Below are 124,230 nucleotides of genomic sequence, written 5' to 3' on the forward strand. Positions count from 1 at the left end.
GTACTTTTTAACAGCCAATTATTGTCCCCAATGGAGACTTTGTCCACATCTGCTTTATCTAATATAATAAAGTTTTTAAGTTTGTTGATCTCACTTCAGTCATTTTTGATCAAGCAGACAGACTAACCAACGCTGTCATAAATAAATGACAAATATAAATGATAAATATTGCATGCACCTGACAAATTTGTTTATTTATGTATGTAATACAATTTGGTGTCCATTGATTTATACAGTGTTACCATGAATAATAAGAACTTTTCTGTGTTGATTTTCCCCACCCCTTTCTAATCATAGAAAGTGAGAATATTAGGCCACTATGCATTTTAAATCATCATCACGTAGCTGAGTTAAGTAAGTTGAGTTTTTACATTTGAGTAATTTGATCATGTCAGGAAATCCCCATCTTCCACATTATTGTTTTTGAAATGTTTTGAGATTGGTAGCTCAACTCATCTGACATTAGGCAGAAAAGTTCTGACAGCACTTGAAGGCAGCATGAAAGTTTTCTGGAAAGGACAACAACAACCATTCATGCTCAGCTTGTGTATCTTTCAGGAAAATATGTACTTTTAGTAATAATGCTTTAATTAATATTTGCCACATGGTTTAGCAGGATAAACTTTTTTTTTTATTCTAAAGCCTGTCAAAGAATATAATGTTATACAATAATCAATACAGTAATCATGTTGATTGATTATGATTTGAAAACTGCCACCACAATGATTTGGAGATCAAAGGAGCTTGAACATAATGAATCAGCCCTTCCTCTGACGTAACATTAAGTTTAACTGCGACATAACAACATTCCAGCAGTATTCAGCAGAGCTGGAAAGGGCTAAGCATCGGCGGCATCTGGTCAGAGCCTTTCAGACATCTGCAAATATTGGTCACATGAAGGTATAAACGAATCAAAGTCACAAGTATTGGCCAAGTAAATATAAATGCACATGCTGTTTTGTGAAATAGTCATGTTATTTTGTTTAGTGTCACAGGGGCTCTGTGATTCAAATGTATTCTGCATTAGTTTATCTGCTGATGAATCTAGAAAACCACATGCCAGAAAACCAAACACTGTGTTCCTGACACCTCTCTGGTCAAACAATCATTTTGAAATATCCAGTGAAAATAAATCAGGATTCATTGATTTACAACTTGATGAGACACAAGTCCCATCCAAAGTTTCAAGATAACCCACGTGACGCTCCGTCTTTGTTGTTTCCGAGAGCTGCAGGGACTTGTAGAGCGGCAGGGTCCGTTACTACAGGGTGCATCTGTAAACATAAACTACTCATCACTCAAGGGAAGGATCCTGGGAAATGACAGCTTATGAACAAGATGTTTTTGTGCGCGGATGGCATGGGAAAGAAACCCGTCTGACGAGGAAAACCAGAGCAGTTTGTAACTGCTACTTCTCCTCTCTGGTTTCTTGGAACCTGAAGGTGGTTGTGGCTGCTTAATGATCGCCGTGTCAGTGTTACTGACCCGACATGCAGGGTACATGTCCGGACTTGGGCCACATGCCACCAAAGGGCCCCACAAACCCCAGATGCATGTGGTGAGAGGTTTTTAATTTGACCATAGAGTTGACTGTAAAGTTCACTCTGTAATAACGTTGCATAAAACCCTCAGCCATCTCCCAAACATTGAGCAACTCTTTAGTATTGTTTGTGTAATCTGTATGAGCAGTTTGGCTGGTGAGCGTGGTTTCTGTGTTGAAGTATTGCAGGTTGTCTGGGACAAGTTATACATCTTGATGAGGTAACAGAAACACAAGTCGTGTTCAGGCAAGCTATCTGAGCCTCTATCACAATGACACCTGCGCTGCAACACCGGCGCTACACATGTCAGAGGTTCCCTGTTCATTACTATGTTCAAATTTTACAAGATCAAAGTCCAATGAAAATCAAATATCGGGAGGTATGGAGTTAGAGGGGAGGTCACCAGACAACTAGTCCTTAAGCTCGAGCTCAAGTGACATACTGCTTCTAGCATGACGTCAAAATATCCAACTGAACATGTTCGCAGGCACGTTGCATTGTGGGTACACCAGGTGTAGTATGCATTACAATTGAGTAAGCTTACAGCATACTTAAAACTTGAGAGGTCAACAGCAGAATAATAAATAATCAACAACATTCAATTGTGAACATTCAGTGCTTTTCTCTACTGAATAACATCTAAAAAAAAAAAAAGGAGCATTTAGAGTTTTAGACTGTCGGCCAGACAAAACAAGCCTTTTTAAAACGTCACCCTCGGCCCTGGAGAACTGTGCTGAACATTTTCACATTCTTGGACATTTGACAGGCAAAACAACTGACCAAAAAAATGTGATTAACAAATGAATCTGTTGTGAAAATAATATGGAGTTGCAGCAAAAGTGGCCTGGTTAGAATGACAACTGGGATGTCTTTTCTCTTCCTAAAAAAGATTGCACTGCCCTTGTCTTGTTATTGCAGTTGCTTGATTACTTGCTGCCAGTGTTTTTGTTATTTTCGCTCTCATTACAGCTTCAAGGAAGTAGGTTGAGCTCTCACTCTCCACCTGTCAGAAGTCTTGCTGGTGGTTGGGGTCTGTGGGGGACAAATCAACGACATATTCCAGGAGGCTGAAAAACAGGCGGTTAATCATATGGTGCGCTCATAATGTTGGTTTGTAGATTGGCACAGGAGCCCTGGTGTTCGACGGAGAGGCGGTGAGGTGCAGTTTAAATTAGAGGATTAAGTGCGTTTGGTAAATATGTGTTATATAGCCTGGCATAGTGAGGTGGAGAAGCGGGGGAGTTTGAGTAGTTGAGGCGCGCGGGGTAGGGGGTGGGGTTGGGGGGGGGGGTGCTTGCGTTTTTGGGGGATGGTAGGATTGTTTTTTTTGTAAGGCCTGTTGTCCCGAAGTCCTGCTGAGTGTGACTCATTTTTTTGCCTGGAGCTTGCCTCCAGGTGAAAAAGCAGTCATAAAGTAGATTGGGCTGCTGACAGGATGTGATTTTTATGTGTTTGCATGTGTGTTTGTGCGTGTGTACCACTGGTAGTCCTCACTTCGCCCTTTGTCTTCTACTGCTGTTTTTTCCTTAATTGTTTCACAATAGTAAAGCAAGAAACCAGGCTTGTCGATGATTAAACAAATTCAAACTGTTCCTTGGAGTACTACAAAAACAGATCTGAACAAACCTATTGTTCACTGTGGCATTTTCTCCTCTGGGTTTATTTATCCATTTGGCTGCAGTTAATTTTCAACAACCTTCCCCTCAAGTTTAAACCTCCTGCTTAGAAAACCAGTTTGATGACCAAACTGCTGCTCTCTCTCAGCCAGTCTCAGCCTGTTTTATTAAGCCTACTATCTTGGGCAGATAAACAGTAAACTGCAGTCACACAAGCATGTCCGATATCTTGTGGTATGTTGGAGCAGATTGGAAGGCGCTGATACCATCGAGAGGCCGTCTGCCTGTCATCATCCCTCTCTGGCTCCTTTCCAGACTGTCAGAAATGCAGCTGAGCTCAAACCTGCATCACATTCCTCTCAGTAAACAGGAACCCTGTCATTTTGAAGTGCTAACTGAAGACAGACGTGGTGTTTGTGTCTCCGCTGACACCTTGCATGGCTTTGTGGGTAATTTTCTCTTTGCTCAAACAACAAGGTGATGAAGATGGTGTTCATCCCAGCCATGCAGCCTCTGTTTCTCAATCATCAGCGCCGGTCACTGGCTGTGCTGCTGGTAGTAAAGTCCATACTTCCAGCAAGTGTGAAAGTATGTGGGAGGAAAGTGACATATTTGAAGTATGCAGCAACTGGAGCATCTCACTCAAAATTCCCTGAAGTTTTTGCAAGCCAGCAAAGACAAAGCCTGTCTTTTGTTTCTGCCCCGGTGATGATGTATAGCTCATGTGCTTGTGGGAGAGTAAAAAAAAAAAAACATACGGAAATACTGAGAGAAGAGAAGCCAAAGTGGGGAAAGATGGAAAATGTCACGTTGTGTTCCTTGTGGTATATCTATAGAAGGACAAGTGAAGGGTGGCAGAGGAGATTAGAAGTTGCCAAGGCATTAGCACAGTCACGTTGTCAAGTCCTTGCCGACTTAGCCACTGATGCCGCCGAGCTGTTCTCATCACTATGCTATCAGCACTTTCACGTCCCGCTCTTAACAGCACACACAAACCTAAGGAACTACGGCACCGTGGGCTCATCAAAGGAATTTGGGTTACAGGTCGGTCTGATGGGGCACTCCTCCTGGCAGGTGTGCAATGCTCATCAAAGCAGCAAAGCGCAATAAAAGTGAATTTAACTCTGCTCTGCCTTCAGATTTCACAGAGATCAGATATGGGTTAGGCCCGCCTGCGGGTCCAGGTGGTTCTGAGGATTCAGGATTAGTCAATCAGCAGCCAAACTGGCAACTGGCAATAAAAACCCAGCGACCAGTACTGTAGGCAAAAATCTGACTCGCTCTGAGGAAAGCAGCTCCGTGTGTTTAAAGTGCTCTTTCTCCGAGGTAGACAGGACGACTTCCGCTCCCCAGATTAGCCGCGGCGATCTGATTCTCATGGCTTCCTCTGGCCCACATCCCTCCTTCTCCTTCATGGCCCTGCGACATGAGAGTTTCCTTGATGGGTACGCTCATTCTTCGATTTGCTCGATCAGTCCAGGATGCTGCACACAAAAAGCTTCAGCCATTAGGCCGGCTGATGCTAGGTGACAGCCATGATAGACTCAGAGACTGTGGGTGTGGGAGGGGAGAGGCAGGAGCGCTTTCCTTTGTTAATACCCAAGTTCTTTGGCTCACACAAGTAGATCGGCTCGTTCTATCGGCCCAGAGACCCTGGCATCTTTCCTGTGCATTACTTAAGCTTTAGGTCTCTACATCAATTTCAGCAGGACACTTAAACATTTGATTACGCAAATACAATGTATTTCATACGGGCTGGTTGTGCTTTTCATTAGCTAAGTTTCAAATTCTTGTTACAAAAAAAAATGAAAACAGATTATTATAGAATATTAACATTGCGGGGGATGTCATCTGTGTTCAGTCAGAGATGTAGTGATCTGACGGTGCAGATGAGGCTTCATCAGACTCCCGGGACATTTTCGGTTGATGGTTGGGGTTATGTTTCTGGTTTTGGCTTCTTTATACTTCGAGGAAGAGATCTTTGAGGAGATACCTCCCGGCTTTCCCCATGTGGTTTGGGGTGAAAACTAAACAGAGAAAACTTAACCATAGACACACTTGTTGAAGCCATCTACAAACAAAAGAAAAACAGCTGCAGTGGTGGAAACAACTGAGTACATTTAATCAAGTACTGTAAACTACTTCATAACTTTTCAGAGAAATAATATCTTTTTTTTTATGCAATACATTTACCTATCAACTGGAGTTACTTTGAAAATACTGCACCAACTGTAAACGTTTTCTTTTTTTATTTCTTAAAAGAAATATATATATATATATATTTTTATTAACTACTGATCTTGTTAAAGTCTTATTTTGTATAACTACGTGGAAAATGTCAACCAGTCTTTACAAGAGTCAGCTGTAATAAGGGAAGATGTGCCTTGATTCTGGAGCAGTCGTTATTTTCATTTTCTTTCAGGATTTTTACTCTAATTTCTAAAATGTCATAGACGTCATAGGTGGAGGGAGGACATTTGGGGTGCTTATATGGACCAAAATCACGGGATTTAAACCTGAACAAGTCTGTGAAAAGCAAGAGTCGAAGTGGATTTCTTTTAAGTAACGCAGGTAACTTACGTCCATAACATATGTAAGGTTACTTACGGAAATTGACATATTTTAACACAATCCATGGTCATTTTTTTTTTAACCTTTACTAAGTCGTTTTTGTGACGTGTCACATTTAACCCAGACTATGATCTTTTTCGACACCTAACCACGTGGTTTTTTTGTGTCCAAACCAAAGGCAACTTACTTTCACAAAACATGACACTGACATGGTATCCTCTAGCAGATGAGGGGCCATTACTCGTTTTAGCACGATACCTCGTTGAAAAGTTACTTAGTAACATGGGGATTTTTTTGGTAACGGACATGATCATCATAATACAACATAAATGGTTCAAATTAAAAGAACCTTTACAAGGATTAATATTGAAATGTATAGGGTATCATGCTCTAACATTAAACACGCTGAAAGGAATGATTCTATCTCATTAACAGTTGTAAATAGTTTAATGTGCTTTCTTTTATATAAATGTTATTTTCCACCATACACTTTGGATAGATTTTTGATGTAGTCCCAGCTACAGTCATCTGTCTTGAAAAAAACAACAACATTTCTTCTAAAAAAAAAGTTACTTATTTGAGTCAGAGAGCGTATTTGAACTTCTATAACTCTGTGTCAGTAGCACCTACAGTGATTGTGACTGTTGGGGATAAAATGCAATAGTCAGGTTGTTCCCTTTTAAAAGAGACCAAACTCATGCATGCTTTCACTTTACTTTGGGTATGTCTTGATCGGGCATTTTCCAGGAATGTTAAGATTTTAATTTGATCTAATTTAACATTTATTCTATCTGATGCAACCATCCAACTGGCAGCACTCGTTCAGTACAATTCTGTTCACAATAACAAGCTTACACAAGGAGAGAGAACCAGGAGAGGAAATGCAGGAGAGGAGAACAGTTGCTCTATTGTGTTTATCCACATGCAAAGGTTTGCATTAGTACAAGGTTTGCAGGGAGAAACAGACATCAAACCATTGAGAACAAAACAATGAGTCAAATCCTGGTGTAAACCAAGGATGATGGCTTTTTATGGAAATTCTGACCCAGTAGGTCAGAATCTTGGATCAGTGATACAGAGGGGTCTTTAAGATACTCTGGCACCCTCCTGAATGGATTCATTTTGCACGTAACGAGAGCTGGATTTCGGAAACCCAGAGTTCCGACATTGGCGTGGTCTGTTCCGAAGGTGATACTCGCCTCATTTGCTGATTCACACACTGACGACAGCTGTGTTCACTGGTGGGGAGAGGTAAGAGTCAGGGAATACAGAGATAAGAACCACTTGAAGGTCAGAAAGAAGACAAAGAGTTCTTCTTGAGGCTTTCAGATTCCAGAGCAGACATATAACCAGCAATTGCATGTCATCCTACCCTTCAGCACTAAACATGGAGAAGCAGCATTCAGTTTTTATGCTCCACATATCTCGAACAAACTCCCAGAAACCTGCAGGTCTGCTGCAACTCTCAGCTCCTTTAAATCAAGGCTGAAAACGTTTCTGTTTGTCTGTTGAAATGTGCTGTACAAATAAACTTGCCTTGCCTTTATAGTACGAGTTACAATGAGTGGTTCCTCTTTTTAACACATTCTTCCTGTAGTGCAATTATGAAGTCTTAAGTATATCATAGCATAGATCCTTTTGCTGCTTGTGTTGCACCACTGTCTCCGAGATAAGACTGTTGCAAATATGGTTTATCTACTTTATCTGTGATGGTTGATGAGAAACTCTGAATCTGATTAATCCCAAATTTTTAATGCATTTTACTCCACGGACCTCCCTAAAACACAAACCTTTTTAGTTAACCCTGGTGTTGTCATTGGGTCAAAATGACCCGCAGCTGTGTTCAACCAAGTTCTATTTTATTTCTATATTTTCACATTTTTTGGGGGATCATTGGTGACAAGGATGCTGTGAGGGTTTCTTTAAACCAAAAAATAAAATCCCCAAAAATATAGAAATAAAACAGAACTTGGTTGAACACAGCTGCGGGTCATTTTGACCCAAGGACAACACAAGGGTTAAGCTATTGGCATATTAGGTTTTATACTTTTGCACCTCTTGTGAGCAATAAGAAAGAATACATCTCAAAATATGAGGAAATTCTTTCAGAGCTGCAGCAGGAAGTCCACTGATCTTTTCATATTACTGTTCACCCTTGTTACATGGCATTGATACATTTTAATCTAGACTTTCTTGCCCAAAACTAACAACAACACAGGCTGTCAGAGCTGTTTCCTTACAAGGTCATATAAAGTCTATCCTCTATCACCTAAAATGGTCGTTTCTCAGCTTTGAGCAGACCATTATGCAGAATATAATATTATGCCTTAGTTCTTCTTTTTCTTTTTAGGGCCTCTTGAATTGTACGTTTCATCACTACCCCACGCCTGCAAAACTGAAACTGTTTTAAAGGAAATGCCACTTACTAAAATCAAGAATGTGAAAAGGTTACACAAACTCAGCAAACATGCTGGGAAATATTTTTGTCAGACTACTTTACATTTTAAGTAGCGAGCATGCTGCTTTTACCAGTAAAATGACCACATTTCATAATCATGTTCCTTGGTGTGCTCTTACAAGATCCGTTTTCTGAAGAACTTGGAAGAAACTAAAACATGTCGGTGCTCCAAATCACTGCTAAATACTCTATTCTCTCATTTGTTTTATTGCGTCACATTAAAAAAACAACACAGACATGCCAAGGCACGAGGCAATTAATAAAGAGTTTAACACACAAATAACCTGTTAGGTGTGTATCCTGCATTCACCCTGAGGTCAGTCTGCCAAAAGGGCATGGAGTGAAATGACGAACCATTTTGAGCTGAACAGGTATCCAGTAAGCACGGATGGAAATGGCCTCATTAATTTCTAACGTGCATTAAGACACCTAGTCACTGTTTAGTTTGATATTCTTTTCTACATGTATATCATAAACAGCTATATTAAAAGCCTGAAAATAATCATCTGCAAGAATGCAACATCAGCAGATAGATGGGCTGTGGATAAAAAAAAAACACCTGCAAGGGCACCAACTTTATTACACTCACTCTGAGGTAGTCGGAGACAATGTGCTGAAAGGCCACAGCACGATATTATTTTAGGGTTTAAGCAGGTGGCTCTGAATGTAGAGAGAGTATTAATCCCCCTGTCTTTAGTAACCTGGACGAAGTTGAAAGTGGCTGATGTGCTGACTGAGTGGAACAAGGAGGCTGTCGCTGCCAGATCAGCTGCAGGATCAGCTGAGGGATCATGGGAGCTGAGCATGGAGGCTGTGCTGTGTGATCTTATTATTGTGCTTTGTGGTAGTCTGCACTCTACTCCACTCTTTGCCCGCCTGGCTTAGCCGTGCTAAGCAGCTCACCGTTTGACACACACACACACACACACACACACACACACACACACACACACACACACACACACACACACACACACACACACACACACACACACACACACACACACACACACACACACACACACACACTCCTTAGCACTGCAGGGCTGAATCAGCAAGTTGTCTGGCCGGTTTGTGCATCTGACCCACACACGTACACACCTAGAGCCGTGCAAGGCTGGCACACTCCACACACACTCCACGGAGTCACATGCTCCGGTACGCAGACACGCTTCAGCAGGTCATGAGTCATGTGGAGCCACATGTGGTAACATATCAGATATGCTCAGAGCAGAGGACAGGGGGTCCACAATGTGAGAACAAATATATGATAGAAACTACATCAGTAGCAAACATACTGTGGTATCAGACAAAATATCAAGCTGCGCTTAGTATCGTTAAAGGCTTATCGCAGATTTCTGAAAATACCTGCACCTTAAACAGACACATCGCTGTATTTGTAGTCCTCGGCTGAATGTGTCCTTGTGTGAATAAGTCCATGTTATTGTAGCAGCAGACACCTGTTGAAACACAGGAGTCTCCGTCATGATGAGACATGCGTCTACGCAGGTGAATCACAACCAGCTGAAAGAGCAGCAGGTGACCCAGCCACGAGCATGAATGAACACACACACACACACACACACACACACACACACACACACACACGTCACTCTGACGCACACAATCACAAAGGAGCCCTGAGCTGAGTGCAGAGAGCGGACTGTACTGAAGATCACCTGATCAATGTGTCCAATGTAGAGCTGCAAATGATGCCTGGATCTAAACCAATTACCATCCTCGACATCTTTTTGAAATCAAATAGCAAACATTTAAATAACATCTGTATTGTAATTAGCACTGCTTTTTAACTACCTTTTGTGTTTCTGAAACTAAATACAGATTGTTTCCCTGAAGTGAGATGAGATCCACATTATTCAAAGCAAGATAAAACATGCTTTCACACGTGTCTGACTCCATGTGCAGCCCAGACTGCAAGTGAAGCTAAGTGGCTTTGAGCCCCTCATCCTTTCCAACCATATGATCAAAATACCAGGATATGTCTGCGAACAAAGCCAGCGATTCAGCAGTGGGCTCGCTCCGCACCTCAACCCCTGTCCCACTCTCATCTTGCCAAGCCTCAGATCCACCAGCAGCCCGGGAAGTTATACTACACACAATGGGCCCATTGGAGGAGCTGCGGTAACACCATAATTGTTACAATCTTTCCATTCAGGTGAAAGGCACACCCCCTCTTTTGACTCGCAGTGACATTTTGAGAGGTTTGTAGGCTTTCAGTGATATTGCTTTAATCAGATAGAATGAAGGAAAACATGGGTGGCTCAGGCTGTGGCTGGAGCCCAACTAAGCTGCTGTTTGTATTTTCATGTGTGCCTGCAGGAGCCGAGGACGGGGCCACAAGCTCAGCTGAGCTGGAGTGACAGATTTAATAACATCCTAGTATTTTCACGAGATGGTTCAGTGATCTGTGATGAAGGACCAGTCTATCGGAGAAGTTTAATAATTATTTGCTGCCAATCTTTTAGACCTCAAATGAGAAATTATATTTCTACTTGGATGATATTGCTAAAAAAGCAGGTCAGTGTAATGATGTATAAATAAACATGCTGAAAATCTTACATCTACAGCTTCTTCTGGGTCTTGTTCACTTACTTTAATCTTTCCCTCCACTTTCTCTTATCATGGGTTTTATTTTTAACGACAGGGATGTCAGCCCCTTCGTCCTCCCCACGAGCCTGACACTTCCTGGGGATATAAATCACAACTACGGGCCCTGGACTGGGAGGGGCCACTGAGAAGGAAACAGTATGGAGACCTGGGTGGTTCCAGCTGGTCGGCTTCCAGCTCTTAGTTGAGTCTAATGCATGGTCTGCGAGGAGCTTCCCTGCCTTTCATCCGTTTAGGAAACATCTGGAATCATCAGCCGGTTGAATGAAAGCATGCACGCGTGTACGTCTTCCTATGTGTGTGTCTTCCAGGAGGTTTGCCAAGAATGTTATCATTGTGTAAAGATTAACCTCACTGTCCAGAAAATAAATCAAGGAAACTCGCTGGTGGATTGCCAATAGATGTTTGGGCTTTGACATCATCTCCAGTGAGCAAATTCCTGCTGAACATCATCGAGTAGTTTACAATCAGTCTCCTCCTCATTACTCATGGAAGGGCGGTCCGCTACATAACTGCCATATCTACTGCACTGAGAAGAAAATGGAATATCTCCTGTCAGAGAATACACATTTTCTATTCAATCATCCTATTTTTAGTGGCTTTTAAGAAAAAGACTAAAGAATACATACAAAGAGCTGGATAGTGAGCAGCAGTTACAAGTGAACGGAGTGGATATTGTATCCACGTGAGCAGGTGAGCAGACAAAGCCCGTGGTGGTGCGGCATGTCTCTCCGTGCCCGAGCTGAGACATCAGGCCTGGATGTGTTGACAGACGTAGGCACAGAAAGGGTCAAGAGGCACACCTGTCGATAAAACACCTCTTTCTCTGGCACACAAGGAGCTGTCACCGTAAACACTGAGCACATCCTCACGGCAGCCCCAACCTGACGGGCAATACCTGCCGTCTGCACACAGAAATGTCACATAATTCTTGTCAAAACTGTAAACAACAGCTTAAAAAAAACGTGTTACAGTGTTTGCTATGTAACCGTGTGGTGAAAACCGCATACGTCTAAGATGTCATTTCAAAGAAAAACAAACAAAAGTAGCCTTTTTTTCAGTTTGGGTTGCCATTTATTTTTGAACACTACTTAAGTATTCTCTCCAATAAACACGAGAATATGCAATCTTTTCTTTTGAAGTTAAACTCGAAAACCATCAGGTGGTTAAGTGGCTTTTAGACTGCCACAACAACAACAGAATATAAAATTTTTTTTAAAAAAAACTCATGCAAACATCTCTTCCTCCCTTTTCCCCCTAGTTTTCATGTATTCAGCGTGTAAATACCCCCAAAAGAAACAGGCTCATCGACATAACACTCCAAACATGTTCACAGCTGAATTTTCCATGGCATGTTGTTAGTTACAGACTAGGTGTATGGGGAAGAGAGCTGCTGTGTTTGGAGCGAGGAGAGGATGTTCAGGTCTGGCTGCAACGACACCAGGGGATGTGATTTTTGGGAGCACTGGAGAGGATGTTTTGCCTCCTGTATGGTGACTCCTGACCCCCACCATCCTCTCCCAACCTGCTTCACCTCTGTGCTATTGTAGCTCTTATCAACTAGCTGAATGCTGTGCATACATTCAGTTCAGTGGTTTGTAGAGGAAATAACACCGGCTCCGATCACATCAGAGCAGCTTGGCTCAACTGTTTATTAAGTCCTTTCACCCCCGCATGCACATGATCCATATGTCGTCTATGTATACATATGTAATGTCTTTGTTTCAAAGCTGTCCAGCATCCAAAACTTTCTATCCGTCCCTTTCTCCATGCTAATCCTTACCTATTTGTCCGGCCGGTTTCTTGTCCTGTACACCTTTGTTTTTGACTCATCTCAGCTCCCGTGTATGTATGTTCTGTCAGTGCTGCGTGACTACCCTGCCTGCTAACACAACACGGTGTCGTCCTGAGGGGGCACCGTGGCCCCTACTGATCACACTCTGCTGAGTCGTGCTTGTACCGCTTCTCATCTTTGCTAACACACACTGACATGGCCCTTTGATGTCATGAGGAGCAGCGTGGACCTGGGACGGGCCCAACAAAAGCTATCTGATCCTCGGCTGATGTGTCCAAGCACGCCTGCGGCCCCCCGACAATGAAGCGGGACAACGGGGCCCCGCTTTGCAACTTCTGTGTACCTTTGAATGGACCCGCACGTTGTCCGTGCCGAACTTGACATGTGAAAGATCTGATGAGAGAAGGTGCTCTTTAGTGAATAACAGGCAGCATGACAATTCAGCCTAATTTCTGGTATCAACATATAGATATGATTCCCTTTGAAACATAAAGATCAAATTCTAACTTTGACAGACAACTTTGAGACCCATTTATATCTTTTACCTCACAAAGTGATTCACCTTTTGTTTTTTGGGGGGTTTTCAAATTTCTCTTCCAACACCAAACCTTTGTGGCTCTCACTAGCGGAGTCCAGCGGGAGCAAGAATGTAGTGAATAAGTATTCAGAAACAAGATGACTCCCAGTAAAGGACTGAAGAAGAGGGGATAAGGTTTAGGATGCGGAGAGAAATGAAGGTGGGATGCAAAGTGTTGTGATTTGAACCAAACAAAATATGAATCAGTTCATCCTTGAGTCCAAGTGAATGTTTGTGCCACATGTGAAGAAATTCTGTCAAGGCGTTCCTGAAATTAACATTAACAATAAATAACATTAGATGTGCAAATCTCACCTCAAACAGTATTCGCATGCACAGAAGGAAGAACCATAAGACATACGGTTTGTTAACTTGACAATCCAGTCCAGTGTGTTCTGCAATTTTACGTTCACCGATATGTATTCATTAGGCAAGTTGGAGCAGCTCAGACCTCGCTGAATGTCTGTTTTCCCTCCTTGAGAAGGTGAGGGAATTAAGCCTTAGCTGCTACTCTCACCAGGTCCTGTGATCTGTGTCTGGGATAATTTGAGTTCAAGGACATGCAAGACCTCATCCATCCAACGAGCGAGGAAACAGGGATTTGCTGATAATCTGACTCATAAAAGACTCTTATAGCTTCTCCTCCGAGAAAATTTCCAAATCAATCACTTGTGCTAAACGTTTGATATAGATCCATATTCCAAAAATGATTGCTGACCACTGGATGGGGAAATTTGGTTATTATAAAGGTGGAAAGAAAAGAAAACTGGCGAAAAACGACCCCTAAAGGACACTATCACAGTCCAGCCTGGGTTTACGCCAAAGTGTGTAATACACCCGTCAGTCCACCAGGGGATACAGTGTCGGGGTCACACGTGTTTCGCCTAAGCGTGAAAAGTACACGCATGTATAACCAGGGTCGAAGGAGGAGGTCATAGGACGAAGTACAAAGGGTGTAATAGTACACTTAGGCATAAGGTTGGGGGCGATTGGATGGAACAATCACAGGCATTAATGATAGTAAGTTACTTACATAACGTAATGCATTTACCTTATATAATAGATTGTTACAGTTCTACGGGAACTGGGACCCGAACACACAACACTGTAACATGAGGATTAGGCAAACAAAAGAAATTTACTGGGGATACAAAGTCAATGCCGTGAAACGGAGCACAACAGCAAATCAAAGTCCAGAGTCTAAACCGGGTTCCAAGAAAATAAAAGAAACACTCAAACAAAGCTCCACAATAAGACACGCAGACTTGACACGAGGTACACACAATAGCACTTGATACATGGGGGAGACTTACAATCCAGCAGCTCCAAGTTTCAGGCCGGCAGTATATACAGTACACTGGCTGTATGATGGGCAAGTGACTGCAGCCAGGGCTGATTGGGAAACTGGGACCAGGTGAGGTGGGTGTGTCAAGATGGAGACCACGCATGGAAAGAGACACAGGAATAGGGACTGGCATGGTGAGGAGAGGGGTAGCGACGGGCCGAAAGGAAAAACAGGCAGGCAGGCAGGCAAACCATGACGTGTGCATTAAATAACTCACTTGACATACATACCGATACGTACAAAAAAATGATTTACCTTGAACTTTTTGTAAACTTAACCATGTGGTTTTCAGTGCCTAAACCTTTAAGTGAACTTACTTTTCATGCTGAGGCGAGGCAAAACGTGAACCTGATATGTATCCCCTAGTGGACTGACGAGTGTATTACACATGACATTGGGTTACAGTCTCATTCTGCAGTAAATCACCATCACCATCCTTTTTGGAATGAGTGACATCACATCCTTCAACATCTTATTACATGTAATTTATAAATAGGCTATTTATATTCCCTTTACATGCAGTAAACCGGTGGTTTTTGATTGGCAGGTTTAGAGAAGGGAAGCCTCTGGCTGGGAGGACTGTACTCAATTCGACCATGAATTATTCTTCCGGATAGGAACCTCATCCTGCTTTTTATATCTCCACCTCAAATGTGCCAGTAACTAAGCCAAAAGACTATATAGGGGAAACACAGATTCCAATACATAAATGTTTTTCTTATGCTCTTTCTTTGCCATTTTTTTGTTCCTTTGCGATGATTCAAAACACAAAGAGGAAGGGAAACTTCTTCAACGCCTACACAAAACACTTCCCTGTTTGTCGTCAAAGTTTACACCAACGTGACTGTGCAAATCGTGTACTATCACAAAACAGAACCAAAGAATTACCTCAGCGCAGAGCAACGCACCATGTCCCATCCAATACATCTGGTTCATTTTAGCTGGAGCATCAACAAGTGCTTCCACTACCACACTGCTGCTGCATGCTTCTCCCTCTCACAGATATATGAATCATGGAGGATGATGAGCTACAAAGCTTTGCAGGTCACTCTGAAACATAGCAACTAATGCATATTTCATGAGGCATTTGTATTATTCATGATGCTCTCTGCTGTTTTTGTTTGGGAGACAGAGAGTTGAACAATAGATTCATGGCATACTAGTGAAAGATTAGAATACAGCGAGTTCACAAAAGCCCACAAGCGCCCTTTAATCCCAAGAGGAGTCCATTCATAATTGTATTAAGTGATTTTCTGTAGAAGAATTCATGTTAATCATTCTGCTGGAATTTCTCTACAAAAAAAAAAAAAAAAAAAAAAAAAAGACTCAGGTTTTCGAAGGAAGGCAGAGCAGAGGGGAGCAGAGAGAATACTGGAAACAGTGGGTGTAGTTGTGCACAATGGAAGATACTGAAGCCTGATAAAACTTTTTTATGGGGTTGCTCCATGTGGTGGAAAGAAATCAAACTTCCTCCAGAGGCCATGATGTGTTGGATAATTATCTTTCAACATCAAAAACTGAGTCTGGAACTCAACACTGACAAATGTTACACAGGCTGTGTATGTTCAGAAGAAACGAACACATTCACTGAACCACCTTAACGTTAACCTAACCCCATCTATAAACCTGCTTTCTACTACGGTCTTCACGTCCTGAACAACGCTCCCTTTGTTCCCCGCGTGAAGAGTGGAAAATGAAGGAGACCGTGGGCCCATGCTGTAAATCATTTGAAACAGACAAGGTCACAGGTTTTAGTTGTAGTTTATAACAGCTACGCCTACTGAGAATCAGCCCCGTGAGCAATCTCTTCTATAGGCGAGCTGCAGCTTTCTGCAGAGCTGAATGCAGATAGGTTGGCTACACGAGCACACGCTCACCCCTGTGACATGTCAAAGGTATTTATTTGAGCGCACAGAATATTTCTCTGTTGAGGATTCAGGGCAAACCATGCTGTCATGCATTATCTGATCCATCCAGGTGGATGTGGGACTGAAGACAAATTGTGCTTGGGGAAGATATTTTTTGCCTTCAAATGTATATTCCACCAATCTTTTTTTTTTTTTTTTAACACTTAACTGTCCTTAAAATCAATATTTTTATATTTACATCATCACTGGACTGTAGTTACACATAGTATTAAAGCATATTTTCTGATTAGTTTACTATTTTTTTGGAACACAACTTTACAGTTTTGGTTGAGTATCACCGTTCTCACATTGCTGTTTCTGCCTGCAGTAGGCAGATCTTTCCCTCTGGAAGTAGTGGAGAACAAAAACAGCTCCAAAAGGGGAGTGAATAACTTGCACTTATCAGGTGACCAGATCAATGCCAAATTAAATGAATTCTATCATGTTGGTGTGATGCCAGTTGATTAAATACATTATTTACCTAAATTCATTGCGATGTAAAAAGTTGCAGGTAAAGCACAAACTCTAATCATGAAGCGAAAATTATTGTAAAAGAGTAAATAAAAAGACAAATAAATCAAACGTTTCCTCATGCAGTAAAGACCATAAAACTTTTACCTTTATCGGGAACACGTGTGCTAATGCAAACATACAAGCCTGTAACAGACATATCCATACACATGTATTTACACATCGACCAGTCTAAATGTATTTATACCTGCACACATTCATTTAATGAATTACCTACATGATTTCACTTCATATAACACAGCCATTCCACATATACAACAGTTTCTTAGATTTAAGTGCTTCTATGCTTTTTAATTTGCGACCCCGGTTCTGTCGACTGTACTAGACTGTGCTTCCCTTCGCCTGCAATTTATGGTAACTAATTTTTTAATATAAATACTCATTCTGTTTCATCCAATATATAAGGAGGCGTTACAAGTATGGAGGATTCACTACAGATACAATGATACAGCCCAGCTCATGAGGGGTAGGTGTAAAGAAAGGTTTTTTTTTTGGACCCTCAGAAATAAATACTGTCTTTGTAACTCATGGCAGGTGTTTGCAACCCATCTTTGTGACACCTGAGAGAAATAAACGAGATCCACAGGAGAGCAGAGAGTGAAAAAGTAACATTAAAGCCGGAGACAGAGTGGGAAATAATAAAAGTGAGCGGGGGAGACAAAGTGAGCAAATCCAATTTAGCCATATGTGATCCTATCTCCACAGCAACTCTTTGTGTTTGCAGCGAGCGGTTTGTGAGCTTTGGCAGCGATCGACTCGTCTCCGCATGTTAGCCCCCTTTCCTAACGACCATGCCCTGAAAGAGACGAGCAGACAGATCGAGGGACATCAGGAGGGGAGAGAGATAAAATGGGGGGGTGTGGGGAGAAGAGGAGAACGGAGAGAAAAATAAAGGGTGAGTGGGGGATAGGGGGGTGATGAAGTGAGTGGAGACTTGAGAGGGGAGTTGGAGGACATTCCTGAGCCAGCTGTGGGTTGGAGGGGGAATTCTCACTGAATGCCTGACAAATAAAACAAGACACAGGCTATTTCAGTATTCCAAAAACCCACTGGCACATCGCAGCGCAATGAAGGGGAAAGAGAGATTTTGGAAGGAAAAAGAGGGAGGCTAATGAGAGAACCAGCAGGCTGCACGGTCCGGTAAGGCAGGCCTGAAACCGCAGCAGTCCAGCGGTTAACCTTTCGCTGCCTCTCCCTCTCCTGTCTCCTCCTCGCTGGCAGCAGCAGTAGTGGTTGCTGGGCCCTGACAACACTCACATTCCTCCTGCACAGACAGGTGGTGGGGTTGTTTAATAAATACAGGATTTGGTGGAGGGGTCAGCAGAGGAGGGGAGGAGTCAAAGGCCATCAGAGACTGTAAACAGCAGAGCTGAGCAGCCATAATGCTGCTACTGCTTTCCAGGGGATACAAAACTTGGGACTCTACTCATAACTCCTTGTTAATGACTCACCCATTCAGCACCAGTGCAGCTGACTTTCTAAACACTATTGTTTCTTTGGAATGACTGACTACAAAACGAGTCACTCTATTAAGTGGTGCTCAACGATACGGCCTATAGGTTCAAGGGTTTAGACAGTGAAGTTCAATGACTCCGGCTGAGTGGTTGAAAAGCCCCCCCCAAAAAAATGTTTCTGAACTCACAGCTGCTGTGCTCCTGCAGCCACAGCAGATGAGCTCAACCCGTCATCAATACACCCTGTTTAAAATGTGTTCATTTCATTTTATTTTAAGGTGGATTTTCAGACTGTTACTGTTCTTTCATACTGTTGATTTTGTCAGTTTGTTCAAATTTCCACTTGTACTTCTAAGATGGACTGTTGTAAGTCAGACATTAACCATTTAGCCATTAGTTTTTGTAATTTTTAATTAAAAGGTTAGCGGTTAGATCCCCAGCTGCTGTAGTGTCCTTGGCCAAGAGTAAACCCCGAATTGCTCCTGATGGCAAGCGAACACCTTGTAGGGCAGCTCAATTGGTGAATGGGTGAATGGAAACATTGTAAAGCACTTTGAGACCGCCAAGGTGCCTTAGAGCAATGTTTTTTTTTTACGCTTCTTGCAAGTTTCACAGACACTGTAGATTCTCCTACACACTTGGAAGGGGAGGATGAGGCACATCATTGTCCTTTATACAGTAGTGTTCCTCCTTTCATGTAACACTTCATATTACCTACACCCCATGTTGACTTTGACACTTATGCCCTTTGAGAATCAGTTGGCGCTGTTTTCCATCCATTAATACGTCACTGTGTAATACTTGACCCGTTGTGATGCCATTTGATGCACCTGTTTTCAGGAACCGAGTGATCTTCAGTTCCTGAATGTAGTTAAAAGTCAAACTCAGCTTGTCAGTTGGCGTACTTGAATGTCAGAGTATCGTCAAGATACTGTAGGTGATAAATAACAAACAAAAAAAGAGCATGAGAAGCGAGAATAAAAGAGAAGGGAGGACAACACGGTAAAACAAATGTTTGTATGTTTATCTTCATGATTTTTTTTGCCATTGTGATAAACGCTGTAACACACACATGCAGAGACTTGCCTTTTAAATCCAGCTCACACAGAGTGAGTCAGTGTTTGTGTTGGTAAGAGGCATTGAGCTTACGGACAGTAAGAAGACAAGAAAGCCACAACAACAGGTGATGGGGCTGACTGCACCTGTATGACAACGATGACTTCATTTGCATGAATAAGAGTTTAATTTGCGGTTACAGTAATCGCCGCTTCACCCTGAATCACAACAAAGCATGTAATACACCTGCTAGTCCACTAGAGGACAGCGAGTCAAGTTACAGCTTTGTCTTGTAACTGCGTGGATACTTTGGGGAAAACAAAACTACTTGTTTCGGAAAATATTTCTTTAAAGAAATCAAAGTCAATTTTTTTTTTTTGTGTGTGTGTGTGTGTGTGTGTGTTTAACCGTCATACTGACACGCTGTCCACTAGCGGACTGGCTGGTGTATTACACGCTTTGTTACATGCGTTATTTGTGTCTTCCGTCTTTTTGGTTTTGCAGACACCAGCAATAATGACATGTCAATTCTACTGTATCCCCTAAACTTAACACAAAGAGGTTTAGTCTGTTGCATCACCTCTAGTCTGCTGCTTTGTACTTTGCCAGGGCCCCGCAGGCAGCTCCTGAGGTGGAGAGAGGACACGGCCACAACAGTCTGCACAACACTTTTCGTGTCATGGAGCAGAATGTTTGGGGGTTTTCGATGAACTCTGCTCCACTGTTACCACCCAGGGACAGAATGGTGGCCATGTACATCAGAGGGCCGCCACATCACAGCCACTCTCCGGCCACAGTCTTTGTGATCTTCCCAACATGCTGCTCCTGCACAGCTTTTTCCTTCCTTAGCTCCACCCCCTCCCCCTCCTGCCCCCCCCCCCCCGCTCTTCCCTCCTTTTAACCACATAGATGAGAGGACAAGCAGAAAGAGGGATGATTATTTCTTAAGGGGAATCCCACATCCTGTCATTTTATCAGCTTGTCTCTTTGAGGACCACCGGAAAAATATGACGACATCACTGAAGGGGGTCAAGAAAAAAAAAGAACTGGGATAAAGAAGACATAAGTCACAACACTGCTTTGACACCAGACACATGCAGTTCAGTGTGGAGACTACAAATTAACAAGCTGATAAACAGTTAATCAGTCCAGAGCAGAGTGTACGCACTTCCTTTGCTCTCGACTGTGTGTCAAAAGTCACTTCCTAGAGTTAAGTCACTCATTTAGGATGACAGCTGCTGGTAGACCGCTGCAACCACATCCACTGTTCTTCCTTTCTGCATCTACTCATCCCATCTCTCTCTCTCTCTCTTTCTCCTCCTCTGCATTAGAAATAGCCGTAGCACGCTGCACCACTCTGAGGCACATCAATGACACATTGAAAGGCTTTTCTACAAATGGTAGCTGTGTAGTGATCTCTGCTAAAACTGTTTGAGAACATTAATGTGGATAAGCGAATGCGGCTCATGGAAAGAGCCCCGGAGCAGCGGAGGAGTTCAGTTCCTGCAGCTCTGAATCCCACATCACTGATGGAAATGATTAAGTATATTGGAGTGTAATTCCACCCCCCTCGGTCTGGCTCTTAAAATAGAGGAATAGAGAGGAAAGGCGGCTGGCCCGGGCGTAAGTCTGAATTCCTCTGATTGGAGCAGAGCAGCAATTTCTCATTAAACTGATGTCGGCCTGCGACTACAGTACCAGGCCTGCCATGTGGTGGAGAGGAGCATGGCATCACCGGCTCAAGAGGCCCCTCTCCCCCGGCTAAAACTCTCTTTGCCTCTTTCATTGACAGCCTGTGGTTTTTAACTGCATTATTGATTTCAAAGACATTCCTTGAACTGATACGTAAACACAAACATGCATAAATGTGCTTTCAAACTCACACAGCGTACCCTGATCACATGGCGAATCCAACAACAGAGGAGGTTTTAGGAGTCTATTTCATGGTGCTGGTTTATGTAAAACGTGCTCTATTCACAACTGTAAGTGACTGGCAGCGCTGCAACTACTGTGATATTTATCATGTTAATAACCCGCACACGTCTGGCACCGTGTAACTGCTCTGGTCATTGTGTTGACTGCAGGCTGGGAGGAAATGAGGCATGAACAGCTGAAACATTTCAAAGGAAGCGGAGGTTGTCGCTGAGTACATACACCGAACTCATCGCTTCCAGTCCGGTAATTTGGAGTGCTACAGAAAGAATGATGAAAGGTGATTGCAGCAGAGGCAGCAGAAACGGTTACAAAAAAAATATAAAGAACTAGTGCTCTGGCCTTTTTAGATAGCGGAAGCTTTTAACAAAGAGAGACAGGCAGCATTTCAACACAAGACACTGATCTGCCTCACTGAGGTTAACCAGACAAGACAAAACAGTGGCCACAACCACATTTCAAATATGTTAAAACTCCTGTTTTAGACACAAACAGAAAAGATTTGAACTGAATGAAGGTGGTGAAAATATATATATACATATAAAAAAAAAAAAATCTAATCAGACCAACAGATGTAGAATCCAGATCTTTACAGAGGTCAGCTGTTGAGTTTTGATGCTCGCTCTAATGGTATGGTGCAGCAGATGCACCAAACCACAGGAGCAATTTGTTTTTGAAGTGGCTTGGATCTGCCCCTTGAAGTCCATGAAGATGAGTAATAATTCTTGCAGCCCTGTTCTTACCAAACATATGTCACTGATTCCGAAATAATCCTCGACTTGACCTCTACTGAACGCCCACTACAAACCAATGAAAACAAATACATCAGAGTATACATTCTTACTTAAACAAAGATCACAGGATGCAGCTATAAATGCAAAAAAAAAAAAGAAAAAAAAAGGCCCATATTCACAGTGAAAAACGAAAGCCCAACAGAAATAGCCTGGTTCTGCATAGGTTTCTTCCTGTTGCGTCACATGACAAGAGAATCTGACTGTGAAAAAAGCTGTCAGGAAAACTAAAAAAGACTTTATCAACCACCATATATGATTTGAGAGTCCTGTGATGATCTTCGGGCCCAGCAGCTGTGAAATGTCGGTCTAGTTGCATGTCACAAGTTCAAGACCAGCCGAAGTTAACACACAATACCCCCTGGCGAGACCAACTCTGGTTGCAGTGTCATCAGATACACTCAGCGCTGCAGCCTTATCACATGCTCCAACGGCAAACAAGTGGCTGCCTATGAGCCGGTTCACACTGCTAATTGATAACTCCTCAAATTTGCCTGGAATAAATTGTGCAAACTCTGCATCGCTCCACGCATTCAAAACAGTAATCTGAGACGACCTGGGCGAGTCCAGCAGATGTTCACAGATACAGAGGATCTGTGATTGGAAAATGACTCATATCACCTGAAACTTGTAAATGACGCAGTTCCTGTGAGCTGATGTTATCGGATATGATTAATTTGTTTTTCAAGTAATACAAAAGAAACATCTCTATTTCCCAACTGCATTGTAATACATTGCTCTGGCGTCAGATCAGTTCCTCTCTTTTCCACTTAATTTGAAATGTTTTATGAATTCATTTAGCTGAATAAATGTGTTTGGACAGGAGTTTCATATTAATGCTGGCTGCCATCAGAGATTTTTATTCTCGTACAAAATGGATAGTGCAATAATGGGTGAAATTTTCATCCACTGTCAAACACAAAAATGGAGCGCAAATACCCGTTTAAGCCAAGAACTACGGACAAAAAAAAGTCAACACTGTCAAAGACAATTTCAGAGATGTGGGATGAACTCAATCTGACCAGGTGCACTTTTGGTAGGCGTTTTGATGAATCTGTAGCAGCGGGCTACAATCAACAAGTATTTCTGACTTTGCAGCAGATTCAATTTGATCCAGAGCTGGCCCACAAGCCCAGAATAAGATCTCCACTATGTGACAGATGTTTTTGATAGCTTTCCTTTACAAACCACAGCCCTAACCTACTCCAAGTCCCAGATGAACACCTATCCTTCAGCCAGTGCTTTCACAAAATCCCCCTGAAGATCCTCCCTGAATCCCTGACTTAAGACAACACATGGAGTTCGCCCACCGCAGTATAGCAGGCCGCATGCTTCCAACCCTGGAGTCTCCAGAGCACCCATCTCCCTGCTGTGTTTGCCCGCCCACCGGCTGAGCCCAGAGAACAGCCGTTAATCTGCGAGGGAACGTGGAGAACGTCTCCTTTTAATGATCAGAAAACTCTGACTGCAATAGATAATGAATTCCAAATGCCGAGCGCAGGCAGGAGCGGGAGAAGCGTTGGAGGAGGTGGCCATGGATAGAGCACGAGATGGAGGAGGAGGAGGAGGAGAGGAGGGGGAGCGAAGACACATGACTCCTTCTCAGGTTCTGACCTTTGGCTGCCCTCACGCTTGTGTGCCTTGCCACAGATTGGGACCAGATTGACTCTGTTAGCCCCGGAGATGACTGAGTGACAGAGTCCAGCACACAGCCCGGGTGGAGCTAGCTTCCCCCCAGGGGCTATCGCTCTGGGCTGTTGATACCTTATATGCTCCAGAGATCTTTAACTCATGGTGGTATTACTGGTAGTGCAGCACCCCTCCACTCCAAGTGGCGAGGCAGCACGAGCAGCAGCGAGCTGCACTGACGAAACCTTCCTTCAGGACCCCATCAGCATTTATCTTCACAGAAATGGCTGAATGAGTTGGAACCGTAATCCTCTGTGCGTTGTCCTCCTCTCTATTCCCAGAACACACTGACGGCTCGACAAAGACAGAGAGATCTTACAGCCCCGAATGCTTAACACTGAAGCAAAAATAACAGAATCACACGAAAACAAAACACAAGCTAATCATCCTGGCTCCAAACACATCACACATACATTCGCACGCACGGACCACAGGACCACCCCTGAGAGCTGACCCGGCCGTGCCCCCTACCGCTCAGTGCTGGCGTGTGTCCAGAACAAACTGGGCCTCTCCGTAGGGAACAGCGGAGGCCCGAGGCCGTGCTGCTTAGCAGGCGCCGAGGGGGCGGCGGGCTGCCAGTGGTCAGTCCCTGGCGGAGCTTCTGGGAACAGTGTCACACTCACACTAACTCCCATCCTCACACCAGCCAACCTCACGGACTCGGGGTCGGGGGGAGAGGTCGAGAAAGAACAGCACTCCTACGGCCGAGCAGCTGGACGCACTGTCATGGATTAGCTCATCCTGGCCGACGTCCAAACGAGAGGCGAGCCAGACCCCTGACGTCTGAGCTGTCTCCATGAAGTCACTCCCCGAGCAAAGAGCAGCAGCAGCAGCAGCAGCAACAGCAGCAGCACAACCTCTGTAGACAGACTCATAAACACAGTCTTGAGAATTTCTGAAGTTCATCCAAGGCTGCAGTGATGACAGGAAGAGGATGTGCATTTTAACTGGACTGAGACTAAAGCTGCTCACACCAAGTCCAAAGGTGTCGAAAGATGGCATTGGTGTGAACGATAGATTGGCAAAAGAAGAAAGAAACAAATTTGATTAAAATAAAGTGCAAGGGCACATAGAAGAAAAAAACAACAACAAAAAAAAACATTTTCAATGCTAAATTTGGTCTTATCTCATCCATAACCAGACTACTGGGAAAAAAACAGCAAATGTTATTTGAAAGCAAGACCTTGACTATTCTAAGTGATGCTAAGTAAGCAGCCCTGAACTGCTTTCATCAAACAGACATATGTAAAGGAGGACGTTACCCAGAAGGCAACAAGGAGCTCTCAGCAGGCCTCTCGATATGAATTGAACCCAAACAGCCCAACTGCAAGACAACCTCCAGTCCTGCTCCATTAAAATAGAGGATCATTTGTCCGTCATGACTCGCAGGTCAGACAGCTATTGTACAAATGTTACAAACATCGGGCATGTTATCTGCATACAAATGAATATGGAATCCGGGAGGTGCTGGAGCTGATAACGGCTGTCTGATAACGGCTGTCTGACTCCTCCAGGACAACAGCGATAAGGGAGGAAGGCTAATTGGATGCTGCATGCTCTCTAACAAGGGCGATCACTCTTCAGAAAGCATAAGCACAAGACAATCAAACTTTTCAACAGGCCCGGGTCACATTTTCTTTTGGTCAGCGGTCAGACATGGGCAGCGATGCCCAATCTATAGTTTTAACAAACAATAAAGGCGTCCAAAGGAGATTAAAAAAAAAAAAAAAGACATTTCCATTCAATTAGCCAAATTATCTATAAGCATGTGTGAGGGCTGTTGATATAAAAAATAAAAAAAACACTGCCCATTAATCTGTGGTCTATAAAAGGACACAGGCTCAGCAATTAACCCACATTCCCAAACTTCTCCAGCTGCCTGCATGTCCAAATGACTATAATTCCAAACAACGTGGTAATTTCCTAGGCAGAGAGCGCATGCCTGGTGTGCTGCTGATTATGGCTTTTTGGAAACTTATAAAGACCGTGGTTTCCTGAAGGGAGACCGCATCAGCTGTCATATTCATAATTATAGCATTTCTGCTATTTCTATCAATCATATAATTATCGTATCTCCGCTATTTCTATCAGTCATATAATTATCATTTTCAGTCGTTCCTACCTAAACTTTGTTTCGGCAGTTTCCTCAAGTTTTCTTAAAGTTCAAGATCCATGACTTGCAGGACATTTAGTGACAGTATGGTACTTTTCTTTCCCCATCTTATTTTCAGCGTAAAATTTGCTTATGCACAACAGACACGACTGAGCACATAAAGTGTGTGTGTTGCCGTCTTTACTTAAAACATTACTGCCGGAGCAGCTTCTACTGAACACACACACACACACACACACACAATCACACTCGAGGAAGATGAGCAACGTCGCCTTTCAATTGACGAGGAAATAACAGCTACCGTCACTCAGAATTACACCAGATCAATAAGTGAAAACAGTTTATAACATGTACACGGTCCATCTTGGAGGGCTGTAAGAAGCCTTGTACTTAAAGCCAGTCTAGTAGTAACAGCTGCTCCACAGCACCTCCACTCCATAAATGTAGGGCAATTAAGGCCCGAACTCCACTAATGAAGCTGGCTAACAAGCAGGAGGAGGGTTGTTGCTCCGACACCAGGTGTCCAGGCCATACACAGGAAGGCCCAGCAGGAGTAACACCTCGGAATAATAAAGTGTATGTACCGACAATAGCTCCATCTCAGGGCGGGGAGACATCGAATTTATAGTGAAAGCCTCATACATAGAACACACAGTGATTAAGACACAACGAGCTCAGTCTGAACACAATTGGGTACAAAAGTGGGAATAACAGGCTTGTAATGATGTATTCGTTCTGTTGTGCATGAATCCCAAAATTATTGCCAACTATTGCGAGACTAATCAGCTGCTGCGCCGTTGTGGTTATGCAGTTTTTAGACCACTTGAGGCAATGCCACAAATCAATAAGCAGAACTGATTCACGACATTATTGGATTTACTAGGTTTTTGAACAAATGTGTTGGAAGCACCTTGATTCGCCATACATTAAAATTCCACAAATCTGATTTTGTCCACGTTGTCCACATCTCGGTGTTCTTCAGCTTACTAACCCAGAACAGTATTCAGAGGAAAGAGGAAAAAGAATGAATAAACAAAAGTTTAACCTGAGGGCATTTAGTGTAACGTTTGCCTCCGTGTTCGCCACGGTTGAGTCATTGATTGCGAGAGGGGAAGTGATTTTGATTATATACGCTTCTGTGATGTTGATAGTAATCACTGGATCATGAGAGAAAATTAGAAACACACTCTTTTCTCTGAAGAAAAAAACAACAACTGCAAGTCTTCCAACAGCACCTGACTTTATTTACAGTAAAACAGGACAGGCACTCACACATGTCCTCCTGCAGGCATGACGCACAAAAGGATGAACTATAATCAAAATCATTTGCCCTGCGAGTTCTATAATCTGCCGTATGTTAAGGAAATGATCTGAGAAAGATCCTGTGAACACAGTTTACAACGTGGGTAACAGCCTCGTCAGTGTGTGTATTATTTATACATTTCTTAATCAGAGGGAAGACTAAATATGTACACATAAAACAATATTCATTTAATGTGAATACAATCAGGCCTTGTTCTATGTGGACTATTACCTGATCCACTCCATAATCATTAACTTGGGCAAATTGCTATTGGTACCACTTAATCTCATAATAACCAGAACAGTGGAAAGTGCAAGAAGGTCTTTCCTAATATCACACCAAACCGAGTCAATGAGGGAGCAGCCCCCTCCCCTCTCCACTCCTCTAAGAAGGCCACCATTGTATGTGAAGAATTGCCATGGATACTGCCGGCGAACTGTAAGCCTTTTAGAATTATTAGCATTCCTCTCTGCCCTGAGCACTGTAGCAAAGCTGCTCGCTTTACCATCAATCCGCCTTGAGAGAAACACACCATTTCTTTCATTAGCGACTGCAGGAATTTCCATCTGGCTGGGAATTAATTAAAGTCGAATTATGGGCTGCGGCAATATTGGACTACCCAGACAAATTCAACAACACCCATGGAGGGTACGAGTGAATGTGGCCTTGTTAATGAGCATGGGAAGAGGCTCGGCCGCTTGTCAGAGACACCAGCTCAGCAGTTGTTAGGCAAGATCGTGATAAGACAAATAATGCAGTAATATACATGGCGGTGGCCGGAATTATTGAGTGAACACACTATCCCGAAGACATCGTGAACATTTTTTTTTTACATCCCTGCGACAGGTTTCTGTCCCATGGACGCGATATCTCAGGAACGCCTGGAGGACATCTCTTCAAATTTGTCACAGATATTCACTCGGACTCGAGGATGAACTAATTTTGTTTGATGGTCATGGGTCAAAGGTCAAGGTCACTCCGACCTCATGTCCAACCCAATCAAGTGAAATCGATGTCTCAGGAAGGCCAGGAGGGAATTTCTCCAAATTTGGCACAAATGTTTACTTGGGACTCCAGGAACATATTATTGGCTATTAGCCAGGAGGTGATATGCTTACATAATTTCACACAAATGTGTAATAACATCAAAATGTTCTGATGAAAAGGCATTCTAGTTACATTTGAGAGAAAATGTATGCTAATGCGTACATTTATATAAAAGTAATGAAAACCAGTAAAACATGGGAAACTATGGATTTTGTATTAAATAACCTCAAACTTGACGTCACGTTTTCTGATCCTGTTGAGACAATTACAATATCATGTTAAATTTTTAATTCTATCGACCAACACAACAAAAATAAATCACCAGAGTTTGTTGATATACTGCCATGACTTTGTGTCATGGTGCTGCTGTTTGGAATAAAGTTAATGGCTTTATGATTATCAACTGTTAAACAATTACTGGCTACAAATGTATCAACGAATGTTACTGATGATTTGTCAGGACACACAAAAACTCTGCCGAAATACAGAAAGCCATACACATGGAACAAAAACAACACCAACGTTTTTCCCATTTTCATAAGGGTAAGAATGTATTTCAGTTTCCATGCGAGAGGACAAATCTAGTTATATTAATCATATTATACTCTGCAAAAAAAAAAAAAAATTAATGCAATATAGTGATTACCAGCTTAGGGAGTTTCTGCAATGTATGACTAGCGATCAGAACCACCTAACTCTAAAATAATGCCACAATTGTATCTTTGTCGGGGAAACTGCCTGAGACAATGTGGCCACTATCAGCCTCGAATGAGAAAGGCCGAACCAATGGTGACACAACAAGCTCTGTTCTACAGGCAACCAGGGAGGCTCCGCTATCAGGCCTGAGACTCCTCCGGCCGCTGGCACCTCCACCGATGCAGAAAAAGTAGGTCTGCATGGGACCCGAGGGGAAGCAGGGCCTCAGTGACATTCCACGCTGTGTGCCAAAATGGCTAAATAGCAGCCATTTCCCCGCAGCGTACGCAAACGATAGTTTGAGTTTCACCTATCTGCGTTGTTCAGGTTACAAGCAAACAGCTCTACTGAAACCGCCTCCAAAGTGTCACTAGACTGTGATCCGAATGGGGGCATGTAAGGAACGTCTTCAGCACCAGAAGTCGCGATAAAAGCTTTGTGCGGGTGTGTTTAATGTTGCTTAGTGTTTACAAGTTGTAATCACAAAATTTGTAGTGATAAATAATAACAAAACAAGTGAAGTAACGGATGTTTCCATGCATTTATTTTTCTTTGAACTGACAGATCTGTATGGTTTCCATGTGTTTTTTGGGAGACGGACAGACTACGTGGTGCAGGACAGCTTGAAAAGAGAAGACGTCACAGCTCCATTCTTAATTCGTACAGGACAATATCTACCTTTCTCATTTCCTACGAGTTTCCACAGCCGCCAGTGATCAGGAAACCTGGACAGGGCCCGGCTGATGAGAGAGAGTAGTTAGGGTCAAGTCAACAAGGTGATAAAACACAAACTATTTGCTTTGGGTGTCTACCTGCAGAACCCTATGAAGAACTTAAAAAGAACAATTCACCCATTTTGGTGCAGTTTTTCTAATCACATTATGTTGTTTGTGTTTAAAACAGCTGCTAATGCTACAGTATGTGATCAGGACCAGAAGCATCGGGATGAAAAAAAAAACCCGCAGTCTTTCCAGTATTTTGTTTACTCTGCAGACAATATTGTCCGAGTTCCTATCGTTTTTAATGAGTGGGTGCTACGAGGGGAGAAATTTGGCAAAGGGAAAGGAAGGATTTTGGGGTCGGGCACACAATGCATCCTGGTACATGTAGGTACCGACAACACGGATCTGGAAGCAGGAAGATTCAGACAAGCTCTATTTTCTCAGTCGGTACAGCAGCACTGAGAAATGTTATAGCTTCAGTTGACAACAATAACCATCAACACTGAGAGGACATCCAAATTAAAAAAAAAAAAAAAAAAAAAAGCTGTGCATTTGTCTTTAACTCCTAACTAATATCACTTAAACGGTTACCTTCCCAATCAGCTGTGGCTTGGGGAATCCCAACCAATCGCAGAGTTGATTCCTGTGTGTCCGCACTGTGGCGAGGCTGCTCTCCCTGGAACAGACATCAAGCACGGCAACACTTCATGGACTGTGCATGGCCTGAACAATTAGAAAATATTTCATCACCGCAACCGATGTGACCACTAACCAGTTAGTATCACTCAGCAGAGTCATGACATCGTCCAACACCTCAGGATCAATGACATCATCGTAAGTCAGAAGCATCTCGTACATCTGGCTGGCTGTCGTCTTTCTTATCTACAGTTGGAAGAAGGGGACAGTTCATGTCTTTCTGTTGTAGCTGTTGTTTCACAAAGCGCCGTAAAAAGACAAAAAAAAAAAAAGAGACAACAGCCATTCGTAAGGCCGTACTTCAGGCAACTACTAACGACAGCATGGTAACATGTTGATATTAAACAAGTTGACCCATCTTAGTAATTAAACAAAAAAAAGACAGCTATGACTGACAGGAAGGCCATTTTGCAGGCAGAAGCACGGGACTGCACAAATTATGACCTGATAACTGCTAAGAGAAAAAAGTCAGGGGATTACCAAAATTCATTTATTCTATCTAGTAGTAGTAAAGCCATTTCACTCTAAACTAACAATGCCAACCTGATGGTGGCGCCAGAGTAAAAGTCGGGGGATCACCAATGACTGGAGGTTTTATCCTCAGGGGACCATGAAAGATTGCAAAAATTTCGGCGCGATCCATCAAACAGTTTTTTCAGATATTACCATCTGGATAAAAATGCTGGCCTGACGAACCATCCTATCATGGCCTAAAACAACTCTAGATTGCAGGACTTATTAGTGGTAAACATAGCAGGCTAAAGACAAATTCCATTGTCATTTAGAGACTGTGATTTTTTTTTGATTTTTTTTTAAGAAACCAGTGGTTGTCGATGGGTTTTAGACATCTGTTAAGGACAGGGGGTATTCTCCTGTGTTGTGAACTCACCACAGGGAATGAATGGCAGAGTAGCATCAGCAGCTGGAACAAAACCTTCTGCCTCACCTCACCCTGGAACTGGATCAGCCCACAGAAACTGGGAAACACCAGTCAGCAGTCAACACAGATGTCTTGGTTTGCTTGGGTGCTGTATATCGTGCGTACATGTATCGATGAGATGGAGACTTACACAGTTATACAGGCGCACAGCTTGGAAACATCTTTAGACTTCTTGAAGTCTTTGCAAAGAGCCAAAATGTCCACACAGAACGGATGACTTAGAAAACATAGAAAAAGAAAGTTTAGCTCTCAGATATCCACATTGTATAAACAAAGCTTTCACAACACTCACTCCTCTTGTGTGGTGAAGATTTCGAAGCAGCTGTTGGCGAGCATCTGATTGAGCATCTTAAGAAAAGGAACAGACACCCTAAAGAAAGAAACATGTTATGAGTGTATGAAAATAAATTCCGTGGTTTTTAAGTGTGTTTGTGAAGAATCAATCACTCGATGCACAAATATCACCACAAATAAATAAATATAGCACCTTCTGTTAAAACATCGAAAAGTAACTAAATATTTCCATAAACAGCACTAGTAAACACAATCATAGGCAAGCACAACATGACAGCAAAATGAAAACATTGCGACACACAAAACCGAAAGCAATGAACAGACAAACAAAAATATAAATAATCAAAAGACACATTTTAAGCAGTGATAATAAACAGACAAAGCTGACACGTCGTTCTGTAGTGTCGAATGGAAATAGCCTGAAGTAATACATCTGGCGTGGTCATGTACCTGTCATTGCAGAGATTGTCTCCGAGGATGCTCAGCAACGTATCTCCAAACTGTCCTAGAGCCACGCTGTCGCACTGAATCCCTCTCAGATAGTCAAACAGTGACTGGGAGGAAAAACGCACCTGAGGGGAAGCAGAGGAGAGCAGCAGTTAATGTGGAGCCGCAGGTTGAAGCAACGAAACACAAATTCACGCTCACTGCGGGGAGGTTGGGTGCACGCTACAATTGCTTATTGTAAAAAAGGTCGAGAGTTTGAATACAAATAGCTGATGAAGCGAGAACACGGTAACGACAATATTACTGTGTTGCTTGTTACTGAATGAGTTTGAACCTGATGAGCCTCGGAAAGAGAAGCTGTGAAACTGATAATATCTTCAGACTGCAGCAAGGAAAGAGTCCAACCGTGACTTTTGCAACATAACAACACAACATAGTAGAGATAGATCAGTTTACATGGAAACCTTGTGACTCGTTTCCGTTTTCACATTTGAATATAGAATCATGTATATATTTGGGTTTTAATTTATTCAAAGTTACTTCAAAAATCTAGTCAACCTTAAGGCATTTAGGAACTGTGAAACGCTGAAAATACTTGTTAGAAAAGTAGAAAAGTTAATTTTCTCTTTCTTGTAAACCAACAGTTTCTGCTGTTGAGCTTGTGCAGGGTCATGTGGTCTACCTATGATTTCCTAAAAAGTCAGCGGCCATCTCTCTCTGGCCTCTGTGAATGTGTGCCTGTGGTGTGAGAATTGTAATCTTGGCCCGTGAATCGCTGCAGTCTTGGCTCAGCTTCCTACATGCAACATTACGCAAACATGTCAGTACTTTTCATCTCTGAGGATGTATCTGTCGCAATGACATGCTAGAAGACCGGTAGATTAAAAAACAAGACGAAAGCTAAGTCGTCTTCAAGGGAATATGTTTAAAGCCTCCATGAGTTCAACTTTACTGGCCTCACTGCTGCTATTACAGGCTTTGAATGTATTTTCTTTATTACATCAACAAACACTAAAAGTTCAAAATGATCTCAGCAGCTCAAGTCTTTGTGGGCAGAACCTCTTCTGAATGACTGGTTTTTATCAGTTTGGTGATACTGGAGGAGCAGAGAGAACTTGATCATCCCCAGTTTGGGGCCTCAGCCGAGCCTCCTGAGTGATGTTGAGCAAAGAGTCAGAAGAGGAAAAGTAGCAGGCAAACTTCTCATTTTCCAGCACCACAGTGACCCGTGGATCACTTTGGATCAGTGCTTCCTGCTCAGGTGACAGGGTAGAGATGAGTTACACAACCTGATATCTGGGATTTTTAAGAAGTCACTAAAAAGACAGGTGTTCTGCTGAGAGTGAGAGAATATAGTGCAGGCTACATCAGACACACGGCTCCCCCTGCTGGTCAACAATCCACTGAAATAACAAACAAGAGCTGACTTTGCTTTACTTTGCTGGCACACAGGGGCCTCCCCCACCCCCCAAAAATAGTATGACGAAACTGATCAGTTGTGTGTGTACAACCATCAAAGCACCATTAAATATCTCTATTACATGCTGTTTTCTGCAGCTCTGTCTTTTTATTACAGTAACAAAACTTGAAACAACATTCTTAAGGATAATACAAATCGAGTATATTGCTCACTAAACTCCACACACAATGATCTCATTATTACATTTTATTTTGTTAAAATTTCTAATGTTTCTAAATGTTTGTTTATGTACTTGAGATGCGAATAGAATTATTGCCTGCTAAATTAATGCTGTAGGTGAACGGTACGTTTTATAAAATTCAAATGGGAGACGAAATAAAGGAAAAACCAGTTGATTTGACAATATCCTGCTCCTCCACCTACTGTGGACTCGGTGATCCCTCCTACAGACACAGTGAGCCCCAGCAGGGTGTGGTACTGATACTCAGGCAATCCCAGCAGCTTGGCGATATACTGGAAAGCTTGGGATGGAGCGTTCCAGTTCAGACTGGTTGTGGTCTCACTGGAAGACACAACAAATGCAACCACAGATCAACACATAAAATCAGTGCAATTATTGGAGCTCCAGATGCTACGGGTTGAGGGCAGGAGTGACTCACACAGGTAAAATGATCAACAGCTCCTCTCTGTGGGGTATGTGAGGCACTGTAGGCTCTGTGCTGTGAAGGAGGCGCAGGAAGATGTTGCCAGCGTGGGCTCGGCACCGGTCAATCTTCTCTGCCGACTGCTGGGCCAAGCAGCACATCATACACTTCACCCTGCATACAGAGCGGCGGGACATGAAGATGATGAGTGCTGTTGTCTTGTTTTACAAAATCAGAAATCCATTTAGGCTGTCTCGCCACTAAATCCTGCTAAGTTAAATCATCCTATTACTGTTTTCCCAATCAGTTTCACTGCTTTGAACAGCTAGGGTTGGGGAGAAAAAGATAAAAGAATGAATCAATCTTATATTATAAAAAGTCCAAAGGCAACACTGGGTATGAATTCTAACATATTTTTCACAGATCAGCTAGTATCCAATCAGGATTAAAAAAAAAAAAAAAAAAAATAGAGCTAGCTGGATTGAAAGGTAAAGGGAAGTCAGATGTATTTATGAAGTACATTTAAACACAACAAAGGGTAACCAAAGTGCTGCACATGATCAAACAGCTAGACTTAAAAATAAAGAGTGAATAAAAAGGAAGGAAGAATAGATATAAATCAGAGTTTCAGATTCCTACTTACAGGCCTGGAGAAAGGATCTCTGGAGCATCGCTGGCCACCAGCATAGTCAGTTCCATCAGACTGGTCATTGCTGCTTCTCTCACCCTGGACAAAGTTGACAGCGAGAGTAGATGCTATATGCTCACGATGCTCGCGACGAGTTCGACCATGAAACTTCTCGCCACGTGTTTTAGCGAAGTGATAAACTCTGTAATGTTGGTCGTTCCTGCTCTGCCTTAAATTGTGCAGAGAAAACTGAGGAAAAACACCACGATGGACGACAAGGACGACTAGCCTTGATACTTCTGCTCATCCGGAGTCAACGCATTTTTTTTTTATTATTTCAATACACACGGAAAGAGATGATAAGGAATGTTAGCACACACACAGAAGTGGCCAATAAAAAGACTGAAGAATGGAGTGATCATAAAGTCTTTTGTTTTGATGACTCATTAGTGAAGAGAGTTAGATTCAGGCCACATTTATTCAACAGCAGTCACTCTCAGTTACTAAAATATTTCTTCTGCTACTCTGATGTTATGCACTTTATTTAGGCTTGAATCAACCTTATACTAAATGACTGGGGTCATCATGCTCAAACAAAAACAAAAACAAAGCCAAAACATGTTTGACGGTAAATGACAAAATGCACACATGCACAAGTTGGTACAAGCATACAATTTGATGACTGTGTTTCCATGTCGAAGGGTTTTGCAGTTTTAGAGTCAAATTAGCTTCATGTTCAATTTGTTTATGTAAAATACTGATCAGTACATTCATTCAAAAGTCACACGAGAAAAAGATTACTAGACAACGCGAAAGAGACGACCCATCCCATGTTTGCGAGGACAGGTGACAAGCCTGGTGACATTCCTGGCGAGGTGGCAAGCATGGCCTCAAGCTGCTAGTGAGACAGGCATGCGTGTCATGTCCCTATGTGGAGGGACAGAAAAACACCGGTGGCCTCGGGCAGGTGAGCATTCCTAAACCCTGAGGCAAATTAAAAGAGCATTTTGTGTAGTTCCATCTGTGTGTTGATGAGCAAGTTCACTCACCAGGACCCTACGTCGCCTCTGCTGTCTGTCGTGTAGTCATTCATGCTGCGGAGCAGGGCGCCGTACACCTCGGCTACATTCTCCGAGCACAGAGCGGAGTCCGGGGAACCGTTGGCACGAACACCTGCCTTCACACACACTCTGACAAAGAGTGAAAAAGTTCACAAGGTAAAACATTATTCGAGGGGACAACAAGGAAGAAACACGAACTGCTGCATTCAGATCAAATTTGAATTTCGAGAAAAGATACAAAATAGCATCAGACAAATGGACACGCATGCCATCCAGGTCCTGCAGGTAAAGTCAGTCAACTGTTTATTTTAAGCATTACTGCCTACACGGCTACGTGTTTAAACTAGCAGACAGACGGTACAAAGAACAGGAGGTGAGACACAGAGGGACCTTTGCAACATCAGCCTGCACCATTAGACGACGGTAAAATAAGAGTATAGGAAAAAGAAATGTTTCTGAATACTTACTGAGCAATTGATCTGATTGCCTCTTTCCTGGCCTCGGTGAAACTCCCTTCCTTCTGGCTGACAGCGCACATCAGCTGGAGGCCATCAACAATCTAGCACAGACAAACTTCATACCTAAGCACTGAGGAAGTGAGATGTAAAATAGCTTGGAAATGTACACAACCACTTCAATAACACACCTGCTCCAATTTGCCGTGGACCATAAATCTTGGTAGACAGCCGATGGCCAGAGCAGAACCGCAGCGAGTGAACATCTGTGGACTCTTCAGCCACTCAATGTACTGAGATACCAGGACATCTGAACACAGACGGACATAGACAATAGACATAAACCACACTGGACGGACCTTCAAATTCATTCATGCACACATGGGGCACGCAGAATAACGACGCAGTAGACCATCATCAACCTGCCTTGCATTTGTGAGTCAGCCTGGCCCGCCTCGGCCTGGTAGTACTCCTCACTCAACGCAGACAGCGCTGACACGACAGCGGCCTGCAGACACAGGATGAGGAAGATCGGTGAGTTGTAAACAACAACTGGTCTTTCTAAATGAACATCAATTGTGTAAAAAGAAAATAGTGGCAGTTTTTCAATCCCAGTTTCGAAAAGTATCAAATTATCACACACTTCAACGGTGTATCTGCTAATATGAATTTTGTAAGAGCAGCCACTTTGTATAACTACTGCCACTGGTTTGTATTTCTTTGTGGGTGCATAACACTTAACAAGGATGTATTTGGCATGCAAACAGGAAAATCAGTATTCTCTATTATCTCAGTGTTTTTAGGATAATATTCCGCTGACCACAATGGCATCCCGCACTCCACTTGAAACAAGATGGAGAGACTTTATGGTGTCGTCGATAACCCACTGCCAGCCAGCTGAAACACAAGAGACACCGTCAGCATTGATGCTGAATGAAAAGAAAAACAGAACAGGTACCGTTTGAAAGAATTTGCTTACTGATAACGGGGCCGTTCTTAAAAGGCATTTTGGACAGGGACAGCTTTTCTATAAGACCGCAAACTGTAAAAAATAAATAAATACATTTATTATAATGTTCTGTATAATGAAAAAAACAAAAACAGCAATGCCTTCTTTACCTTCCATCGTGTTTCTTTCAACAGTATTAAAAACCATAAAGACTGAGTTTGTTTTTCATCTTACCTGCTGGTCTCATTAGCTCTCCACCAAAACCCCTACACAAAATAAGAGGCATTTTAGTATGAATAATATTTTGTTGTTTTATCATACTGCCAACAAAGTTAAACTGATCACTTCGGCCTACCTGTACCGTTTTCTTTCGTGGATCTGAAAGTGTGTCAACAAATGCAAATCAGCAAGATGACACTGACCACAGTTTTGTTTTAAATTTGAAGCAATGTTTTTTTTTTGTATTAACACCTTAGGGTGCACTTACCGTGTCGTGAATGTTCTTTAACGCATCCACACACTCTGGAGAAATGATGTCCATCACAGTCCTGTGAGACAAATCATGCATGTTCAAAGTAATAATTCATAGAACTTCTTATCACTGAATTGTATTTGTTGTTACAAATTTCTTTCATTTTGTCTACAGTAGCTGCTTCATTCCTAGAAAGGTTCTGCGTTTTTTTACGAGCCATGCAAACAGTTCCCAAAGCTGCTGTTGGCGTTGAAAAATTTGTCGTCGTGCCAAAGTCTTTAAAGTCATCTTCTCAGTATACTACCGCTGTTTGAGTAAAGACAATATGGAACGAGTTTAGACTGGGATTCACTACTTTAACTATGTACTAAGTGTCTACCTGTTGGTCTGGAGGCCCACTTTGTACAGAGCATGCGTGATCTCTCCACAGGCCAGGATGGCTCCATGGCGACCGTGGAGGTCAACACCTACTGCCACGGGCAACAGCTGAGGCAAAACTGAAACGTACAAGAAAGAAAGAAAGAGCGCGGTATATCAAATAGTAACCATTAATTATAGGTTTCAGTCTGTTTTAAAAACAGGCATTTCTCACGAGCATTTTAATTTGAGAGCTCAACATCGACTGGCGAACAGGTCTGGTGACATTGTTTACCTGTTGTGGCCATATAATCAGGCGCTTCAGGCGTCAGGTTGTGGAGTGCTTTAGTAGCGAGCTCACGAATGACACTGCAAAACACATGAAGAAACATATGTATCAGTAGAACTAAAGACTAAAGAACTAAAAACTCTACAATGTTTATTTATTGATGATGAGTGCAATATCAGACAACACAAGGACTTACACATCCCAGTGGTTGATCTTCATGGCTATCAAATGGTCAATCATGGATTTGGTGTACTCTGGAAAACCAGCTATGTAGACACTTTGAGGGGAAAAAAAAAGAAATATCTTTAGCTAAACAGAGAATAAATACCAGATTTTGACATGTCTCCGTAACCACTCAAATGTGGAAATGAAAATCTATTTCAACCAGCTTTCTACATCTCTATTCTGTTTTCTTTGCTATGTGCAGTTCTGACTTCGGTCATACCCTGAGGCTAACATCTTTCCGCATTTCTGTTGCTTAAATGTTTGCTTCATTAGTCGTGACACATTTCTGACAAGTGATAATTTCTGAAATGTTTAGCTATTCTTTAAATGTACACATTTCAGATGTGCATGCCCAGAGAGAAATTCTGCAGTAAACTTAATAATAATAATAATTTTTTTTTTTAAATATCAGAAACGTACAAGCTAAACGGCACATACATATAACAGATAATGTCTATGTTTTAGGAGGTAATTTGAAGCTTAAAGCTGCAGAACTGGGTCGAATATCAACACCAGATTTTGACAGCTTTGCTTTAGCGCCGCAATGACTAAATTAACAATATTTACAATATGCAACGTTTAAAAACGTTGCCAATTTTGGGGTATTTTAATAACCAGAAATCCTGACCGCTCAATCAGCCAGAAGTTCAGCCATGAGGTTGAACTTGTTTCTGTTTGTCATTTACTGTGACCAAAAACATTTTTCTACCAGCGGTAACACACATAACCACAGATTACACTAAAACTGAGGCAAAGGCTAAAAATCTGTGCTGTCAGTGAGAAAAGATAGCGCACTATCTGATGCAACCCCAACCTTTATTATTTAAGCTGCAACCGAGTTTTGTGATTTAAGGACAAGCCCTTCAGAACTGACAGTGTAAATAGATTGATTCGTACCTAATGTTCAGATAGCAGTGGCTGAGATTTCCAACAGCATAGTAGTCTGCTGCTGTTACGATGTCAATACCGTGAGGAAACGTCCCCTATTGAGACAAAAGCAAGCAAAAAAACAACAACTGATGAGATGTTTTATGGTCTATATTGGGAAAGACAGAGCAAATTATTGCGAGATAAAAGATATGTGATTTGGATCCAAGTTCAAGCAACGATCTCCGATCTGAAGAGCGTTATGACTCAAGGTCTACTGGCAAGTCAGGTCTTTGCTGGTGCCCTGTGGCCGAACTGGGAGGCTACTTCTTAGCATAAGAAGGCTTCACCAAAAAGGCAAGTTTGAGCACGACCTGGATATTTGGCAACAAATAAGCTTCAAATCACAGTAATTCTGTTAGTCACAGTGCTCAGGTAGGCAATACTTCAGTCACAAACCTGTCTGCCGACATTCTCCTGGAAGGCAGCCTGGGACAAAATGAGACATAAAATTAACTTGTGTCATTAAGCTGTATATTTTTTGTGAAGCAAGCATTAGATGTTGACCATAAAACTTACAGAAGCAGCTCTGCGGCAATTGACATTTCGATCAAACACAACTGTGATCAGCAAAGCACTGCAGGGGGGAACAAAAAATATGGATTAGAGAAATTAAATTACCTGACAAAAGACTTGTATCTAAAATTATCGACTGAATGCAATAGAGAGGGCGCTGCTTTAACAAATGTTAAGTTTTTAACATTCTTTATTGTGCTGTCACTTTGCTGTTTGACAATTAAGTATTTCAATATTCATTTAAAATTTTAAAAGACATTTAATGTCAAGTATTTACTCACATTATTTCCACAACATTTTCTTTACTGTGATAATAACCCTGTATATGTCTTCCCTGTTATAGTGCACCAACAGTGTATGAACGTCATACATTTTTCAGAAATAATGACTCCGGTAAAAATGATGTCAAAGCTTTCATTACATCATTCCCACAAAAATAATTTTGGCTGCCACTCACAGGTTCCCAGCACGCAAGGTGAACGCAACCACGATATGATTAACCATTCTTCACCTGCAATATTGGAAGTTGTGACCTCAACATCCCTCCACTCTACGAATTTCAGGAGGCGTGGATGTGAGAATGCCAGTCGTTTAAGGGGGTGGTGGGCTACGATATCTAGACATCACAGTGACAACCTGAGACTAAATGCTGCTGGCCTTGTTTGCTCCCCTCCTGTGCACTTTGCCTCCAAACAGCAAGATCTGAAACTATGGAGATTTACCAGCTGTCCCAGTTTGGCTTCACAAACTGCCCTTGCCCTGAGGGCTAGGAAACAAAAACAGTCCTGATTGCAGTCTAGACAAAGGTGTGAAGGAACTGTGAATTATGTCTACGACAATTAATAGGTACACTATTTATTTATATAACTTTGCAAAAGCACAGCTCTATGCATGTGTACGTGCCCCCAAGTCACACAGTCACACTTTTACAAAAGTGAGTTTTTTTTGATATGCAAATGTCATCAAGCTGTGATGAGCAGAGCAGAGCAGGAACCAGCTTGTCTCAGTATTGCTGCCAAATGGCAACCGAAACCTACAACAGCAGGCGAAACCCGGCAATCCTGTAGGCAAGAGAAAGGGAGGGTGTTGTCGCGACTGCCGATGATAATTTGAAGGGGTTCAAACTGACACTGCAGAGCTGGTCTGCACAGTCACAGTCCACAGGTCCTTACATGCAGGCCAGGTGAAAAGAGATCAAGGATGATGCAAACCGTTACTATTGAAAAAGGCTGAGCGCACGTCACTGTATGATGTTGCACTTCTTTGCACTAAGTGCTGACTGGACGTGCAGGTTTTAAGATGTTGCTTCTACTTTTAAGGCGATGTCCAGCCTCTGATCCCGGAACAATTCCCTCTCAGTCTTTTTCCATTCTAGCATGAAGACCAAAAGAAACAAATATTTCCCAGTCCCTACTCCTTACAGCTTTAAAAACCATCTGAAAAAAGTCAAACTGTTTTGACCCAAAACAACAACAAAAAAAGGCATTTCAATCACCTAAATCATAAGCACTGGACATGCACCACTTTGAGGTAATATATTGGCAATTCAAAATGTCAGTCTCCTGGCGTAACATTTCCATAACAAATGCAACACTACACAAGTCTAAACTGAACAGCATCAGTCTAACATAAAGGCTGCAGCAACACAAGGGCAAACAGAGAAAAATTAAAACAGAGAAAAGCATGTCGTTACCAACTTCATTATAAATGTATCTTTTTGATCTACAAAAATAAAGTTGGAAAAACTGTGAAAGAGCTACATTTAGGTTGTTCTTACATCATCGGTCTAAAACCATTTCCCCTTTGATGTGCAACTGGGACATATGAGATTGAAAAGGTCCTGTCATTTAACACTCCTGCACTGTCAAGTATTATAAAACAGGAAGCAAAATTCCCTTTTGAGATACGATAAATGATGAAACTGATGCAAATCTCTCCCTCTCTCCTTCTGCTCTAGAAGCTGTTTCTGTAGATCATTACTGAAAAGCCAAAAGGAGCATGAATATAAAAAGTCTTATGTCTAAATATTAAGAAGCATCGCTTTAGCAGAAAAATCAAGCCAGCAATTGTTACATGTGTCTAAAAAAGGACTATACATTTGACCTTACAGTATAAATGATTTTAATAATTATTAATTTACCCACTAATATTGTTTTTCATTTGTTAGTACGCCTATGCGTAGATCTCGGGTGATGAAAATGCAGACAATTGCAGGGACCAACACCCTTTTTTCAATACTGTATGCATGCATGCACAAAAACAGCACACGAGGGTGAGTACAGGTTACAGTACGTGGAGACGTGAAAGACTAATGTGGCACAGAAAAACTGGTTTGAGGCAATAAATTATAGCTCAAAGGAAAACTGTGCAGCTTCGATGCAAATTGTAATGATAACATCGTTTACAATGTGCTTCAATCAAAAAAACCTTTCTGATTACCTCGGTTGTGTATTATGTGGTGGCATTATGGTTGAACTGTTGTTGATGCAGCTAAGGAATATGCATTCATCAGCCGGCTTTCAAAGCTACATTTACTACATTTGCAACGGTATTTCATTACACAGAGAGGCGTTTCTGTTGTATCGCCATTAGTTTTATCCAGGTGTTCAAAATTCCAATGCAGGGGCTGATATCATTAGCTGGTAGAGGGCTTCTCAGAGATATATCGGAGACCGAATATAATGGAAGAAGACAAGCTGTCGGTTTACTCATCTTTGACCTGTAATGGATTAAAAGGGAGCATGACAATACATGCTCGGGGTGGAAATGTTGAGTTTACTTTAACAACCAACAACACCAAGAGTAAATGGGAATTGAAGCAGATCAAAAAAGGTACAGTTACTATTTTGTAGCTAACCAGTATGTTTCCATTTTTCAAACGCAAGACAGGGAAAACATTTGTCTTTTGTGGAAGGGTAATGTATTATTGCATGCATAAGTGAAATTAATCATTTGTGACACAAATGAACACAAGATTCAGATTACGTTTTTGAAAGCAAACTTAACAGAACAATCTACATACATATATATATATATATACACACACACACATATATCTCTATATAAGTGTTAGTATGGGAAGGGAAGGAAAAAAGGGTTACCTGGCAATCTGAGTGACAAAAGGCTTCAGCTCCTTGGGTTCATAAGCTCTAGCAAAAGACCAGCACACATAGCAGGCAGCATCGCGCACATTAGAACCAACACTGCATGCGCCCCTCTTTTCCTCGTAGGTCAGGGCCTTGATGATGACCGGCACGACTGCAAACAGACAATATGAATCGATGAGAGCTTTTACCTCAAGAACACTAAGATTAAACAATGAAAGCTATGTCACGTATATGTAAAACAAATGTTACATATACTGTATACAATCAATATGAAAAGGTGAATGCAAATATCACTACTTTAGTTACATACTTGATACCCAAAATACTAACTGAATACAAGTTCATTATTAGTATAATAGTATTTCCATAGTTTAGTATTTGGGCCTCCAAGTTGTGTTAACCATTTCAGACTGTATTATTGTTATGGTTTAGATCCATTTAAACCAAGTCTTTTTCAGCACATTAAGAAAAAAAAGCAGAAAAGTGCGATATACTGTTTTGTTTTAAAATGTGAAGCTATCATGTACTGGAAAAACTTGAGTGCCTTTGAGTGTGCAGTGCAACAGCTTATTAACAATTTCTAGTATAAGACAATTGCAATTAAACCTCAGTGCAAGCTAGTGCCTGCCTACGAACCGCTTCACCGTGAGAACAACAGTGATACTCTTGTCCCGATACAGTCATTCAGTAAGTGGCATTTGTGTGTAATATCAGTGAATAAAGCACAACATGACGTGTAATGGGTATAATTCTAAAGACAGGTGGATAACAATAAGGTCAGTTCATTTACTAACTTATATTACTAACTATGAAATTGGTGCTGAAACTATTTCAGATTTATAACTTTACTCACAAGTGTGCAAATATTATGCAAAACTTAACTTGAAACTTTGAAGTACATAAACTGTAGAATGAGTCATGTGTGCCCATTTCCACTAAAGAGAGATGGAGTCAAAAAAGAGGAAGAAAGTGAGAGGGCCCCCCCCCCCTCCCTCATGTAAATCATTGCTTGAGGCTTGACTAATATCAGGTACATCAATGCTGCCTGAGGGCCCTGCTGTTTGGGCTGAAGCCACACCCACTAGTTGAGACAACACCTCAGAGAGGAACTCGCCACACAACTAACATCACACATTCAACCATCACACACTTTCACAAACACACTCTGAACTCTGAGCAGGTACTAAAGCGGGCGCCCTGATCAAGAACTGACGCCGGCTGTGAACGCTGCAGCGGTTCTCTGCAGGCCGATCGGAGAAGACGCTGTTGCTTCAACTCGAACAGGTAATTCCTTTTCTATTTGTGTTGTCTTTTCATGAACGGGACAGTGGCATTAAGTTGTATTAACTTATTTACAGCACTCCATCCAAGGCTTTCTGTGTTTTTAGATGAGACTGCTAGTGATGTGTGCTGTTAAATAGTTTGTAGGGTGTATTTAGGGGAAGGTAGAAGCTAAGCGCGCACCTGTTACCAATGGATCTTAGTTCGCCCTGCTTAGACTGCCATGTGTGATACATTGTTAAATACCTGGCCTGGCAGAAGACCTTCTAAAAAAAAAAAAAAGTTTAGGATAGTTAATTAGATAACATAGCCTTCTTTAAGAATTGTTTTAATCACAAAGTGATAAATTAAAAAAATTTAAAAATAAATAAAAAAACATCACCTGAGCTCACAGTATTCAAGTTGATTTCTTAATTAAATAAATAAGGAACATGTTTAGACTGGATTATATTTTTTTTTTTAAAAGAAGAGGATTTTCAAATGAATTTTAGTTCTTAAGAAGGGAGTGGCTTCGAAAGCGACTACAGTTGGACAGAAACTTGAGTGACAACTTCTTGCGACAGCGCATGACAAGCAGGTTCCTCCATTCACGCCCAGTTCTGCTGAACTCGCTGCTTTAGGTGATGTTTCATTTCAAAAGGTGGGGTGCTCCAGATCCCGCCCACCTCACAGTTTCACTGGAATGGCTGGTTTCAACTATTACGACCAGCTAACATGAGCGTGGTATCAGAAGAAAAAATTATTAAACAATTACTTCCAGTACCCATGTATCGGTATCTACGGAGCCGGTGAGTTCATCAAATGATGAATGCATCCCACAGGTGTAGTCATGGGAAGCAGGTGGCTGGTGGTTCCCACGCCGACAGCGCAGTTTAGTAAGGTTCAGAGAGAAAGCAAGTCTCTGCATGCCCTCCAGGTCTGCGCTAGTGAGTGTGCGGTCTGCCTGCCGTAGCAGTTCTGTTACTTTTTAGGACAGATGAGTGAAGCGATATCAAAAACGGACAGACGGGTGAACAGGTAGAGCGAGTCAAGGAGTCTGTAGGCAGCTGTCAATCAGCCAAAAACCAAACTAAGACACAACTACACCAACGCAAACATTGTGAGTACATTTTTGCATACAGTCGACAGGTTTTCATATTCAACTATTTCTCTTGTTTGGTATCCAACCAAGTGTGAAGTAACAGTTGCAGAAATACATTAGCCTGAGGGTACAGTGTTTTGTGCAGCTTGGGATTGTTTTTTTTGGGGGGGGGCGAGCAGGTAAAGAAACAACTAGTAAAAACCTTCCAATGACAACCGCTCTCCACCTAAACCAGTCAAACAACTCTCTTTTAGTCTTGTTATTTGACAGTCATTTTGGTGAGAATCTGCTACAATTCCTGCAACGATTCACTAGTTGCTTTTATATCCTTTACCATTACGTTGTCTAACCGCAGCTTCAGCAAAAGGAAAATCTAAACTGTGAGTAATTCCTCAAATGTAATGTGCAACATTCTTCCTTCAGAGAACGTGCATTAAAATCAAGATGGAAACTGCTCAGGAGCGCAAGCCCAAAAGACCCCACTATATTCCCCGACCGCCAGGCAAGCCTTTTAAGTACCAGTGTTTCCAGTGTCCTTTCACCTGCAACGAAAAGTCCCATCTCTTCAACCACATGAAATACAACCTGTGTAAAAACTCAATTTCCCTGATATCACAGAAAAATGGGCAAACAGCCCGACAGATCAAAGCCGTATCGAAGGGAGTCCTTGTCAAACCGAAGGATTCTACAAACGTCCTCTCGGCAGTTCAGAACAACATTTCTGAGAAACAGGGAGCTGAAGAGAACAAAGTTGAGAGCAGAGATGAAGCAGAAGAACTGGATGTTGGCTGTGACAGTCCAGTCACTAAAGACAGTCAGAATGTGACAAAACCAAATACAGTCACAGAGCAAGAGAACGGGGAAAGTAACGAGACCAAGGATCTGCCACGCCCTTCTGCTTTCTCCCCTGTCACACCCAACCGCGACGGAGCAGAAGCCTTCAAGTCATCTGTGCAGCAAACAGAGGATTCGCCAGCACCTGTTCCCACTTTCAACAACCCAGGCTTCCCTTGGGACACGATTTCATCATCCATTCCCTTAAAGCCATTCTCTCCTCTCATAGTTCCTGAGTACTCTCCTTATCTGTTGCCAGACCGGCCCTTATATCCACCATACTACCTCCAGGGAAATCACCATGTGAATGAGCCAAACTCTTCTTCTTTCCAGCCAGAGTTTCTGGATTCTCACAGGCCTTTGGTGCAACAACCCACTGCTCACACTTCCCCATTTCCCCCTTACCCATACAGATACTGTCACACTCTTCACCCAGGGGCCCCTCTGCACTACGCCCTGTACAGACCCCACGAGCTTTCCATGTCAATCACAGGACCCAGATATCTTCCTTTGGATTTGTACAGCCCTACTCTTGGCCCAAAGGATTATGACTTATACATACATTCACGTCCCAGTCACAATCGTCCACACACTTCCACACAAGAGGAGAGCCGCCAGGGGCAGAGTGGAGACAAGGCAACGAGGCTGAGTCCTAAAGAGGGCTCTTCGGCTTTGGGGTCCCCCGACAGACCCAGTCAAGCACACGTCATCCAGAGAGACACAGAGGCCCCGCAGTACACCAACATGGGCGAGCCACAGACAACACCCCAACTAGGACACACAGCTACAGCTGTGCAACCCATCAAAAATGACTTAAGACAAGAGGAGTGTGCAGAAACCTTGCTGCAGTAAGTAAATCCCCCAATTACTATTTTTTCATCGACCTAGACTGTTTTGTATTAGCGGTGATGGTTATATTTTTAACTTTCTGTTTTGGCCTGCCTCTTTCAGATCAGTTGAAAGCAGTCGATATTCCTCAATGTCTGTTTCTCAGCCATGTCCCGAAACTACGTCAGAACAAGACGATGAGGACGACACGGAGGATCTGGCTCCCCTCAACCTCTCAACAAGAAGCAAGGACAAAGAAAATAGTCAATCTGAACACAGACTGAGCTGCTCAGACACAGTGAAAGAGAAGGAGAACGAGTTGCCTCTGAACCTTAGCCTTCGAGCTTCTCACGGCAGCCCCGTACACAGCTCTGCCCTGAGCACTTCAGATCATCTTCAGCAGCGACCTGAAGAAAAGCTGCATGAAGAACCTTGTGACCAGAGGCAGACTGCAGCCCTGGCACTCTGTCAACTGGCCATTGCGACCTCTGCAGCATCTTCATGTGACTTCAGTGCTGTAGACAGGCCCTCAAAAGATTCAACGGATGGTACAGGTCCTGTCTCTCCAGAGAAAACCAATCAAACAAGCAGGGCTAAGGCAACAGGTGTGAAAAGAGCAAACAGTGGCCATGTTGAAAGCAAATGCCACAAACCAAACAAGAGAGTAAAAACACCGGGGCAGGCTCTGAGGAGGAGGCCTCGTTGCTGCTAACAACTTACCTGACTGATTAAATATCTGTTCTAATCTATCTAATGTACACTGCTACAATGTAAAAAAAAAAAACGAATTGTACAGACCCGTTATCACAGTTATGTGCTTATAGAGTATGTCCTATTCACACGGTCGATTGGTCAAGGTGAAACCCGAATTTTATAAGGCTTCTCAATATTTAAAACAGGACATGTTTGTAATGTATAAAGTTGACAATGGAAGATGTGGTAATGTACTGTAAATACATGTATGATATTAAATAAAGAAATAACAAAAAAACCGCTCGCTTACAATAGTCCATGTATCTCACAATAACTACTCAAATGTGCACATGAATTCACATACCATCTGTTAATCTGGAAGGCAGCAGCAGTCCTCTCCGACCCAGCTCTGCCAGCGCCAGGCAGCCTCCATGCCAAGCATTGTCTGTTTCCTGGAAGCTTGAAAAAGAACCCACAGACAACAGACAGGTCAAAACACAGAACATACAGGTGGATGGGGCTGCTTGAGAAATTGTTCCTTCCTGAGCAGTATTTATTTTATTTTTTTTAAATAAAGACATGATAAATGGCATGATGTGACTGCTAGAGAGTGCCAATATGCCCCAAGCATGAACCTACCTGAAGCAGTCCAGCACCGATCCAACCACCTCATCTGCCAGCTCCTTGGGAAGCCTCCCAGTCACTCTCCCAATGCTGAAGGGTTGAACAACATGAATTATTGTAACCCGTAAACCCTTTCAGAGGAGTTGTTTTTGATATAAAGAATGCCAAAGATAAGTAATAACAAGGATGCCCTGTTATCAACTGTCAGGTTTTATAGCTGTTATATAAACAAATTAGTTACCCCTTTGCTGTAGACCAGCGCACAATTGTTTCCTTATCTTTCAGTCCCACAAGCAGACTCTCTGTAAAATAACATTTAAATCAGATTTATTTTCAGCAGGACCATCATAATAACAAATGTTTGAAATTGAGTTGAGGCAGAAACTGACCGATAACCGTCTCCACCTCCTCAGGAATGTCATAGTCCTCCTCCTCGTCTTGTGTCTCCATTTCTGGTGTCACAGCATCACTGTCTGCAGTAGATTGGGACATGGAGAGGTTTTCTGCGAGAGAGCGGTTGCCTCTCTGGTATCTGAAAAACATGCACATTAACGTTTCAACACACTTAGTTCTGTCTGATCCAGTCATGTCTCACTCAGGACAATAAAATGTACTGTGACACATATGACATTAGTCACCAAGAAAACCAACCTGGAAATAAACCTGATGCTACACTTTCCACAACTGAACAGTTAGACACAACTAGTTACGGGAATCATTTTGTTTCAGTATTAATACCATTATTCACGTGGAAGATACTAATGTTTTTTTTCGATGTAACAAGTCAAGTTTTAATGCAAACACACAATAAATCTATTTTTGCATTTGTGCCTATTGTTTTTCTGGTAAGACATGTGGTGTATTTAATTGGTTGTTTTGTCTGACCTCCATGCAGCCAATCGCGGCTTCAGAAAGTTGAGTCCAAGCCTCTGGATGAGTTTGACGTTGAGCTTCCTCAACATGGCCTCGCTGCTCTCTGACAGATGATTCTGCTCCAGACACTGCAGAACTGTAGGAGCTGGGAAAACACCATACAAAACACATAGAGATATAATTATTATTAGAACGATTACAATCACGCTGTGATGAACAAGATTTACATGCCAGCTATGACTTGACTGTCTTTTACACAAAGTAAAAAAACATGTATCCCTAATTGTGCATTGGAGAGCATTTCAAAGAAATGTGTATCATTTTCATACACGGGAAGGCTCTGTTATTATATGGAAATACAAAAACATCACCCGATATGTGAATTAAGGTATCTTCCTTCTGGCAAAGTACATTTAGATAAAGATTTGTGAACACAAATACCGGTAATTGCATTGCCACAAGGAACTGCAACTGAACAAAGACTACAAATGTGACAATCACACGCTCGAGTGACTTTTGTTGATGAAATATTTTGGTTTTATTTGATCTGCAAATAGAGAGGGAAATCTTGATTCATGACTTGAATGCAGATTAACACAACAGGGAAGAGGGAACCTACCATACTGTAGGAGGTCATCTCTTTTTCCATGTTTGAAAAGCTTGGCCTGTAAAATCATTTTGAAAGTGTTATTATTTTTCTCACAAACAAACAAACAAAGGAATCATCACCCTCAAAAACCACATACATAGTGGCAAATTTCTTGCCATTTCTTTTCTTTGAATCTTGATTCTTTACAGAACTTTACCCTCAATTTAGACATGAAAACATGCACGTATGGGTACTGAAGCCTTGGTGACAGAACACACAGAGCCCGTTTTGAATGCCTTAAGCAACACCTGGGCTCCAGTTTTAGCTCCCTGACATGAAGGGCAACGCAACGCTTTCCAAACATGCTGTGCAAGTTTATAAGCCAAGGATACAAATGTAATGTTCTTGCTTGAGGGCTGCATTAGATTACCTTAGGTTACACAAAGGTGATTTGAAAATACAGTCCATCACTAATAAACATTTGCAATAAGGTGTAATTGAGAGCATTATGTAGTAAAAGAGGATTTCATGGAAAAGAAGTACCCTCAGTGCCATTTGCTGAAAAACCGTTTAGTTTAAAGCAGTGGATTAAACTGACAAAAGTCACTTAAAGCAACAGAGCCCACACACGCAGCAGGTTCATTATACACCTGCTAAAACCGCATTCGGTGTTGTGTGAAACATACCAGTCATGTCAGCTCTTGTAAATTACCCTCTGCAGGTCTGAATACGAGCACACAGATTAAACTCTCTTCAATCACACACACACAAACAGGTGTTTACGCAACACCGCAGGCTTGTGTCACCAGCAAGTATGTGTGTTTACCAGAGACTGCAGAGCACCATCCAGCACCATAATGCTTCTCATTGACTGGTCATTGGTCTGGGATATAGTGGTGAGATTCCAGTCCAGGAATTCTCCAAGGCACTTCTGTTTCACATCAGGGCGTGTCATAAATCTGTACAGGCATGTACATTAAGACATGAAAACAATAAGTTCAAGTTTTTTGCAGACATTCAAATAGCAATCCCGCCCTCTATTGGCTAAATAACTAGTTGCAGATCAGTAACTGTATTTGTATTTATTTACAAGAAGTTAAATAGATGTTTATAGATTATATTCAATCTTTGACTTTCACAAATGAAAAATAGGTACTTAAAGACATACAGTGCACATTTGGCCTTGAAAATATTTACTAAGGCTAAATACATTAGCGATAATGTTGATTTGTTTGGGTTTCCTTTAAAGAAAAAATCTGTTTGCCGTTTGTGTACTTACTTTGATACTAGTACCGATGCAGCATCCCTGGGACTGTCACTCACAACTAGATAAGACTGGGAAAAAAAATATTATTCATAATGTATAAAAACAAGGCTGAAGGATATCATCACACACCTAAAAGTTGACATCTTTTTCATCTTTCACAAATCCAAAAACATTACAAGGACTAAATAAAACTTTGTTCAGATATTATACTGCTGGATTCTCTTCTTAAAGGTTTCTCCTTGATCATTCAGTTTGGATCGAGAGACAGATTGAGGAGTTGTCCCTTTTTATAGTGTTAAAAGAGGGTACTTTATTTTAGGTTGTTATAGTTTAGTCTGTATCATGAGGCTCCACAAACAGAACAGATTAATGTCATTCAAAATCTCAAAAACAGATCAGTCTCTCTAAAACAAAACCGCATAATACAATTACATCATACATACACTTACCTTTGCAATGGCTAGAATACGCTCCATGATGGTCTCTCTAGCCTTCCCGCTGTCTGTCTCCAGATGCCCATCCAGACGAGAAAGGTCAAAGGGTATGAGGCAGGTCATGGACAGCCACAACAATAACATGTAGCGAGTTTCCCAAGTCTGGAATGAGTAAGACAGCACCACATACCACCATTATATGTTTAACTAATATAATATAGACCAAACCTGTAGGAGGCGAATGCAAAGAGGCAAACAGTAAACCTCACAGCCTCACCTCAGAGTCCTTCGGATCCTGTCTGGACATCAGATCCAGAACTGGATGGAGGTCGGCCACCTCATGAGGAAAAAGCTGCACAAAGCATTTATAGCCTCTGACCTAGCCAGGAAGACAGAAAAGAAATACAAAATATGTGGCAGGATTAATGAATTAGCTGGATAAGTGTGTAATAAACAGAGTGCAGCGCAGTCAAGTGGGTTTTCACTGACATAGCAGATAAGAAACATGCAAACTTAAACAAGAGTATAGTTTTTGACTGACCTTACAGATGATGTAGAGAAACTTGAAGCCCAAATGAACCAGTGACGGCGGAGACTTTTCACTCCTTACAAAGTCCAATATCATGTTCAGCATCCATTCTAATAGAAATTTGAAATAATAGTGAATATGTGCATCTGTATTATATAAGGAGCTTCCGTTTGATTCTACATAACGTTAAAGTTTTGTTGTTGTTGTTGTTGTTGTTTTTTTGACATTTTCTAAGTGTACCTAGATGTGGGTCCAGCAGATGAGGCTGCTCCTGGTATCTGTTCATTATCACTGTGGGAAGAAACGAGCGAGACAGCTGTAAGTCGTGAATCCAAAACAGTAACATAAAACGGTTTATTCAGGGGTTTCGTGCACTCTGTGGATGACTGCCTCACCCAAGAACCTCTGTGTCGCAGATTCGCTTTTCGCCGCGTCGGCATGGACCTCCGGCAGGCTGGAGATGAGAGCTCTGGCCTCGCCGCTCTCGCTGAAGCCGCCCAAGACGCACGTTTTGACAAGAGCGTCCGTCTGTCCTCCTTCACCACCGGAGCACCCATTGTCCGCGTCCGACAAGGCCATTCTGCCAAAACCTTTACCCACGAGGAGTGTTTATGTTTTTTTTGCTGCCGTTAACGTCAGTAATGGACCGGCGAGCTAACTACTATTAGCAGTTGTGCTACCTAGTAAACAAGGCGATTTAAAAATATCAGCTACGGCGCACAGTTGGTTTAGAGAGTATTAACATTTAAAAAAATAATAATAATAAATGACTACGTTTAAAAACAGAGTTACTCCACTTTGCAAAACCGTATTCATCACTATTTACCTCAGGATGTCAAGCGAATGTATGATGTAGTTTTTTACTCCTGTACGCTCACCCCGCCCAGCTACGGGAAGCGAGACGGTCCAGACTTGTCGCAGGTCACGTAGCACGCCCGGGCTCTTTCTCAAAATACGGAAAATTCATCGAAAGTTAACATTTTTTTTAAATGCTGCGTATGTTTATTGACAACTAACGAACAAGTTCAAATCAAGTACATTGAATATTGTGATTCTAAACCGAAAAAAAACCAAAAAACGGATGAACATACATCTTGCTTGCTCATGACCAAGAGAATAAAGCCTGGTTAAAATCTTGGGGAAAATAATAAAGCATAAAGACAAAAACATAAAAGATTTAAACTCTAAGGGAGCTTTGAATACAATTCTAAGTAGTGTTAAGTTCTAGTAAAATGCAAATCAGTGGGGTATAAAATAAATTACACACATAAACACAACCCAGAGAAATGTAAGATGTTATGACTAAGTTGTATCTGATAAATAAGCATATAATTGGAGCAGGCAGGGCAGAACTGTTTTTGTATTTTTGATTATCTATTTTCTGCGCAATACAGCAGACATTAAAATACTAGAATGTTATTTTAGCAACACTGTTTTGGTCAATTTAACAATATATACAGATTACTTGGCTTAATTTAAGACTGTTAAAAGTTTCTACATGTGACTGGGAGTGCAGTTATTTCAGTAGGTTCTTCATAATCCTTATTGAGGAGCCTCTGTAGCCACCGCCAAAGTGGTTCCAGTGATTCAGATAGTGGAAGAGTTGGTAAAGCTGGTTCCTCTTTTCAAATCCTGGTGCTTGGGGAATCTTTCCATGGTATGCAGAGTAAAAAGAGCTGTTGAAACCACCAAACATCCCGGCGATACCCAGCTCGTACTCCGAATGGCCATAGAAGGAAGCAGGGTCAAAGATGACTGGGCCCTGTGCACACTCTGCCACATTGCCTCCCCACAAGTCTCCATGGAGGAGAGCAGGAACGATCTCCACATCTGTGAAAAACTGAGGGAGCTTCAGCTGTAAATAACAGATACAATATGTATCAGTGCACCGTCAAATAGCTGATACAATCATAGCGACTTGTGTCAAGTATATTTAATTTCTGATGGGGTCAAAGGGAAGGTGCACCTGTAGATTGGCCCACAGTTCTCTGGCTTCTCTGTCTCCATATGATTTCTCCACCATGTTAAGTTGGTGCTGCAGCCTCTGCTGTGCGTAAAATGTCACCCAGTCGTTCTGCCACTCATTTTCCTGTACAGGTATACAGTTATATTGCTAAGGGTGACAACATCTCAATGACTTGGAGACCACAAATATGTGCAACACCTTAGGTACAACAGTACAGTCCAGTTATGCAGAGTGCAGGCATATACTGTGTATATATATATTTTTTTTACCTGTGGAAGATATCCACAGCATGTAGGTACGCTGAAGCCAAATTTTTCCACAACAGTCACCTCTGACTGAGCAGCTCCTTTTCCTGTATAAAGTCACATACATTGATGAATTAATCAGCAGTGTCAAAATTTGAGCGGTAACTGTTATAGTGTAGTAATTACAAGATTCATTTGTGTTTGTGTGTGTGTGTGTGCGCGCGAAAGTATTTGTTAACATTTTATGTGACGTTAAGGTGAATTACCCATTGTCTGCTGCTCTTTATTTCGTTTTTCCAACTGTCTCTTGTTGTGAAGATGCAGATCTGCCAGCTGCTCTCCGAGGTGCTTCGAATATCTGATAATTGATTTGAAAATAAAATATTTTATTAAAAAAACAAAAAGGCCACAACATGTGTTATATTTCACTAAAGTGAAATTGAATGAGAGAGCTCTTACTTGCTGAGACCTTTCATGTCCAGATGTTCCATTACAAATACACATCCTCTTGTGTCAAGCTCAATCACCTTCATGGGCTTTGGGACTTTAACAGTTTCTGTCTTCAGGATGGCTTCCAAACTGGCCTGCTCCCCATCAAACATCAATTTGGCCTGCATAAAACAACAACAAAAGAATCGTCATAGCATATGACTATGCAAGTTTCCATGCTCACAGTATGGTAAAATAAATAATAGCAATGTTCTCCATTTCACAATATCTGCACAAAGTCCACTGACATGGCATTTAGAGGGTTTAGCTTCTGGAACAAATCCTACTCACTGATGTCTGACTTTGGCACAGATGGATAAAATGAACCAACCGAGAGTCACTACAGTCAGTTAAAACAAAAAAATAAATAAACGCAAAAGTACCTCGCTCTTGTGATTTATCTTCACAAACACTCTGCCAGTGTCAATGTCATAACTCTGGCCCTCGCTAATACATCCACCTCCCGAGTGACCGGTTGATTTCAGCATGGATGTCCCCAACTCTTTCTTTAACTTGTCCTCCATTGTTACTTCTCAAAGACGAGTCCAGTAGAATTATCGTGGGACTAATACCGACATCGCTTTAGAAATGCAGCTCCACGCGTTCAGTGGGTGTTTCTGTTGGTTTATGTCTTGTTTTGCTTCCGTTGTGGTTACCTCGAGTGTGAACCAATCAAAAACAAGTCTGACGCGATTGATTTTTTTTTTTGATTTTTTTTTTTTTTACGTTGTCCTATCGCTGCGATGTGTCGTGCATCACGTGAGCGTCGCCATGGTGAAAAGAGAGGCTACATCGGCTACATCGGCTAAGTAGCTATATGCTCTGCTGCTATGCTCTGCTGGAAAAAAGCAATGAGCCGCAAAGAAATGTGTTTACTTCTCGGAGCGACTAGTGTCGGGAAGACGTTGCTGCTCAAACGTTTACAAAATATCCTTTGTGGTCATCGGAAATTTATTTTTTTTGAACTACAACCAGAAGAAGTAAACAATGCCAGCTAATTTAGTCCGATGAGCTATTCTCGTGATCGTAGCGAACTAGTCAATTACCGGTTAGCGTTACGTATAATGTAAAGGTTTTTTTTTTGGTAGAAGTTGTGTTTGTTGTATATGTTTAGGAACTTTGTATTTGTGTCTATTGAATCCCATTAGAAGCTATATCTCAACGGGCTATTCATTCAATAAATTCAAATGTATAGTCTGACCTTTTTTTCAACTAATAGCTGTTGACAACTTCATGTAATTTCTCAGAAAATTTGTAAAAAAAAAAAAAAAAAAGCCTGCAAAACATCAGAGATGATTATTTTATATATATATATATATTATTTCACACTGTGTTAGGAATTGCATACCATTAGAAAAAAAAAACAGTGAACGCTACAAATACTATATACACATTTGATCTCAAGTTAAACGTCACAGCACTCGCTCCCGTGGATATATATTTTTTTCCTAACGGATCATATCCACAGCTCAGTTTTCATGGTTTTGGTGAACTGGAGTCACCTCCTTCAACTCTGCCCACAGTAAGTACAAATTAAAGATGGGAATTTTTTTTTTTGTGCCCTTGGTTTTGATGGAACACCGGATGCCTGTAAAGTCTTCAATCTCTTCAAATCTACGCAGGTAGGAACCAACCTGACAGACCTGAGACTGAAAAAGAAGAAGATCACAGTGAGAGAGCTGGGAGGCTGTATGGGTCCCATATGGCCCTGTTACTACAAAGACTGCTCATCTGTCATTGTATGCACTCAGCATTTATTGAAAATATTTGATGGAGGTTAATAAATCAGCATTTGGAATTATTTGACTGAATCTTTATTTTCCTTTGTCTCTTTAACAGTTCATGGTGGATTCAGCCAACATAGCGCAGATATCCTCTTCCTGTATCCAGTTGCTCTCAGTTCTCTCTGCTGAGCCCCTGCGCAATGCCTCAGTGCTTATTCTCTTCAACAAGAGGTGACACGCCGGATGTATCCGCTATCATCGTTTTGTGTCTTTGGGAGAAGCTCTTCATGACACTGTGTATTTTCTGATCTTTGTTTTTAATTCCAATCTTTTCCAGGGACATGCCTTGCATTATGAGCCTTATGGAGATAAAGTCACTGTTCAGGATGGATGACATTGTTGCATCTGCTACTCAGCCAATCACAACACTGGAACTCAGCGCCCGCTCTGGAGAGGGACTTCAAGAGGTGTTGAGCTGGCTGGAGTCCATCATGATCAAGTGATGTTCCCCCACAACACCCTAAAAAAAAACCACGTTGAAGCCTTTCGGCCGCCAACATCAGTATTCTCAGTTGTCAAAGGCATTTTACACACTACCTTTAGAGGATTTGATGATGTGTTTAGTGCTGGACTGTATAAAACTGGTAAGCCATATGTCAGGAAAAAAACCCATCTTTGGTAGTGTGTAAATATAGTGACATATATTAAGGAGATGGATGTAATAGCATGGATGGGCATTTTAACATTTGTTAAAATCATACAACTGTAGGTTTTACCTGCAGTTACTAAGTCACTTTTACTTTTAAATGCTAGACAGATGAACAGAAAATTAAGTTTCATGACTGACTGTAGTGTGATCACAGGACTTGCATGGCTTCATATACAGCTGGAGGAAACCTCATGCAACTCTATACAAGTGTCTGTCTCATATAAAACATCTCCTGCATTTCAGTTTTAACCACTTATAAAATGTGAGGAATGAATGTGAGAGGAGCTTGGCTTGTCGGCATGATTATTGCAAGTGATGATGGTGATTTATTACCAGCAGGGGGCATAAAATGCCCAACAAATACTGAGACTGGTACTGGATGTGTTCCTGTGAGTTGAGATGATTTCATATCAAATGTATTAATACAAAGGGAAATGAGAAAATGCAACAGCCCATCTGAATACTGAAACAGTGTTATAATTATACCCCTGTATTTGATGAGAGTCAGTGGTTCACAAGCAAGGAATAAAATTCAGATTCATACATTTTCTAATGCTGTCTCGCTTATCATGAATTCTGAAGCACTTACAGTCCTCCCAAACTATAATTTCATCCAGCAATTCATTTCACAATAGTAAAAGGATGTATACACTGATATTTCTCAGCAGTTCTGGTTCAACAGAAGCTCCACTTACTGTAGTTATCTGTGGACATGTGTTGCCACTTATCTGAAATCTGCCTGTTCAGGAGCCAGAGTAAATATCCACAGCAACAGCCAGCTATATTCATCACAGTCTGGTACTTACAGCTAAGTTTATTGACAACAAAATATTATCAAACTGTGCTTTTGTGTAGTTTGTAGTCCATTAGCAACGGGTTATGGCCTCAAAGAAGTTTAACATGACATTATGAGTTTCTGATAAAAATGTGTTATCTGTTTAAAAGAGGAGTAGGATATGCTGTTGCAGTGAGGAGCAGAACCAACTTGAGTCAATCTAAGGGTTATTGTACTATACAACAATATAAAAATAACTAAGGATAGGTTTTTCATACAAGTCCTTGGGCTGCAGTTTAGTCTGCAGTAAGAGTGATGTTTTAACAGCGTAACCGCATGGTATTCCCCTTTTACTAAGATGTTTTTTTTTCCAGCTTAGTTGGTCCTCATAAGAAAGGGTTCTGACTGCTCTGTGCATCCTGTGATCCCTGAGTACTGCCTGAAGAGAAGGGCAGCAAGGGCTCGGGGAGGTTCCCTGGCAGGTCCAGAACGGGCTGGGTGGGGTGCGTGAGTGACGAAGGGAGGCTGGCACCCTGATGGCTCATAGGCAGGGGCAAGGAGGCACTGTATGGGAGAGAAGTGGTGTGGGGAGCCGCAGAGGTGGAGCTGGAGCTCATTTGATTCAGACTTAGCTTTGGCTGCTCACTTTGGAATGGATTGGTGGGTGAAGGAGCACTCAGGCCTAGACCAAAAGAGGCAAAAGAAAAGAGGAGTGTTCGATATCTTTTAACCACTCATTAAAATTTGATTTGGCATTTCAAAGACTGGGTCCAGAACTGGATGAATGACTTATTTTTGTCTCTTGTTGGAAGCACAGTCAGTTCCTAAAACTCGTTAAAACTCTCAGCTTTCTGAGAAATTCACGTTAACACGCTACATCATCAAAAAGTAACCAAAAGTTTAAAAAGAACGTTGGTTACCAGGAAGAAGAGTTTAATGGTAAAATGGAAAGTCTGTTCTTGCAATTGTATTACCATTCTAGTTTCTCCAAGTAGAGCTTTATGTCCGACACAAATACAGTGTTTACATGGAATCAAGTAAGTAATCTATAGCCTATAGTACACATTTGACATGCCCTGGTTAACAATAATACACACAGCATCTGTGCAATCAGTACCAGGCTGATTTGAATATGGAGTTGCAGCAATCAAAGCACCATCTATTCTGCAGAATGACTTGCATCTGCAGTCAAAAATTAAAATGAATACCTGATAAAAAGGGGTTCTTGGTCTTGGCCTGGGGGTTCACTGGGATCAGGCTTTCCAAGTTTACCAAGGAAGCTGCTGTGGGCCCCAGGAAGGATTCGGGTGTCCGGCACGTACGAGGGCTGGGGGCGGCTAGGCTTTCTCCAAGACGGGACAGGTCAAAGAGCTCAGGGCTGCCCTCCCCTCGCCCGTTAAGGTTTACCTGACCACCATCCATGGCCTCATCAAACAGATCCCCATCTAACAGCAGAAAAAGAGAAAGAGAGAGACAACATTGTAAGCATGTGGACAGCACAAAACTAGAGTAATAATAGTAAGGCACCATATTGTTAACCTGAGGGGCTTCCTGTTCTTGGAGAATGTTCCTTGACAGCCCCCATGGTTGCTGTTCTTTCTGATGGGACGGAGAATGGATCAATTCCTGCGGCGGCTATAAATGCAACATAACTTAATTATTGTGAAATATTGTATTACAAATATCTATGTGGCTTCTATTATTTTCAGCTGAGCTGTGTGAGTGCGTGTAAGCACACACACTCACCCGAGTTTGCAGGGAAGGACCATACTCGGCCTGCAGGGATGACATTTGGGACATTATTCTGCGGTGCATCCCAGGGGTTGACTGGGGGCTCCCACGGTGGGGGTGGGCTGCTGGAAGGTGGAGGTGCCATCCAGGGAGAGTCAGCTCTTGAGATGTTGGTGCTGCTTTCTTTAATTACAGAGCGATGAATTAAAGAGAGAACCGTCTGACAGCATGCGAGCAGTTTAAATGGCACTGTAGAAATCAGTGCCGAGTATCCGCTAACTCAGCTAACTCGAGGCTCACCGAGGGAGTCCCAGGGGTCTGTGCCCCCAGCACCAGCAGCCGCCTGCTGTGGGGCATTTTTCCAGCGTTGGTCACTCGGACGTGAATCTGAGGGCACCGCAAAAACATCTACCAAGTCCATAAAGGCCGTCTGACCACATAAACAAGAAAAAAGTCAGAGTTAGTTCAGCATATTGTTTCAGTTTACTGTAATTATTTATGAGTATTATACTCAAAAAGGTTTGAGAATTTCACAGTATAATTGATGGTTGATAGTTATATAGTAATAGTTGATTTTGGATTTGGTCCATAAATGCACATTTCCACATCTATAATTTTATCTCACTACCCCCATTCAGATATCTCATACCCCAATAGTTCATACCCCGCCTTTAGTCTCCATTTCCCGTTTGCTCTCTTCCAGAGCTTTCTGGAGCAGCGACTCATCTCCTTGGCGACTAAGTTGCTCCTGTCAACAGATACAGACACATGGACCGCTTTGGGCATGACAGCTTCTGGCAAAATTCACATATTGTCACATGATACTATATTTATGACTCAGCGACAGCACAGAGGAACAACAGCAAGCTTGTATTTCTCCTATAGGCGACATATGCATGCAGTTGGCACGGACCAGAAAATTCTCTGGTCAAAGAGGGGAGAGAGCAGAAGCATCACTGTGATCTCTAACAGAGCAGTTCTATTGTGCTACAGTAACGCTGGCATAGAGAGAGGGAAACACAGGGAGGGAAGAGACAAAGACAGAGTGAGACAGGAAGAGGGGGTGAGGGGGGGGCAAAGGTTGCAGAGATAATACAACAAAGTGAAAGTTATGCAACTTTTAATGAAGGCGAAGCAAAAGAAACAGAAGGTGTTGAAATAAGTTTTATAATGAAAATAATGATCAGGAATAAGTAAAAGGGAAAAAAATAAAGAGGATCATTCCCACTACAATTAAACATCAGTTAGGTTAAGCAGTCCTAACTCTTGTGTGTCATTTCAGATTAAAAGACGGGTGATTTATTTTCAAGTTGTTTAAATCAAACAAGTAAAATTCTGACCGGACTGCTCAGGCAAGTGATTAAAATTGACCAGTGTGCTTATCTGCAGCTGTGATTTTTATTTGTTAGTCTACATCATTGTAAGTTATGCTTTCAAAACTTGTCTTCCCCACATTACACCGCAGCAGCTCCACGTGAACTGTGACCCCCAGGGGGACTCTACCTGCTGGTGTTCCTCCTTGCTCAGGCTCAGGGCTAGCTGGAGCTGGCTGTCCTCATCCACATCCACGTTGGCAGGCGGCGCAACTTGGACTGGCTGTGAGAGTGTTAACCAGGGAGGGAATTATAATGAGTATTTTTGGCCAATGAAATAATAAAAAGGGAAATAATGCTTGGACATCCTCACAGTACAAGGCATGCAGTTCTACAGGGGTCGGCCCCTTTCCTTCCCTGACACCACATCAGTGGGTCAGAGGGTCTGAATCTCATGCTAGACTAGGAGGAGAAATCTAATGGTTAGTAAAACAGAAGGATGAAGCCACAAGTGGTTAATCTGTGGAGAAAAGTTACATGTCCTTCTGCTGTTCAAAAGTGAGTAAGTGATGGAGGCCATGGGTCAATCTAGGGAGGAGAGAAAGTGAATAATGCATGCAATTGTCTCTCAGGAGAAGAAAAAAAAAAAAAACGGGTTGTGAGGTTGGTTTTAGTGCACGGGAGATGTGCTATAAGGTAGAAGATGCAAAGGAAGGGTCATCCCTGGTACCAGCATACTTGTACCTTCTGGGCCTCCTCCTTGCTGAGACTCATAGCGATCTGGAGCTGGGTCTGTTCATCAATATCCACAGGTGGAGGAGGCTAGGGTCAAGCAGGAAGTATTAGGAGGAATCAAAAGGAAAAGCACACTTGATTTTGAAATTGATTCATTAGGAAAAAAATCAGAGAATACAACAATTACAGGTGATTCAAAAGAGAAGAGTAACACATGGATCTCAATTTCTCATGAAAATCACAGTTGATTTGTTTGTTTGCAGAGGAGGAAACAGCGATGCACTTCTATAGTATATATATTCCTACAGTGGCTGAGCTGTGTCAGAGGGCGACAGCTGTCCTTGCCGTGGAGACTGGGGCGTGCTTTGGAAGCTTAGGAGTGGATCAATGCACACGTCCTGTCTGGCTTCTCACTCTTTCACTCACAGCTTCCTCACTGTTCAGCATTGCTCACACTGATTGGTCAAAGTGCCGTTATTGATGACACAGAAGATAGGAGTTGATGATATCCCTTTCTGCTAGCAGTTCTGGGAAATGGTGGCCCAGAAGATGCAGACAGTAGCAGCACTTTACCACCATGACAGAGTGTTTGAGTGTGTGTGGGAGCCATTTAAGGTTTTACAACCACGTAACATGTCAGCAGCAGCGCAGCTAAGAAGCCTTTTTCTGCGGGCGCATGTGCTGGAAGGTTGAGAGGTTTGTGCTCAATGGAAGAGTGTTGTTTGTGTGTGTGTGTGTGTGTGTGTGTGTGTGTGTGTGTGTGTGTGTGTGTGTGTGTGTGTGTGTGTGTGTGTGTGTGTGTGTGTGTGTGTGTGTGTGTGTGTGTGTGTGTGCGTTTTAGCTTCATTAGAGGTACCTTTTCACTTTCTTCTCGGCTCATAGCCAGAGCCAGGGCCAGCTGCAGCTCCTCTTCTCCGCTGGTCGTTGGTCGTGCTTGTTCCATGTCTGGAGCTAGTTGAGGAGAGGAAGAGGAGGCTGCAGGGACACAGAGAGAGCAGTGGGGAGTGAGTTTTATGGAGGAATGGGGAATCATGGGAGGGGGGGGGACACATTAACAGATGGAGGGAGGGGAAGGAGATGGAAAACAAAGAAAGCAACACTTTAGGCTGATTTTGAAGGTCAGGAAGGAGCTGGCACTGTTTTTGCATGTTAATTTTCCATTGCCTGTTGTTTAGGGCCTTTGCTGGCATGGCTTGCCACAGTCTGCCTAACTCTGCCCGCACTGAGAACAATGGTCCGGCTGTGTGGAGACTTAGGTTGGTGGTGGGGCAGAGGAATGGACGGATTGGAGTGAGGCCCACCTTATTACTCTGAATCCAATGGGTGGGGTGCAGGTCCAGATTTTGCAGAGGGAATGGAATTGGGGGGGGCTGGCAGTGTACCAGTCTGAATGCCTGGTTCTGGGTCACAGGGCTAAAAGAGGGAAGCAGGCCGCACGTTGGCAGAGTCAGGTCTCAGAAACCAATCATTTCCACTGTGCTGCCCCTCAGTATCCCCTGTCTGAGATGGAATACTTGCCGGCAATTAGCCGCTGCCAATCTCCGAAACCCCACCCACACCATCCATCAGCATTTTTGTCTCAACCATCCACATGCTCCAGTGTCCTGGAATCCCAGAGAGAAACCACTATCCTTTTTATCTTCCAAATCACACAGAAACTGTGCTGCTCCTGTGCACATAATGGAATTACTTCATTTACACATGCCAACACACACACACACACACACACACACACACACACACACACACACACACACACACACACACACACACACACACACACACACACACACACACACACACACACACACACACACACACACACACACACATGTTTCAGTTATTTAAACACCTGCTGCACACCTGTAGAGACCTTTGTGGTGCTTTTTAAAGCATTACTGTCCAGATGAAGTTGTGTTTTCTGGAGTGTGATATTGTTAGGGTTATCCAGCATAAAGCAATCCTCTGTCTAATAAAGAATATTCCTGTTGTAGCATTACTGAATCACAGATTTTGGTGTTATGTTTCCACTCGCACTCGCTCAGTCCAACAAAAGTATGCAAGTAATGTCTATTAAGTATAAAATGCACAGGATGAAGATGATTCTTGACTGATTCATGGCAATAAAATATGTTTCTGTTCCTGTCTCTGTTAAAAATACAACTGGTGACGGTATGAAATCACAGCTATGCTACTGACTAATACCCTTCATAAACACCACAAAAATGCCTAAGTATGTCGCACACACACTTCTAGAAATGATGCACACAGCTATTTGATGCTTTAGCACAACGTATTTTCCATTTTGAGCTGTAGCTGACAAGTCAGTGACATCATTTATCCCATCCCCGCACACTCACAGAGCTCAGTTCACTCTTTTATCATAAAGTCTCCTAACCAGGACAGATATTAACACAAGTAAATGTGGTATCCAGTTGTGGTTTCATATTAGAGTGAGACGAGCAAAACAGGGCCTCCTCTCTTTTGTAAATCCAGTTTGGCTGACGTGACTGTAAAGGAGAAAGAAAGGAATGCAGATGTCCAACTGTCAGTAGCTCGAGAGCAAAAACTGAAGCATTTTCTATTATAACACAACGTGCAAGCAATTCATTTATACCTATCAAGGCTTAAATGTCGGAGTGTGCAGCTGGTATTAAAATAGCATCTGCGTCTGAAAAATCACAGGTGAGAAATAAATGATCTACTATTTTCAGAAACTGGGCAGAAAGTCTTGATAAATTGCCACTTTTTTCCCATTTTCTGTCATCAAGTGGAGAAAGTTATTCATGTTTTTATTTGATTACCTTCATCACCTTTACCAGTTCATTTGAATTTATCTGATAAACTTGTAACCAAATAAACTCATGACCTGCCATGTGAGCAGTCCAGAGGAATGACAGGTCACATGCCCCAGAATTTGTTTTTCAGGTATCACTCAGCTCACTATGTGCTTTCAGGATTCAAAGTTATTCCGATATCAAGATAACAGTGCTTGTGTTTCGTAAAGGGTTACATCACAGAGTGTAAATTAGAGGTTCCTGCTACTCACAGTGGAATGAGGAAGGTGAGCCTCTGCACCTGCTTAACTCGTCCCCATAGATCCCTGCTGAGCTGGCAGAGTGGCGTCCCGGGTACGGAGGAGGCATGGATCCAGAGCCTAAGCTACTGGTGACCCCCGCCATGCGAATTTTGGTCTTCATTGCCTGGCTCCTCTCCTTCTTCAGCCTCTCCTCGTCCCTCAATAGAGACACCAGTTGCTTAGCCTTCTCTCGGACATTGACGCCCTGGTCCCGTCCGTCTCTGTCTATGTACTGGAAGTCTCTCAGTGTCTGGATGGTGTATATGTTCTCCCGGCACTCCTGGGCCACACGATCCGAGCCTGTTTTGATCAAGTAGTCCAGCAGGGTGAGCGCCTTGTAAACATGCCGCCAGTTTTTACCGTGATCGTTGAGCCTCTTCCAGATCATCCCCATAACCTCGGTGAAAGCCACCACGTTGAAGGTCAGGTCTGCAATTTCAGACATGAGCGAGCTGGAGGGTCCCCAGTGGTCGTTGGAGGTGGCCTCTCGGACCTTGATCTCAGCCTCTGTGTAGTTGTTGACCATGTTTTTCATCTGGCGGCGCAGCGATGAGGTCTGCATGATGGCAGTAGTGTTTCACAGGTGGTACAAGAAATTCTAACAGCAGGCCAGCCCACTGTGTGGCCTCAGGCAAAGTGGCTCGATCAGTTCAGTGGAAAAATGCAGTAAAGTGAAGCCGTCTCTGCAACTTCAGTGGCGTCCACAGGTGTGTTCCTGCTAGAGACACATAAAAGAGCATTTGAGCTTGTACAAGGTATAATATTCTCTATTAATAGAGATAACTTTTTTTCCCATAAAACAAACACACCACATCCTCACCACTGTTTTTTTGCATTAGAGACGACAGCTCAACTGTCACACATCTTTTCACTTATTGTGTGAAGGAGAGAGTAACAACTCAGCACCTCCAAGTGACGTGAAACAAAACACCTGGACTCAGTTTTCCCTCAAACAACACGAAGAGATCTGTGTGAGTGTATACAGTGCTTTGTTCCTAAGTAAGCATAGACCAGCTTGACGCCGATTTCCTAAATGTTATTTCGCAAAATAATTCTTCCCTCACTTAAAAGTTAAAAGTTTCTTTCAGCTCCAACTTAACTGCAGGGACGACTACCGAGACTGCTGGTGTAGAAATCTGTTTTTTACCCTTGAGTGTTATCAGAAACGGGAGGGGCTCCTCCACCTCTCCTGTTTTTCTGACCTGATTACATCACCACAGCAAAGGTAGGGCTTCAAAGCATTCAAAGTCTCACGAAACTGTGCCGAAATAGCTACACAAACACACACATGACGCCACCAGAACAGCTACCTGTTTTTAACATTTACTTCTGTAATTACAGAAAATGTTATTGTTACCAAACAGTATTTAATACTTTGGCCTGAACCTTGGACAGCTTTGTCTAAAAACTGATAACTGTCTCCTCTACTTAACTAAACACTGATATGCACGAACACAAAGGACCAATCCCTTCACTTTACAATAAATAGGCTTTCTCATGAGTAGGGATTTCTAAAATGTTAAAAAGGGGAATAAGATGAGACACGGGCTTTTAAAGGCATCATATCGACCACTCGAGTCAGTGAAACATTGAATCAGACAAATCTGTTTTAAAATGGCTGTAAAAACTTCTGTAACTTTTAACTCTTAAAAAACCCTCAGGTTTACCTGTGGGCATACAGGCTCTTTGATCTGCTCTCTGTCACTAGCTGTATTACAAAAGCCGTTCTCTACTTTACATATGCAGGAAGTTACAGGAATAATGACACATTATGAAACCAGTTTGCAGGTATTCCTCACATGGTGTCCAGCTGAGTGATCTCAGGAAGCAGGGCATAATGTTACTGAACTGTGAGGTGGACCTGCATTGCAAGAAATTCAACCTGTGAATATCTGTATGTTGTAATGTAATACGTCACATATTACATCTTATATTCATCGTAAAACAGTTTTCTCACAGAGTTTAACTTGTGACCTTGACCAGACAGAGATCTCTAAATTCTTAAAATACTCTTATCTCATTGGATGAACCAGCCTTGCTTGGATATACAGATCATCCCCTAACACTCATTATCTATACTTACAGGAAGGAAACCAAATCTGCTCCCAGATCAGGCCTACATGCTCGCCCAAGTATGCTTTTAATGTGCTACACATGTACGCAAAAACCCTGGATGAAAGCACCGGGTGTCGATTCAAGTTCTCTTACATATACTCTCCGTCCCAAACTAGGACGAGTAGGGCCATTATTGCGTCAAATGGGATGATCGGCTCGGTGAAAGTATGTGACCGTGACTCAGCTGCGTTTCTGAGTTTAAAAGTTAGCAACCTCCACAAAACGATGAAACAACACGAAACAAATCGCAAACGAGCCGAATGAGTCCATCCATTTCCCCCTCTTACCTTCATGTCATAGCGCGTCAGTGGGGTCCCAACTTGGGGAGGCTTTGGGTGGAATAAGAAACGCCTTCGCCTGTCGACATATCCTATAGCTTTCGGACAGAGAAGAACTAGTGTAGAAAGATTATTCAAAGCGCAAAAAAGGAAAGCATCCGCTGAGAAGCGCTCAGAAATAATACAAAAACTAAAGCGCAGCGGGGCTGTTTGGGTATCAAACTAAGTTGTGTGCGCATATCACAAATCCAGGCAGAGCCTGCAGATGGCACAGCCCCCCTAAAAAGCACACACACACACTCTCTCTCAGTAAAAATGGATGGAGAGGGGAAAAAAAGAGAAGAGGGAGGGAGGGAGGGAGGGAGGACTGCACGGTGCATGCAGAGTCAGACTTAACCTTTTCACTGCCTGATGCAGGGAAAAAAAAAAAACGCATCTGTGCTGAATGGAGCAGGTGATATACTGAGGAATCACAGGACTATACAGTAAAGGCACGACACATGATAAATACAAACCACGTGGTTGTAAGAGGCGGTGCACTGGTAGGACTACAGCTTGCGTCTGTTCAGATAAACCTGCCAATGCCTCGTCTCATCCTAAAGAACAACACTGATCCTATATTCAATTTCAGGACATCTGTGCAGAAATCACTGCAAGTAATACAATATTTAAATATTGCAGAGCATAAGCAGACAACACAATGATATTACAGCTTTTGCACTGTAAGGTAAAATAAATGTGCCACCATAAAATGTGATAAGGTAAGCCTCCTACAGACCTTTTAATTTCCCACCGAGACATAAAAGAATGACTGTGCTGTAACACTGGGTGAGTGAACAAATGTTGTCCCAGGGGGAGGCTACAAAAAAAACACACACCTCCTTTTTAAGCGGCTTCATCTTTGTATTTTTGCTCTTTACTTATTTATTACCACTAATGGGACGTTGTCTGAAGTCACATCTTCATGCATTATACAGGATGAGGCCTAAATCTTTTGGATTCAATCAGATATGCTAAAGTAATCTCAAATTGTCTGTCAGAAAGTAAAGAAGGATCCTGTAATTTAAAAAAAAATAATAATAATTTTTTTTTTTTTAAGGATTACCTACTGTGACTGAGTGAGAAGCAGCAGGCTACAACAGTGACTTGTGTGGGTTGACTAAGCAGGATATACAGGAAATACCAGCTCCACCTTGAAACAACAAACATACTCTTGGAGAGGACAAAAGGGCAAAGTGCAGATATCAAAAGTTCATCAGGGCAGAATGATATATAGGCTCCTGTGACTTTGGTGAGATGCTTCTAGTCCATAAAAATGGCTGAAATAAGTTTGTAGTGGGAGTGTACATTAACTTGTTGTAGCTCCCTGTTTCATGTTCACGTGACTCTCACTGATCAGGTCAGTTGAGCTCAACTTCATATACCTCCTGCAGCCCTCCTCCTCCTCCTGCTCTCTGTCTTGGCACCCTATGTCTTTATTTCTCCTGAAAACAGATGCCTGAACACTCTTTGTTTCCCAACAAAGGCGTGATGAGGTCAGTGCAGGGTGGGGGTGGTGGTGGTGTTAGGGATGGGGGGCGGGAGGGGGGGAGGGGTGTACATGCAGACTGGTCTGGGAAAACTGAGGGGGAGGAGAGAGAGAGGACAGTGACATCACAGATGAAATCTGACTTCATGGGTGTGTGTACTTGTATTGCTCATGTTGATCTGTTTACACAGTCACGTTGTGGGGACCCGCCTCCCTTTTTTGTCACCACAACATAAATCATTAAATTCAAACGGTAAAAGATGTGACAAGTTTAGGGTTTGGCAAACACTGATTATGGTGTCAGGCTTTTGTGAATTGATTTATAATAAGTAAATATAATGTCCTCTAAAGGGATGGAAAACACTCCTGTGTTTCTAAAATGGAGACAAACAAACAATACGTTCCTTAAAATATTTTAAGTTAATAGTTAATGATGTGAAATCACTGATCAATTTTATTCCACTCAAAGATCCACAACTTCACTGTCTCTGCTTTTCTTTGCTGCCCTCCAGTGGCAGTACCCTGAATGCTGTTTTGCAGCTGTTTCTGTGTTTTTGTAAAATAACCAATTCTCAGACCACACTGGTGTTAATTTCTCCTCTAAAATCAGCATGTAAAAAGATGTCTTAAGATTTCTGTTATATAAAAATGTACAGGACTCTAGGGTGAGGTCTGGAAAGAACATGGGAAGGATAAGACCTCTAATTTCACGATTTAGAAACATAAAAAAAAAAACACGTGACAATGAAGTCAAAAGTTTCTGCATTATTTCTGGGAAGTGCAAATTTGCGGGATTGATCCATGTCAACTACTTTGTACAAAAGGTATCTTTAAGTTGTATTTCAGATGACACTATAGACGGTATGACAGCCAGGTGGATTTGATCGACTCATGTTGTTCAAGTGAATCTGCTTGCAGCCATTGTTCACCTGTTATAAATATGAGTTGTGCCAAGTTTCGAGGAGAACATTGCTGACTTAGTCACATTTTGATAGTGGGAAATTTTGGCATCAGAACTAAGTGAAGGTGTCAGTAGTCAGATTGTTATTTAAGCAAAGAGGGGGCTGGACTGGAGGTTTCTAAGGGGGCAGAGCACGGAGCTCTAAAACACTCTGAGCAAACTGAATCAGTTGCAACCAACGCACGACCAGGAAGATCGAAAGTTACCGCACCATCACACCATCAACTTAATCACAGATGCAGATTTTCTAAATAAAGAAAGCAAGACTCCGATCAGAAAAAAGTCCTATCAAAATATGTCTAGTTGTAGTGTCACTGGACGAGTAGTGGCCTCTTAAGCACTTACAAGGAGGGGAAACAAGGCGATAACACTTAAGGGGCAAAGACAAACCAGCATTTCACAGAAAAATGAAGAAGAGTGGATGTAAGGAGACGACCAGGAGAGACAATGATACTGCAGTGTGAATATGCAAGTCTAGGGGTGTTTTTCCTTCTCTGGAGTTGTATAACTATCCCAAAACAACTCCATCCGAGTTCACTCTTCAGAGACTTACTTCACCCTCTGGTGAGCATCTCTAGATCCATACTGCAGCAAAATAATAAGCCCTGACACCTCCGAGCTTTGCAGAACTACTTGAACACCCACTGAACACTTGGGGCACTTGAGGTTTGAGAAAGTCAGACGTTCCTGATATCACAGGTAGCTATTTGCAACATTGGGGATAACGGGTTATCAAGGCTTCTAAAAACCTGTGCGGTCCATGCAGCTCAAGTGCATCTGTCACTAAAGCAAAAGGGAAGCAAGAAATATAATGAAGATATTCTGAAATCCATGTACATACTTCAGATTCAAGTTTAATTTGTCTTCAATTCTAAACAAATCCAAATTAGAAGTATTTTTGTTAACGGTGTCTGGGCACCCACAGTATATTAGCAGAGATATTTATTATTTAGAAAGTATGTCAGTGTCCCAATATGTGTGCCTACTGCAATAACAACTTGTTACATAATCCACACACCATCAGTACATCACCAGATATTTCAAGACAAAGAAAACGTAGCTAACTTCTGTTACATTTTCCATCACAACATGGTGTTTCGACTGCAGCACTAAACTGCACTTCTTGAAATGGCAATCAGCCAGACCTTTCTGTACGACTGCATACCCAACCAATTCTTCAGTTTCCAAGAAGCAACCGTTATGTGGGCTGTCTATTCACAGTGCCCTTGGGCTTTTTGAGAAGGATGGTTTGATGGAGAAAAGCCACAATTTTCTAGCATTTTCTTGCTTCGGCAATAAACCGACAAAGTACTGTTCAATAGACGACATGTCCTTCTGCTTTCACTGTGTTCCCTTGCTACACCTTCACTTTAAAATATCTGCATATCTCTTGATCCAAATGAATGCCTTCATGTTATTTTCCATTATGGCCTCAAAGTAGTGTTCCCAGCAATTTCAGATGCGTCTTGTGGAAAATAAAACGAAGCTGCTGAAGCCGGTGATGCCACAGAGGACTCATCAATATCATCCGGCTCTTTGAATCATAGAGCAGAGAGGGAGCCGAGTTCTTACACCGCAACACAGCAAGTCGTGATCACTGCAGAAAATACAGGGGCTTGTCTGCAAGCACTGTTCATACGGGCCTCATGAATAATAAAATCCCTAATGCACAGTTATGTCAGACTGCGCAGAGGTGTGCTTTTAAAGTGGCATTTGTTATGAAAACTCTGCGTCATTGTTAAAATGAACATAAAACCTAACAACACAGACATTGTCACCATGACAGCATTGCAAGAGAGGAAATGAATAGAGTTAATTGGTGTTTGCACTTCACACCTCCAGTGGCCATGACTACAGGGATTTGGGAAATTATCTGCACTCTCTGTCCATCAGTTCATAATTAATCCATTTATCTATAATAAGACAGGAAACATTAGAATATGAGCTACTAAAAATAGACTAAATGGATTAAACAGATCAGGGTCATTTGTCTTTGTTAAAAGCCTGATTTGGATCATTTGGATTTGGAAAACTGCAGCGTATCAACTTAAAATCTATTTCCAGACTTTCTCAGGTGATGAGTGGAGGGAGGGATTCATGCTTCTATAAAAGGAGATATATTCGAAGGGAGACTAGTGACGCAGAGACGGTGCCGAGTGTGGGTGTATAAGAGAGGAGATTCTGCTGTGCCACTGCGGACACATGGGGAAGCAAGCGGGTTGGTAAGACTTCGACAGACACTCGGGGACGCTTGAAAGGAACATAGAGATGAACACAACAGAGAAGTTTTACCTTCCCGTTGATGGCATCCTAGAAATGTTCACCTCTCTTACCGAGCATCACCAGTCAGGCATTATGCACCCAGTTCTTCAGAGCACCCCGCTTGCGCAGCACCCCAAAGTCTCAGCCATCGTCAAAACCGTCAAAGGGTGCTGGAGACAACAGGATAAGAGAGTGGTTGCGAGTAGATCCTCGAGTTCTGGCATTCGGCAGGTATCAACTGATCGGCTCCCAAAAATGTCCGTGGATCTGCTGGAGTTGGGTCTGACCAAGCCCAGGAACTGTCACAGAGTAGTGGTGCTTGGGGCGCCCAAAGTAGGTAAAACCAACATAGTCCGGCGGTTCTTAGGAAATGAATTCGAAGAGAACTACGAACCCACAACCGAGGACTTCCACAGAAAGCTGTTCCACATAGGAGGGGAGGCGTACCAGGTTGATTTCCTGGACGCAGCGGGTGAGAGGGACTTCCCTGCAAAACGGAGGTTATCCATACTGACAGGTGAGCAATCAGCTTTAATGTACTGAATGTTATGAGGTACCGGATGTTTTAGATGGGATTTGAAACAAGTCCTAAATGTTTAAAGGAACTGTGATTGTGTCCTTAAAATTTGACTCAGTAATCAAAGTGATGCTCTCTTGCTCCGCAGGTGATATTTTTCTGCTCATCTTCAGTTTGGACGACAGAGAATCTTTGAGTGAAGTCTGTGAGCTGCTCAACGAGATCAAGGCTGCGAAGGCAAAGCTAGTTAAATTAAAACACCCACCGAGAGTGCCAGCCGTGATATGCGGCAATAAAGCGGACCTGGACTCGCAGAGAGTCGTCAGACGGTCGGAGGTGGGAAAAATCCTCGGTGAGGACATCCCATTCTTCGAAACCTCTGCCAAAAATGGCACCGGGCTGGAAGGTATGTTCAGAGCCCTCGCCAACCTGGGAGGACTGCCTGACGAGACGAGTCCGTCGCGACACCAGATCATACCCATCCTCACCTACCAGTCGCTGTGCATCGGCCAGCGAGGCAGGAGAGGGAGCCGCGTGCCGGGACTCGGTGCCCCATGTGCCGCCTTGGACCCTCTGGCGTGCCGCCCGAGCTTCACCAGCGACCTGCGGCTGGTGCTTGGATCAAGCACCAAACACAATAAACCCGAGAAATGTCAGATTCAATGAATTGTGAGGCTTCTCGACAAACAAATTGTAGTAGTATGCTGCAATATCACATATGTAAGGAGTTATACTCTGTATAGCACCTGGCTGGACCAGTGCATTCTTATTTCTGTTTTGTATGTAACTGTATCATATCATCCCAGAATAAAAATGGAATATTTGTAATTGTCAAATGTCTCACTTTTTGTCGTCATCTATTCTGTTAATTCCAGATATTTAAAGTAACACTTGAAGTAGATAGAGAGAGATATCTTTAGAATACACACACGAACGTAAGAAATCAATTGTTCTCAAGTGATGATGCAAAAAGTGTGTGGGACGGAGGGAGGGTGACTCAAACATTGACCTTACACGTCTTATAAAGTCAGTTGCCAGCAGACGTGAGAGATTGCTCATATTTCACAGTGAATGGCATCAAGGACCGAGGTGTAACAATGCCTCTTCAGCAGCCCTGGCAGTCGTCACACTGTGTATCACCATGCCACTTTGAGGAAACAAAGAGTCAGAGCAGACAAAGAGGGGGAGGCAGGCGAGAAGAGAGACGAGCGGAAATCAGCACCATGGAGAGAGCCCACTGATTATTTCTCTCAGCCTTTCCTGTTGCTCTGACACTCAAATGAATGCTCAGCATACAGTGTGTTTTTAGTCTTCTATTTGGATTTGTTTAATGGTACTTCCAGTACATAGACAGAGTTTAAGGGAAGGTGGGTCAGTAAATCTTTTTGAATTTGAATGCTGCTACATCATACAAGTCTTTCATTATAATACATGATTTGACTCATAGTCAAACAGTTCTGTTTTTTGAGTTTATAAGCAAGGGTTAATTTTCTTCACAGATCTACTCCTTTAAAACCAAATAAATGTTCATTCATTCAAGTGAAACTTTTAATTCATATTATATGTTTAATTTTAGCACACCTGTTTAACCTGTTTATTGACCACACAACTCAAATATCTCTGTTTTCTCTGGAATAAATAGCGCATTTCATACATCTTTCAAAGAAAGGTCTATTTAAAGAAAGCTCAACATTTTCTTTTGTAAGAATACAGACTGCAGTCAGAGCTGGCCAGGAAATTAATATTCATTCAGCTGGTATCATATAAATCCTATGTGAAAAGTCATCCAGCTACAGTGAATGCAGTCCAATTGATCAAGTCCGAGATTTGAATGAACTTGTCTGCAGTACTTTTCTCAATTAAATGTAATTTCTTTGTCAGTATGCTGACCGTGGAGGACACGTAATGAAATTGATTAAGGTAGGATAGGTAGGTAGGTAGGTAGTTACTTTATTAATCCCCAAGGGGAAATTCTTTTGCTACAGCAGCATTTATAGATACAGGAAAGCAATAAAATAACAGTAAAAACTATTAAATATAAAAATGCACAGTATATACAGTACTATATATATATATATATATATATATATTATATTTAAACAAGCAAGAAACACAGACAACAGTGTTATTGTTGTGTGATGGATTTTGCCAGAGGTGAGTTATTGTACAGTCTTATTGCAGTGGGCAGGAATGATCTCCTGTATCTGTCCTTGTGACAGCGGAGCTGGAGGAGTCTTAAAGAGACACATTAATTATGTGTGTTTACAAAAGCAGCAGAAATTATCAGTATTCTCAATCGACGTACGGTTTACTTAGAAGGCTCGCATATCTGTTCAAACAATGTCCTGTGTACTGGTGAGTCATAATCCTGTTTAAACGACAATAAAGACTTAATGAAAATAAATTCGGTCTTAGTAATAATTGTATGACAGCACCTTGAAGGTTTTAAAAATATTTGAACATGTAATATTCCAGTTCTCATCCCAACAAGTGTGAAGGACAACACAGGGACATTACAATATAAAGGAGCGTTATTTCATTTCTATTATAACTGCGGTAAGATGACAGACTGTTACTGGCTAAATTGTGGTGGTTTAAGTTGTTATGAAAGATAAACAGCAAGGTAACACTTGATTAGAAAAATCTCATTTAATGGAGGCAGCAAAGAGCGGAAAAAGGCACAGCTTTAAATAAGGAATTTAAATAAAAGTAACTAGTACTGAAATAAGACCTGTGAGACTGATCTGCAGTCAGTATCTGCCTGTTTTTCAGGATAGAGGAAGGAGAATCTACATTAAGTCCTGTTCAAGTGTAGATGCGATTTGTTTTTATCTTATGTCAGCCACAAACAGGCTTTCTATGAAAATATGTGCTCTGTTAACATTACTGTCATCGCGGATTGGAGATCGTCTTCGTTTGTCCATCAGCAAACTGAGTGTGTGGCATTTGAAGAGTTTGTCTCTCCAGCTCCACCAGCAGAGCTGGAAGTATGCTGTCCAGTAGAGCCAGTCCATCCCAGGAGCAGCGAAGACCCCTGAGAGGAGATTCAGACACAAGAGTAGAGAGCCAACAGTTAGTTTATTAGAAGATATATTGACAAAGAACAAATCTATAGATTAATCATTATTCAAACAAAAATGGGCCAAACATCCCCTTGTTCCAGCCTGTAAAAGTCAAGGATCTAATGCTTGTTTGCCATTTATTTTAGTTACCTGTATATATTTGGATTTTGGACCACAAACCGCTGTTTTGGCTTTGGGCTGTGATAAATTTCCCCTTATTTTTTGACATTTTATAAATGATTTAATCAGGTAATAGTAATAAAATATCAATCAATAAAGTAAGTCATTGTTACATTCAGCCCTACAAAGGTGAAAAATCAGTTTTTTTGCCAGTAAAAATGTCAATCTTTGCAGAGGTATAAAATAATAATCATGAGTCACCTGTCATCGAGAATCAGTTGCCCGCTCTGTAGCAACTCTTGGACATCGACAGATGCCCCAAAGACTTTATGGAGGCCCTGCGTAGGGCTAAACAACTCCCAGTGCTTTTGAATACAAGAAAATAACCACAAACAAACATGATTATGTCTCACATCTCACAAAACTTCATAGAGGTGTGAAGGGTTCATTGTGAGTGTGTGCTTCACCTTGTGACTAATGCCCTTAGTCATCCTCAGTCCCATCACCAATACTTCCTCCAATCTGTCAAACAAACGTGTCAGAGCTAAGCCTCACATTGATGAGACACAAACAAGGACAGAGAGGGTAAATGAGCTTAACACAAGTCTGATAATAGTGTTTTACTGGGACAGAATGTCTCATATAAGGAGCACATGTACACAACCTCTACACACTGTTACTCGCACTCTGTTGATTGGCCGATACTTAATCGTTACATTTCACATGTGCAGAGTATTTCTGGAAGTTGCAGCTGTCTTCTTGTGTAATATTTTTGGTACAAGACAGCCTGTAAGTGCAACAACTCACAGTTCAAGATGGCCGAGTTGAATCCGCCTCCGCGTGCCATGCCCCCTCTGTTGCACTTCACGGATCCACACGTCAGGCTCCAGAGTCTGGGTCCGGGCCTCCCGAACAACACCTCCCTCCCCCAGGGGAACAAACCGCCCGTGTGCTCCTGTTAACACACGCACATCAAAAATGACGACTACAGTCAACATAATTCACTGCTTTTAATCTGGATATTATTACCTGGGCCAACGCCGATGTATTGTTTGCCTCTCCAGTAGCTCATATTGTGGTGACTCACCGAATTCTGCATACCAAAAAGAAAATGCATTAGTGCCGTCGTAATTGTTGCTCTCAGATGTATTTATGGGGCAATATGGAGCAATTTAGAGGACACAGCTGCCTTGATAATGGAGTGTTGATGAACACAACACAACGAAAACAAAAAAAAAGCTCAATACCACTCAATTATATCCGGAAATAAAAACAAAAAGCAGTACGCCTCTATGGTTTAATTTTGGTGACCTAAGCACTGTTAATTATACAGTGAGGATACAGATGCCTACAAAGCAGAACAACTACACAATCTACAATTACTGTATATTTCTCTGTTTTTTTAAGGTCAAAAGTGGATTCACGTTTGAAAAAAAGGTTTATTCGTAATGTGTGTTTGTTCATTACATTTTGATTGGTCAACAACAGAGAAGGACAACATCTGCAGACCTTTAAAGGGACCGCAAATCAGTCAGTCACTGAATTACGTAAAGCTTCAAATATCTTTGCCTTCAGTACTCGAATAAACTATTAAACTTGCCTTTCTTCTCATCTTTGTGAGGGAATTAATGCCTCATAATGTGGGGAGAGAAGAGATCCTGAGGTTGATCATCAGTGAAATGTCGTTCTGCTGAGGACTTACGCGTCTTGTGAAGTTGGACACCTCGTACTGATGGAAGCCACGCTGGTGGAGCGTCTTCCTGGCACACTGGTACATCTCTGCCGTCACATCTTCGGCGGGCACGGTCACACATCCGCTCTGCACCTGTTTAAATAGCTGAGTGCCTCGCTCCAGGGTAAGCTGGTACAGAGACACGTGGTCGTCACAAACCCTCAACAGCTCCGACAACTCCGTTCCCCAGGATTCAACTGTCTGCTTGGGCCGTCCGAACATGACATCCACCGACACCCTGCCGGGGCACAGCCTCCTGGCTTCCCCGATAGTTTGCAGAGCCTCATGAGAAGTGTGGTCTCTTCCCAGACTTTTCAAGTGCTCATCCTGCAAAGACTGAACGACTGAAAATGTGAGATAAAAGTGTAAGCAACACCATCATTTCCGTGATGAGAAAAATCCATGTATGATGTTTACCTGGACCCCTATGGAAAATCGATTCACCCCGGCACGGCAGTAGTCCTCCAGCTTTGACATTCCCACGGGAGTGGGGTTGACCTCGAGTGTGACCTCAGCGTCATGTGAGAGATTCACCTGCCTGGAAACAGACTCGAGGACCGCAGCGATGGTCGAGGGGTGAGCGAGGCTCGGAGTCCCACCACCAAAAAACACTGACGTGATGCTGCATATGGAAAAAAAAAAAAAAAGAAGGGTGATGAAGAGGAAGCTGCAGGGTAGAGCTACTAGCTGATTTCACATGGAAGGACAAACGAATCAGTACCAGGAGACTTGACTGAGCTGCAGCAGAGTCTCAGTCTCCCTCTGAAGGCACTTCGTCATGATGTCGTCGTTGTTCTGTTTGGGGATGTACTTGTTAAAGTTGCAGTAGGAGCACCTTCTGAGACAGTATGGCCACTGCGGAGGGACGGAAGAGGATGGTATGACTGGGGAGGGGGGGACTTACAGAGGACTGAAACACGCATACGCAAGTTCAGATATGTGCTCGTATCTCTGCATAGTTGACCAAAGCCAGCTCACGTGCACATAGAGAGACGCCTCCTCTGCGAGGTGTGGAGAGCCCGCAGACCATTCAGGCACATCCTCAGTCACTTCCCCGCCAGAGAAGCAGCGCAGGCCGGGAGAGAGGGCTCGCCTGGCCGCGCGAAGCGAGTGTTTAATCTGTGTGCTGTTCATGTGCAACTACCGCAGACTCACGTGCCGCAGCGTCCGTCTCCCTCAGTTTGTATGACAACGATGTAACCAGCCGACAAATGTGTGTTAAATCATTTTTGATTTCATACATATATAAGTATATACGTCTACGGTTTCCAATGTTTCTGGTAGCTCTGTCGTCCCTCCTCCAAACAGGAAATGCATTATGTGATTTCCTCTTTGTGTGTTTCACAGTTTGTCCACACAGAGACGCTGTTTTACTGGAGAAGAATTACTTGTTGGTCTACAATCGGCTGCTGTGGACACTAAGTTTACTGCAAAAAAAAAAAAAAAAAAACTTTTTTTTCATCATCACTTATTTCCAGCTATTGTATTATCACAGTTTATACTTTACTTAGGCTGTATCAAACTTTAGATGTAGCATATATGTGAGAAAAATGTGTGGACAGCTGCATCCTGGATTTATATATAGCCTATCTGTGTGCCTATCTTTTTGAATGAGGCTGAATGAAGTATCATCAGCTCCTTGTAAACATGATATTTGTTGTCACAGTAACAATACAGAAAGACCCATAGTCTATACTTGGAATATAAATTTGTGCTGCACTCAGATAGGATCAAAGTAATTTAATGAGCTATTGATTTCCCTGACCCGGAAAAAAAACAGTCCAGTGCACTGAAAATAACCTTGCAGGGTCACAGAGCTTTTGTCTTAATACAGACAAAAAATACTTACAAATATGTACAAAAAGAAAAAAAAAATGCCCTTGCTGGGGTTACAGTTAATTAAATGTCTTTATCATTTTGAGGTTAAGAGCCAAAAATGACCTGTTGGTGGACAAACATCTCTGATTAAGTGCTTCTCATCGTCATATGAGCACCTCTGATCAGCACTAACACATCAGAGTCTGTGGCGATGTTCGATATACAAAACACATGATATGATTCTCTATGTAAGTGAGCCAATGGACTGGGCCAAATCCAAATCAACTACTCCCACCCTTCGCCATATTATTTCAAAGTGACAATTTGCAGTAATTTATTCAGTAATGTCACCAGAGTTGTCAATAAATGTGGTCACTGCCAGCTCTCAACCCCGAGGACATTTTCCACTTGATATTAAATGTGGTACCCAATAATCAGCTGAGACGGAGAGGCAGAGGTGGAACAGACAGGGATATGTTTTCACTGAATACAAGCAAGTGTGTTGAGTGAGAAGCTGCTGGACTGAAAGAATGAATCTGGTGTAAATCTGCCAAAATGGATAAGAAAAAGAAGAAAGGTAAGCTTTCGGATTTAAAATATATACAAGTGGGGCTAACAAAACCATGTGGACATGAGATGACCTCTTGTTTTGTTTATTCTTTACTTATGTTATAAAAGTACAAAGGTGGAATATCAAGTTGCATGTAACAGGGGGGCTGTATGAAAGTTACTTGGATCAGGAAGGGGGACAGAGACTTGTGACTTGTGTTTTACTTCACTTCCCCAGGGTTACTTATATTTTCATTGGACCCTGTCATTAACCAACAAACAAGCAAAATAAAATGCAACACTCCCCCAATATTTCAAAAATAATGCAAATGTGATATAAAGCTGCAAGCTGTTTAGAAATTAATAACCAAATGAGGCAAAATTGAAATGTTGCACTACCATTTTTAATCTCTAGAGAAAATGTAAACTGAGTGTATCAACTGAGCACATGCATGCACTGAAATACAACATAAGAAAAGAGAACGTATGACACCCTCCAATTCCCTGATTCCCCCCATGATGATCCTCCATAATAATTTATATAATATGTCTTTCCAGCATTCTTTAGAAAAAAAGAGTTTGACCATCAGCTCAGTTGACCTGCAAGAGGTCAAAAAAATCTGTAATACAGGCTTTGCATTTAAAGGGCTTAGCATTAAAACCAGAAAAATAAAAAATAAAAAACTGAAGTACTAAAAAGCAAAAACTATTACTGTAAAGTGGTAATTCGTGGTATTTCTACCTTATATGCAACCTCAACCTCGTCTATACCTTATTAGACTGGCAGAAGACTCTATGGTGTGTTAAAGCACATTATTGTTTTGTGTTCAAGTGAGTTATTTCTCAAACTGAACTAAACTACCTTCTTTTCACAGGATGTCCTGTGGAACTGAGGCTTATGGTGGTCGGTAGCAGTGGACCCTCTCAGTTCCTCCTCACTAACGCCATACTTGGCAGGCAGGTGTTTTCTAAGGATGTCACCAGCATTTCTGACAGCATGAAGAACAGTGGAGAGCTGGCCGGGCGACGAGTGGCTGTGATCAACGGACCAAATATCTATGACAAGGATATGTCTCAGGCCAAGACAAAGATGGAGCTCAGAAGGTCTAAGTGCTTATGTATACCTGGTCCGCATGCCTTTCTTGTTGCCTTTGACTTGGAGAACATCTCCCTGAATGACATGTCAACTTCCAGACTGATGAAGAAGCGCTTCGGGAGACACTGTCTGAAACACTGCATGGTCCTGCTGGCTTATGAAGGAAATGTGGATGGGCCTGCTTTGGAAAACAGGGTGAAGAAGACAGACTGGTTCCTGAAAGAGCTGATTGAGAAGTATGGTGGACGCTTTCACATTTTCAACAAGAACTGGAGAGACCAGAGCAAAGACAGGGAGCTGCTGAGGAATATCGAGATGATAGTGGCCTCGGTGGGAGGGGGCTTCTTCTCCAGCAGAACTTTCCAGAAGGCAGAGGACTGCGTGAAGAAGGAGGAAAAGAAGCTCAGGAAGCAGATGACGGCAGATATCGAGAAGACGTGGACTGAGCTGGAGAAGCAGTACATAGAAGAGGAGCTGTTTTGTCAGAAGGATGTTTACACTGCCAATGTGAGCGCAGAGATTAGAGCCAAAGCAGAGATGGACAATAGCTGGCTCAGAACTTCTCTGGCCAGAGGACTCGGTACGGGGGTTGTTGTCGGGGCCGTGATGGGCGCCCTGTTTGGGTCTATAGAGGGACCAGGGGGGATGGTTCTTTACGGTATCATCGGCGGTGCAGTCGGTGGATCAGCAGGCGGAACTGCACAGGTGGCAATAGAGAACATGGAGGACAGAGTATTCCCACCTGTCAGACAGAACTTCAACTCAATATTCATCAATCGCTTCTTTGCAGCTCCTCGAGCAGCAGCGTGATCTGACTGAGGACCTGCTTTTCAGGATGAAAAACTTGATATCACACGTTCTTTGTATCTAATTATAACAACAACAAAAAAGCCTTCTGGCTTACCTGATACCAAACTATATGTTAATGTTTAACTACCTTTAGGCTGAACCATTCTCCTTTTTTACAATATGCACTTATATCATACGTCAAGTGGTGTATAGTATTCCATTGTTTTGGCACAGACTTTTAAGGGGGTTTCTGATGGCTAAAGTCACAACAAAATCTTACAGCTAAATAAAATTGTCAATGAATACATTTAAAATAAAGGCAATTGTAGTTTTAGTTAGTCGTGGTTGTTCTGTGTGCACTCTTACCACTTTATTCAAACTCCAACATTCCCTGTTGTCTTGTCGTTGGGTTAGTCAATGTGTAGCTCAAATAACATCGAGGGTGGAGTCTCACCTTAGCATGCCATTGTCTGAACCACTGCCCTTTTCCTAGATAACAGGCATACCTTTGTGCACCTGCTGAGGGTAAAACAAGTGTCGTCTCTACATACTATTACCTAAAACTTTGAGTAGAAGCAGTGCAGACTGACAGCAGTGGGGAAGATCAGCTGGGATAGGTAAGACCACATTTCCCTTTCTAACTGGTTTCATATTGATTTCTTTTTGTACCCAATTTCAGATTTTTCTCTCAGTCCTCTTAATCATTTACGAGCATATTACATAACCAATGGTTGTTTCCTATGTGAGTCAGAACAGAGGAATTATACATTAGATGAAAATCAATGTTAAGTTGAAAGTAGTTACTGCTTTGTGTTGTGTTATATCTCCCCATTGATGTCATACACAGCTTGGTTGCTACCAGTTTGACAACATATTTACCTGCTTCCGTTAATCACAAAGAACTAAAATGTCGTGACAGTCAGAAGTCTGAAAGGTAGAGTCCAATGTTAATCAGTAAAATAATTGCACTCTTCTGCTGAAGAACACAATGTCTTACTTGTCCTGAAGTGCTGCATAGCTGCAGTGAAGATGTTTGGGTTTTCCCATTTCTTTGTAAATTCACCTATGTTTGGATGATTGAACTGATATCACTGTACATTTATCAAAAGCAATGTAGATTTCCAATTTCTTCTTTTTTTTTAATCAAATTTGTAGTAAGCTATGTGGCTTCAGAAGACAACCATGTAACAACATACAGTGGTGGAAAGTAATAGAGTGCATTTACTGAAGTACAACTTTGAGGTACTTGTGCTTCACTTTTCATTTTCGACCGTGTTAGAATTTGGTTCCACCACATTTAAGCAGAATATTAGATTTTCAGCTAATATCATCTGTCAAAACTCTTTCTATATCTGTCAGAAAAATTACTCAGAGGCTAGGTTCAAAATCAAACATATCGGACATTTATTCTTGCAAGAAGGAGCAAATACATGTACACTCAAAGAAGGATGTCCAGCATTGCTCAACGTCACTCCTCCGTAGGGCAGCTTTTATACAGTGTGACAAACAGTTGACAGTCACCCCCATTCCCTTTGTATCTGCTTTCGGTGATACTGAGTTGGTCGCAGGTCACAAGATAAGGACACAGGGGAGTCGTCAATTAAATGCGGAGAGTAAAACAAAAGAAACCTTTCAGAGCCACTTGATGAGAAACTTTCCGGAGTCACTTGCAAATAAGATGACCACATAGAAACTTTCCAGAGCCACATGCAGACAAGAAGAAACTATTTTTTTTCTTTCCATCAATATCATAAATTTGTTTTCCTAAAACAGAGGAATCCACTTGAGATGTCCATGACAGCGATGCACTCACAAATGATTTACACAATTCTCACATGAACAATAAGCTTCCATTGTGTTACCTTATTTACCATTCAAACACAACTCCCTTAACTCCAAACATGGAGGACTTTGAATTAAAAAAAACAACCAGGAAAAGCTTTGCTTTGTACTTTGTTGACATCATGTCATGGTCTTTTTCAGAGTATGGCCTTGACCATCAGCCTCCTCCCGGAGAAGCCATTTTTGTGCTCTCTGTGTCGAGACATCTTCACCAGCCCTGTGACCATCCCATGTGGACACAGCTTCTGCTTGTCCTGTCTGTGCCACTACTGGACGCGACATCAGTCCAAATACTGTCCCCACTGTAAGAGACCGTTCACTGACAGGCCCGACCTCAGTGTCAACCGCATTCTGGCAGATGTCTCCAATAACTACAGGAAGTCTCGACCACAAAAAACACCTGATGAGGAAATGGTACCTTTTTGATTTTGTCTGTCATTAAATCACAGGTGATTCAATCTAAAAAAAAAAAAAAATCAAGTATATTTGTGAGTGCTTATGTCAGTGTTGCACATTGGCAGGTTATAGATGCTGAGCAAATGATTCAGGAAAGGCTGCAGAAGATAGAAAGACTGAAATATTCTCTTGCGCTTCAAAAGGTGAGTTGAAACCTTTTTAAACAATTAAAATAATTGTAATCTTTGTTGACTCTTCAAAACGTACTATTAAATGATGATGATAATGTCCACTCAGACCTCTTATCTCAGAGAGGTGCGAGAGAGTCAGAAGGTCTTCTCTGTCCTTGTAAATACCATGGAGAAGAATCACAAGGCGGTCGTTGCTGCAATTGAGGAGAAACAGAAAGAGGAGGAGCAGAAAGTAGAAACGCTGGTGAAAGAGATCGAGCAGGAAGTGCGTGAGCTGAAGAGGGATACCAACGACCCTGATCCTCAGATGTCTGATGAGAGTGATGATTCGAAGCAAGTTGCCACGGTAAGCATCTTGTTCCACTCCAGACAACATGATGACAATGGTGAAGCTGTATTGTTATGTTGTGCTGAACATTGTCTTCCCTTAGTCGCCCTATGAGATGAAGGACTGGTCCAAGGTTACCATAGAAACTGATCCTTGTGTCGGGGCCACCAGAAAAGCATTGTCAGACATACTGGAAAAAATAAAGGTAGAAGTCAACAGACTCTCCAAAGCAGGTGAGAAGGTTAACGTTTATCTTACTGTATTTAATCTGCATTTTACAATAAATTCAATGATAGTGATGTTTGGTTTTCTTGTGTATTTTCCTCAGAACTTAAAAGAATAGAGAAATACACAGGTAAAGTGCTCTAAATTTACAAGTATATTTTTGCATTCCTTTTTGGGATTTATAAAAAAAAAAAAATCAAATGCTTTTTTTTTCTTAGTCAAGGATTTACAGGGTTTGCAGTTTTGAAACCTAAAACATAAGACTGAATCCCTCCGACCCAGTCTCTTATGTTATTTAAGATATCACTACTGTTTGATTCATTCTTGACTTTTTCTCCTCCATTCTTCTTAGTGGATGTCAACCTCAGTGTGAAGACAGCCCACCCCTTCCTTTCTGTCTCAAATGACAGAAAACAGGTGAGGCACATGGACAAGCTTCAGGAGGTTCCCGATCACCCCAAACGGTTTGACCGAGTGGCGAACGTGCTGGCCAAAGAAAGCTTCAGCAGTGGGAGGTGCCACTGGGAGGTGGAGGTTGGCAAGAAGATCGAATGGCACCTGGGTGTCGCCAGACAGTCCATAAACAGGAAGGGAAAGTTCACCATCTGCCCTGCAAATGGTTTCTGGACTCTAAGCCTGAAGGCTGGAGGCCAATACATCGCCAACACCTCGCCTGTCACCTCGGTGGCTCTGGAGCAGAGACCCCGGAAGGTGGCCGTGTTTCTGGATTACACAGAAGGCCATGTGTCTTTCTACTGTGCAGAATCTGGGGTCCACATTCACACCTTCACAGATAACTTCACAGACAGGCTTCATCCGTTCTTCAATCCAGGTCACCTGCACGGTGGCAAAAATGAGGCTCCTCTGATCATCTGTTCTAGTATTTGCAGCATCTGAGCCTCATTCCAGTATAAACTCTATCTTTTCAGAATCTATCCAGTCTGGTTAATATATTTGTTAATTTAAAAATCCATTTATAATCTACAATGAACCACTTTTTCCCTGTCAGAACAGTGAACACAAGGGTGCATAAGGACAAACTCCTCACACTCAAAAACTTCAATGAAACCCATAAACAGACTGAAAAGTGAAAAAGCAGGGTAGAAGAGAAGAAAAGGCTCTCATAAATGAACAAGTGAGACCAAGTTCAATAAGAGGAGAAAAAGGGGATTGCTGAGTTAGATGGATGTGTGGGGCTGCAGGGCTGGGACAGAGGTTGACAAGGAGCAGGGAGGGAGGGCACAGCAGAACAGCAGGGCATTGTGCCCGTACACCAGGCACTGGGAGACACACTCTAACACATTCACGCATTCACACACCAACAGAGTCGTGCACACAAGCGCATGCTTCGGCCCACTGCCACACAGACTCACGCTGGCATCTCAGAGGGCAGCCCCATCTCCAGTCCAGTCTTGGGTGTTGAAGCTGATCGCCCGTCTCCACTGCAGTTCACCCGACCTCTGAGACCGAGCCGCCATTGCTCTCCGGCCTTCCTGCTGACTGAACTGAACTCTCAGGGCATCCACAACTGATCTACACAAGCAAAGGACCCAAAGACAAACATTAGCCTGTGGATCATCTCCAGGGGGAGCAGTGAAAGCCCAGAATACTTCATTTGAGGTAAATATCCATGATAACACCCAGTGTATCAGTGCATCGGTGACATTTTCAATAATTTCACTAATGCTTTGGCCTTGACTGAAAAACTAATAATAGGAAACATGTTTGCTGTGATTTGTTTTGAATATATCTCAGTGTAAAGGATGCTTGAGGCAATTGTTCTTGTTTAATTGCAATGTTAGAGGCAGGTTTCAATAGAGAGGTCCAGGGAAATCCAGAGGCCTTTTGGGAATTTTGGGCTGGTCAAAAGGAAAATTAGGAATTGTTTATTTCTTTGACTGCAAATACAAAATGTTGTAACAACAGGAGAATATTCCTTCTGGTGTCTAAGATTCATATCATCCATTGTTATCTGCCCTGGTACAGTACAGAGTGTAACTTTTTGTATCAAATAACCTCTCATTAAAGTTTTTTTTTTTAGAGATTATTGGGTACATTCTTATCCAGTAGGGAGTAAAACGTATCCCCTCAATGATCAGTGTCATGAGGCAATCTCTGCATTGATCTCATTCTCAGTGGCTTTGATTCATAGTATTGGTAAACTGTGAAAGCTTTGACAAATAGATGATACAGGTCCTCCTGGCCCACTCTACAAAGCTTGCATGAAAGCTGCTTGTGTTCAGAGTCTCCTCATGTTTTTCTGAGATAATCCACTCACCCGGCAAGGCGTAGTTCGACACCCACAGACGTTTCAAAGAAGGCTATTCTCTGTGCTTCTCACTGGAATCCACTAAACATGGGCCTCCCAATCTGTTTCCAAATATTTATGATAAATATATGCTCCATTAGACTTTTCATACTTTACTAATGTAATGCTAATAAATAACAAGATATGATGTTATATAGGAGTTTTTTTGTCAGTGTTTTGCTTCGCTGTTCATTCTGAGAAAATAACTAAAACTGGTTCTGCTTTTTTTGTCACTGTCTGAATTTCAGGGTACTCATCCTTGTCTAACCATAGCTGACCTCATCAACGTCATCCCACACAGACTGAGGATCTAGGAGTGGACCACTGGTGCCTCAGACTGTCACATTTCTCTGTGGGACTATAAGTCGGCCCTGTGCAGCAGAGACTGGTATAAAACCAAGACCAAATCCATCTGATTCTAACAACACCTTTTGCCATGGCAACCACGGGCATGCAGTTGCTGGGCCTCATCATGTCCCTTGTGGGCTGGGTAGGTGGGTTAGTAGTCTGTGCCATCCCCCTGTGGAGGGTCACAGCCTTCATCGGTAACAACATAGTAACGGCTCAGATCATCTGGGAAGGCCTTTGGATGAATTGCATCGTGCAGAGCACAGGTCAGATCCAGTGTAAGGTGTATGATAGCTTGCTGGCTCTGCCCAGTGACATGCAGGCTGCCCGCGGCCTCACCGTCTTCTCCATCCTGCTCTGTGGCCTGGCTCTGGCTCTGGGGATCCTGGGAGTCAAGTGCACTAAATGCGTCGGCGTTAACAGCCTTAAGGCCCGCATTGCTCGCATTTCTGGCGCCCTTTTTGCAATTGCAGGGTTCCTTTACCTTGTGCCCGTCTGCTGGACTGCCCACTCCATCATCAGGGATTTCTATGACCCACATGTGGCGGCTCCACACAAGCGTGAGCTCGGTCCTGCCCTGTACATCGGCTGGGGGGCGTCAGCTTTGCTCCTCATCGGGGGATCTCTGCTCTATGCCGGGTCAAGTCCCCCTGGCTTGGCCGGCTCTCCCACCTTCAGCAGTGGAGAAAGCAGTCCTCGTAGGGCTCCTGCCACACAGGTCAAAGGTTATGTCTAAAATGTCTGAACACCTTCAAGTTCCACAAATCCACCCCAAATGATGACAAACCTATTTTTTCTCCTCTTGAATTTTCTTCTTGTAATTATTTTTTATTTAATGTGTTTCTCTGGTTACCTTTTTTTCTTTGAAAAGCCACAGGAGGCTGTTAAGGGAACATTTAATTTATTTTATCATTTTGTGCCTGATGTCCTTCAATAACCCTTTTTCTCTGTCTGTCAGTAAAATTAAATAAAAGTTGTATCCTGTACTGAGAGGAAACAGTGTGTGTTCACATTTTTACGATTACAAACATAAAAGCTCTTTTAAAAAAACCCAACTTGTCAACTGTATGTGTTTACTGAATACAGTAGTTTTTAAGGACAAATCTTTGTTTGAGGCATTTATGTAAACACTACGAGGACTTCTGCTGAATGGAGAAGAACAATAGAACAAAGGGGATGAGTGTACATTTGTTTGTGGTACCATATTGTTGAGAAGTGTGTATGTGTGTGTGTTTTGTCCTGTCTTCCCTCGCCTCTTCCCAGTCTCAGCTGCTCTGTACCAGGGACAAAGACAAATACATGATATTTCGTTCACCACATAAAAATCCTAATGTTCCATCAAAAAACATTAAGTAAATTAAATAGAGTCGATCTCAAAGCACTGCCTTCATTTTCTAAGAATCACAACAGTTTTTTAAGGCTTTAGTGTCAGTCTCGTTAAGTATCTTGGGTCCTACAACCAATAACAGTGTGTGTGCATGTTTATCTGTTAGTGTCTTTGTGTGTGCATGTCATGTGTGATGTTACAATCTTCTGAGACATTATAATGAAACATTGTTCAGGTCCTTCAGATCTACTTTGAACTCTTTGATCATCCACTGAGTGATACTGAAAATAATTTTGGAGATTTCTGACTTTCTGAAACAATATCTTCTTACCGTGTTAGATTTCTCTCTCTGGATTAGTCACATCATAAATATACCCGGTAAACTATAAATTTGATCATAGTTGCGGAGGCATGCATTGCTCTATTGGTTTCCGGCCGCTCTGTCCGTGGCAGCAGAAGACAGAGCAGCACAATGACACTTTATAGAGCATTACAGCACCACAATCACAATGGCCACCAGTGTTCCAAGTGCCAGGTAGTGACTCATACATGACCTAATTAGGCCTATACAAATGCTGGTAGAGTAATGCTGTGAATACTGTAAGTCTGTGCTTTTTTTACTGTACAATTGTAGTGGGAAAAACATCGAGGGAGACAAGTGCACTATTTACATTGGAAATAATCAGTGCAGTATTTTAAAAGGGCTTTAACAATGATGATGAGTGTACTAATGATTTATCAATAATATCGTTGACAAGGACCTAAACCATCTACATGAGATATGATGAGTTAAAGACACTTCGATAGACTCTTATGGACATAGCCACTCCGTGTCCAGCTTTTCTACTGTATGATTGGTCTCAATTTACACCTTGTCTCAAGACAGCTCTGTATAAAAACAAACACTAGTGTCTGCAGGTGAAACTTAGTGGCTACAGAGAATGGTTTAAGAAAGAATTTGGGATTCAGTGTTATAAGATAGACATGGATATTGAGTGTGACTGTCTGTCTCTTTCATTAAGTTAAAGAAAACAGAGATACACCCAGAGAAAATTGAAAATGAAATGAATGAAAGAATAAAAGTCACATGTTTCATGAGGGATTGTAGTGTTGCAATGAAACGAGAGAAAGTTGCAATTTCCCTTGATCCAAGAAGTACGTTTTTACAAAGTTTAACCTGAAACAAACCCTCACAAAGTTAAGCCTCTTATTAAAAAACATAATATCAGCAAAATTGCAAGTACTCATTATTTGGCCCTTGCCAGTGTTAAACTATATATAACTGGAATATACTGCTGCATAAAAAATAAAAAAACGCAGCGTTTTAAAGAGAAATCAAACAGTAGGCTGGACAGCATGTGTCAGCCTCTGTGACGTCTCTTCTGTTTCAGCTCTGATCACAATGGTTGCGTATGCACAGAAGAATAAATCTAATGGTGCCAACAGGACCGTGGAATACATCACTGCAGAAAGGTGATACATTAAGGTCATGGAAAAACAAGATTTTCAAGGGTGTTAAGTTACTCTTTATTGTTGTAGCTGTTTAAAGTACAGTTAACATAACTACATTGTTTGGTAGTTTAATTTACTGTATAACAATACATAATATTTTATATGGTCGTTATAGATTTGTAAACATCTGCAATTTTGGTTTCTCTTTAAAAAAAAAAAAGAAAAGAAAAAAAGCACTTGTCGTTTTACTCATTTGTCGCTAGAGGGCGATGTTCCCTCTGTGACGCTGTTCGTGCGGGGCGGAAGTGGGAAGTCAGGAAGAGTTGCACAGCTGGCTACCAGACGAGCTAACAGGCTAACCCGAGCGGTGAAAAATACCAAGGACCCGTTGAACAAACAAGTCGCCTCGACCGCCGCTTTGAGACTCTTCAAATCCAACATGGGGAAAGGCGGAGGCACGTTTGAGAGGCTTCTCGGTGAGTTACCAGCAACGTTCGTCAAGTTAGTAGGTGATGAGCCAACTGTAAGCGAGAGTGCGATGTTTTGACAGCCGCTCTCGGGCGAGCTAGCCTGCTAACAAATCTTGCCGCTATTGTTCGAAGGCCCAGACGGGCTCACGAAATTTAACAACCCGACCGAGAAGTTCAGCCGATATAGTCTCGTTTGTCCGTTTTAAGTCGAATCGAAGCGACCTTATCTCAGTCTTAAGGTCGTCTACGTGGTTTTATTTTTTTTTTTTTTAGTAAAGCTAAAACCTGGTCGCTTTGATGGCGTTCAGACGAGTTCATATCAGTTTCGTACTCGTTATTATATAAACGTTTAACAAGCAGCGATGTAACTATGAACACGTCCAAAACATGACGCTGTCGTTTGGGAAGGACTTTCACTGTTGACTTAAGTTTTTTGTTTTTTAAAAAAAACAACAACAACCCCACAACAGGTTGATTAGCGACCTGTCAGACGGATATAATTACCTACTGACGTAATCTGTATATTATAAAGATCAATCTTATAATGACGCGTTCACTTTACAGCACGCATGCGAAGTCCACGTCAGATGGCTAATAGTTAAGTCTTTTCCAGCACTAAACTATTCCTGGAAAATCACACACACACAAAAAAAATCTGTCATACCATGTAGGTGCTGCATTAATCACATTAAACCAGTCTGTGTGTGCATTTTATTATTACTACTAGAGGGGCCTGGATTAAAACAAGCTGCAGATACCTTATTAATTAATAAATCAGTTTATTTTTTATCTGGTTTTTGCTGTGCTGTGGTGCGGGGATGTTTAAACAGACTGGACAGGAAATGTTCACAACATGTAAAGCGCAACATCATCTTGTGTAATGAAGTTCCTGAAAGCAAAACGCACCTCAGGGCCCTCGTTGTGTATTTTGGAGATCGTGCCATATCTTGTGTTTATTTCCATATTGCACAGTTAGTGAGATTACCATAAACCAATTGCGAGGTAATGCTTTGGGATCTCCAGCAGCTTTTCCTCGCTTGGGGAAAAAAAAAAAAAAATCAAATGTCATATTTAATGTGTAATCAGTAAGACGGTAACATTTGAGAAATGAGGTTTGATAGTCTTGCATGATAATTATGACCGGGAGTCCACGTCGATAGGATTTTCAAATATTTTATTGGCCGGATGGATGGGAAGATTCTTGTGTTGCGGCAGCAAGTTATCCAGGCTTAGTACGGAAGCATTATACATAATACATATACATATCAACACTACAGAGCAGAAATATGGATCAATAGAAAATTGACATAGCAAATGACAAAATGTAATGGCTCAATGTAGAGTATAAAAAAACCTACATAGCTACAGCCTAACTTATTAAAACACTTAAATACATTCTGATAAAAGGGTATTATCTAGTCGTCATGATGATATACAGGATCATTATGGTCTCATGATGTACAAAGTCAAAGTTGATGTCTGCAGTGTCACAAGGTTCAACAGGTCAAACTTGTTTCTTCATACAGAACCTAAGGCTCTACTGTCATAATAACAGTCGTCACAAAAGACGTATCTGTATGACAAGTAAAAGACATAAGATGTATATAGATGGATACAGCGGATGTTTATTAATGCCACACCAGCGAACAATGTTTTCATGAAGCCCATAACATGTAATTAAGGAAGTAGGAAGCTGGCCATCCATCATACTGTGGCAGTTTTCTCGAGCAGAGATAGCGTGTTAGCTGTTTGACAGTCATTGTAAATATTGAACTTTTAATCTGTGTAAATTGCAGATAAAGCCACCAGTCAGTTGCTCCTGGAGACCGACTGGGAGTCCATCCTGCAGATCTGTGATCTCATTCGACAAGGAGACACACAGTGAGTGATTCTGCCTGCTCCCCCCCTACGTTCATGGGGAAAGTCCACTTCACTGAATGCATCACTCCGATTGTTCATTGAGCAATATTTGTTTTGTTCCCTGCAGAGCTAAATATGCTATCGGGGCCATTAAGAAGAAGCTGAATGACAAAAATCCACATGTGGCCCTTTATGCACTTGAGGTAAGACATATGTATAATAATAATAAAAAAAAGTAAAGTTATAGGTAAATGATCATGTAATAATACAAAGAAAAGCCTTGCAAAACTTACATTGTATTATATGTAATTAACTGGAAATGTGTTGGTCAGTTGTTTTTGTTTTTTTTTGTGTTTTGCTGCAATGTGTGCGACATGCTGTAATGGCATATAGAAAAATGATGTGGCCTCAATCCTCAGGTCCTGGAGTCAGTGGTGAAGAACTGTGGCCAGACAGTGCACGATGAGGTGGCAAGTAAACAAACAATGGAGGAACTGAAGGATCTAATTAAGGTGACATTCATTTTTATTAGTTAGCTAAACCCCCCCCTCCTCTGTTTATTTTCTAATATACTATCGTCAGTGTCATTCTTTTCAATTTGCTGCAATCTGTCTCCATGTTTTACCTGCATTTTGTTTGTGAAGCTGGATTTAATGATAAAGGTGGTCTGGAGCTGTTGCATTTGATAAATCAGTGTTTAGGCTATGAAAAGTCAATAAATAGTGAAAAATACCCACCAGCGCTTTTCAGCGCTTCAGCTGACCTTTTCAAATGTCCCCTTTTGTGTGACCAAAAGTCCTGAAATCCAAAGATATTGCGTTCATAATGGTGTTAAACAGAGTAAAACTGCTCATTGTCTTATTATCCTCATATTTTGGTAGCACAAACCAGCCAAATTCTTTTCACTCGAATTAAATCAAGTAATATCTGTGCGAGTATACATTAGATCTCTACCCTCCTTCATGAAAGTAGCAATTTGGAGAGAGTGCTGTCACCCTTTTACACACAAACAGGGGGAGTTGTGAGACCATATTTTGGCTGGAAGCCTTATCACCTTTCCCACCCTCTCTCTTGACTCGATTACTGCTCACTGTTGTGTGGCAGCCGGCTACATTACAGCATGAGCCAGCAATATTTGATTGGGTCCTCGCTGGATCATGTGACACAGGCTTTGCAGCCCATGCTGGTTTCATCTTTCTGGTGATGTCACTGCCTTGTGACCTGCGTGTTTTCTCAAAGCAAGGGACTTCCCACCTCACTGCTTGTCATCAAACACAGCCTTGTTTAATTCAGAGATGTAGAAGGTAAAAAAGGGAGGACTTTTAGCGATGAAGAATTTTTTTTAATGTGTGGATCCTTTCCCATGAGAAACAGACGGAACCAAATGTCAGAAACAAGATCCTATACCTGATCCAGGCCTGGTCTCACGCTTTCCGCAACGAACCCAAATACAAGGTGGTTCAAGACACTTATCAGATCATGAAAGTGGAAGGTAAGTGTGAATAAGCTGTGTTTGTTTTATTTTTATTGTTACTCACTACTACCTGAAAGTTTAATGACCTAGATAAATGTGTCAACCCCCCCACCCCCCTCACCCTTGACCTACCATGAATTGAGTTCATGACAAACTTTAAACGTTAAAACTTGTATTTTAATGTGATGTTTTCACAGTTCAGACCATCTGTAATGACTGCCGCTGCTTCCCCCCCTCCCCCCGTTAATCTTTTCTCAACAGGTCATGTATTCCCCGAGTTTAAGGAGAGTGATGCGATGTTTGCTGCTGAGAGAGTGAGATATTTCGTTTTTCTTGTTTCACTGGCTGATTAAGTTAAAATGATCTGTTTTGTGCTGTAAACATGCAAATGATGACTCCGAGCTGCTTAGAGGAGAGAATGTACATGCACTGATCTGCGGTGGTTTTGTTGTGTCATGTCTGTGGTAACTTGTGACGTCGGCTTCGTTCAGGCCCCAGACTGGGTTGATGCCGAGGAATGCCACCGGTGCAGAGTCCAGTTTGGAGTTATGACCAGAAAGGTAGGCTGGGCTTCCTGTAACTAGGGCACAGGGGAGATTTTTATGGTTTCCTTCATTCAGTTAAGAGCAGCGTGAGTGTGCGGAGCGTATGCTCAACAGCGCACGTGTGGAAATTGACCTCGATTGTTTTCGTTCTGTGCTTCTCCAGCACCACTGTCGAGCCTGCGGCCAGATTTTCTGCGGCAAGTGTTCGTCCAAGTACTCCACCATTCCCAAGTTTGGCATCGAGAAGGAAGTGCGTGTGTGCGAGCCCTGCTTTGAGCTGCTAAACAAGTGAGTGGCAAGACATGATGGTGGAAACGCCTGAATTAGAGTGAAAATGAAGCTCTTAACTGTGAACTTTATTAGTCGACAACAATAATAGAAAACTACCTTATTAGCTCGGGGCTCCAGACTTCAACGGATTTGTCGCATTTTTTCACCAAAGAAGGGACACGTTTTTTTTGTTTTTTTTTCTCGAAATATTGCACTCGTGCACCTGCTAAAAGTAAACTATAGGCAAATTGTCTCTGCAACGCCGTAACATTCTTATATTATAGTGTCAAGCACAGGTGCATGAATGCATGAATAATAGCAGCTCGTGTTTGAAGACTACAGGGAACATTTGTTAAAGTGGGTAGTTATAAAATATACATTCCGGTCTCACTCGGAACAAACTGAGCACATCTGAAAGTGTTTTGGCCACAGCTGAGACGTCAGAAAATGATGCAAAGAAGGAAGGGGAGACACAGGAGTCGGGTAAAACAAAGGAATATGTATTTTGGACATGAGCGGTTAGCCGCCTTTTCCTGGGCTGAGATATATGAACAGAAGACCAAGACTAAACTGTAAATTGTGCAGAATATGGAAACTTTCAAATTTCACAACGGCCTCATGCAGCACAAGCTACGCAGGGACTCCTGGATTGCATTAAAAGCAGCTAAGTTTCCCACAGTTTTTACACAGTCCAGTTTTACCCAGTTGGTTATCCAGCCTTGATAATATGTCCATCTCCTTCTTAATACCATCATTATTTTTTTTGCCAATCTCTGAGAGTAAAGGAATTTAAAACTTGTCTAGGAAAATATACTTTTTTTTGTATGTTACCAAAACAGAATCGTCTCCCAAATCTACCACCTGCTCACGATGAGCTGTATGTGCTTTTGGTATGACGTGGCAAGATTGTTTCACTGAACACTGTTTTCTAATAATTTTATGGCACTTTTCTGTTGTGAATGGCTCTATAACAATACAAAAATGGAAATGATGATCTCTGTGGTCATGACTCACTTGAACTTTTGCACAAATAACTCAAAGCGAACTTAGCATAACCTTCTGCCATGATGTGTGTTTTATGTGTTTAGATCCAAATGTTGATTGATATCTTGTACACATTTCCGCCGGATGCATTCTTGTACTGTTTACGGAGAGTTCTTGGTGTTTCAAACCGCTTGGTCTCCTCTGATTTACAAGGTTCTTTTTCTTCCCTGATCCCTTTTCCTTAGCAGCCACCCCTCCCTCTCTCCTCCACTTAGGAAAGCTGAAGCGAAAGTCCCGCCCCCAGGCACTGCTGAACTTCCACCCGAGTACCTGACCAGCCCGCTGTCCCAACAGTCGCAGGTGATGGACAGAAATATGGCGAGAAGTTTATTTCTTCATCTTTTCATCTAGCCATTTAGTTTATAGACTCTCATCAGTGGATTTATTTACCTTGTTTCCGCTGCGTGGATCTCACCATCGGTCTTCCTCTGTCTCACCAGATGCCCCCAAAGAGAGATGAGGCAGCTCTGCAGGAGGAGGAGGAGCTGCAGCTGGCCATTGCCCTTTCCCAAAGTGAGGCTGAGGAGAAGGAGCGGATGGTGGGTGGCACAGCGGAAATTTTCATTTTAGTTTTCACAGCCTGGTTTTAGAAAAGGGAAGAAAAAAAACACAAAACGTGACACCTGGTTTTATGTTTACTTACAGCGACAAAAGAACTCGTACTCGATGTATCCCAAAACTGATCCCACCCCAGTGACTTCCTCAGCACCTCCTGTCAGCACCCTCTACACCTCCCCAGTGGTAAGACTCCTCTGCAGGAAAATGTATTCTTTACTCTTCCAAATATTAATAAAATCAGTTTTACGGGTTTGTTTGTTATTTAGCAAATTATTGGAGTGTGTTTCGTTACTGACCAGTGTGAAACCTGCTCGTTGCAGAACTCCTCCGCTCCATCGGCTGAAGAAGTAGACCCTGAGGTAACTGTGCTACATTCATCCTATTAATGTCTGCAATTCGGGAGCAATTCAGTACTTAAGAATATGTCCCATAATTCCAGCTGGCCCGCTACCTGAACAGAACGTACTGGGAGAAGAAACAGGAAGAGGCTCGTAAGAGTCCCACCCCCTCAGCTCCTGCCCCCGTGCCATTGGCTGAGCCCCTTCCATCAATCAGTCAGCCTGTAGAAACTCATGTCCCTGTTCAGCCTGTCAGCATAGTGGAGGTATGTTGAACCCGCTGCACCGATGGCAGATATTAGAATGAATATTTTCATGTCGAGATCAACTTGCACGGGCGAAACGCAAATGACTCTCCCGCTCTTTGTTTCTTTGTGCCATCCGCACTTTCAGCAGCAGTACCAGAACGGTGAGTCCGAGGAGAACCACGAGCAGTTCCTGAAAGCTCTGCAGAACTCCGTCACCACCTTCCTTAACCGCATGAAGAGCAACCACATGCGCGGGCGCAGCATCACCAACGACAGCGCCGTGCTCTCGCTCTTCCAGTCCATCAACAACATGCATCCACAGCTGCTGGACATCCTCAACCAGCTAGACGAGAAGCGATGTGAGTGTTCGCTTTACACTGTGTGTGTGTGTGTGTGTGTGTGTGTGTGTGTGTGTGTGTGTGTGTGTGTGTGTGTGTGTGTGTGTGTGTGTGTGTGTGTGTGTGTGTGTGTGTGTGTGTGTGTGTGTGTGCGCGCGCGCGCGCGCGTATTTCTGCATTTCCGTCTCTGAACACCGGCTTTCTGTATCTTGTCAGTGTACTACGAGGGGCTGCAGGACAAGCTGGCTCAGGTGCGTGATGCTCGAGCAGCTCTCAACGCGCTCCGGGACGAACACCGAGAGAAGGTGCGCCGTGCTGCCGAGGAGGCAGAGCGGCAGAGGCAGATCCAGCTGGCGCAAAAACTGGAGATCATGCGGCAGAAGAAACAGGTGATCGAATGAATCTCCCCAATGAGAATGCAGATATCGGGACAAGGGTCCATTACAATGCTCACAAGTGTTTTCTTCTGAACTGCAGGAGTACCTGGAGATGCAGAGACAGCTGGCCATTCAGCGCCTCCAGGAGCAGGAGAAAGAGAGGCAGATGCGTTTGGAGCAGCAGAAGCACACAATCCAGATGAGAGCCCAGATGCCGGCTTTCTCTCTGCCGTACGCCCAGGTACGCATTGCTCACTCCATCGGCCCTCGGGATGGAACAAATCCCAAGGATGATCTAGTCAGGAAATTCACTCGATATGACAGAAATTGAACATTTCCTTAACAGCAGAAATATAATATCAGAAATAGCAAAACTAAATTGAACTCCTGAAACTGAAAGCAGTGGTCCCAGTCATGCACGTTTGAGGTCTGTACGTGTAGCATTTTTTTTTTTTTTTTATCTCAGTCAAGACTGTAATTGGGATTCATGATGACTGAGAAGGTAGCACATTTAATAAAATCTCCCAGCGTGAATGGTTGTCAGGAAAAGTTGTAGCTGTAATGTTGCATGATTTTTAAAAATGCCGGCAGTCCTGTTCTAACTGCTCTGTAATTATAGTCAGACTAATATATATATATTTTTTTCCATTTAAAAAAAACTCATTTAGGGACCATATTAGCTCTCCTAAAGTCCTTTGAATACATGCTTTGTAATATCGGTATGTGCTGTTACGCAGATGCAGTCTTTGCCCCCCAATGTTGCGGGAGGGGTGGTGTATCAGCCCGGTGCTCCACCCAGCTACCCAGGCACCTTCAGCCCCGCTGGCTCTGTGGAGGGTTCGCCTATGCACAACATCTATATGAACCAGCCTGGTCAGACTGCACCACCACAGTACCAGGCCATGCCCGGCCCGGCCACAGGTGAGGAGCTCAACAAGAAGAATACCCTGAAATACTTTCCAGAGCTCCAGAACTAAAACATCCACCATTTTTGGTTTTCGTCACTGCATTTCAGTCAGTCATGAAACACTAATGATATGATGCCTTAAATGTATATGATTCGAGTGTGCGTGACTGTCTTTTCTTTTACCAGATCCCAATATGGTTAATGCATACATGTACCAGGCTGCAGGTACCAACGGGCAGCCTGCTCCTCCTCCTGGCCAGGCTCCACCCACTACCAGTCCACCTTACTCCAACTATCAGCCCACACCCACACAGGCCTACCAGGTGTGACCCGCCGCCACTTTAATTTTCTGATCATCGCATAAACTACAGGCAAGATAAATGATCATCCCACTGACTGTTGCCTGTGTTTGTGTGCAGAACGTGGTTTCTCAGGCACAGAGCATGCCCCCCATGTCGCAGGCAGCCCCCACCAACGGTATGGGTTACATGGGTTATCAGCCATACAACATGCAGAACATGATTTCAGCATTGCCAGGACAGGACCCCAATATGCCCCCCCAACAGCCGTACATGCCAGGCCAGCAGCCCATGTACCAGCAGGTCAGTCGTGTATTATTCACCCCTTTGTTGACCAGAATTTCCGACATACTGCAAGCTGACACAAATGTTCCACTTTCATTATTTCTATTGTTATTTTTACTTCACAAAGCATCCAAGTTAATTCAATCTCGATCCTCACTAAATCTTCCTATTTTTGCACGGGCATTCCTTTCTTGTTAGGTTGCTCCCCCTGGTGGCCCCCAGCAGCAGCAGCAGCAGCAGCAGCAGCAACAGGCACAGCAGCAGGCACCTCAGGCTGTGCCGGGCAGCGCAGAGGCACAGCTCATCTGCTTCGACTGAAAGCCCACACGCTGCAGGGTCTAACACACTACACCTTCTCTCCTCCTCCGGTCTCTCCCCTCCCTCTCTGGACTCTTGAGGACACACACACACACACACACACACACACACACACACACACACACACACACACACACACACACACACACACACACACACACACACACACACACACACACACACACACACACACACTCTCTCCACCTCCCACCTTGCTGTGATGTTGTGGCAATGTGAAATATTGTGATGATGTTGCAGAACTGTTGCTCTCCTTGCCCCCTCCCCCACTGAAGTATGGGAGTCAGGGGTCAAAGCTGCAATGGAGGGCACCATAACCGAGACCCTCCACCCTCTTCCTCCTCCTTTCCAGCTGATATGTATGTAGTATTTCCTTATTAAATGAGTAACTGAAGCGCAGAAATAGTCAGCGGTATTGAAGTTAAAATGAATAAGAAAATATGATCATAATTTAGGTGATAAAAAAAGAAAAGAAAAAAGAAGACACAACCATTCTTTGTCTCATATTTTTCTAAAGCAAAATTTGCATGTTAAATTTCACTTATTTTCTGGAACGAAGGTGAATTGTTGCAGCCTGTTGGGCAGCGATTGAGAAACATCCGTACACGTGCCGTGTAAGAGGTTGTGGGTGTGTCGGTCGGTCGAGAGAGTGACGCGTCCGGAGAGAAAGCACAGTTCAAGGCCTGGAATAAAAGGCACTAACTCGCATCGTCGTCAGGTTCACAGTTTAACATTCCAGCTGTAGTTTTCAGATCATCACTTCAAATACACACAAATTTAGCATCATCTTGTTTTGGGATTTATTTGTTGTGCGCTGCTTGGAATAGTGCGTCTCTTATTGTAGTTTTCTGACATGACAAGACGCATTACGGGGATTGTGCTTTGTGGGAGGAGTGTTAGAGAATTAGCTGCCGGGTTGTTTAATCCTCACCGAATATACTTTCACAGATGGAATCATTTGAATTTTACAGCTATTTACTGTCAAATATGAATGCTAAAAGCAGTCCAGTAACTCTAATAGCATCATGCCTCTCTTTTATTAAACAGACTTGTGTTGCCAAGCATTAAGAAGACATTAAGAAAACTGGAAGATGCATTTAATTAACAGCAAATTGCCTCCAAGGGGCCCCCCCCCAGCCTGCTTCCGGTGGGTTGTAATTGTCACGTATAAAGGTATCTGCAGAGTGAGTACAGGTGAGCACTCTTTCTGAAGTCTACTTGACCGTCCAGACTTTTGGAAATGCTTGCAGAGGGATATTGAAGTGCTGCATGCTTGTATCACACACCTGATCAGTAATTTCTGTAACCCTTCAGTTGCCATCTGTGAACTTCTTTACTCCATCATATACTGATCTGTCTGATTTTAAAGTCATTTTAAAATTATATTTAATAAATATCTCGTTCTTATTGTCCACTCGCTTCAGCTGGTGTTTTATAACCCCCCCCCCCCAAAAAAAAAAAAAAAAAAAACAAAACGTTTGTGACGCGAAAACCTTTATTCATGTAAAGGTCCACATCACATTCATACATATTTCTGTGTAAATCAGAGGGGCTGAAATGATCTTCTACGAGTATGAAGGTCATACCTTTACAGCGACGATTGACATGAATTTGAAATTCTACATGTGTACGTGAGGTTTTCAAATCTCCTTTTGGCTTCTTCAAAGTTTTCTGAAGATGAGGCATTTGTAGAATTCTTCCATCTCGATCTGGAAATGAAACATTACAGGTATAAAAGGAATGTCGTCGGTTGTAGTTCATTTCTGTACCTTTCAGTGTTGCAGTGTGCGACTCGCCATCCTCTCCATACGCAGCCCGTTCCCATAGGCCAGCTGTCTGAGCACATCAACATCTGGAAGACCCCACTCTGGATTCCTGTGTATCACAATTTAACATGGCTCACTTTATATACACCCCACCAGCAGAGCCAGACAAAAGGCGCCTGTTGTTATGTAGCAGCTCGGCTGGTTGATTTCGGGATAGCCTTTTTAAATTTAGTATCACACTTCAAAATAATGTGAAATAAACTTGTTACTCGTAACGTTAAGCTGTGTTTGGCTCTAAACACGAATGCAGTAAAAAAAAAATATCAGAAATATTGATTGTATTGTGTGATATTAACTGTTGATGCCCTCTCACGTTTTCCGAAGCTCTTCATCCAGGTGTTCATTACAACTTGGTGTAATGATGCCGTTCACAGCATACACCTGAAAACATTTCGGATTTTGAAAGGTGTCCGTTTTTAAAGTCTGTTGTATCATGTTTTTGTACTTCATGCTTGTGTGACGACACCATAGACTTTATAAAAAAAAATACATCTTGAATGTCCTGCTAGCACGCACCCCATATGTCATCAAAAGGCCATTTTGTTTGAGGATCTGACCGGCTCCACCGAAAACACCCTGGAGAGATTACAGACACACGGTGTTATTTAGCAAATTCTGCATTTTATGACCCCGGAATGTCTCGATCACTCGAGCAATTTAGCTCGACAGCCTCGGATATTTTGGAGGTGACGAGGCCTACCTGTGCTGTTTTAAAGGAGCTGTACTGCAGTAGGTTAATGGCAATAATGACGTCACAGGAGCTGCGAGGAAGACCTGCCCACTTCTCCCACGGTTCGCTGGCATCCAGGTGGACAGGGTGCAGCACAGTCTTTGCATGGGTTGCAGCAATGTACGCCTTGATACTGTAAACAAGGTGTGTCGACTGAATTTCACGTTTTCTATTTAAAATTCTCAGATTCCCACAAGTGACATCCTGTATCGTTCATTTGAGCTGCGTTCACAGATTCTGAATGAGTCGGACGCACAGGACACAAACCTTTCCCGAGACTCCTCCTTGATGTCTGACGGCTGCCAGGTGACAAAGGGCATCTTCTGGGCGAAGCGTACGACATGCTGCCCGGTCCCAGAGCCCAGCTCCAGGGCAAACAACTGCCTGTGTGACTCTTCCTCCAACACATCCTCAAGCACTGAACAGAGACTTTCCCAGTTCCTCTCGGCCTGAGGAGACAGCAGCATGTTCTGGAAGGAGGAGAGTAACAATCATGTCACCCCATCTTCAAGAATCACTTAAATCTGCGCATTGGTTTTTCTCTCCCAGCCGATCCTACTTACCTTCGCTTGTGCTGGGCGACAGAGACTTGTTGGGAAATAGCATATTGTTGGAGAATGGATGTGGTGGGTGACTGTGACAGCAGATGGATGCACAGATTACCTGGTTAAGAGGATTCCCTCTGTGCTCCTTCCAAGTGTCCAGCACTGGTACAGCACAGGTGACACACACACACACACACACACACACACACACACACACACACACACACACACACACACAGAAGTCACCTATCAAACAAAAAAATGTCGAAATATTACTGGGCACCTAATGCCACATAAAGTTCATCATGAAGTCCACAACAATGACAGAAATACTAATCAACATTATTGTAAAATGTGATATTATATTGCATGAGTTACAGTAATATATGGATAGTTGATATTTGATTTTGCATTATTGGTAAAAAAAAAAACAAAAAAAACTACAAACATCTTGTTTCTTGAAAACACTCAATCACAAGTTTAATTAGCTAATAAGGAAAAATGGGTCATTTTCTACTGTGTCCTGTAATATTCCTGTGTCACAGCGAAACATCAAACTTAGCCGCATCGCCTTGGATATACTATATACTATATACTCTATACTGATAATAATGAATCTTCGGTCACGCCACACTGGATATTTTGGATGACTTTTTTTTTTTTTTTTTTTTTTTTTTTTTTTTTAACCTTTTTCTGAATTGACATGCAAGTTATTTCTCACCGTGAGTGAAAAAAGTGAAGAAAAAAAAAGAAAAAGGCTCTTCGACATTTTTTTGTTTAGGGTGCGAGCCATTTGGCCACGCCCACTCACGACTCCCACTAAAATACGACATTTTTCGCCGGGAGAGACGCGTGTACCAACTTTCATGAGTTTTGGAATATGATAAAGCCTCCAAAAATGCAGTTGTTTTACGCAGAATAATAATAATAATTATAATGCAAAATAATAATTCCTTGAAGAGCAATAAGGCTTTCGCACGGGCTCGTGCTCGAAACCCTATATATATATATTTTGTAAGTTTTATTTATATATTCTGTGTGTTTCTTTCCTTCTTTTTTTTGTGTGTTTTTATTTTTTTTTAAGTTACCCAAACATCTTTCCAACGTATGTATTTGTACTGTCCCTCACGGGCCTCCGTTAGGTTTCCTAACAGTTCACGCGGTGTATTGTGGGTAGGTCAGCAGCAGAGAGGACGCCATGTGCTTTTAAGAGGCAAGAGGGACGCGAAGGAGACCTGGCTGCGACAAACTCGGTGTGTTTCGTGTTTTTTTTAAGAGGGACGCCGGGACAAACCTTTCCAGTTACCGTCCACCATGTACTGCACCAGTCGCTGCCTCCGCACCGCGCTGCGGGTCGCGGCGGGGACTCGCCGGTACGTAAACGCGCGGGTCAACGGTACACCGGAGCCAGCGGTTCCCTCCGAGCCGGGACGTCTCGGGGAGTGTTCAAGGGCAGACGGCCGCCGACCGCTGCCGGTTATCGAGGGTGTAAAACGATCCTTTAGAGCGGCTGTATAATCCAGGTGTAGCAGCTGTTTTCTGCCGTTTGCAGGTATTTCTTCTGACGACTGAGGTCAAAACAGGAACTGGAAATTCGTGCAGGTCAAATAGACGCGAGCCTTTTCGTCTCTTTTGTCTGATCCTGCAGCGCTGCACACCGAGCAAAGCTTTTGGGTGCAAATATGTCCTCCGGCTAAATTGTTTAAAAAAAAAATAATAATAATAATAAAAAGCAACCACATGTAACTGGAACCGTCACACGTGGTTTCTTCACATTGTATTCAATCCTGGTGTACAAGGGCTGAGGAGGTCACTGAGGTGGTTAGCAATTTAGGACAACTGGAAACACATCATATATATATATATTTTTTAAAAACATTTTCTTGTTATATTCGCTTTAACCAACAGCACCTTCTAGTACTGCACGGGCTGCTAATACGAGTCTTTAATTAACTGATCGATTTAGGGATCTACAACACATTTGGTGGTCAGATGTTGAACAAGGAAGTCAAATAAAAGCAAGGTGCACCACATGTGCACTGTAAATCTCTTGTCTAGCTGCTGGTCATTGTTTTAGAAAGCACCATTAAAAAAAAAAAAAAAAAACCGTCAAAACAGAGCAGCAGAAGAAAATGTGATCAAGTAAAGACACATATATATATATATGCCATATATTATATATATATATATATACATATATATATATATATATATATATATATATATATATATGGGTTCACAGTGGTGTCCTGCAGCCTGCCCTCTGACGACCTCAGTTAAAGGTGCAATATGGAAGATTTAAGTCCCGTCTTGTAATACCGCTTCGTACAATAAGAGAGGCGATCGTGAGTCACTGTAGTCTCCAGACGGTCTGTCATCGGCACCGTTCAGAGTCTCTTGAAGTTTGCGTATTCTTTTCTTGCCGTTAGTTAGTCGTTGGCTTTCTCTGTTTGTTAACTGATTCGTGTAAAGTTGGATTGTACGGACAGTGGATCGTCAGAGACGACGGCGATCGGCCCTGTAGTTTACCTTTATAACCCGCCTATATCCATTTTTTTTTTTTTTTTTTTTTTTTTTTAAGAAAGACCAGAGTAGCAAGAAAACAACCCCAGGCAAAACCACACATCAATTATATTTTGAATGATCTGTGACGAGTTTGCGTTGTCGTTCGATGCACTGCGGCGGTCAGTCCACCCGGTTTGTTTGCTGCATAAAGTTGCTTCAGTTTGTGTTTTCTGTCACGGCTGAAGGCCGACTTGGACGCTACAGCGACTCACTGTTGCCTCTTGAGGTGCGAGGTGGTATTACGAGACTGGACGGGTCGGGGATAGTTGAAATGCACTTATCGTAAGTCGCTTTGGATAAAAGCGTCCGCCAAATGAAATGTAATGTAATGGGTAGCTGGTTAGCACGTAAACGGCAGACGACACGATACATAGACGTCTTTTGACATAGTGTCAACTATTTCTTCGCATCCTGTCGATCATTCGAGTTCATTTTTTGTTTGGTTTAAACTGGAAATCGTACACGTTGCACTTTGAATGCCCAGAAACCCAATTTTTTTTTTCTTTTTCTTTTCCAATTTTCCAGGCAACAGCTGCAGCGGCAGACGCCGGCCGTGTGTGCCCTCAGGCTACTTAAAACCAGTTCAGCCACCCACTCAGATGCCATCGCCGCCCCTGCTCTGGACGGAGCGCCCAAACGGTATTCTCCCAAAATCCAACAGCTTGTCGGCGACATAGCCAGCCTCACCTTGTTAGAGGTGTCGGACCTCAATGAGCTCCTCAAGGTTTGCGTCCTTAAATCCTGAATCTAATCCACCGCACGTCTCGTCAGACAGACTTTTGTGATCCAGGCGTTCTGTTATGTTGACTGATATTCTTGTTCTTCCGAATCACAGAAAACTCTGAATATCCAGGATGTTGGAATGATGCCTATGGGGACGATGGCCGCATCAGCGCTGCCTGCTCAGGTACAAATGCTTTTGCTCACTGAAAAGGAACTTCTGAAGACAATATAACCGGAGCATCTTCTAATATAACATCATCTGCTACAGCACCACCACAAACCACAACCGTATAAACCCAGTTTCTGCATATTCCGTCACTGCAGCTTTCACCGGTGTTTTACCTCACGAATGTCAAAGTGTTGTTAAGGCCCACCTCACGAGTAGCAGCGAGTTGTCATCGCGGCTGTCGTGGATCCATGTGCGCGACTCAATTTGCTGGTCTTTGTTCCTAGGACGCAGAGGAAGAAGAGGCTCCCGTAAAGAAAGAGAAGACTCACTTCACAGTCAAATTGACAGAGTCAAAGGCAGCTGACAAAGTAAAGCTTATAAAGGAAGTGAAGAACTGCATCCAAGGCTTGAATCTGGTGCAGGTAGGTGTGATCATTAGAGACGTTTAAAGGTACCCTGTGGAGCTTTAGACCAGTGGCAACTTTGCTGAATGACAGTTGGTGGTGGTCACATGACAGCAGAAATGCAGGTTGTTGTTTTTTACACTAGCAGCACGTTATAGGGCATCTGTCAACTTCAAAATATTACGAAAATAAAAAGAAATTAGAACCACAAACTGTTGGCTTTGTATGCAGTATTGCACACTGTTGTGTGTGTGTGTATATATATATATATATATATATATGCACTGAACCATTCTACTGTTGCTCTTGATGTTTTTTGTGCTGCTTCATAGTTGAGTCACACTGTGATTTAGAAGATTACACCAGGTTTCATTGTTTTTAGACGAGTGTAACATGGTGTTAATTATGGCTGCCACACTGAATCTAAAGCATCACAGTCTATAATAGGAAAAAGATTTGAGATTCAGCAGAGTCACTGAAGCTATTATTGGCAGTAGTTCAAGTGCAGGCAAGTGCAAGACCGCTTTAAGTGTAAACACAGTTTTGGTAACCTCATTACATCTTTCTTTTTGTCTCTGTCCCTCCTAAACCAGTCTAAGAAACTAGTGGAGTCTCTGCCACAGGAAATCCGGGCCAACGTATCTAAAGAAGAGGCAGAGAAACTTAAAGCAGCCCTGGAGGCAGCAGGCGGCACCGTGGTGTTGGAGTAGATCCATGCGCTCACACGCCCCACCTGTTCTCCACCATTTTGCTGCTCATGCACTTCGTCCGTCATTCTGCATTTTTTTTTTTTTTTTTTTTTTTTTTACACAACAAAGAGGGAGCATCCCAAGAGAAGAGAGAAGGAAACAAAGAAATGCCTTCTGACAATAATACCGTCTCCTAGCAGCGTCAGGCGGGGCGGTCCGACTCGGACTGAACTTTCCAGGCACGCAGCCTGCACAAACGGCTGCCCCGCTGTTTGCTCGTTCATTTGTTTGCTCGTGTGTTTGTCCCGATACTGGTGTAGCAAACAAGCTACAGAAATACTGACCTGGGTGCCAATTATGTCAGTTGGTAATGCCGAGTGTATGTTCAACCTTTAACAGAAGGAAAGCATGCGCTGTAGGAGCGCAGTGACCAGGCAGATACCGATTACATTTGCCGAGGAACACCAGATACTGTATCTTGTTCGGAGGATGGCAGGGCTGAGTCCTTATATTGCTCATAGAATTGTTCAAAATGTGATTAAACTTGAAATATCCATATTTCCCCCTTCTACGTGTTCTTCTTTATCTTGCGGGTGATTTAATGAAATATTTTGGATAAACAAAGTTTAAAACTTGATAAGAGTCTCATAGAAGGCTTCATTTAATGTGTGTGTGTGTGTGTTGCTTTAAACATATAATGCTGTACTGAGACTGAAAAACTGCAGTATATTGTAACATAAGGAAGATGCGAATAGTTTTGCCCCGGTAGATGACGTCGTGCTGTACTGCTGCGCCCCATAGAGGTCCTGTTGTCTCTGGAGGACGGTGGTTTCATGAACCCCTTTTTGTTTCTGGGTAAACTTTTGAAATGTGTTTTAATTATGCCGATTTATTGTTGACATGAACAGCAATTTTTACTGTCCTGGAAGAGAGGAAAGCAAACTCCAAATATAACCTGAGACGATAGTTTTAAAAACATGCAATACACTTTAATACTAATTTGCAGGTAACCAATGTTTATCTCAAACCTCCCAAATATTCATGTAAAGCTAGTTCGGATCATGTTTTAAAGACTGGATGGCTCTACATTAAGCTCCAATGGTTTGACCAGCAGGTCCTCTTGAGGTCGAATACCCCCTGAAATATAAATATATCACCTAGCAAAAAACTACAATCGGAGACGAGAGGTTATAAGCTACAACAGAGTCATTTAACAGCTGGCCTGGCACCTGCTTGTTGGAAAAACACAGGTTTTTTATTGTTAAAAGTGTCCCAACGAAGCCACAGTACCAGAATCCTGAAGCTGAAGCCGCTGAATGGGTATCGGCTGCAATTTATTTGGTTTATTTACACCCATGTTTAATGTGTTGTCACAATGTCCTCGTGTGACGGAAAGGCCCTCTGGTCATCAATAGAAAGAACAAAATGAATGTACACCCAGGGTGACTGTAAACACCTCAAATTCCTGTCTCACAACTTGCACCTTTATCCTTTGGATTTGTACACGTCCAAAAGTTCTGATATATCCAGTGAAGCTCCGCCCACCTTTGACTAAACCAGACGTCTGACAAGGCCAGCCTTTATGTTGGGCAATTGAACATGTTACATGATTCATGTTCAGTGTGATATAGAATTGGTACAGATCGATTTGATGCCTCTAAGTGGTCACTCTTTGTAGATTGCCACCAGGTGGTGCTTGTAGTCTATTTTCAGGGCTGTTTTTAACTTGTTTAAAAAAATAAAAAAAAAAGCCTTGAAAAGACAAAAATGAGGTCGAAATGATCAAATCCTTCATCTCTTCAAAATATGTCAAGACCTGGATCCTTTTTGTGGTATCTCATCCGGATGAGTTTATCAGTACGACGTTTTAATTTTTTAAAGTAGTACATGGGTTTTAAATATACATCAATTGTACCAGGATGGGCAGATGGACCTGCATTCATTGACAATGGTACAATTACCTTACCTTTGGTACCACACAATGTCCCTATAGCGCTTTTCAGAAGATTACATCAGAGTAAAACAGCATCCACTGAAATAATCCGGATATTAAGAGTCCTAATGTCTATATATCCTATACTGTATCTATTGTGCTTTGATAAATTGGCATTTCTAATTTATGTTTTGTCATGTGTAATGTAAATATTAACCTCAACCTGACCCTGAGGATCTTACCAAAGCAACAACAACAACAACAACAAAAGTATACTTTTAGTTAGAGGTTGTAAAAATGTTAGAAGATCACTAAAGGCAGCAGACAGCTTCGAGCTCCCCTCTGGCTCCACTGCAGGTTTTTACATAAAGTGTAAGAAAAAGAGTATAATGGATATATAGGAGCAAAGAGGAAATTACATAAAGCAGCCCATGTCAGTCAACTCCCTCAAGAGACAGTGAGAGCTGAAACCAAGAAAAATTTCAAGTGGACGGTGGATTGTTTTCCTCTTTGAGAGTGTATTTAAGTGTTTGGTCAAAAACTATCCAATCAGGAAGGTAGGTTGCCCAGAAAAAAACACATCAATGGAGAATAGTGCATACATTTGCTTGGCCCTCAAGGACATTAAGTTTGGATATTGACATAACAAAACATAACATGAATTGCAAGATTGAAAATGGAAATTGCAATTAAAAAGTAATCACTTGAAAAATGGTCAACAAAAGTGTGTTTTGGCATATTAGCAAAATGGCACAAAAATGCAAATGGGAGAAAAAAGTATCGAAGAGCATAAATGGAAAAGCTCAAAATTAGTTGTAAAAAGAACAAAATGTAGCCAAGCTTAAACCAGTCTTTGATCGCCACAAAGTTCAATTATTAGACTGAATTAGATTAATATTTGTCTTCTTCCTCTAAATATTGCTTTGTTAACCATGTGCAAATAAGGGCACTGAACTCAGTGGGGATTTGCTCTGAGCATGAACACCAGGGGGCGTGTGGACATTAACCATCGGAGGAAACGTAAACTCACCACCAACCATAATGTTGGTTGGTTGGTATTGAACATTTGTTCAATATAAACACAGTATGGAAGATCTGTGAAATGAGAATCAAGTAGAACTGACTGTGGTGGATTCCTATCATTTGCATACTCATTTTAATGTACCTATAAAGAAGTGGATTTATGTGCCTTGGAATAATGTGAAATATCTGATAGGATTGTTAAATGTACATTTTTCTACACTCACGTGCCAGTTTATTGGGTACACCTGGCTGAAACTAAAGTAACAGACCTGCGATAAAACCTAAAAAGTCAACCTGCAGCTGATTCAACTTTATAGTCGTTTCGGAGCCTGCAGTTTGTGGTGATGTTGAATTTTATTTTTTACACTGACAGGTGTTTCTGTTATTTTGACCAGTCCATTTATATCAATGGCATTATGCCAAATAACAGAAACACCACGCTGTATGTTTAGATACAGTTCAACAGCAACACGAACTATCTCCTTCAAACTAACTCCCCGAAACAGGCCAAACAAAAACTCTATATTGCAGGACTGCATCAGTTAAAGCCCAGTGTCCCTAATAAACTGGTACCTCCGAGTACTTTATTTCTTGAACTAATGAGAGGAAATGGTCCTACAGACCAACTTCTGAATACTATCATTAGCTGTCCTTACTTGTGTCTGTCTGTGCCAGATCCTGCGTATCTTGAAGTGTTTGCTCATGTACTGCCTCTGCTCTGACTCGCAGCAGGTGTCCAGTTACTGTTTCTGCCATGAGTCCCCTCCCTCTCTGAATCAGCACACACTGCAGGCCACCAGGCTGCCCATTCATACCACTGCTGCGCGACTCATTTCAAATCATGTCACCCTTACAAACCGTAGCAAACACTTGGGCTTTACAGGCTTCGAGAAAATTATCATTATAATCTATAAACAGCGGTACATGCTGTGGATACGTGTCCTTAATGTTAAGAGTGTTGACCTTTTGACCCCTTTGTGTGACCCTGACTCTGAATGTTGTAGCCTGATGTCTATTCTTGACAAATATCTGTGAACTTTGAGACCTTTCACTTGTTTTAGGGGAATCCTGGGATGCCGGCATTCCACAGTCACAAAACTAATGCAGCAGTCAAGCTGACTTACTATTTTTATATTAGTCACGTACACTTCCTCCCACAAACCAGCTGCACCCCCTCTCTTGGCACAGAAACATGCAGTGAGTACGGAGGCACATTTGTCAGGACAAGCTCAGCCACATGGTTTCCCTGAGTGACCCGGTCTTAGTAAGAAACAAATAAATAAATCAAAAACATGTAGATTTGACATGAAGGTCACTTCTTTATTTTTTTTTTTTTTTTTTTACACCAGCAGCGTTGAGAGAAGATGAGAAGAGTGCTTTCGGACAATGTTTTCCCAGCAGCCTTTGAGAAGCCTTTATTCTTTCGGAGTTTGTTTCACTGACAACATGCAGGAGAGTCGCGTTTCTCGTTGGTACTTTGGTGGAATCTCCTCCAGCGCAGCAGCCTGTTTTACACACCCACTGGATTTAATCAAGGTAAAAGATAAAGCCACTCCATATTAAATGAATTAAACACATTTATAACACATTTTGTGTCACACATTTTTTCCATTTAGAGGTTAAGAACTTGATCCAGGTAAACCTCAGTGATCTGTCTGGGGTTCGTGCCTCTGGATTGTTGTGTGGAAAATGCTACTAAAACTGTATTCCTGAAGGGTTTGTTATCTTCTTTTCCTGGAGAAACCAACATTTGGAATATCTTGCATTGGCAATCATTCAGCTTCATTATGATAATTATTAGGCTTGTTTGGACGCTTTAAAGTACGTGAAATGATCTTTAGCACATGTTTGTTGGCTCAGTTTTCTGTCTTGCAGCCATTATGCAGTTATTAAATAGATTTTCTTTGATTCAGTATGCTCATTGCACTCAGTCCGCACATCATCTCAGGTGAGCTTTCATTTTAGACTCATTTTTGAACCAGTATTGTTTTCTTGATGCACTCTGGCCCCTGTTGATGCCCTCTGTCTCTCTACACATGTGCCGATAGCTCTCACTCCAAAGTGTGACTGACCCTCTTTGCTGGTGGTTTGCAGGTGCACTTACAAACGCAGCAGGAAGTGAGGGTGAGGATGATCGGGATGACTATTAACGTAGTGCGGAGATACGGTTTTCTGGGTCTCTACAGTGGCCTCAGCGCTTCCCTCTGCCGGCAGGTGGATAAATACTTACACATTAAAACATGTACTCACTTAACATGTTGCACTTTTCCTGATTTATTTTTGTCTCTGTCTTACCCAGATGACATATTCCCTCTCACGGTTTGCCATTTATGAGACGGTCAGGGACAAGATGAAAAGAAAAAACAAAGGTTTCATGCCTTTCTATCAGAAAGTCCTGCTGGGTGCCTTCGGAGGTGAGTGGGATGGTGTTACACATCTAGGCAGTATGTTATATTCTAGTCTTAAACTGTTGTTTCATTATGTATTGTGTTTTCTTTAACAGGGTTTACAGGAGGTTTCATTGGGACTCCAGCTGACCTGGTGAATGTCCGGTGAGTTTAGAGGATAGATTGATTAATATCACAAAGGAAATTGTCCTGTACATTATTACAACCTGTTCTAATGTGTTTTAGTTGGTAGGAGTCACAACTTACAGTTTCACTTTTATAAGGTTTTACAAAGCAGTGCTATCATTGTACTGCATGTTTCTGTGAAAGCCTAAATCTACTGTTTGTTCATCACAGAGACAATAAAAATAATTTTTAAAAAAGTGATATAACCCTGCTGAAAATGTTTATGCCAACCACATTTTGCTTCCAAGTTGTTCTGCAATTTGAAATTTAGGAACGGCTCAGAGTCTCACGAACAAACCGAACCATAAAACAGCTATAACTTTTTGCGTGTACCATTCCAATTTGAATGGCCAATTTTCATTGAATATATATAATTGCTGTGAGGGTTACTCGTTCTATCAGGGATCTTTTCAATCTCTCATCTATGCAGAATGCAGAATGATGTCAAGTTGCCGGCAGAGCTCAGAAGAAAGTAAGTGCAGGTGAAAACGGGAACACATCCTGTGTAATAATTACCCACCATTACAGCTCTTTTCATGCCAATAGTCACATTGTGAAATGTGTGTTTCTTTCTCCCAGTTATGCTCATGTACTTGATGGACTATTTCGTGTTTGGAAGGAAGGTAAGATTCATAAAAGCTATTTTTTTGGATTACTCGTCATCAAAGCTGACATGTGTTCCCTTTATTGCGTTTCATCACAAAAGGAAATATTATAAGGCAAAAGATCATTTTTAAAAGCTGCTTCAAGCTTCAAGTTCATTTGCCTTTTTATTCGTTTACAAAGTTCTCTATTCTGAAATTTCCTTTCAAGAGGGGATGAGGAAACTGTTCTCTGGTACGACAATGGCTTCTACCAGAGGTGCACTGGTCTCTGTCGGACAGGTAAAGTTCTGCCCTACAAAGCAAGAGGACTGTTACTGTAGAAGCAGTGAAATTGAGAAAAAGGTGTTGAAAGTTTTCAGGTCGGATGGCAAACTTTAAAGCATTGAGGAAGGTTGTATGTTTTTATTTGTATGTTTCCTTTTTAAGAAGATTATTTTACCCTCCAAAAATAATTACCATATAATCCACAAAACATTTACAAAATGTAAATACTTCCCCGGATAATCTTCAGATAAGGCTAAGAGAAACTGTGGCATATACTAACAAACTGATCTATCAGCTTTCACTTTATAATTTGTTTGACACATATACTTTAGTTTCTTGTTTACAGCCTGTAAAAAAACAACCAAGTGTCTGTTTTTGTCTAAATATCGGAGTACTATTAATATTTGTATTAAATTAATATAATACATTAATTTAATACTTTTGAATTTGCGATTCACGATTAGCGTAACCACCAAACTCCATGGAATTTAACTTTTTTCTTTCCATCCACATCATTTACCTGTAGCCAACACATGTTCAGTTCATTAGAAAGGACACTTTCCAACTACAGAAAACAACTAGGAAAAACAAATAATTAAACCTAGCTGTGGTTTTCGCTGAGGCTAGTCCTGCTTATCTCAATAACTAGCAGCTGATAGCCTATGGACTGAGCTGTATGTAAAGATATGTGTACTCTATATATATGTATATTTTTATATGCAGTTTATAGCCTCATAAATACAGCATATACAACCACCTATATCAACATTATTTTGGGGTTTCTAGGTCTGTTTTGTAGTTACTTCAAATTTGAAAAAGCCATTTTATAGGACATTGCATTTCTATGGAATGATATGTTTCCATAAACAGAAGCAGGAATCAGAAAGTCAAAGGTTCTAAATCTATTTTGAGCAGCTGCATCATTTCTTTATTTTGCCTGTAGGGCAACATTTTTAATTTACAGTTGCGGCACATGGTGATTCGGTACTATTGAGCAGCATGTGTGTATTTTATGCCCCTACAGCTTTCCTGTTATGATCAGTCCAAACAGTTGGTTCTGACCAGTGGTTACCTAACTGACAACATCCTCACTCACTTCCTGGCCAGTGTGTTTGCAGTAAGTGTCTCATCTCACTGTATATACAAAAAAACAAAAAAACACCCCATTGTCTAAGATAAACGTTCTTTTTTTCTTCGCTACGCAGGGTGGCTGCGCCACGATCCTGTGCCAACCACTCGACGTTGTCAAAACAAGATTAATGAACTCAAAAGTGGATTATGGGGTGAGTGTTTTGTACAAGACATGCTGTCATGTGATTCGTCTAACTGGTTCTGCCTTGCTAGGCAGGAGGAAGACTCTCTGGGTTTTCCTTCATCACTCTGACATTGTATGTTTTATCCAGTGCCTGAATAAGCTTGGTGTGTCTCCTGTGTTTTTTGTCTCCTTGTTGCAGAGTGTGTTTCACTGTCTAACAGAGACAGCAAAGCTGGGCCCGAAGGCATTCTACAAGGTGGATGTCCCCTTTACCAATTACACCACAAAGACATGTTTTACCCTGCTTCGTCCGATCAAATACACGACTCCTTAACCATCTCTGATGTAACTGTTACTGTATTTCAAACCTCTTAAGACTTTCCTCTGAAATAATGATATGATTTGTCCCCAGGGTCTTGTTCCTGCAGCTATCCGCCTCATCCCTCACACAGTCCTCACCTTCACACTCCTTGAGCAGCTGAGGCAGCATTTTGGTGTGGTGGTCATCGCTTGAGAGTGTCGTAGGAAAGTCATCCTTCAAGGGAGCCCGTGGCTATAGTGATCCTCCATGTTGGACATCTTGATCATGATACTGGTTTTCAAACTTCACGGGGTCCAGTGGAACCAACAGAGGATGACACGTCTGTCTGAGAAAATCCCTTTTCATGTTGCACTTCCCTTTATAACACAAAAAGGAAGTGACTGATGCATTAACACTCAAAGATCCACATATGGCAGTGGAATCAAGTGAACTGTAAAGTGTATTTTTTTTTCTGTCTCTCAAAGCTTTGTAAGCAAAGGCAACTTAAATTATTCACGTTCATCATTGTCTCACATTACCTGTCATGAACTGTGCAGGTATGTGACCTAAAGATTGTTGGCAAAAAGGAAGGTAAACAAACTTGTGACTGAAGTGCTTTTAAAATGAGAATTGTCTTATTAATAAAATAATAACAACATCAAATGATGCACCATGCAAAGTCCTGCACCAAGCCATTAAACATCTTTTTACAAGGCTTTCTTTGCCCTCTGGGGGACAGTGTTACACTGAAAAATAGTGCACCTGTGTTTGTACGTAATGTGTATTTGTAGTGATGCTGAATTCAAACTTATGTGTGCACAAACTATATATTTTTAGATTGTAGAAAGGGTCATTTCTACATTTTAAGTAAAGCCATAATATGTTTTATGTCCCTTTCTGAAACATATAGTGTGAATAAAATGCTGCACCTTACAGCAAAGAATAGGAGACTGATTCAATTAAGACAGCATTCATCCTTTACCTGCCTGTGAGCCACAGTTTTGTAAATATTTTCTCTCTTTAATACTCAGTCTCAGTCTCTTTTAAACAGGAATACCTGACCTGATTGGTTCAGCCGGAGCAAGACCGAACAAAACACGACCGTTGCCTTTATGAGGACAATCTGCAGCTTTTGAAACCAGAGGGCTTGTGGATTTATGAAGATACAATGTTTTATTTTTCGGATGCTGAGAAAATAGTTGTGTCTTGGTTCGGCGGCTGTATGTGGGTTTGTGGTTTCATGTTACTTGATATTTTTCCAGTTATTAGCTTCCCTAAGTTGTACAGTGAAGTACAATCCATCATGATCAGGTTTAAAAGACACCCGGATATTTTTCCCAAGTCCCACGCTTTACTTCCTGCCTGTATTGGTGTCAGTATTTGACTGATGATTGTTGTCTTCAGAGCATGACAGTTCCACGTTTGATGCTCATTCTTGAGGTAAAAGTCAAGAAAACGACATATAAACTTTCTTAATGTGGTCCAATTTCATAACTGACATATCACCAAGAGATGAATGTTTATGGGCAAGAATATATCTAAATCAGCTCTTTTGATATATAATTCAACTTTGTTGGTTACAGCAGTGCTGTTAGGTGCTTAATGGACGGGTTACATAAGCCTCTGAAAGTTGTGCAAAAAGTAATCTAAAGGTGAAACCGTTATAATCTGTGGTTGTCATGGAGCCTGCGGAAAGAGCAGTATGACGACACAGGCTGGTAATGACAGATAATGCACCGTACATCTGAGTCTCACTCCTTTTTTTTTTTTTAGTGTACATCCTGATTTACTTTGTAGTGAAGCTACAGACGCTGGTTGATGCTTGTAGTTTCCTCCTTATCAGGCACTCTATTGCTGGTAGACTACAGACGGACCACAGTGAATGAAAGTGTCCTTTGGGGATGCAGTTATTGATGTTATTGATGCACGTGCACACACAGCCCCTGCCTCTCTCTGAAGAAAGAGACCTCAAACTTTGTTTTGAAGCTGAGAACTGGATTTCTCTGAAATTTCTTGACAACAGAAACAGAATTTGAGATTTTAAAATGAAGTTCATGGCTTTCCCCGATGTGGCGGGCTCTTTTCGAAACACAAAGGGCAATAATAAAAATGTTTAACCTGATAGGATGCAGCATGCTTTTTAAATTTTAAATCAAACACTTGCTTAAAATAATCTGAAAACATAGCACATTTCTTTCCCAGAGAAACATGGCCTGAAAAGAATTATGAGAATGCTGACAACTGTTTGAAGAAAACATGTAAAGGACCGGCATTCAGTTTCATGCTTTTGAGACACTGATTGAAACACCGTCGCTTAATGTAAAATCAACACCAAAACAGGATTTAAAGAGTGACTGGATTAAAGGAGTAAAAATGTACTTTCATATTTTAGTTTATCGAGCATTTGGTTTTGAAATTAATCTAAAATATAGCAACAGTTACCCTCCAGCTTTTGATGTAAATGATCATGTGGATCAAATGTTATTCTCAAACATTTTTTTTTTCATTCAAGAGAAGCCTTTCATTTTTTAGACCTTATTTTTCTTTAAAATTATCCACTTTTGAAGCCCTAAAAGGAAAACATGGACCTTGACCTTATCCTTCTGTAGCTGTTTATTCATAATCATAATGAGAGTCATTTGTATCCGTGTTTAAAATTTTCTGGGTCACAGAATTTGTTGAAAACTTAATGAGCATGTTGAAGCTCTTATCTCAGCTCGGTTTTTAATAAATCCGTATCCCATCCTTGGCAAGCAGCTGGTTACAATTTGAGGACCAAGAAAAGCCATGATATGAAGATGAGGAGGAAGAGGACCAGCCTGCTGTTGTTGCTAAGCCTGCTAGCATTGCTGTATATATTTGCAGTTGTTTACAAAAGGCCCCAGGACGGACAGTTCTCTAAAAAATATGTTGCATTGCCTTTTGGAAATCAGCAGAGAAGTTTTAACAAAAGCCGGAGAAGTTGGATTAATATGCAAGGAGAGGATACAGTGCGTCTGAAGAAGCAGCTTTTGGGGAAAAAAAAACAACTACCTGAGGAGCTGTGGGGACTCAGAAACAGTAACATGGACTGTTGGCTGGAAACGCTGAGAGGACAGCGGCAAAAATCATTGGAGACGCATTTTATCTCACAATCTGAGGCTGAAATGTGAACACACCTGTGCGAGGTCCTTGCTGCTTGTGCGCCTTCCCTGCCTGTGGCATTACTGTGAAACATTATTCAGAGGTGTTATCACTGTAAACTGCATATCAACACCGAGGACAGAAAGTTCAGTGAATCAGGTAATTCAATTGACTCTCATTGCCGCCCCCAGAGGCCAGGACTTTGTGAGTTTCCGTCGTGAACTCTCTTTCTTATCAGCGCTGTTAAATTGTCTGGAGAAGATTATACCATCATCTCCATGTCCTGTGTAGTGTCGTGGTAATTTGTTGCCAGTTTCTCACTGGGTGGTAACAGCGCTGATCTCCTCGTTTTGGAATGACGACAGAGTTGAGAGAATGAGCAATGGTTTCACATTATGGAAAACGTTTTTGTGGGATGGAAAGTGGGAGCCAGGCTTTTCTCTTGAGGTCTGCCTTTGGATCTAAACCTACAGTACGTGCCTCCCTTCTTCTGCTCCGCCCTGCAGCCCTTTGCAGTCAGCCAGAGCAGTGAGCTTCACATAAACAGTAACTAAAGCCAAGGGAAAGGACGTCACAAAATCCTTATGTAAGGATGATAGTGAGTCTTGTGACTGGCAGACCAGAGCATCAGCCTTACTTAACCTTTTGGCCCCAAAGCTAGCAAGCAATAAAAATGTGAGAAATACCACAGATTTTTTTTATTTTTATGTTGTGCTGCTGAAGATCAGTCATATACAAATCAGAGCATCAAGCGTGTTAAGTATTGTATATGTAAATGTATACAATAGCCATCTAGCTTATTTTTATATGTGCCTTTATTTAATCCTTCAATTGTTTGCCCCAAATAAGTTTAAGCTCTGCCTTTGAATCCCATTTCCTGTAATTGTGAGCCAGAGCTACGGTCTTTTCAATCTGACAGCAAAAAGTATAGTGGACACTCAGAAAAAGAGGACAAAACAAGGCTGCTGCTCGCTACTAATGATAACGATGAAGATGGAAAAAAGCAGAGCACTGCAAGTCGTGTTCTCAGTGAAAATTTGGTATTAAACAGATTGTAAGAGATAAATTAGTCTGGGTCATCGTAAATGAACAGTTTTGTAAAAATGTTTGTTTTTATGTCCTGAAGACTTTGTGCTAACAAAGGTTATTAGCCGACTACAGTTCTGTCATCCAGCCTCCTTTTAAAAAGGACAGATATGACTCCTACATCTGACATAAAGACAGCTTCAGTGAAGCAAATGCTTTTTTGTGTTCTCTCCAAATGTTCAAGGTTGATTTTGCCCTGTCAGAGCGATTTAGCGTTCGCTTTAATTTCAGTTCGTTTTGTCTTGTGCAGCAAGAAGTTACAAAACCGAAATGATGACTGAACTGTGGTTGTTGTCATTTAGCAAACTTAACACCATCAGTGGGATGTTCAGAAGCCATTAGCAGAGCAGGGCAATTATATGGTGGCAATGAACCCTTTGGCTTTCCTGTAAAAGAAGCATAGACTACAGAGAGGAGGAAGACCTTATTGGAAAGTTCAGCAAAAAACTACCCTTAAGTATAATGTTTTAATCTGCTGGTATTGCTCTGAATTTCCCTTGAGATCATATGAAAAACATTGTTCACTCGTGCAGACCTGCACTTTCTCTGAAGGGGGTTTATTTCCTGCTTTTTGTTCCCTCTTTGTTTTTCCTGAGTGCACGCCATTACATAAAAATTCTAATTAAAGTTACAACAAATCACATACATTTCCTCAGCAGTCTTGAAAAGGCAATATGCATAAAAACAACCTGAAAAATTGGGGATATTCTATGAGCATTGCTGAACTGCTGTGCAATCTGGAGATACCTTTTACTTTGTGGAAGAATAATAAAACATACATTGACAAATGTAGAATAACTTTTACTATTATGGCATGCCATTCCTTATCCTCATAACCATCAGTGGTGCAAGTTGAGACTAAGCAGGTCATCTACTTCAGCTGAACTCATAGATTACTGACGTGTTTTTATTAGAGGCAGAACCTTTACATTACTTATTAACTGTTTTTCAGTCATTTTCCAAAGAGCACTACACAATTTGTAACTGATCAGTGCTTCCTCCCTTTTATACAGTGATTATTTCACTTGCATTGACATGCAATGTGAACATAACCTTTCACAGACTCAAATGCTGAAAGGCCTTCTATCATAGTGAACGTTTGTTTATCTTATTTTATTTATTGTGTGTATTTTCAGGCAAAGCTAGACTGTCCTTTTTTTGATATTGAATGTAAAAGCACAGATTGTTTGAAGAAGTCTTCAGGTTCATGCATCTGGATGGATCATTATCTCCTGAAACAGACTGTCCTCCCCTTAACCACGGCCATGTAGGTAAATCTGTGCAAGCAGTTTAAGACGACCCATATCAGATCTGTTACGGCCTCTAGTGGCCGTAGTAATTCTGATGGGAGCAAAGGTGGAAGTCAGGTGACATATGCTATGTTGCAAATTACATACTTCCCGTTGTACCCTAACAAATAGTGCTCTTCCATGTTGGGACTCTTACTTGTGTAGAGCAGGAATTTTGACAGAGTGGTGTTCTTTCAAATCCCACACTGCCGTTGACTGACTGGAAATCACCTCAGTATGTGAACACATCACCTACCAAAATATCTGCAGCTTTAATTATTTTACTCGGAAATTAACGCGTTTTTGTTTCCTCTGTTTAACACACTCTATAAACACACCGATTCTTTTTTTCCCAGCAGCAGCAGTCGTGGAATAAACAACAACTTTTGTGTGTTGTTCAGGAACAGCTGCAGCTTCCTCAGCCTTAATTTGAAAATTATTCACACCGGTAGTCCCGCCCTTCCTCTACAGAGCCAAGATGGCGACCATTCAGGGTGGAAAGTGTCCAGCATTTCCTACTTCTTTTTTGGGGTGTTTTGAGTGCATCATCCTGGTACTTGTGCACTGCATGTTTCTGTACTTGACAGTGTAAACGCACTTATGCAATCAAAATAGTGAGAGTTAGTACACAAGTACGCCATTTGGAACACAGTAATAGTGTCTAGAGTGACAAAGTGCACTTAGGGAGGGGGTCGGGGTAATTGGTTTTACAATGCTAACCATGTGTTTGTTGTTACCGTGACAATGAAGTTTCGGTACTTCTGTCACTGGTATTCTCAACGGTGTACAATTTACATTAAATTGGCCTCTTGGATGCAAAACATAATCCTTTATTTTTAGTCTGTGAAGAGCTGAGAACTTCTTATCCAGGGAGTCCTATTAGACTGTGCATGGCAGACAATGTTCTACATGTACAAAGGTGGATCTCAAACATGCAAATGTATTGCACTATTAAGTGAGGATGAAACAATAGACTACCAAAACAAATTTCTGTTAAATTCCCACAGAGATGATTCAGAATTTATAAAATCTGGACAGCTTTTATTTTTATGGTAATATTTTTCTGGCCTTTTGAAATTCCTAATGTATCTTTGAGACATGCTACGAGTTAAATGAAAATAAACAAAGCCATGTTCCCCTTCATTTAAACCTCATTTGGCCACCAAAATATAAACTGGTGGAACATTTAGTCCAAATAGATTTAAAAAAAAAAAAAAAAAAAGTTTCACAGTCTCTGCCTGCCAATAACTAAGTTTTATGTCTTGCATAAATGTGCCTGGATGCGGTTCTTTATTCATTACCACATAAGAACAGTCAAATATTGTTGTGTTGCCACATTATAAAACAATTGCTTTCATTTCCTTTCCTTCCATGTGTCCCTGTGGCCAAATTGACTTGATTTAAAATAAATGGCAGGTTCCCCTATAAATGCACATTTCAGATAATGGAAATAACACCTGACATTAAAGCTGAAACGTTCTTTTGGGCACTCGCTGGAGCATCTTGTTGCTGATGTCTTTAAGCTTATCATTGCAAACCTAATATACCTTTTCTATTAAACAGCGGAAGAACAGAGTTAGTGGAATATTGTATTGCTCGCACTTTGGCCTCAGACAAAGACGTAATCCAGAGGGAGGCGGATGTTCGTCATTAGTAGAGCCGTGTGTCATTGATGGGGGACTGAATATTTTCCGCTGAAAATGTGACAGGTCAATAGGTGAGTGACTCACTGTGTTGCAACAGGCCACATGCAGGTGGCAGCTAATTTAAGTGTAGCATTATTCTGCATCCATTTTGACTTGTTTTCACACAACAGTGAAACACGGTCTCTGTAGCAACACACATACTCAAACCACATATTCATTTCAAACCTACAGTGTGGGACTTGTGTCTCCCTCTTCTGCCAGTAATTACAAAAGCACTATTGACATGTGTCTACATCATACACTCTGCCTTGGCCGATACCATCGCGACTGTTGCGGCTGTAAAACGGTGGATGAATTGGTTTGAGCGTCACAACATATAGGGCTGTCACAATTGGGAAATTTTAGTTGACAAGTAATCGTCATATGAAAAATTGTGACTACCAATTGAACTGTCTTTCTTCGTTATTTCAGTTTGACTGACACCTTTTTGCCTCCGCTTACGTGCTATTAAACCAAAGCAGAAGGCGGCACAATGAACAACGTCACTAAAAAAAAAAAAAAACCTACAGTCAAATCTCAAATGGTGGAAATATGACATTTATTTTAGTTTCATCCAGTTCATAATCACCACTTGATCCATTTGGTCAAATAATATTTGGAAACTCTTAAAGAAATACACTATAGAATTATTTTATCCACTTTCAAGTTTGCGTTTACGGCTAAACCAGAAGTTAGCTGGTTTGGCTGATGGAAGTCTCTGATGCACATCATCTGCCCATAAAGCATACCCAGTATGCAATTATCTGGTCAGCATGGGGATGTCTCATCAGAGACCGCATTTACAAACTCTTTGTCCTGTGAACACGTTTGGAAAAGGCCTGAATGTAACAGAGGTTGTTTTATATGCATAAGTCCCACATGGTAGTTTTAAATTACAATCAGCTATAAACCTGACCCACCTAGGTCTCATTCACCGGTGATACATGACAACACATGTGCATAATCTTCTTATTCAGAGATAATAGACCATGAATGAGAACTGGGATTTAGTAAGACCATCTGATCAAGTGTGATGGCACTGAGAGGCACTTGTAATATTCTGTCCTCATGTATATTTGATGAATGGTCGAAGTGTAACTAATTGGTAACTCAGCATAAGAGTCAAAACTACTGAACTCGAGTATCATTTGAGGTACTTTACCAGAGTATTTTATACCTCTGCTAAACTACATTGCAGAGCTAAATATGGTACTAAAATCATAATCTCACAACGCTTTGTCTAACCTGTGGAGGAGGCTGACCAACCCCTCATTTGGGAAACACAAGACTAAACTACCTAACTTCATATAACGTAGTTGAAACTGTCGCCACTATCACCAGCTACAATAATAAAATACTGCATTGATGCAACAGTATTAACAACCTAAAAATGTAATAGGTTTCAGTCACAGGTCAAATTTTACATTTTTTAATCACATTTCTGTAACTGTGACCTTTTTACTTTTAAGTAGGTTTTTAAATTCAGGACTTTATCTTTTTAAAGAATAATATATTTTTATTGTAGTATTATTACTTTAAAAAAATGATTTATTCCTTCTTTCACGACTGTTAGTTTTATCCTCTTTGATGATTTACACTTATGTGTCTATTTTTGAGTAAAATAAGCTAAATATATTTTATGTATTTAAATGTTGTAATCGGACTGATTTATTGCTGTGTTTGGTTTAAAATTCAGCACCAGCGCCTCGTGATAGTTTAACTAATGAAGTGTACTTTGTGTTGCGTTGCAGCCAGATGTGGCCAAAAAAGGCAAAGGAATGTGGTGTACTGTGTGCGCACGTTTCCTACCATGGGCTCTTGTTGACAAGTCATTCAGATACACGAGTGGCT

General features: G+C 41.9%; 14 protein-coding genes across 26 annotated transcripts; 9 read left to right on the forward strand and 5 right to left on the reverse strand.

Moving 5' to 3' along the window:
- Window positions 1-27,233: 27,233 nt before the first annotated feature.
- Window positions 27,234-53,119, reverse strand: tbcd (tubulin folding cofactor D). Of its 2 annotated transcripts, XM_069702932.1 has the most exons (40): window positions 53,059-53,119; window positions 52,628-52,822; window positions 52,473-52,523; window positions 52,245-52,342; window positions 51,981-52,082; window positions 51,719-51,865; window positions 51,282-51,337; window positions 50,829-50,961; window positions 50,033-50,078; window positions 49,426-49,558; window positions 48,930-49,072; window positions 48,782-48,842; window positions 48,556-48,630; window positions 48,281-48,375; window positions 43,194-43,350; window positions 40,096-40,153; window positions 39,976-40,005; window positions 39,547-39,632; window positions 38,621-38,701; window positions 38,431-38,504; window positions 38,158-38,275; window positions 37,794-37,854; window positions 37,662-37,684; window positions 37,541-37,572; window positions 37,337-37,399; window positions 37,178-37,254; window positions 36,784-36,865; window positions 36,549-36,667; window positions 36,370-36,461; window positions 35,891-36,031; window positions 34,857-34,940; window positions 34,229-34,387; window positions 33,993-34,131; window positions 32,153-32,274; window positions 31,701-31,778; window positions 31,539-31,625; window positions 31,358-31,445; window positions 30,545-30,654; window positions 30,364-30,448; window positions 27,234-29,790 (listed from the first exon to the last, which is right to left on the reverse strand). In XM_069702932.1, exons 2-40 carry the CDS (start codon window positions 52,809-52,811, stop codon window positions 29,767-29,769), a joined length of 3,594 nt encoding a protein of 1,197 aa, XP_069559033.1. In that variant the 5' UTR covers window positions 52,812-52,822; window positions 53,059-53,119; the 3' UTR covers window positions 27,234-29,766. The 2 variants fall into 2 exon arrangements, with proteins under 2 accessions (XP_069559033.1, XP_069559032.1); XM_069702931.1 differs by having other exon boundaries at window positions 52,628-53,106.
- Window positions 44,346-48,181, forward strand: znf750 (zinc finger protein 750). 2 transcript variants are annotated; one of them, XM_069702934.1, is made up of 3 exons: window positions 44,346-44,483; window positions 45,985-47,243; window positions 47,347-48,181. In XM_069702934.1, exons 2-3 carry the CDS (start codon window positions 46,006-46,008, stop codon window positions 47,933-47,935), a joined length of 1,827 nt encoding a protein of 608 aa, XP_069559035.1. In that variant the 5' UTR covers window positions 44,346-44,483; window positions 45,985-46,005; the 3' UTR covers window positions 47,936-48,181. The 2 variants fall into 2 exon arrangements, with proteins under 2 accessions (XP_069559035.1, XP_069559036.1); XM_069702935.1 differs by lacking the exon at window positions 44,346-44,483 and having other exon boundaries at window positions 45,520-47,243.
- Window positions 53,120-53,218: 99 nt separating the features above from the next.
- Window positions 53,219-55,548, reverse strand: fn3krp (fructosamine 3 kinase related protein). The gene is made up of 6 exons (XM_069702740.1): window positions 55,316-55,548; window positions 54,903-55,054; window positions 54,710-54,801; window positions 54,468-54,550; window positions 54,199-54,321; window positions 53,219-54,087 (listed from the first exon to the last, which is right to left on the reverse strand). The coding sequence occupies exons 1-6, from the start codon at window positions 55,454-55,456 to the stop codon at window positions 53,749-53,751; spliced, it is 930 nt and encodes a 309-aa protein (XP_069558841.1). The 5' UTR covers window positions 55,457-55,548; the 3' UTR covers window positions 53,219-53,748.
- Window positions 55,549-55,722: 174 nt separating this feature from the next.
- arl16 (ADP-ribosylation factor-like 16) lies at window positions 55,723-57,918 on the forward strand. Its single transcript, XM_069702944.1, has 5 exons — window positions 55,723-55,859; window positions 56,399-56,454; window positions 56,555-56,671; window positions 56,772-56,887; window positions 56,994-57,918. Exons 1-5 carry the CDS (start codon window positions 55,763-55,765, stop codon window positions 57,157-57,159), a joined length of 552 nt encoding a protein of 183 aa, XP_069559045.1. The 5' UTR covers window positions 55,723-55,762; the 3' UTR covers window positions 57,160-57,918.
- On the reverse strand, window positions 56,248-72,620 carry epn3a (epsin 3a). 6 transcript variants are annotated; one of them, XM_069702938.1, is made up of 12 exons: window positions 72,214-72,620; window positions 67,401-67,489; window positions 64,969-65,716; window positions 62,776-62,894; window positions 61,929-62,006; window positions 61,375-61,467; window positions 60,536-60,619; window positions 60,172-60,301; window positions 59,887-60,054; window positions 59,680-59,775; window positions 59,349-59,585; window positions 56,248-58,822 (listed from the first exon to the last, which is right to left on the reverse strand). In XM_069702938.1, the coding sequence occupies exons 3-12, from the start codon at window positions 65,558-65,560 to the stop codon at window positions 58,527-58,529; spliced, it is 1,893 nt and encodes a 630-aa protein (XP_069559039.1). In that variant the 5' UTR covers window positions 65,561-65,716; window positions 67,401-67,489; window positions 72,214-72,620; the 3' UTR covers window positions 56,248-58,526. The 6 variants fall into 6 exon arrangements, with proteins under 6 accessions (XP_069559039.1, XP_069559038.1, XP_069559041.1 ...); XM_069702937.1 differs by having other exon boundaries at window positions 72,173-72,620; XM_069702940.1 differs by lacking the exon at window positions 72,214-72,620 and having other exon boundaries at window positions 59,680-59,739; window positions 67,401-67,871.
- On the forward strand, window positions 72,070-73,495 carry rasd2a (RASD family member 2a). The gene is made up of 2 exons (XM_069702942.1): window positions 72,070-72,659; window positions 72,808-73,495. Exons 1-2 carry the CDS (start codon window positions 72,149-72,151, stop codon window positions 73,323-73,325), a joined length of 1,029 nt encoding a protein of 342 aa, XP_069559043.1. The 5' UTR covers window positions 72,070-72,148; the 3' UTR covers window positions 73,326-73,495.
- Window positions 73,496-74,734: 1,239 nt separating this feature from the next.
- Window positions 74,735-78,866, reverse strand: rsad1 (radical S-adenosyl methionine domain containing 1). 2 transcript variants are annotated; one of them, XM_069702945.1, is made up of 9 exons: window positions 78,552-78,866; window positions 78,295-78,428; window positions 77,991-78,195; window positions 77,544-77,909; window positions 76,871-76,934; window positions 76,649-76,796; window positions 76,309-76,363; window positions 76,103-76,206; window positions 74,735-75,693 (listed from the first exon to the last, which is right to left on the reverse strand). In XM_069702945.1, exons 1-9 carry the CDS (start codon window positions 78,705-78,707, stop codon window positions 75,549-75,551), a joined length of 1,377 nt encoding a protein of 458 aa, XP_069559046.1. In that variant the 5' UTR covers window positions 78,708-78,866; the 3' UTR covers window positions 74,735-75,548. The 2 variants fall into 2 exon arrangements, with proteins under 2 accessions (XP_069559046.1, XP_069559047.1); XM_069702946.1 differs by having other exon boundaries at window positions 78,295-78,368; window positions 78,478-78,641.
- Window positions 78,867-79,946: 1,080 nt separating this feature from the next.
- LOC138623291 (GTPase IMAP family member 9) lies at window positions 79,947-81,846 on the forward strand. The gene is made up of 2 exons (XM_069702724.1): window positions 79,947-79,968; window positions 80,816-81,846. The coding sequence occupies exons 1-2, from the start codon at window positions 79,947-79,949 to the stop codon at window positions 81,844-81,846; spliced, it is 1,053 nt and encodes a 350-aa protein (XP_069558825.1).
- Window positions 81,847-83,811: 1,965 nt separating this feature from the next.
- btr02 (bloodthirsty-related gene family, member 2) lies at window positions 83,812-85,991 on the forward strand. Its single transcript, XM_069702947.1, has 7 exons — window positions 83,812-84,081; window positions 84,117-84,147; window positions 84,196-84,266; window positions 84,361-84,600; window positions 84,686-84,815; window positions 84,911-84,937; window positions 85,160-85,991. The coding sequence occupies exons 1-7, from the start codon at window positions 83,812-83,814 to the stop codon at window positions 85,702-85,704; spliced, it is 1,314 nt and encodes a 437-aa protein (XP_069559048.1). The 3' UTR covers window positions 85,705-85,991.
- A 1,560-nt stretch (window positions 85,992-87,551) lies between these two features.
- Window positions 87,552-88,460, forward strand: cldnk (claudin k). The gene has a single exon (XM_069702948.1). The coding sequence runs from the start codon at window positions 87,552-87,554 to the stop codon at window positions 88,197-88,199; it is 648 nt and encodes a 215-aa protein (XP_069559049.1). The 3' UTR covers window positions 88,200-88,460.
- A 2,086-nt stretch (window positions 88,461-90,546) lies between these two features.
- hgs (hepatocyte growth factor-regulated tyrosine kinase substrate) lies at window positions 90,547-101,003 on the forward strand. Of its 4 annotated transcripts, none has more exons than XM_069702950.1 (20): window positions 90,547-90,718; window positions 92,509-92,593; window positions 92,700-92,775; window positions 92,992-93,084; window positions 93,947-94,064; window positions 94,308-94,360; window positions 94,538-94,606; window positions 94,755-94,879; window positions 96,094-96,205; window positions 96,346-96,444; window positions 96,551-96,646; window positions 96,784-96,822; window positions 96,903-97,067; window positions 97,195-97,408; window positions 97,604-97,776; window positions 97,865-98,005; window positions 98,502-98,685; window positions 98,858-98,994; window positions 99,091-99,273; window positions 99,454-101,003. In XM_069702950.1, the coding sequence occupies exons 1-20, from the start codon at window positions 90,682-90,684 to the stop codon at window positions 99,571-99,573; spliced, it is 2,319 nt and encodes a 772-aa protein (XP_069559051.1). In that variant the 5' UTR covers window positions 90,547-90,681; the 3' UTR covers window positions 99,574-101,003. The 4 variants fall into 4 exon arrangements, with proteins under 4 accessions (XP_069559051.1, XP_069559052.1, XP_069559050.1 ...); XM_069702949.1 differs by having other exon boundaries at window positions 90,548-90,718; window positions 96,091-96,205; window positions 97,198-97,408; XM_069702952.1 differs by having other exon boundaries at window positions 90,554-90,718; window positions 96,091-96,205.
- A 75-nt stretch (window positions 101,004-101,078) lies between these two features.
- LOC138623427 (methyltransferase-like 26 B) lies at window positions 101,079-102,890 on the reverse strand. 2 transcript variants are annotated; one of them, XM_069702954.1, is made up of 7 exons: window positions 102,811-102,890; window positions 102,415-102,617; window positions 102,118-102,280; window positions 101,934-101,993; window positions 101,731-101,798; window positions 101,388-101,466; window positions 101,079-101,300 (listed from the first exon to the last, which is right to left on the reverse strand). In XM_069702954.1, exons 2-7 carry the CDS (start codon window positions 102,612-102,614, stop codon window positions 101,253-101,255), a joined length of 618 nt encoding a protein of 205 aa, XP_069559055.1. In that variant the 5' UTR covers window positions 102,615-102,617; window positions 102,811-102,890; the 3' UTR covers window positions 101,079-101,252. The 2 variants fall into 2 exon arrangements, with proteins under 2 accessions (XP_069559055.1, XP_069559054.1); XM_069702953.1 differs by having other exon boundaries at window positions 102,711-102,878.
- Window positions 102,891-103,868: 978 nt separating this feature from the next.
- On the forward strand, window positions 103,869-107,800 carry mrpl12 (mitochondrial ribosomal protein L12). Its single transcript, XM_069702956.1, has 5 exons — window positions 103,869-104,065; window positions 105,783-105,981; window positions 106,093-106,164; window positions 106,434-106,571; window positions 107,147-107,800. Exons 1-5 carry the CDS (start codon window positions 104,007-104,009, stop codon window positions 107,261-107,263), a joined length of 585 nt encoding a protein of 194 aa, XP_069559057.1. The 5' UTR covers window positions 103,869-104,006; the 3' UTR covers window positions 107,264-107,800.
- Window positions 107,801-111,605: 3,805 nt separating this feature from the next.
- On the forward strand, window positions 111,606-116,064 carry slc25a10a (solute carrier family 25 member 10a). The gene is made up of 11 exons (XM_069702741.1): window positions 111,606-111,734; window positions 112,293-112,412; window positions 112,498-112,612; window positions 112,702-112,750; window positions 113,202-113,243; window positions 113,351-113,394; window positions 113,585-113,655; window positions 114,665-114,757; window positions 114,846-114,923; window positions 115,095-115,151; window positions 115,308-116,064. Exons 1-11 carry the CDS (start codon window positions 111,645-111,647, stop codon window positions 115,407-115,409), a joined length of 861 nt encoding a protein of 286 aa, XP_069558842.1. The 5' UTR covers window positions 111,606-111,644; the 3' UTR covers window positions 115,410-116,064.
- Window positions 116,065-124,230: the final 8,166 nt, after the last annotated feature.

The sequence above is a fragment of the Brachyistius frenatus genome, unplaced genomic scaffold, assembly GCF_029030835.1.
Source record: "Brachyistius frenatus isolate BFR_SWC_R1_liver_20210118 unplaced genomic scaffold, ASM2903083v1 Contig_43, whole genome shotgun sequence".
Taxonomy (NCBI): Eukaryota; Metazoa; Chordata; class Actinopteri; family Embiotocidae; genus Brachyistius; species Brachyistius frenatus.

Bases quoted from the DNA above. Each gene is read 5' to 3' on its own strand.
- znf750 (XM_069702934.1), top strand. From the start codon at position 46,006: ATGGAAACTGCTCAGGAGCGCAAGCCCAAAAGACCCCACTATATTCCC. The intron at 47,244-47,346 runs GTAAGTAAATCC...TGCCTCTTTCAG, and splicing joins TGTGCAGAAACCTTGCTGCA to ATCAGTTGAAAGCAGTCGAT.
- tbcd (XM_069702932.1), bottom strand. From the start codon at position 52,811: ATGGCCTTGTCGGACGCGGACAATGGGTGCTCCGGTGGTGAAGGAGGA. The intron at 52,524-52,627 runs GTGAGGCAGTCA...TTCTTCCCACAG, and splicing joins TGCGACACAGAGGTTCTTGG to TGATAATGAACAGATACCAG. The intron at 34,941-35,890 runs GTGAGTGAACTT...AACTTTGTCCAG, and splicing joins AGAGGCGACGTAGGGTCCTG to GGTGAGAGAAGCAGCAATGA.
- fn3krp (XM_069702740.1), bottom strand. From the start codon at position 55,456: ATGGAGGACAAGTTAAAGAAAGAGTTGGGGACATCCATGCTGAAATCA. The intron at 55,055-55,315 runs GTACTTTTGCGT...TGTTTTATGCAG, and splicing joins AGATAAATCACAAGAGCGAG to GCCAAATTGATGTTTGATGG. The intron at 54,802-54,902 runs GTAAGAGCTCTC...ATCAATTATCAG, and splicing joins GACATGAAAGGTCTCAGCAA to ATATTCGAAGCACCTCGGAG.
- arl16 (XM_069702944.1), top strand. From the start codon at position 55,763: ATGCTCTGCTGGAAAAAAGCAATGAGCCGCAAAGAAATGTGTTTACTT. The intron at 55,860-56,398 runs ATATCCTTTGTG...GATCATATCCAC, and splicing joins GCTGCTCAAACGTTTACAAA to AGCTCAGTTTTCATGGTTTT. The intron at 56,455-56,554 runs GTAAGTACAAAT...AAATCTACGCAG, and splicing joins CTCCTTCAACTCTGCCCACA to GTAGGAACCAACCTGACAGA.
- epn3a (XM_069702938.1), bottom strand. From the start codon at position 65,560: ATGCAGACCTCATCGCTGCGCCGCCAGATGAAAAACATGGTCAACAAC. The intron at 62,007-62,775 runs GTACCTCTAATG...GCTTGACCCTAG, and splicing joins GCCGAGAAGAAAGTGAAAAG to CCTCCTCCACCTGTGGATAT. The intron at 58,823-59,348 runs GTATTCATTTTA...CTTTTGGTCTAG, and splicing joins CAAGAACCCCTTTTTATCAG to GCCTGAGTGCTCCTTCACCC.
- rasd2a (XM_069702942.1), top strand. From the start codon at position 72,149: ATGAACACAACAGAGAAGTTTTACCTTCCCGTTGATGGCATCCTAGAA. The intron at 72,660-72,807 runs GTGAGCAATCAG...CTTGCTCCGCAG, and splicing joins GAGGTTATCCATACTGACAG to GTGATATTTTTCTGCTCATC.
- rsad1 (XM_069702945.1), bottom strand. From the start codon at position 78,707: ATGAACAGCACACAGATTAAACACTCGCTTCGCGCGGCCAGGCGAGCC. The intron at 76,797-76,870 runs GTAATAATATCC...GTGTGTTAACAG, and splicing joins ATACATCGGCGTTGGCCCAG to GAGCACACGGGCGGTTTGTT. The intron at 76,207-76,308 runs GTGAAGCACACA...TGTATTCAAAAG, and splicing joins CTAAGGGCATTAGTCACAAG to CACTGGGAGTTGTTTAGCCC.
- LOC138623291 (XM_069702724.1), top strand. From the start codon at position 79,947: ATGGATAAGAAAAAGAAGAAAG. The intron at 79,969-80,815 runs GTAAGCTTTCGG...TTCTTTTCACAG, and splicing joins GGATAAGAAAAAGAAGAAAG to GATGTCCTGTGGAACTGAGG.
- btr02 (XM_069702947.1), top strand. From the start codon at position 83,812: ATGGCCTTGACCATCAGCCTCCTCCCGGAGAAGCCATTTTTGTGCTCT. The intron at 84,082-84,116 runs GTACCTTTTTGA...ATTAAATCACAG, and splicing joins AAACACCTGATGAGGAAATG to GTGATTCAATCTAAAAAAAA. The intron at 84,267-84,360 runs GTGAGTTGAAAC...ATGTCCACTCAG, and splicing joins ATTCTCTTGCGCTTCAAAAG to ACCTCTTATCTCAGAGAGGT.
- cldnk (XM_069702948.1), top strand. From the start codon at position 87,552: ATGGCAACCACGGGCATGCAGTTGCTGGGCCTCATCATGTCCCTTGTG.
- hgs (XM_069702952.1), top strand. From the start codon at position 90,682: ATGGGGAAAGGCGGAGGCACGTTTGAGAGGCTTCTCG. The intron at 96,647-96,783 runs GTAAGACTCCTC...TGCTCGTTGCAG, and splicing joins CCCTCTACACCTCCCCAGTG to AACTCCTCCGCTCCATCGGC. The intron at 96,823-96,902 runs GTAACTGTGCTA...CCATAATTCCAG, and splicing joins CTGAAGAAGTAGACCCTGAG to CTGGCCCGCTACCTGAACAG.
- LOC138623427 (XM_069702954.1), bottom strand. From the start codon at position 102,614: ATGCTGCTGTCTCCTCAGGCCGAGAGGAACTGGGAAAGTCTCTGTTCA. The intron at 101,994-102,117 runs GTAGGCCTCGTC...TAATCTCTCCAG, and splicing joins GCTCCTTTAAAACAGCACAG to GGTGTTTTCGGTGGAGCCGG. The intron at 101,301-101,387 runs GCGAGTCGCACA...TTTCATTTCCAG, and splicing joins GGCTGCGTATGGAGAGGATG to ATCGAGATGGAAGAATTCTA.
- mrpl12 (XM_069702956.1), top strand. From the start codon at position 104,007: ATGTACTGCACCAGTCGCTGCCTCCGCACCGCGCTGCGGGTCGCGGCG. The intron at 104,066-105,782 runs GTACGTAAACGC...CCAATTTTCCAG, and splicing joins GTCGCGGCGGGGACTCGCCG to GCAACAGCTGCAGCGGCAGA. The intron at 105,982-106,092 runs GTTTGCGTCCTT...TCCGAATCACAG, and splicing joins ACCTCAATGAGCTCCTCAAG to AAAACTCTGAATATCCAGGA.
- slc25a10a (XM_069702741.1), top strand. From the start codon at position 111,645: ATGCAGGAGAGTCGCGTTTCTCGTTGGTACTTTGGTGGAATCTCCTCC. The intron at 112,613-112,701 runs GTGAGTGGGATG...TTTCTTTAACAG, and splicing joins CCTGCTGGGTGCCTTCGGAG to GGTTTACAGGAGGTTTCATT. The intron at 113,656-114,664 runs GTAAAGTTCTGC...ATGCCCCTACAG, and splicing joins CACTGGTCTCTGTCGGACAG to CTTTCCTGTTATGATCAGTC.